The sequence below is a fragment of the Scyliorhinus canicula genome, unplaced genomic scaffold, assembly GCF_902713615.1.
Source record: "Scyliorhinus canicula unplaced genomic scaffold, sScyCan1.1, whole genome shotgun sequence".
NCBI lineage: Eukaryota > Metazoa > Chordata > Chondrichthyes > Carcharhiniformes > Scyliorhinidae > Scyliorhinus > Scyliorhinus canicula.
The window spans coordinates 123,031-267,209 of NW_024055720.1; the positions used below are offsets into that span (position 1 = coordinate 123,031).

At 46.2% G+C, this 144,179-nt stretch overlaps 1 protein-coding gene, 2 long non-coding RNA genes and 1 gene segment (V, D, J or C); 1 reads left to right on the forward strand and 3 right to left on the reverse strand.

Moving 5' to 3' along the window:
- Nucleotides 1-44,136: 44,136 nt before the first annotated feature.
- LOC119960700 (zinc finger protein 229-like) lies at nt 44,137-66,509 on the forward strand (the record flags this gene model as incomplete). Its single annotated transcript, XM_038788314.1, has 2 exons — nt 44,137-44,672; nt 65,072-66,509. Coding segments are annotated over 2 exons (1,188 nt in total), but the record flags the coding sequence as incomplete, so codon positions are not given.
- Nucleotides 66,510-82,738: 16,229 nt separating this feature from the next.
- LOC119960703 lies at nt 82,739-85,959 on the reverse strand. Its single transcript, XR_005459492.1, has 2 exons — nt 85,834-85,959; nt 82,739-82,989 (listed from the first exon to the last, which is right to left on the reverse strand). It is a non-coding gene; the product is annotated as an uncharacterized LOC119960703 (long non-coding RNA).
- Nucleotides 85,960-89,118: 3,159 nt separating this feature from the next.
- Nucleotides 89,119-89,449, reverse strand: LOC119960705. The gene is made up of 2 exons (XR_005459493.1): nt 89,361-89,449; nt 89,119-89,222 (listed from the first exon to the last, which is right to left on the reverse strand). It is a non-coding gene; the product is annotated as an uncharacterized LOC119960705 (long non-coding RNA).
- Nucleotides 89,450-92,958: 3,509 nt separating this feature from the next.
- Nucleotides 92,959-120,125, reverse strand: LOC119960706. The segment is given in 7 exon segments: nt 92,959-93,406; nt 94,932-95,240; nt 96,095-96,403; nt 96,612-96,911; nt 118,773-118,834; nt 119,649-119,946; nt 120,075-120,125. Coding segments are annotated over 7 exon segments (1,716 nt in total).
- Between the last annotated feature and the right edge of the window lie 24,054 nt (nt 120,126-144,179).

Sequence of the window (144,179 nt, forward strand, 5' to 3'; positions counted from 1 at the left end):
ACTACATCATCCATCTTGCTGGCACACCAGCGAGTTCACACAAACAAGAAAACTTTTAAATGTCCAGACTGTGAGAAAGGCTACAAAAGTTCTGAGAAACTGATGCTCCATCAACGTGTTCACACTGACGAGAGACCGTTCAGGTGCTCTCACTGTGGGACTGGGTTCAGGCGAACATCTCAACTCGCTGCACACCAGCGAGTTCACACTGACAAGAGACCTTTCAAATGTCCAGACTGTGGAAAATGCTTTAAAAGTTCTGGGGAACTGACCCGTCACCAACGTGTTCACACTGAGGAGAGACCATTCAGGTGCTCTCACTGTGGGACTGGGTTTGTGCGATCATCTCAACTCACTGTACATCAGCGAATTCACACTGGGGAGAGGCCATTCCCCTGCTCCGAGTGTGGGAAGGGATTCACCACTTCATCCCACCTACTGAGACACCAATGTGGCCACAAGTAACCACAGTGATTTGATTTTGCTGTTACATTCAGGACTGAACCATGTTCATTTGGGTCTCTTTCTGCTGATAACAAACTCCAGCCCATTTACAGGGGCTAATATACTGGCTAAAAGTCAAATAAATTAGATTTGTTTTAAATACGCAGTGTGTTGAACCTTTTTAATATCTCTGACACAAGTCTGTCCCTTTTGAAGTACTCTCGCTCTCCCCTGTCTCTTCCATCCTCACCTCCAACAAGAAGTGTGAGGAGCTTGTGGAGCTTCTTTGTGACTGAGATTGAGTCAATCCGATCAGCTGCCTCTGCTGCTTCCCTCCCTTCCATGAGCCTCTAATTTTCCTCATTGAGTGGTGAACCCTGAGGGTGAGGGGTCTGTTAACATTTTGTTAACTGTGTCCAAGATGGTTTTTTTGGAACGATACGTGGATAGTCCGACTAGATAGGGGTCTATATGGACCTAATACGAGGGAACGAGCCCGGCCATGTTATCAAAGTTGTAGTAGGCGAACATGTGGCGAACAGTGACCACAATTCCGTAAGCTTTGGCATATTCATGGAAAAGGACGAGTGTTGTCCTCGGGTTAAGGTGCTAAATTGGGATAAGCCTAACTACAACCAGATTCGGCCGGATTTAGAGTCTGTTGTTTGGGAGAGGCTGTTTGAGGGTAAATCCACATTTGATATGTGGGAATCTCTTAAGCAGCAGTTGATGGGAGTGCAGGACAGGCATGTGCCGGTAAAAGGAAGGACAGGGAAGGCAGGATTCGGGAACCATGGATGACCAGGGAAATTGAGAATCTGGTCAAAATGAAAAGGATGCATATGTGACGTAAAGGTAACTAAAAACAGATGAAGCACTTGAGGAATACAAGGAAAGTAGAAAAGAGCTCAAGCTGGGAGTTAGGTGGGCAAAAAGGGGTCACAAAGTGTCCTTGGCAGATAGGATTAAGGAGAATCCCAAGGCATTTTATATTAGGAACAAGAGGGTAGCTGGAGAAAGAGTTGGTCCACTCCAGGACAAAGGAGGGAAATTATGTGTTGAACCAGATGAAGTAGTTGAAGTCCTTAATGAGTATTTTGCATCGGTATTCACAATGGAGAGGGACACGTTGATTGGTGGTGTCTCAGAGGGATGTGCAAACACTTTAGAACAAGTCATTATTTCGAGGGAGGAAGTGTTTGTTGAAAAGCATTAAGGTAGACAAATCCCCATGGCCAGGTGGCATCTATCCCAGATTACTGAGGGAGACAAGAGAGGACATAGCTGGACCTCTAACATAAATCTTTGTGTCCTTATTGGCCACAGATGAGATCCCAGATGATTGGAGGATAGCCAATGTTGTTATTTAAGAAGGGTTGCAAGGATAATGTGGGTAATTATAGCCAGTGAGGTTGACGTCAGTGATAGTAAAATTGTTGGAAAAGATTCTCAGGGATAGGATCTGTGCACATTTGGAAGTGAATGGTCTTATTAGTGACAGACAGCATGGTTTTGTGCAAGGGAGGTCATGTCTCACTTACTTGATTGAATTTTTTGAGGAGGTGACAAAATGATTGACATGGGAAGGGCTGTGGATGTCCACATGGACTTTAGTAAAGCATTTGATAAGGTCCCTCACGGCAGGCTGGTGCAAAAGATTAGATCAAATGGGGTCAGGGGTGAACTAGCTGGATGGATCCAGAACTCGCTTAGCCATAGAAGACAGCGGGTAGCAGTGAAAGGGTGCTTTTCCAAATGGAGGTCAGTAACTAGTGGTGTTCTGCAGGGATCAGTTCTGGGACCTCTGCTCTTTGTAATATATATAAATGATTTGGTAAAAAACGTAGCGGGTCTGATTAGCAAGTTTGCGGATGGTACTAAGATTGCAGGAGTTGTGGATAGTGATGAAGATTGTCAGAGAATACAACAGGATATAGATAGGCTCCAGAATTGGGCAGTGAAATGGCAGATGGAATTTAACCCAGACAAATGCGAGGTGATGCATTTTGGTTGATCCATTTCAGGTAGGAGCTATAAAATAAATGGCAGAACCATCAGGAGCATAGATACACAGAGAGATCTGGGTGTATAGGACCACAGATCCTTAAAAGTGACAGCACAGGTGGAAACGGTGGTAAAGAAAGCATATGGCATGCTTGCCTTCATAGGATGGGTATAGAATATAAAAGCTTGGAAATTATGTTACAGTTATATAGAACTGTCATCCACACACCAAACACGTGTGTGGTTTCTCCCCGCTGTAAATGGTGTGATGGTTTTTCAGGCTGTGTAACTGGTTAAAGCTCTGTCCACAGTCAGTTCACTGGAACACTCTGACTCGAGGAGTCTGTGTCTCGGTGCTTTTCCAGTCACACTTATGTCTGAAATCTTTTCCCACAAACAGTACAAAGAAACATTTCTCCTTCCACATTCAAAGGCCGATGATATTCAGATTCTAAAAAATTGAGTGACTGTCAGATTTCGATATTTGGTTTCAGTTTTCTGTCGGCCAAACCTCCACTTCCAATACCCTGTAAAAGGAGTTTATAAAAGCCATCACTGTCAGTCCAGGATAGAAATTCTGAACAGACAATTCTAGTTTCTCTGGAACATTTGTTACTCTCTTGTTCCCCCAAAGCTGTAAATCCCCGTCCCACATACTCTCCCTCCTCCCTGGGCTGAAATCCAAACCCATCTCACCATCTGCACCATCTCTTTCCTCCACTCTCAGTTTTCTCCCTCCCTCTCCTCTGCCTGGGTCCAGTTCTCCAGCTCCTGTCCGCAGACTGACAATAAAATCAATGGGTCTTATTGGGGGGGTCCAGCTTCATACCCGCACTGCGCATGCTCCAATCCAAAATGGCTGTGGAGTAATGGGTGGCAGCTCCGGACCAATAGGAAGCTGGTAATCAAGGTCTGGATTTTCCGTGACAACCAGCCACCATCTTGGGAGAGGAAGGCGAATGTTTCATTCAGAGATTGAGTGCTGGGGGTGGTCATCTTGGTATGAGTAGAGGGAGTGGGCGGGACTTCCTCCCGGGTCACCCGGCGGACTCCGCCATCTTGTGGCGGGATTCTCTATCCGGGCCTTTAGTGAAGGACAATGAGCTGGAGCTGAGGTTGCAAAGTGTTCAGAGGAAGGTCTGAAATCAGATTTACAGCCAAATATCTGTAAGAACCACAAAGTTCACATTCATTATGTTTGTCAAATGAAATCACAATGCTGCAAACTCTCAGTTCTGAAGAAGAATCAGATTGCATTGGAAATGTTAACTCTCTTCCTCTTCACAGAAGCTGCCAAACCTGCTGAGGATTTCCACAACTTTCTGTTTTCACTTCACATTTCCAGCTTCCGCAGGGTTTTACTCAAATTATTATTATGTTTTTGAAATTTTGTTACATAACCAGTTAAGAGTAAAACAATTGTCACCATTTAAATGTCCAAATCAGTGATATTTATTTGTCTAACTGAGACTGGGCTGTTCAGGAGCAATGTCAGAAATCACTTCACAAAATATAGTGAAATCTGCAACTCTGTCAATAGAAAATATTTAAAGAGCTGAGATTGCGAGTAATTTGTGAGGCGAGAGTATTAATGGTTATAGAATCAATGGAGCTGGATAGCTTTACCAGAGTTCAGGCATCTGCAAACTGGAGCTCGGTGACTGAGGTCGGACTGATTCTGGTTTTATTTTAGAGGTGGTGTAGGTTTCCTGTCCTGTAGCAGCATGGTGGTACAGTGGTTAGCACTGCTGCCTCACTGCACCAGGGATTTGGGTTTGATTTTTTAAAAAATTTAGATTACCCAATTATTTTTTCCAATTAAGGGGCAATTTAGCATGGCCAATCCACCTACTCTGCACATTTTTGGGTTGTGGGGGCGAAACCCAAGCAGACACGGGGAGAATGTGCAAACTCCACACAGACAGTGACCCAGAGCCGGGATCGAACCTGGGACCTCAGCGCCGTGAGGCGGTTGTGCTAACCACTAGGCCACCGTGCTGCCCGGGTTTGATTTTAACATCGGGTGACTGTATGGAGATGGTACAATTCCCCGCCATGTCTGCGTGGGTTTCCTCTGGGTGCTCCGGTTTCTGCCCACAGTCGAATGATGTGCAGATTAGGGGGATTGGCCAAGCTAAATTATCCCTTAGGATGGTGTAGCAGGAATAGGGCAGGGGATTGGTAAGGGGGTCTTTTGAAGAGTTGGTGCAGACTCGATGGGCCGAATAGCCTCCTTTTGCACTGTAGGGATTTTATGAAGAATCGGAGTGGCACCATTCAAATCACTGGGTGGGATTCTCAGTGAACCAACAGCATTTGCTCAGAGAGAGGAAGGTTTATGTTACAGCTGATTAGAAGCAGCACAGATAGTCTGCAGTCACACACAGTCTGCAGACACACACACAGCCTGCAGACCCACACAGGCTGCAGACACATACAGCCTGCAGACACACACAGTCTGCAGACACACACAGTCTGCAGACACACACAGTCTGCAGTCACACACAGTCTGCAGTCACACACAGTCTGCAGTCACACACAGTCTGCAGACACACACAGCCTGCAGACACACACAGCCTGCAGACACACACAGCCTGCAGACACACACAGCCTGCAGACACACACAGCCTGCAGACACACACAGCCTGCAGACACACAGGGCGCGATTCTCCCAAAACGGGAGAAATCGTAAAGCTGCCGTAAAACCCGGGCGGGTTTTACGGCAGCGCGCCCCTTCCCGACCGGGGACCGATTCTTGTCCCCGGTCGGGGCTAGCAGACCGACGCCGTAGGCTCCGGCAAGACGGGCTTAACGAAAATCGTTAAGCCCGCTTGCCGGAGTTAGCGCCGGCTGACGCGTCATATGACGTCAGCCGCGCATGCGCAGTTTGGAAGACTCTAACCCGCGCATGCGCGGGTGACGTCATCGCGTTTTTGCGCGAAACCCGCGCATACGCGGGCCGGGTTGCCCCTCAGCCGCCCCGCGAATGGATACTGCGGGGCGGCGGAAGGACAAGTAGTGCGCGGGCATCGGGCCCGCTGCCCGCGATCGGTGCCCACCGATCGCGGGCCCATGGCACCCTTGGCACGGCCGTGGTACTGCCGTGCCAATCGGTGCCATGGTTATTAATAGCGAGTTAGTCACGCCGTTTTTACGAACGGCAAGACCAGGTGTGTTTGCCGTTCGTAAAAACGACGTAAAGGGCTGGGACTTCGGCCCATCTAACAGCTGAGAATCGCTGCCGGCCGTAAAAAAACGGCGGCAGCGATTCGGGTCGGGACTTCGGCGGGGGGGGGGGGGGGGGGGGGGGGGAGAATAGCGGGAGGGCGGCAAAAATGTCGGGAAGGCCCTCCCGCTATTCTCCCACCCGTCGTGGGGGGCGGAGAATTTCGCCCATTCAGTCTGCAGACACACACAGGCTGCAGACACACACAGGCTGCAGACACACACAGTCTGCAGACACACAGCCTGCAGACACACACAGCCTGCAGACACACACAGTCTGCAGTCACACACAGTCTGCAGTCACACACAGTCTGCAGACACACAGCCTGCAGACACACACAGCCTGCAGACACACACAGCCTGCAGACACACACAGCCTGCAGACCCACACAGCCTGCAGACACACAGCCTGCAGACACACACACAGTCTGCAGACACACAGCCTGCAGACACACACAGTCTGCAGACACACAGCCTGCAGACACACACAGGCTGCAGACACACACAGCCTGCAGTCACACACAGTCTGCAGACACACAGCCTGCAGACACACAGCCTGCAGACCCACACAGCCTGCAGGCACACACAGCCTGCAGACACACACAGCCTGCAGGCACATACAGCCTGCAGACACACAGCCTGCAGACACACACAGCCTGCAGGCACACACAGCCTGCAGTCACACACAGCCTGCAGTCACACACAGCCTGCAGACACACACAGCCTGCAGGCCCACACAGCCTGCAGACCCACACAGCCTGCAGACACACACAGCCTGCAGACACACACAGCCTGCAGTCACACACAGTCTGCAGTCACACACAGTCTGCAGTCACACACAGTCTGCAGACACACAGCCTGCAGACACACACAGCCTGCAGACACACACAGCCTGCAGACACACACAGCCTGCAGACACACACAGGCTGCAGACACACACAGGCTGCAGACACACACAGCCTGCAGACACACACACAGCCTGCAGACACACACAGTCTGCAGAGACACACACCTTTGAATACACAACCACATTCTGAAACACAGAGAGCGACAGTCACACACACTAACACAGGAATACCTCCTGTCCCATAAGGTGGACAGTCCCATCCAACCTGACCAATCCTGGGGTTAAAGTACCAGTGTCTGGAAAGACCACAACGTTACGGAAATTATAATAATCTATTAGTGTCACAAGATGGCTTACATTAACACTGCAATGAGGTTACTGTGAAAATCTCCCAGTTGCTGCACTCCAGCACCTGTTCAGGTACACTGAGGGAGAATTCAGAATGTCCAATTCACCTAACAGCACGTCTTTCGGGACATGTGGGAGGAAACCGGAGCACCCGCAGGGACCCACACAAACACGTGGAAAACGTGCAAACTCGCACGGACAGTGACCCAAGCGGGAATCAAACCCGGGTCCCTGGTGCTGTGAAGCAACAGTGCTAACCACTGTGCTACCGTGCCGCACTCAATTACAAGTAAAAATTCAAGTAAACAGGTTACAAAGGGAAAGAATATAATAGAAATGTTTGTACTGAGCAAGAGAAAACTCTAAAGCTACAAAAGGAAGCACCTTATTGAGCCTCGAGGTGGGGAATGTAGACAGAGGGAGGCAACGCAAGAAGATCTGAATAACTTTAATAAACATTTTTCAACAGTAATGACACTTGCACACATTAAAACTAAGGACCTACAATAGAAACAGGTTCTCAGAGGTCACACTGAGGATAAGATTAGACATGAAGAGATAAATGATCTGAAAGGACAGACAATGGGCCGAATGGCCTGCTTCAGCACTGTCGGGATTCTATGATTCTATGAATGTAAGTTGTCGACACTGAGATAGAGGGTCAGGAGATGGACTGAATACAAAGACGTTATTACATCCTTCAGAAAGAGATGAGATATTCAGGTACAAACCATGAAAAAAGTAATGACAATATCACACAAGACTACTAAAGAGCATGATATAATTTATCAGCTGAATTAATGGGTTAATATGTTATGTTTTAATAAACAAGTAACCAGAATTTATTGAGATGTTATCGTCAGGTTAATACAACATTACTAAAGCTGGGACCTGTAAGAGAGGGAGACGGCTTTTGCACTATGTTTGTAGTTTCATGTACATTGTTTATTTTGTTGTTGTTTTTTTCAAAAATAATAATTTTTATTGAAATTTTAAACAAAAAATATAACAACAAACAGTAACAAGCAACAATAAAACAACATAATAAGTATAACACCCCCAAGACAGTAGCAACGCATATATCGCACCCCCCCCCCCCCCACCCTCCCCAAACCCAGTAAATAACAAGATAACTTAAAAATAAATTAAAATTAAATAAACATAGTCAACGACACCCCCCCCCCCCTCCCGGGTTGCTACTGCTGCTGACCCAGTTCCCTATCGCTGAGCCAGAAAGTCGAGGAAAGGTTGCCACCGCCTAAAGAACCTTGTACCGATCCTCTCAGGACGAATTTGACCTTCTCCAGCTTAATAAAACCCGCCATGTCATTGATCCAGGTCTCCACGCTTGGGGGTCTCGCATCCTTCCACTGTAGCAAGATCCTCCGCCGGGCTACTAGGGACGCAAAGGCCAAAACACCGGTCTCTCTCGCCTCCTGCACTCCCGGCTCCACCGCAACCCCAAAAATCGCAAGTCCTCAGCCTGGCTTGATCCGGGATCCTACCACCCTCGACACCGTCCTCGCCACCCCCCTTCCAGAAATCCTCCAGTGCCGGGCATGCCCAGAACATATGGGTATGATTCGCTGGACACACCTGTCTTCGCCCCCAAAGAACCTACTCATCCTAGACCCGGACATGTGGGCCCGGCGCAGCACCTTGAATTGGATGAGGCTAAGCTGCGCACATGAGGAGGAAGAGTTAACCCTCTCCAGGGCATCCGTCCATGTCCCATCCTCGATCTGTTCCCCCAGTTCCCCCTCCCACTTAGCCTTTAGCTCCTCTACTGACGCCTCCTCCACCTCCTGCAATACCTTGTAGATATCAGATATCTTCCCATCCCCGACCCAGATCCCCAAAAGCACCCTGTCCCTCACCCCCCTCGCGGGAAGCAAAGGGAATCCCTTCACCTACCGCCTAGCAAACGCCTTTACCTGCAGGTACCTAAACATGTTCCCTGAGGGAGCTCAAATTTCTCCTCCAACTCTCCCAGGCTCGCAAACCTCCCATCAATAAACAGGTCCCTCAGCTTTCCAATGCCCGCTCTGTGCCAACCCTGGAACCCCCCATCAATGTTCCCCGGGATGAACCGATGGTTCCCCCTTAGCGGAGCCTCCATCGAGCCCCCCACTTCCCCCCTATGTTGCCTCCACTGCCCCCAAATCTTGAGGGTAGCCGACACAACCGGACTCGTGGTATATCTCGTAGGAGGGAGCGGCAACGGCGCCGTTACCAGGGCCCCCAGGCTTGTGCCTCCACAGGACGCCATCTCCAACCTTTTCCGTGCTGCCCCCTCCCCCTCCATCACCCACTTGCGCACCATCGACACATTGGCCGCCCAATAATACCCAGAGAGATTGGGTAACGCCAGCCCCCCACCATCTCTACCCCCCTCCAAGAAGGCCCTCTTCACCCTAGGGGTCCCATGCGCCCAAACAAAGCTCATGATGCTGCAAGTCACCCTTCTAAAAAAGGCCCTAGGGATAAAGATGGGCAAACACTGAAAAAGGAACAAGAACCTCGGGAGCACCGTCATTTTGACGGACTGCACTCTACCCGCCAGCGATAGCGGCACCATGTCCCACCTTTTAAATTCCTCCTCCATCTACTCCACAAGCCTGGTAAAATTAAGCTTGTGGAGAGTCCCCCAACTCCTGGCCACCTGCACCCCCAGGTATCTGAAACTCTTCACTGCCCTCTTAAATGGGAGTCTCCCAATTCCCTCCTCCTGATCACCCGGGTGCACTACAAATACCTCGCTCTTGCCCAGATTCAGCCCGGGAAGCCCCCAAACTCAGCCAATAGCTCCATCACCCCCGGCATTCCCCCTTCTGGATCCGCCACATACAACAGCAGGTCGTCCGCATACAGCGATACTCAATGTTCCTCCCCACCCTGCACCAGGCCCCTCCACCTCCCCGACTCCCTCAGCGCCAAAGCCAAAGGTTCAATTGCCAGTGCAAAAAGCAAGGGGGACAGGGGGCACCCCTGCCTGGTCCCACGGTAGAGCCTGAAGTACTCTGATCTTCCATTAGTAACTACACTCGCCATCGGGGCCTCATAAAGCAACCTCACCCATTTGATGAACCCCTCCCCAAATCCAAACCGCTCCAGCACCTCCCGCAGGTACCCCCACTCAACTCTATCAAACGCCTTCTCTGCATCTAGCGCCACCACTATCTCCGCCTTCCCCTCCACCGCCGGCATCATGATAACATTTAACAACCTCCGCACATTCGTGTTAAGCTGTCTTCCCTTGACAAATCCTGTCTGATCCTCATGTATCACCCCTGGCACACAGTCCTCTATCCTGGTAGCCAGGATCTTCGCCAGCAACTTAGCATCCACATTGCGAGATGTTTATTTTGTTGTTATAATACCAAAAATACCTCAATAAAATGTTTATTAAAAAAAAACACAACATGACTGAAGTCAGAAAGGACCAATATAAAATCTCGGTGTTCCTGACCAGGTCTACCTTTGAGCAGATTGATCAGATTAGAATAACGTGCTCCCAGATCTTTCTGATGAGACCTCCTATCAGTATCCAGTAATCTCATGGTTCCTGTCTGGAATGGCTTATGTGATAGAAATAAAAACATTGAACCAATGTCTCATTGTTGCTTGTTTAAAGCAATAAATCATTGTGTAAAAACAAAAAAGTATATTTAGCCATTAAGACAGCAAATCTGCAACAATTTGAAATGAATTCCAGGATCTCTGATCAAAACGATATCCATTATCAGGAAATGTGTTTGCAGACAGGAAGCAGGTGAATATCCTCTCTCCACTTTGTAATTGACAAATTTACAGTTGTGATGATGATCAAATCCTTTTACACACACACACACAAACACCCTCTGTGCAGTGTGAACTCACTGAGCAGTCAGAAGTTTAAATGACTGAGTGAATCCCTTCCCACACATGGAGCAGGTGAACAGTCTCAGCTCAGTGGGAACTCGCTGGTGTGTCCACAGATTAGATGATTAATGAATCAATCTCATGTCAGATCACTGCCCAGCCTTTCCCCCAGTGTGAACAATTTGGTGATTCATCAGGTCAGTTGAAACATTTCCACACACGGGGCAAGTGAAAGACTGTCCAACAGGAGACTGTGTAACTGACTGAATCCCTACACACATACATCTTTTCCCCAGTATGAACTCACTGATATCTCAGAAGGGCGTATGTCTGATAGACTCTCTACTCACATATGGCATCAGACAGCTCCTCCCAGGTGTGAGTGCGCTGGTGTGTCAGCAAGTTGGATGACTGAGTGAATCCTTTTCCACACTGAGAGCAGGTAAATGGTCTCTCTCCAGTGTGAACTCGCTGGTGTGTGAGCAGGTGGGATGACTGAGTGAAACGCTTCCCACACAAGGGGCAGCTGAACGGCCTTTCCCCAGTGTGAAGTCGCTGGTGTGTCAGCAGGTAGGATGAGGTAGTGAATCCTTTGCCACACACAGAGCAGGTGAATGGCCTCTTCCCAGTGTGACTTCGCTGATGCACAGTGAGGTCAGATGATCGCCTGAACCCAGTTCCACAGTCAGAGCACCTGAACGGTCTCTCATCAGTGTGAACACGTTGATGGGACATCAGTTCCTCAGAACTTTTATAGCACTTCCCACAGTCTGGACATTTAAAAGGTCTGTCCTCACTGTGAACTCGCTGGTGTCTCAGCAGGTTGGATGAATGAGCAAATTCCTTCCCACACTCAGAGCAGGTGAATGGCCTCTCCCCGGTGTGAACGCGCTGGTGGGTCTGCAGATGGGATGAACAAGTGAATCTCTTCCCACACCAGGAGCAGCTGAACGGTCTCTCCCCAGTGTGAGTGCGCTGGTGGGTCTGCAGTTGTGATGAGGCACTGAATCCTTTCCCACAATCACTGCAGGCGAACAGCCTCTCCCCAGTGTGAATTCGCTGGTGTTCCAGAAGACTACATCTCTGAGTGAATCTCTTCCCACAGTCTGAGCAGGTGAACGGCCTCTCCCCAATGTGAATGTGCTGGTGTCTCTGGAGGTTGTGTGAGTGACTGAATCCCTTCCCACACTCACTGCAGGCGAACAGCCTCTCCCCAGTGTGAATTCGCTGGTGTTCCAGAAGACTATATCTCTGAGTGAATCTCTTCCCACAGTCTGAGCAGGTGAACGGCCGCTCCCCACTGTGAATGTGCTGGTGTCTCTGGAGGTTGTGTGAGTGACTGAATCCCTTCCCACACTTGGAGCAGGTGAATGGTCGCTCCCCAGTGTGAACCCGCTGGTGTCTCAGTAAGTAGGCTGTACAAATGAATCCCTTTCCACACTTGGAGCAGATGAATGGTTTATCTCCAGTATGAATGCGTTGGTGTGTCAGCAAGTTGGATGACTGAGTGAATCTTTTCCCACATTTGGAGCAGATGAATGGTCTCTCTCCAGTGTGAACTCGCTGGTGTGTCTGCAGGTGGGATGACTGAGTGAATCCCTTCCCACATTCAGAGCAGGTGAATGGCCTCTCCCCACTGTGAATGCACTGGTGTGTCAGCAGGTAGGATGAGGTAATAAATCCTTTCCCACACTCAGAGCAGGTGAACGGCCTCTCTCTGGCGTGACTGCAATGATGTACAGTCAGATCAGATGATCGTCTGAACCCAGTCCCACAGCCAGAGCACTTGAACGGTGTCATGTCAGTGTGAACATGTTGATGGGACATCAGTTCCCCAGAACCTCGACAGTGTTTCCCGCAGTCTGGGTATTTAAAAGGTCTCTCGTGGGTGTGAGCTCACTGGTGTCTCAGCGGGTTGGCTGAGTGAGTTAATCCCTTCCCACACTCGGAGCAGCTGAACGGTCTCTTCCCAGTGTGGACTCATTGGGGTCAATAGGTGGGATGAGGTAGTGAATGTCTTCCCACACTCAGAGCAAGTGAGTGATCTCTCCCCTGTGTGAGTGTCACTGTGAATTTCCACTTCAATGGGTAATTGTATCCCTTCCCACAGTCCGCACGTTTCTACGTTCTCTCTGCTGTAACTGCGTTTGTCTCAACAGGACAGCTGATCGGCTGAAATCTCAGCCACACAGAACCTGAGCACAGTTTCCACTGTGAACGGTGTTGTTTCCCTTCCATGTTCAAAATCCGTCAGCATTTGGATGATGATGAATTGGGCGACTATGTAAGATTCTGATGTGATGTTGAGTTTCAGTTTTCCAATGTTCAACCTCCTGTAAAATTGACAGAAAACAGAAAAGTGTGAGAATGAAATTGAGCTGAATGAATTTGGTCATTTGTGGGGCCAGCACTTGGAAAAAGTGACCATGAAAACTGCTGGATTGTCATAAAAACCCAACTGGTTCAGGAATGTCCTTCAGGGAAGGAATCCTGCCAACTGGTCTGGAACAACACAAGATTCAGACTTCTATAGGAGGAGGGAGAATGGAAGAGAGAGTGAAAGAGAGAGTGGGAGAGGTAGGGAATGAAGGAAAGGGTTTTTATACATCTACAGCTTGACCAGACGTTTACAAATCTCTCAAGCCTTCAGCTTCCATCATCATAAAGGACCAGGGCAGCATGTGTATGACAACGCATTCACCTACAAATTCCTCTCCCAGTCACACACCGTACTGACATACTGTACTGGATGAGCAAACATTTACTGCATTTAAACATTGCAAAAAATGATCCCATTGTCTTTGCTTCTCTCCTACAAACTCCATTTCCTCAGCACCGGCTCCACCCATCTCCCCGATAACAGCCTGAGACTGAACCATGGTTCATACATATCCCAAAATATTTTGTGATAATCCCATATCTACATCATCACCAAGACCGCCTATTTCCACCTCAGTAACATCACCAGACTCTCTGCTCATCTGCTGCTGAAACCTTCACCCATTCCTTTGTTCCCTGTGGACTGAACTGTTCTAATGCTGGCCTGGCTGGTTGGTCTCCCACATTAAACCTCCCTATGAACCTGAGATCATAAACTGTATTGCTTAATCACACCAAGTTTCATTCATGCTCACAGACCTCCAAAGGCTCCCAGTTAAGAAGCAGATACATTTAGAAATTCTCATCCTTGTTTCAAATTTCTCCATGCTCTTGCACCGCGCCCCTCCCCCCCCCCCCCCCCCCCAAGTCTAATCTCCTCCATGCCCCTCTCTATCTCTGTCATCTCCCCCATGCTCTGGTCTCTCTCTGTCATCTCCCCCATGCTTTGGTCTCTCTCTCTCTCTCTCTCTGTCATCTCCTCCATGCTGTGCCTCTCTCTCGGTCTGTAATCCCCTCCATGTTTTTTTTTCTCTCTGTAATCTCCTCCATGCTCTGGTCTCTGTCTGTCTGTAATCCCCTCCATGCTCTGGTCTCTCTCTCTCGGTCTGTAATCCCCTCCATGTTCTGGTCTCTCTCTGTAATCCCCTCCATGCTGTGGTCTCTCTCTCTCTGTAATCTCCTCCATACTCTTGTCTCTCTCTCTCTGTAATCCCCTCTATGATCTTTTTTCCCTCTATAATCCCCTCTATGCTCTTATCTGTCCCAGTCTCTGCAATCATTGCCCCCATTAAAGATGGTGATCTTTAACACGGGCCGGTGAGGACGTGTTCGGTTCAAATGGGAGACTCGGAAGTCCTTTTCCCCAGATTGTGCTGCACAACATGTTGACAAAAACACTGCACACACCCGGCAGATGGGCCGCTGCCGGCTTTCCGCAATTTTCCGTTTATCGATCGCCCACACTGCGCCTGCGTCAGTCACTGCCTAGCCCCGCCCCCTCATTCACTCCGATTGGCTGGGGGAACCAGCCGCTCCCGCTCGGTCCTCCTGCTCCGCCCCTTCTTCCTATTGGCGCGGAGGTGCCGTCAATCATTCCCCGGGCATTGTGACGTAGGCAACGGGCTTGGACAGAAGCTTGTTTGTCAGATCCAAAGACGGTGAGGGGAATGGAGGGAGAGGCGGAGCCTGCGGAGGGTCCGTGAGTCTCGGGATGCGGCTCTGACCCCGGAAGAAGAAGCTGCCGGTTCCGGGTTTGTATCAGCTGAACCGCGTCTGCAGTGAGAGGCCCGGATTCAGGGCGCATGCGCGGTGCTCCCTGTCAGCAGGAGGTGAGAATGTTGTGAATTTCTATCCTGGACTGACAGGGATGGATTCTGCAAACTCCTTTAACGGGGGTTGGGATGGCTGGATTTACACAGAAAACTCAAATTAAAGATCACATCAAGATCTAACAGAGTCACCCTGAACATTGAGGGCAGCAGGGTAGCATGGTGGTTAGCATAAATGCTTCACAGCTCCAGGGTCCCAGGTTCGATTCCCGGCTGGGTCACTGTCTGTGTGGAGTCTGCACGTCCTCCCCCTGTGTGCGTGGGTTTCCTCTGGGTGCTCCGGTTTCCTCCCACAGTCCAAAGATGTGCGGGTTAGGTGGATTGGCCATGCTAAATTGCCCGTAGTGTCCTAATAAAAGTAAGGTTAAGGGGGGGGGGTTGTTGGGTTACAGGTATAGGGTGGATACGTGGGTTTGAGTAGGGTGATCATGGCTCGGCACAACATCGAGGGCCGAAGGGCCTGTTCTGTGCTGTACTGTTCTATGTTCTATTATCAGAATGTGAGTATAATTGAGCTCCAGGACAGTCCTGCTCGCTGCATGTGAAAATGAAATGAAATTCGCTTATTGTCATGAGTAGGCTTCAATGAAGTTACTGTGAAAAGACCCTTGTCGCCACATTCCGGCCCGTTTGGGGAGGCTGTTACGGCAATTGAACCGTGCTGCTGCCCTGCCTTGGACTGCTTCAAAAGCCAGGGATTTAGCCCAGTGTGCTAAACCAGCCCATAATGAAGTTACTGTGAAAAGCCCCTAGTCGCCACATTCCAGTGCCTGTTCGGGGAGGCCAGTACGGGAATTGAACCCACACTGCTGGCCTGCCTGGGTCTGCTTTACAAGCCAGCTATTTAGCCACTGTGTCAAACCAGCCTGTGTAGTGGGTGTTACAGTCAGATCAGCCAGGTACTTATTCAATGGTGGAGCAGGCTCGAGGGTGTCTCCGAACACAGACAGAAAGGTCCACTTTTCTCTTGGAGTTTGAGAAAAATCAGTTTTCAAAATGATGCAGTGTTTCAGCCAATGAGGGAGATCCGGGCTCAGCCCCACCCCTCATTCACTCCGATTGGTTGGAGGACCAGCTGCTCCTGCTCAGTCCTCCACCCCACTGCTGCTTCCTGTAGGTTCAGAGATGCCGTCAATCACAACTCGGGCATTGTGAGCTGGAACACGCGCAGTGCAGGTTCTTGCTCTGGACAGGTGGGTAAGAGGAGACCCCAAACTCCCAATAAGACCCATTGATTTTATTGTCTGTCTGCAGACAGGAGCTGGAGAACTGAACCCAGGCAGAGGGAGAAAACTGGGATTAGAGGAAAGAAATGGTGCAGATGGGTTTGGATTTCAGCCCAGGGAGGAGAGAGAGGGTGTGTGGGATAGAAATTTACATCTTTCACTTTGGTAATCTTCATTTATAGGATATTCGAAGTGGATGATTTACAGATGGGAAATTCAAATTAAGCATCACAACAAAATTCAACAGAATCACTCGATTCAAGACCTCAATCCCATTTGCCTTTGAATGTGGAAGGAGAAATGTTTGTCTTCAATCTGTGGGAAAAGATTTCAAACATCAGTGTGACTGGAAAATCACTGAGACACACATACACCCAAGTGAGAGTGTTCCAGTGAACTGACTGTGGAAAGAGCTTTAACCAGCGTGAACAAAAATCACACCATTCACAGCGAGGAGAAATCATTCAGGTGTTCTATGTGTGGACAAGACTTCAACTTATCTTCCAACCTGGAGAGACACAAGGACACCGGCACCATGGAGAAACCGTGGAAATGTGGGGATTGTGGGAAAGGATTCAATTACCCATCCCATCTCGAAACTCATCGACGCAGTCACACAGGGGAGAGGCCGTTCATCTGCTCCGTGTGTGGAAAAGATTTCATTCAGTCACAACACCTACAGTCACACCAATGTGCTCACTCCAATAAGAGACCTTTAGAATGTTCTGACTGTGGGAAGAGCTTTAAAAGCAGAAAGAACCTGATGCAACACCAACACACTCACACTGGAGAGAGGCCGTTCACCTGCTCCGTGTGTGGGAAAGGATTCACTCAGTCATCCACCCTGATGAGGCACCAGCAGACTCACACTGGGAAAAGGCCATTCACCTGTTCAGTGTGCGGGAGGAGATTCATTCAGTCATCCACCCTGCTGAGGCACCAGCGGGTTCACACGGGGGAGAGGCCATTCACCTGCTCTGTGTGTGGGAAGGGATTGACTCGGTTAAGCACCCTCGCTGCACATCAACGTGTTCACATTGCTAAATGATCTCTTGTTATGAATGTGAGAAGTACAAGTGAGGCTCAGTCACACCAACGCACCCATGTTGGGGAGAGGCTGGTCATCTGCTCTGTGTGTGAAAAGGATTCACTCAGTTACAGCACCTATTATGAGACCAGTGAGTTTACATGTGATTGCAGGGGTGGGATTCTGCTGTTCATCACTTTCACTGTTTGTTTCTGCTGATGTTAAACGTCAGCCCCGTCTTGGAGGTTATTGAAATTTTAGATGAAGATATTCTCCCCGTGTCTGCATGGGTCTCACACCCACAACCCAAAGATGTGCAGGGCAGGTGGATTGGTAACGCTAAATTGCCCCTTAATTGGAACAAAAAGTATTGGGCACTTTAAATCTATTTCTTTTTAATTCTAGATGAATGTCAATTTGGTCAGTTGTTGAGCAAATACACAGTGTTATGTTCCATTTTTCTCCAATGTAAGTGGAGATTAATTGATGTCCTGTTGCCGACTGCTTTATTTTTGGGGCCTTTTCTCTTTACTAATCATTAGTTATCTGGTTATCATCTGATTATTTCAGATCTCACGGCATCAGTTACTCGCGTGGACAATTCCCAGCTCTCCATATCTTGAAGACTGATGATAATCATAATAATTTTTATTATTGTCACAAGTACGCTTACATTAACACTGCAATGAAGTTACTGTGAAAATCCCCGAGTCCCCACACTCCGGCACCTGTTCGATTACACACAGAGAGAATTCAGAATGTCCAATTCACCTAACAGCATGTAATACGGGACTTGTGGGAGGAAACCGGAGTACCCAGAGGAAGCCCACGCAGACACGGGGAGAACGTGCAGACTCGGAACAGACAGTGACCAAAGCAGGGAATAAAACCTGGGATGCTACCGCTGTGAAGCAGCAGTGCTAACCACTGTGGTACCATTCCACCCATGAGACTCTGTTACACTGTCAGTGTGCTCCTGTACTGCTCTGTATTTAACAGGAGTCTACAGACTGATGAGACCGTGTTACACTGTCAGTGTGCTCCTGTACTGCTCTGTATTTAACAGGAGTCTGCAGACTAAGACTCTGTTACACTGTCAGTGTGCTCGTGTACTGCTCTGTATTTAACAGGAGTCTGCAGACTGATGAGACTGTGTTACACTGTCAGTGAGCTCCTGTACTGCTCTGTATTTAACAGGAGTCTGCAGACTGATGAGACCGTGTTACACTGTCAGTGAGCTCCTGTACTGCTCTGTATTTAACAGGAGTCTGCAGACTGATGAGACCGTGTTACACTGTCAGTGTACTCCTGTACTGCTCTGTATTTAACAGGAGTCTGCAGACTGAGACTCTGTTACACTGTCAGTGTGCTCCTGTACTGCTCTGTATTTAACAGGAGGCTGCAGACTGATGAGACTGTGTTACGCTGTCAGTGTGTTCCTGTACTGCTCTGTATTTAACAGGGGTCTGCAGACTGATGAGACTGTGTTACACTGTCAGTGTGCTCCTGTACTGCTCTGTATTTAACAGGAGTCTGCAGGCTGATGAGACTGTGTTACACTGTCAGTGTGCTCCTGTACTGATCTGTATTTTGCCTGTAATAGAAAATGACTGAATCTTGAAATGAAAATCGCTTATTGTCACGAGTAGGCTTCAATGAAGTTACTGTGAAAAGACCCTAGTCGCCACATTCCGGCGCCTGTCTGGGGAGGCTGGTACGGGAATTGAACCGTGCTGCTGGCCTGCTTGGTCTGCTTTAAAAACCAGCGATTTAGCCCAGTGAGCAATCTTTGTTCCAGTGGAACCTTTGCTGTTCTGAAATGTGGGTGAATATTACTGAGCTTCACATCCTTGCTCGTATTGCTGCAGTTGTGTGGAAAGGGGATGTGTAAAGAGCTGGTCTCTGTGTGGAGATGTGAACCTAGGAAATGGTATCTGTGTGTGTGACAGAGGCACAGCCTTGTGCTCACACTCAGAACAAAGATATCCTTGTGGTGAGAGTTTGAAAGGGTCAGATCACAAATGTAGTGGAAAAGTTTAATATAAATATCTCCAGTGTGGCTGCAGCTTGTTAAATCAGAGCTGAGGACAAGGGAGCTCTGAATCCCTGTATTATCTCTGTTCCCCAGAACAAGTGACTGTACTGTGTCTCTATTATTGCAGAGCTGTTAATAAAGTCAGTAAAAGACCATCTGTTGTTGGGAGTTTGATTCTCTGGTGTCTGAAAGCAAAAGATTCAATGTTTAGAGTCAACAAGATGAACACGGAAACACAGTAGGGCCCAAAACTCCAGCTGTATATTCACAGAGAAAGTCTGTTATCAAACACCTCGAATGGACAAAACAGAGAAAGATCCCAACTGTAAGAAACTCTCGAACCATTTGCAAATATCTTTCAAATGCTGACAGGTTCTAACTGTCAGATTCCGTTCAATTGAAATTATTGAAAGATGGGGCAGCAGGGTAGCATGGTGGTTAGCATAAATGCTTCACAGCTCCAGGGTCCCAGGTTCGATTCCCAGCTGGGTCACTGTCTGTGTGGAGTCTGCACGTCCTCCCCCTGTGTGCGTGGGTTTCCTCCGGGTGCTCCGGTTTCCTCCCACAGTCCAAAGATGTGCGGGTTAGGTGGATTGGCCATGCTAAATTGCCCGTAGTGTCCTAATAAAAGTAAGGTTAAGGGGGGGGTTGTTGGGTTACGGGTATAGGGTGGATACGTGGGTTTGAGTAGGGTGATCATGGCTCGGCACAACATTGAGGGCCGAAGGGCCTGTTCTGTGCTGTACTGTTCTATGAGAGACTGTGTTGGAAGCAGAGCTGGGCCCACTTGTACTGAGACCCCAAAGCCAGAGATCACTTACTCTAACACACCAAATCCAGGGGCCACTTACACTGAGACACCAAATCCAGGGACCACTTACAACGAGACACCAAATCCAGGGACCACTTACACTGAGACACCAAATCCAGGTAACATTTACATTTTGAAGTTAATGAAATAGAACATAGAACAGTACAGCACAGAACAGGCCCTTCGGCCCTCAATGTTGTGCCGAGCCATGATCACCCTACTCAAACCCACGTATCCACCCTATACCCGTAACCCAACAACCCCCCCCCCCCCCCTTAAACTTACTTTTATTAGGACACTACGGGCAATTTAGCATGGCCAATCCACCTAACCCGCACATCTTTGGACTGTGGGAGGAAACCGGAGCACCCGGAGGAAACCCACGCACACAGGGGGAGGACGTGCAGACTCCACACAGACAGTGACCCAGCCGGGAATCGAACCTGGGACCCTGGAGCTGTGAAGCATTTATGCTAACCACCATGCTACCCTGCTGCCCCTAAATGAAAATGAAATGAAAATGAAAATCGCCTATTGTCACGAGTAGGCTTCAATGAAGTTACTGTGAAAAGCCCCTAGTCGCCACATTCCGGCGCCTGTCCCAGGAATCGAACTGTGCTGCTGGCCTGGCTTTAAAAGCCAGCGATTTAGCCTGGTGAGCTAAACCAGCCCCAGTTTGATTAATGGGGTTCAGATCGTTTGCAATAAATCCCCAACTTTCAATTAAATCAGGTTCTAAAAGATTTAACTATCTGACAGAATGAACACTTTAAATGGTAAATTCAAAAGATTTATGAACCATTAAAAGGTAGAAAGGTAACAAGTTTGGGGTGGCACAGTGGTTAGCACTGTTGCCTCATGGCACCGAGGACCCGGGTTCGATCCCGGCCCCGGGTCACTGTCCATGTGGAGTTTGCACGTTCTCCCCGTGTCGGCACGGGGTCTCCACCACAACCCAAAGATGGGCCGGGTCGGTGAATTGCTCCTTAGTTGGAAAAAATAATTGGGTACTCTAAATTTTGAAAAAAGAGTAACAAGTCAGAAAGATAAAAAACTAAGTTTAATGAACAGTAATTGACAGAGATATTTATCATTAACAATTAAACAGAGTTCATCCAACTTTCCTCAGTTGATCAGGTGAAAGACATGAAGTAATAATCCCAAAATGTGGTAACCTGTTCACAAAATGGCTAATCGAAACATTTAGCTTTATCTCCTCAGCTCAGCTTTTCGAATCTCTAATTGGCCAAAGTGTCGAACAATAATTGGTTAACCTCACTGTCTGCTGATTTATAATCAACCCGACATCTACTCGTGTTTCCTGATGTCTGAATACAGAGGCCGACTGAAAACTGAGACGGTTTGAGTCAGGCCCCATTCACGCCCCAACTTGATGGAACTTGTCACGGCAAAGAGACTGGCTGGAAAAACATTATTTTACACTTGTCATGATAGTGTGCTGAAAATCATATAATAAAGTGTAATTATAAAATCTAAAACATTACAAACTTTGTGTTACAGGCTATCACCAGCCTTATATCTATTGATCAATGGCTTATTCTTTAACTGTCTCAGAATTGAACTAATCTGGCTGGTTTCCAATACAGCAGAAACTGGGTTTGTTTTCAAACGGTCTTTGAGATTCGTTCAAAATGTCATCTTATTTCCGTGTTAGTAGAAAATGGCATTTTAACCTTTCATTTTTTTTGGGAAATGTTTTTTATTGAGTTTTCATATTTAATATCCAACAAATTTGAAATTATTAGAAAAAAAACACGCAAAAATTAACATGTATATTTACAGGTAAGCAGCTTCATAATAACAACTGTGGCCGCCCCCTTTAACCGGCATACATATTTTACATTCCCCAATATGGCCGAGGCACATGTTTCTAGGCATTTATTTACAATTTGGTTTTGGGCCTTAGCTTGCCATCAGACTGTCGCTTGCAGCTTTGTCCTTCCTTTTTTTTTGGGAATAATTTTTATTCAAGTTTTCAACAACAAATTTTATCACAACAGAGAAAAACAGTAACCCCTCCCCTCCAGTACAAAAACAATAAATTAACAAGAAAAATAAATAAGCGTAAAACCATGAGAACAAACCCCCATAACGAACCCGTAGCCCCCCCCCCGGCTATCTTCCCCGATTCCCGTCCATTTCCCCCTGATTCTTGGCCACCCGACTATTCTTCCTCTTGTACGTTGGCCACAAACAGGTCCCGGAACAGTTGCATGAATGGCTCCCACGTTCTGTGGAAGCCGTCGTCTGACCCTCGGATGGCGAATTTGATTTTCTCCATTTGGAGAGATTCCGAGAGGTCGGACAGCCAGTCTGCAGCTCTGGGCGGTGCTGCTGACCGCCAGCCAAACAGGATTCTACGGCGGGCGATCAGGGAGGCAAAGGCAAGGGCGTCCGCCCTCCTCCACAGGAATAGATCTGACTGGTCTGAAACCCCGAAGACCGCCACTATCGGGCATGGCTCCACCCTCACCCCCACCACTTTGGACATAGCCTCGAATTTTAACCTTTCATGACAATGAATCTAAATTGAATTAACCTGAAATTAGTTGGGTTACATTAAAACGATTGGTTTCAAAACTACCAACACAGAGGAGTGAAGTGATTAGAGTTCTGTGACCAGGCTGCCTGTTCAAATGGCAATGGGGAGCCTTGTAGAGTTGGCAAGAGACTCCGTGAAAGATCAATTTAGGATTGAACTGAAAGTTCATAATTTTGTGAATGAGTTCTTGTTGAGACTTTTAAAAACATAATTGATGGGATGTGGGTGTCGCTGGCTCAGTCAGCATTTATTGTCCATCCCTAATTTCCCTTGAAAAGATGGTGGTGAGCTGCCTTCCTGAGCCGCTGCAGTCCAACCATGTTAGGAAGGGAATTCCAAGATTTTAATCCAGCTGCAGTGAAGGAATGTCAATATAATTCCAAGTGGAGATGGTGAGTGACTTGGAGGTGAACTTCCAGGTGGTGGCGTTCTTGAATCAAAGGAAAACATCACAGCCGGTGCTTTCAAAAAGGGACATCACAGCCCCAAAGATCAGTGACATGTCTGAAGGTATTTAAATACCAGCCATTTATAGGATTTGTTATCAACAGGAGCAAACCAAATATTATCAGACTAACAATCCTAAACGTGATTAACAGCAGTGAAACTATTGAATCCAAACCCTGCAGTTACTTTTGAATTCGCTGGTGTGTCAGCAAGTTAGATGGCTGAGTGAATCTCTTCCCACACACTGAGCAGAACATAGAACAGTACAGCACAGAACAGGCCCTTCGGCCCTCGATGTTGTGCCGAGCCATGATCACCCTACTCAAACCCACGTATTCACCCTATACCCGTAACCCAACAACCCCCCCTTAACCTTACTTTTTAGGACACTACGGGCAATTTATCATGGCCAATCCACCTAACCCGCACATCTTTGGACAGGTGAATTCCCCAGTGTGAGTACGTTGGTGTATCACTAGGTTAAAGGACTTGGTGAATCCCTTCCCACACACTGAGCAGGTGAATGGCCTCTCCCCTGTGTGAGTTCGCTGGGTGAGTGTATTCCTTCCCACACACAGAGCAGATGAATGGTTTCTTCCAAGAGTGAACCCGTTGATGTGCAATGAGATTGGGTGAAGACCTGAACCTCTTTCCACAAGTATTGCAGCTGAACGGCCTCTCCTCGCTGTGCATTTGCTGGTGTTCCAGCAGATGAGATGACCGAGTGAATCCCTTCCCACATACAGAGCAGCTGAATGGTCTCTCCCCAGTGTGAACTCGCTGGTGTGCAGTAAGGTTGGACGAAGACCTGAACCTCTTTTCACAGGAGGTGCAGCTGAACGGTTTCTCTTCTGTGTGGGTTTGTTGGTGTGACTGGAAGCAGGATAACTGAGTAAATCCCTTTCCACACACAGAGCAAGTAAATGGTTTCTCTCTAGTGTGAATGTGTCGATGGTTTTCCAGCAAGGATGGATAATTGAATCCTTTACCACAATCCTCACATTTCCATGGTTTCTCCGTGGTGCCGGTGTCCTTGTGTCTCTCCAGGTTGAATTATAAGTTGAAGCCTCGTCCACAGACAGAGCACATGTACAGCTTCTCCTCACTGTGGATGGTGTGATGCTTTTTCACGCTGTATGTTTGGTTAAAGTTCTTTCTGCAGTCAGTTCACTGGAACATTCTCACTCAGGTGTGTGTGTGTCTCGATGCTTTTCCAGTCACTAATGTTTGAAATCTTTTCCCACAGACGAGACAAACATTTTACCTTTCACTGATGATGTTCAGGTTGTAATGAATTGAGTGACTCTTTGAGAGGTCGATGAGATGTTTAGTTTGAGTTTTCTGTCGGCCAATCCTCCACTTCCAATATTCTGTAAAAGGAGTTTACAAAAGTCATCACTGTCAGCCCAGGATAGAAATTCTGAACAGACAATTCTAGTTTCTCTGGAACATTTTTCCCTCTCTTGTTCCCCCAAAGCTGTAAATCCCCGTCCCACACACTCTCCCTCCTCCCTGGGCTGAAATCCAAACCCATCTCACCATTTCTTTCCTCCACTCCCAGTTTTCTCCCTCCCTCTCCTCTGCCTGGGTTCAGTTCTCCAGCTCCTGTCTGCAGACTGACAATAAAATCAATGGGTCTTAATTGGGGATTTCAGGCCTCCAGCGAGTGTTTGTGAATCCTCCCCGCCCACCTGCCAGGGTTTCCTTCCTTGCCGGAGATCAGAATCCTCATTGATTTGAGTGCAAAGTGTCAGCTCTTATTTATTATCCACCCTCCCCCATCCTGTGATGTGAACCACCCTCCAGTGTGTGAAGCAGGATGGTGCCCGTTAACCTGGGCCTGTTCCCGGGAGGGAGGGAGAAGCTCCGCAGCTGCAAACCAGGGAGCTGACAATGATGGTGAAGGGTTTGCGGATCCACAAAGTGTTCCGAAATCCTCCCACCCACCGTCTGACGCTGACTCCGCTTCTCCGGGACAAACAAGCGCTGAAATCCATGTCCAGCCGCCACACTGCGCATGCTCCGCATCACAATGCCCGGGGTGATTGACGGCAGCTGCGGACCAATAGGAAGAGGGGGCAGCGTTGGAGGTCCTAGCATGAGTGGCTGATCCTCCAACCAATCATCGTGAATGAGGGGCAGGGCTGATCCAGGATCTCCCTCATTGGCTGAGACTCTGCACCTTTGAGTTCTTCCCATTGGTCACGTGGGAGCAGGTTCCAAAACCTCATTTCCTGTCTGAGTGGTGTTGACCAATGGGAAGATTTGGAGGACCATATGGACTCTGGTCCTCCAACCAATCAGACTGCAGGCTTTGTGGGAATGAAGTTTGAGGTTCACACAGATTAAAACGTCTTCCTGTGTCAAACACTTTCTTTCTACTTCTTTTCACTTCAATGGACTTTTTAAGATTCCGTTGATCCTTCTACAGAACTGTTACAACTAGCAAAACAAACATTAACTCTGTTTCGCTCACCACAGATGTGGCACGGCGGTTAGCACTACTGCATCATAGCACCAGTGACCTATAAGATCATAAGACATAGGAGCAGAATTAGGCCTCTCGGCCCATCGAATCTGTTCCTCCATTCAATCATGGCTGATGTTTTCTTATCCCCATTCTCCTGCCTTCTCCCTATAACCCCTGATCTGGGTTCAATTCCGGCCTTAGGTGACTGTGTGGGGTTTGCACAGTCTGTGTGTTCCCTCCGGGTGCTCCAGTTTTCTCCACCATCCAAAGATGTGCAGATTAGGTGGATTGGCTGCGCTAAATTGCCCCCTGGTGTCTAAAAAAAGGTTGCTAGGTTACGGGGATAGGGTGGAGGCATGGATTGAAGTAGGGTGCACCTTCCGCGGGCCGGTGCAGGCTCGATGGCCCAAATGGCCTCCTTCTGCACTGTAAATTCTATAATTCTGTCGGATTTTCTCTCTCACAATCTGAACTGATGGATCTGTCTGGTGGTATTTCCCTGGTACTGTCCATGTGTTTGGGTATTTTAGGGAGCAGTTGAACTTCCTTGGTTCTAGCTGTTGTTTTTGGTTAATATGTCTGGAGTCTTTGAGTTCTTCCAGTCCATCTCCAATTCTCCTTCCTGTCTGGGGTATATGGGTCTAGGTATCTTGGTGTTGTGATTCATGTTGTTTAGTTGTCGGTCTGTCTCCAGCAGGTATTGTTGTCTATCGATAATGACTGTGCTACTACCCTTGTCTTCTGGTCTGATGAACATATTTCATTACTGTGACAGGGCAGAGACCTGTTTGAAGATTCAAACATGGGAGTTGTGTGAAAGATGGGCAAGGATTTGGGAGGTGACATCATGTTCAAAGAGTTGGGACTGGAGCGGGAGGTTGAAGATGGGGCAGTAATTTGTAAGGATGGCAGGGTCAAGGGTTTGTTTTATTGAGGAGGGGGTAATGATGGCAGATTTGAAGGACAGAGGGACAGTACCTGAAGAGAGAGAAATGTTGACAATACCCATGGACACAGGGTGGTTGGCTGATCAGTAGCTCAGTGGGAATAGGGTCGATGGAGCAGGAGCTGGGTCTCATGGACAAGATGAGCTCTGAGAGGGCATGAGGGGAGATGGGAGAGAAACTAGAGAAAGATGTGGGTTCCGGGCTCGGGAAAGGATGAAATTTAGAGACAGTTTGGTCCGGTGGGCTCGTGGAAGGGAGGGAAGCAGCAGAGGCAGCTGATCGGATTTACTCAATCTCAGTCACAAAGAAACTCCACAAACACCTCACACTTCTTGTTGGAGGTGAGGATGGAAGAGACAGGGGAGAGCGAGAGAACTTCAGAGAACAAAATTCAAGAAAATACATGTTTGTTATAAGCAGAAAGAGACCCAAATGAATATGGTTCAGTCCTGAATGTGAGTAACAGCAAAATCCATTCACTGTGGTTACTTGTGGCCTCGTTGGTGTCTCAGTAGGTGGTATGAAGTGGTGAATCCCTTCCCACACACCGAGCAGGTGAACGGTCTTTCCCCAGTGTGAATTCTCTGATGGTTCTGAAGGGCAGATAACTGAGTGAATCTCTTCCTACAATTGAAACAGGTGAATGGCCTCTCCCCAGTGTGAATTCGCTGATGAACAGTGAGCTGAGAGGAGTGTCTGAACCCAGTCCCGCAGTTAGAGCACCTAAACGGTCTCTCGTCAGTGTGAACACGTTGATGGCTCATTAGTTCTCCAGAACTTTTATAGCACTTCCTGCAGTCTGGACACTGAAACGGTCTCTCATCAGTGTGAACTTGTTGGTGTCTCAGCAGGTTGGCTGAAATAGTAAATCCCTTCCCACACACCGAGCAGGTGAATGGTCTCTCCCTGGAGTGAACTCGCTGATGTGTGGACAAAGCGGATGACTGAGTGAATCCCTTCCCACACGTGGAGCAGGTGAATGGTCTCACTCCCGTGTGAAGTCGCTGGTGTCTCAGCAGGTTCAATGAATGAGCAAATCCCTTCTGACACTTGGAGCAGGTGAATGGTCTCTCCCCAGTGTGACTGCGTCGATGAGTTTCGAGCTTGGATGGGGAAGTGAATCCTTTCCCACAGTCCGCACATTTCCAAGGTTTCTCCTCCGTGTGACTGCTTTTGTGGCTTGTGAGGCCTGATGATTGACTGAATCCTCGTCCACACACACATGTGTACGGTTTCTCCCCACTGTGAACAATGCTTTTGCCTTCCATTTTCAAAGTACGCTGATATTCAGGATACAATAAATTGAGGACTCTGTCGGATCCTGATGTGATGCTTGTTTTGAGTTTCCAGACTTTGAAGCCTCCCCTTCGAACACCCTGTGAAACTGATTGAAAACAGAAAATAGGGAGTGAGAGGGAACCCACAAAAACACAAAGGCAGCTTGTGAAATTGAGCTGAATGAATCTGGTAATTTGTGGGGCCGGCTCTGGTAAAAGGTGACCATGAAAACAGCTGGATTGTCATAAAAACCCACCTGGCCTCTTTGGGAGGGGAGAGAAAGAGGTGAAGAGGGATTTTGTATATCTCCAAGACATATTAAGAGAGTAGTTGGCAAAGCAACTTCGATGAAGAGCTTCATCAACAGTAATACTGACACAGAAACTATGTGGTTAGCTTGCTACCTCACAGTGCCAGGGACCCAAGTTCAATTCTGGCCTTGGTGACTGTCTGTGTGGAGTTTGCACTTTCTCCCCGTGTCTACGTGGGTTTCTACCAACAGGTTTCCTCCGACAGTCCAAAGAAGGGAAAGTTAGGTGGATTGGCCTTGATAAATTGCCCCTTAGTGTCCAGGGATATGCAGGTTAGGTGGGGCTATGGGGTTACAGGGGCAGGGTAGAGGTGTGGGCCTAGACAGGTGCTCTTTCAGAGAATCAGTGCAGACTTGATGGGCCAAATGGCCTCCTTCTGCACTGTAGGAATTCTATGGTTCTAATTCTATTCTATGAATCTTTATAAAGCTCCAGTCACCACTCTTCAGGAAGGACGGGAAGGTTCTCGGAGAAGCTGCAGAGGAGATTTGCCAGAATGGTTCCAGCAAAGGAGGTCGAGGGGAGATTTGGTTCAAGTACACAAGATTATGCCAGGTTTCAATCAGGTGGACAAAGAAAATTTGTTTCCTTTCACAGATCGTACAAGTCAGGGAAATTCGGGATGGGCAATAAATGTTGGCCCAGCCAGTGACTCCCACAAATGAATAAAATCAAATCCTGGAAACTCCAGTCAATCCGGGAGAGTTGGTATCCGGTCCAGGCTGGCAGCGCATGCACCATGTGGCACCTTGTCCTCTGTAAAGATGGCAGCTGGTAACCCGGGCCTGTCACCGCTCAGCTCTCACTCTGTTCGGTGCTGTTTATGACGGGGCCGTTAACATTTTACTCAGGAGTTGAAGCCTCCACGGGGTATTTATGAAGCCTCCCGGCTCCCTGCGCAGCTTCTATTGCTCCCCGGCCACCCATAGGCTCCAATCCTGAAAGTCGCTCGATTGTTTCTTTCCCGCTCCTTGCGACAGCCTGAACTGCGCATGCTCCAGTCACAGACCAAACAGCGCATGTGTGAAGAAGTTCTGTGATGAGGATAGAGCACATTCCCAGCCGCAACGCACAAATGGGTAATAGTTCCACCATTGCTGATCGAAAGTATGCTTTACCAACCGATTACGATTGGTACCATTGTGCCAAGGGAACAAATGTATTAAATAAATGAATACAGCAACTAAATAGTACAGGCCCTCCACCACAGATCTGTCTTGGCTGTGACTGACAAGAGGCCAAACAAGGACAGCACAGTAGCATAGTGGTTAGCACAATTGCTTCACAGTTCCAGGTTCGATACCCAGCTTGGGTCACTGTCTGTGCAGAGTCTTCACATTCTCCCTGTGCGTGGGTTTCCTCTGGGTGCTCTGGTTTCCTCCCACAGTCCAAAGACTTGCAGGTTAGGTGAATTGGCCGTGATAAATTGCCCTTCGTGTCCAAATTGCCCTTACTGTTGGATGGGGTTACTGGGTTATGGGGACAGGGTGGAGGTGTGGGCTTGGTTTGGCTGCTCTTTCCAAGAGCCGGTGCAGACTCGATGGGCCAAATGGCCGCCTTCCCCTCTGTAAAATCTATGATTCTATGACAGTGAGTTGTTAACGGGTTGGGGTCTGAGCAAGTTCAGGTGAACAGTAATTTTTGTCTTCTGGACAGAACAGTTAAACTACCCCTCGCCAAGAACAATGTGTTGAAATTCGATCAAATGGTTTGGGCTTTTAAAGTGTTAACCAGTGGGAAAACTGTGCCAGTGACCTCCCACTGAACTGCTCCTGAACAATTCACACCTCTTTAACCTGTGATTAACCCTCCCTCCAGGGGCAGTGATTGGACATTCAAATTATCACCTTTCATCATTGACTGTCATCCTGTAACCGAACTCTTCACTCACCTGATGAAGGAGCTACACTCTGAAAACTCGAATAAACCTGTTGTTGTCAGACTTCTCCCTGAGCCCAGCCCAGTCCAACGCGTCATCTCCACGTTCTGAACAATGGGGAACAAGCCCCTCCCACTCATTGAAACATCGCCCCGACAAAGATGAGAAACGCGCATGCGCCCTGATGCACATCCAATAAAGATGGCGGCCGTTAACCCGAGCCGAATATGAGGAGCTGCAGCTCCGCTCGATACAAACTGAGTCCCGTAAAACTTTCCGAGGTTTGCGATTGGAACAGCTTTACACAACGTTTCCGCCAACTCCCGCGATCTCTCGCTCCCTCCATATTGCTACTTGACTCTTACCAATTTCGGATCTGAAGACAACCCTTCTCGATCGCCATTATCCACACTGCGCAGGCTTCAATAAACGGGGGCCCCCGCCCTCATTCATTCCGATTGGTTGGAGGACAAGCCGCTCTCGGTGGGTCCTCCAATCCTGCCCCTCCTCTTCCTATTGGTTCTGAGCTGCCGTCAATCACCCCGGCATTGTGACGGTTGCAGACGGTGAGCACGGCCACAGGCTCAGGCTGACTCGCTGATTGATCAATAATAACATTGTTTCACATTCGGGATTTGTAAACCCCGCCCCCCGACACTGACCTCTCACCTGACACCACACAATGCCCCGGCAATGATTGACGGCAGCTCCGCAACAATAGGAGGAAAAGGGGATTGGTTGGAGGACCGAACGAGAGTGGCTGATTCTCCAACCAATCAGTGAATGAGGGGCGGGTCTCTTGAGGTGCCGGATCTTCACAGAAGAAGCAACCGCGCAGGCGCACGTTCAACTCAAACAAAGGAAGGTTCCTCGCCTCAATTTCTAACCTGGATGCATATTGATGATTTTTGTAAGCAGAGATTACAGCTGTCGGGCAAAAAATTAAATAGATTGGGCCTTATTTTCTTGAGAAATCAAGTCACTCAGTCATTACCTGACACAGAGCTTTAAAATGGTTGGGCAGCGGAGAGGTGGGGCGGATGCTGCCACTTGTAAAGGTGTCGAAAACTAGGAGCCAGGAATAACCATGGGCGGCACGGTAGCACAGTGGTGAGCACTGAGAAACGGTGCGGGATTTGCCGCTTTCACGCTTGACACAGGACAATGACAATCGCTGTTGCTTCACAGCGCCAGGGACTCAGGTTCAATTCCTGTTTGGGTCACTGTGTGCAAAGTCAGCACGTTCTCCCCATGTGGGTGTGGGTTTCCTCCCACAAGTCCAGAAAGATGTGCTTGTTTGCTGAATTGGACATTCTGAATTCTCCCTCTGTGTTCCCAAACAGGTGGCGGAGTGTAGCAACTTGGTCATAGAATTTACAGTGCAGAAGGAGACCATTCGGCCCATCAAGTCTGCACCGGCTCTGAAAGAGCACCCTACCCAAGGTCAACACCTCCACCCTATCCCCATAACCCAGTAACCCCACCCAACACTACGGGCAATTTTGGACACCAAGGGCAATTTATCATGGCCAATCCACCTAACCTGCACATCTTTGGACTGTGGGAGGAAACCAGTGCACCCGGAGGAAACTCATGCACACACGGGGAGGATGTGCAGACTCCGCACAGACAGTGACCCAAGCCGGAATTGAACCTGGGACCCTGGAGCTGTGGAGCCATTGTGCTATCCACAATGCTACCATGCTGCCCTACTTGGGGCTTTTCACTGTAACTTCATTGCATAAGCCTACTTGTGACAATAATAAAGATTATTATTATAAACGATGTCATAAATACAAATAATGAGAACTATTAATAAATCCAAGGGGGAGATATGGACAAATTTCTTTATTCACTGGATCAGAATGTGCAACTTGTTTCCAAGGGAGTTGAGGAAAGTGCTGGAATGTTTCCAAAAGGAAATGGGTCAAGCACATGAGAAAGGGGAATGGAAAGATTAACTGACAGGCTGAGATGAGGTGGATGGGATGGAAGGAGATGTGTGTCAAGTATAATCAGCAGCAGAACAGTTGGACCAACTGGCCTGTTTGTGCATTGTAGAATCTAAGTAATTCAATGTAAACTTCTTTTACACTTTTTAGGATTGCAGATGGGAAATTCAAACCAAACATCATGTCAAGTCCAAACAGAGTCTATCGATTCATCAGGAGTTGAAAATCATCAGCCATTCTGGATTCTCCCTCTGTGTACACGAGCAGGCGCCATAGTGTGGCAGCGTTAATGTCAGCCTGCTTGTGACAGTAAAAGATTATTATTATGCAGAATAAATCCATGGACAGCAGGAAGATATCAATGGACTGGGTCAGATGGACAGAAAAATGGCAAATGGAATTCAATCTGCAGCAGTATGGACATCAACAATTTGGAGGGTAAAGAAGAGAAGGGAATGAAGAATAAACGGGATGATGCTGAGAATTATACAGGAACAGTGACCTTGAATTCAAAAACCATAGATTCCTGAAGGTGGCTGGACAGGTAGATCAGGTGGTCAAGAAGGCATTTGGGACACTTCTTTCTTGTCTGAGGCACAGAATGAAAGAACAGGGAGATTATGTTTCAATTTGATAAAACATAGAGCACATCAAGAGTACTGAGTACAGTTCTGGTCACTACATTAATCAACTATAAAGTAAGGATATATTAATCAACTAATGTAAATCTTTTTAAAAATTCATAATTTATCATATAGTTACATTCATTGTTCAGTTGATCAAATCTAGGGGATAAAGATAACACTAACAAACAAAGGATTGCAACAATTGGAAATCTCAATTTCTCAGTCAATTAAATTCTGAGGTGTTTAGATAATAATCATTTCAGTTAATTCTATAAAACAAGGTGACTTCAGCACAATGGAAGAAGCTGATGGGTGAGCTGCTGATAAACATTTATTTATTTTAATATGAAATTGATTCTGGTTCAGTCAGTTAATAATCAGATAAACAAAGACACAGCAGGACATCCCAGTCCCGTGGAATGCCATCCAGTTCCCTGTGGTGAAAGCAGCATCTTTCTCATAGGCTGGACAATCACACGTGCAGGAAATGTCATCAGCCGCAGCAGCAGGCAGCAAAGAGGAGTATTTCTCAGGATAAGATTCCATACTTTGTGTGGTATATATCAATGATTTAAACTTTGACAGGGGATATGTTTAAGACTGTGACAGTCTTGTGATTGTGAGGAAGAAAGCTGTAACCTGCAGGAAAATATCAGCCGAGTGATCAGGTGGTAAGACAAGTAACAAACGGAGAAGCAACATTGTGAAGTAATAAATACATTTGGGGCGGACAAACAAGGCAAAGAGAAATAATATTACTGGTATGAGTGAGAAGTGTAGAGGCACAGAGGGAGATTGACGTGCAGGCTCGCATATCCCTGAAAGTAGCAGGAGATGTAGATGAGGTGGTTGAAAAGGCACACTGGGCAGCATGGTAGCACAGTGATTAGCACAATTGCATCACAACTCCAGGGTCCCAGGTTCGATTCCCGGCTGGGTCACTGTCTGTGTGGGGTTTGCACATTCTCCCTGTGTGTGCATGGGTTTCCTCCGGGTGCTCCGGTTTCCTCCCACAGTCCAAAGATGTGCAGGATCGGTGGATTGGCCATGATAAATTGCCCTTGGTGATCAAAAAGGTTAGGAGGGGGTTATTGAGTCATGGGGATAGGGTGGAAGTGAGGGCTTAAATGGGTCGATGCAGACTCGAGGGGCTGAACGGCCTCCTTCTGCACTGTATGTTCTATGTTCACGACACCGATATTAAGTGAGACACAGCATATAAGAGCAGCGAATATGTCCAGCATTTTCTGATGATGAACGATTATGGGCTGGATTCTCTGTCCGCAGGATCTGTTACGACCAAAAGCCGGCGCCGCCCCCACACCGATCCTCTGCCCGGTGGGGGTCAGCAGCCACTCCGCGTAAAGCCCCCGGCTCTACCTGTGGATACGCTGCAGAATAGCTGGGTCAGTGGCCGTGCATGCACAGGGCTGTGGCCTGCGACGGACGCGGCGTACAGCATGGCACTGGCCGCGCACGGACCCAGCTTGCTCAAATCTGCCTCCCTGTAACCCCCCCCTCGCCACCCCCAGACCACCTCCACTAGTTCCCCTAGCCCCTACCGAAGCCTCCCCTGCCAGCGGAACGGCTGCCCCAACCCCCTGACAGTGACAGCGCTGGACACAGTCCACAGCCGCCACGCAAGGTCCCTGAAAGTTTTGAGGACAGATAGAACAGAACAGCAAAGTACAGGCCCTTCGGCCCACAATTTTGTGCCACCCATTTATCCTAATCTAAGATCAACCTAACCTACACCCCTTCAATTTACTGCTGTCCATGTGCCTTTCCAAGAGTCGCTTAAAAGTCACTATGTCCCACACCACGGCCAATTGGGGGTGGCGCATTGGGGAGGGTCCCGGGTGATGTACTGGGGTCGGCCATGCGGTGTGTGGCGTACTCCTCGAGTTTGCCGTTTTAGGGGGCGGAGCATCGGAACAACGGTGCTCCCTCTGATTCCAGCGTCAAAATGGATTGTCCGGCCGATCGCCGAATGCGATTTCGCCGATCGGAGAATCCAGCCTATTATGGGCCAGGGTTTAGAGAATTCCAAAGTATATATTGGAGTTCATCTGACCCACAACTTTAAATAGATTGTGGTTATGGGGAGCACAAGGGCCCACTTTGCAGGTGTGACGCAACAGAGAGCTAAAGTATGTTTAAAACAAAACAATGTTTATTCTATCAATCCAGTTAACATTTTCTCAACAAACAGTGAACAATTTATCAACTACCAATCCTGACCACCACACCAAAAGAATACAGTACTCTATAGGTAATCCTGGATAACTTTCCAAACAACATCCATCAGAGAAATCCTTTCTAAAATAAAGACAGCAGGTTTAAATGTGCTACAGAAACAGGTATTACTTTGAAATCATCAATGATCACAAGACATAAGACATAGGAGCAGAATTAGGCCACTCGGCCCATCGAGTCTGCTCCGCCATTGAATCATGGCTGATAATTTTCTCATCCCCCTCATACACATGAAGAAGGAGCTTTTAAAGATCGAGTCACAGAGTCACTTTGTTCAAAATCAAACCAAACTCACTGTCTTTACCAAGGAGATAGATGCTATCTGTAAAGTTTCAGGCAAGTGACCACTCAGAAGCGATGACTGTAGAAAAGTTTAGGTTTATTCCTCTTACTATTTACATCTTCTACTCACCAAAGGGTCTCCCGCGCCGGCCCACACCTGGGTCGGGATATTAATGTTCCAGCAGTCCGAGGAAAAGGTGGGGCAGCTCCCCTCCCATCACCTGGGTAAATAATACTCAGGTGAGGCCACTGGGACTCTGAGGTTGCAGATCCCTGGGCCTCCTGTAGGGTTAGAACACTACCCAGGCCATGGAGACAGATTAGGAAACCCTGTCCCTAGATCGGTTCAAAATTGAGGACGTGTTGAAGTGAGAATGTAAATTACAGGAGTGCTGGCAATAATCTCCCAGCCATTCCTGGGGGTGCCAGAGGACTGGAGAATTGCAAATGTTACGCACTTTTTCAAAAAGAACAGTTCCAGCAATTACAGACCAGTTAGTTTAGAATATCCTGGGAAAGGAGTTCACTAAAATCAGCAACAACTCAGCCTCTTGTGCGGTTTTGGTTTCTGTTTCTCTTCCTGCACAATGTAACCCTAAACTCCTGTTTACAATGATCCACTTTGCAAACAGAGATCTGTGGCTTCATTAATTTCAGCCCAAAGTGTAACCACAGGAAGAGGAGGCTTTGCAAACATCCCACCCTTAATGATGAGATTCAATACATCAGTCCAAAAGACTGGCTCATGTTTAGTGGTCCCGGGAGTGTTCCCGATACCTTCCCTGGATCCGAGGGTTAGGAAACACTCTGGAAGGTATGGGGAGCTTGGACCTGTCCATGGGAGTAACTGAAGGTATGAGATTAAAAAGGAGAAAAGATCCTAAAATGGGGCAGTTGGGAACAGGACACCAGTTAGTTTCCTCTTATCCTGGAGAAATTACTGTCCCGGCTGTGTGTCTGAAACAATATAAATTTATTTGACACATATCAGAATATTAAACTGCAACAGGTTGTGGGGTGATTAACATCAGCATGAACATTCTCCAACTGTCAGAATGAACATGTTCAGTCCTGGATGTGATTAACAGCAGCATTAACAACAGAATCCAATTCCAGTTGTTGCTTGTGAACTCTCTGGTGTCTCAAGAGGTGGGACGAGTGGATGAATGTCTTCCCACAGTCAGAGCAAAGAAACGGCCTCTCCCCAGTGTGAACTCGCTGGTGTGTCAGAAGATTGGATGGATGAATAAATCCCTTCCCACACGTGGAGCAGGTGAATGACCTCTCCCCAGTGTGAACTCGCTGATGTTTCTGGAGGCTGGACGACAGAGTGAATCCGTTTCCACACACAGTACACCTGAATGGCCTCTCCTCATTGTGAACTCGCTGGTGTGTTAGCAGATCAGTTGAGGTTTTGTAAATCTTCTCACATTCAGAACATTTGAAAAGTCTTTTATCCATGTGAACCAGTTGGTGTTTAGCAAGGTAGGATGATCGTGAGAATCCCTTCTCACAAACAGAGCAGATGAATGGCCTCTCCCCAGTGTGGACTCTCTGGTGTATCAGCAATTCACTTGTGGTTTTATAACTCTTCTCACATTCAGTACATTTGAAAGGTCTGTTATCCGTGTGAACTAGTCGGTGTGTAGTGAGGTAGGCTGATCGGGTGAATCCTTTCCCACACACAGAGCAGGTGAATGGCCTCTCCCCAGAGTACGTTCATGTTCGATGAGTGTCTGTGATCGTATGAACTGCTTCGCGCAGTGAGAGCAACTGAATTGTCTCTCTGTGGGAACAACCTGGTGCGTGACCAGGTCCTCGGAGCTTTTAGAGTTGTTATCACAGCCTGAGGGGTTAAAGAGCCTCTCGTCAATGTGAACTTGCTGGTGTGTCAGCAGGTGGGAGGACTGAATGAATCCCTTCCCACATACGGAGCAGATAAATGGCCTCTCCCCAGTGTGACTGCGTCGATGATTTTCAAGCAGGGATGGATAATTGAATCCCTTCCCACAGTCCTCACACTTTTTCCACTTCACACCACGGTTTTTCCATGGTGCTGGAATTGTTGTCTCTCCCCAGGTTGGATGATCAGTTGTGTAACTGGGTAAAACTTTCCACAGTCTGTTCACTGGAACACTGTCACTCGGGTGCGTGTTGTGTGGGTCTCGGTGCTTTTCCAATCACACTGATGTTTCCACAGTCAGTTCACTGGAACACTCTCACTCGGGTGTGTGTGTATCTCAGTGCTTTCCAATCACACTGCTGTTTGAAATATTTTCCCACCAATAGAACAGAGAAACATTTCTCCTTCCACATTCTCCGAAGTTATTCAGATTTTGATGTAGTGAATGATTCTGTTACATCTCTGCGATGTTTTGTTTGAGTTTCCACTTGCAAAAAATTTTCTCCTAATACCCTGTAAAAGAAGTTTACAAACATCATCACTGTATAGCAATAGAAATTCAGAATAGACAATTCCAGTTTCTGTGGACTAATCTTTTATCGCTTGTTACCCCAAATAAGTGGTCCAAACAAACTGAAAGAAGACAAAATTAGCAACAAAATCAAAGGGAAGCTTCCTAACTAAACCAGAATGTTGCTTCCAGTGTTTTGGAGTTGCTCTGTACTGAGTTTCCCACCAGTTGTGGAAGGTAGCAAGCGTACCAGTGGACACCACTGCTCCCTTTCAATGAAACGTTGTAAGGCAGTCTGACAGGCGCCCAACCTCCAGAGAAACTGCTCATTAAGGTTCAACAAATTTCTGTGTTAACCAGATCCAAGAACAGGTCCAGGAGAAGTACTTCTGATTTACCCAGCCTCCTACACACTGGACAGCCAAAGATTAGGAGCCTGGGGCTCAAGTGTAACCAAAGTTGAGGAGCAGCCCCTGCAGGAAACTATACAGAGGCTGTAACCTCTCACCCTGAATATATACATGGCTTCATGCACTCTTCTCGACTGCAGCCTGGGGATGGGTGAAGTTGTTTAACTTGTTGCCAGAACGATTGTTTTTCGGGCACTAGGACCAGGCCGGGAATAGACAACGAAGCCCCGCCGATTACACACCTTTCCCAGGACAATCAGTGTCCTCTCTCCTACATTACTCTGTCTGATGGGGTTCAGAGGAGGAAAAAAATGAGGACGGTTTTGGACCCATGGGAAAGACTAGAATGAGGTGACACACTTTAAGAATGAGAGATGGGGAGAACGTGAAGGCTAAAATGAGGATAATGTTTTTGTTTCCGAGGTTCATTAGTCTGTGGAATTCCCCAGAGAACAGTGGAGGCTGGGGTATTGAATTTATTTAAGGCACTGTTGGATGATAGATTTTTGATAGACAAGGGAGTCAATGGTTCTGGGTGATGATGTTGGTGGTGCAGACAGGCAAGGGGTACTGAGACCACAACCAGATCAGCCCTAATTATATTGAATGGTGGAACTGGATTGGCAGGCCGAATGGCCTGTTTGTCCTCCTAAGTCCCAGTCCAATAGGTTAAACCCAGCAGCATCTCCTCCATCTCCACTCCAGCCCAAATTGCTTCTGCATCCAATGCCCATCCTGCTTTTAAATGGTCTGCTCAGCCTTTCTGTACATGCGCATTCCAGTCTTTTTGATTGAGATAGAACATAGAATTTACAGTGCAGAAGGAGGCCATTCGGCCCATCGAGTCTGCACCGGCTCCTGGAAAGAGCACCCTACCCAAGGTTAACACTTCTACCCTATCCCCATAACCCAGTAACCCCACCCAACACTAAGGGCAATTTTGGACACTAAGGGCAATTTATCATGGCCAATCCACCTAACCTGCACATCTTTGGACCGTGGGAGGAAACCGTAGCACCCGGAGGAAACCCACGCACACACGGGGAGGATGTGCAGACTCCACACAGACAGTGACCCAAGCCTGAATCGAACCTGGGATCCTGGAGCTGTGAAGCGATTGTGCTATCCGCAATGCTACCGTGCTGCCCACTAAGATAGGATGCACTCACATAAACGACTGTTTCTGGGTTGAACTGTGCTCCCACTTGGGAGGGGTGTTCTCTCTCTCTCCCTTCCGCCATGCCCCATATCAGTGTGTCCTTTTCCAGCGGTCTGTGCTGCTTGTTTGGGTGCCTTTCTGCTGATGTAGTGGTGGGCGTGTGCTGGCGTGAAATCTGGTGGTTTTGTTTTCTTGTTGATTATTCATTGGTTTCTGTTTTATAACAATAATCTTTATTGTCACAAGTAGGCTTACATTAACTGCAATGAAGTTACTCCGAAAATTCCCGAGTCGCCACATTCCGGCGTCTGTTCGGGTACACTGAGGGAGAATTCAGAATGTCCAGTTTTGGTGTATTGTGGATATTTTCCCTGTATTGCTGATTGTTTTGTATTCAGCTGTGTTCTTTTGTAATATGGAGTTGTTAATAAACTAAAATATCTGTATTCGCCCATGCAGAGAATTCTGGGTAGCATGGTCCACCATTTAAATGTAAGAAAAAAGAAAGATGATGTGTCAAAACCATAGAAAAGAAGAACAATATAAAATAACAAACATAATTTGCTTCCATTCCGCATAAGTGTCAGACAAAATTAATATATTAATTGCAATCAAATACTGTGACTTAAATCCTTCAGTTTATCATGTTTCTTCAACTGAATTTCTGAATTCAGATTCATGTTCTCATTTCTTTCCTCCTCTGAGCCTCTGAACTCGATCAGACAGAGTAATGAAGGAGAGTGGACACTGATTGTCCTGGAAAACAGCAGCAAGAGGAGCTCAGAGGCCAGAAGGGCAAGGGAGCAGTGAGGTCAGTCACCAGACATGAGGGCTGGAACCTGAGTTGCTCAGTCAAGTGAGTGAATGTCTTTTTTTTATTAGTGTCACAAATAGGCTTACACTGCAATGAAGTTACTGTTCGGGTACACTGAGGGAGAATTCATAATGTCCATTTCACCTAACCTGTGGACTGTGGGAGGAAACCGGAGCACCCGGAGGAAACCCACGCAGACATGGGGAGAACGTGCAGACTCCGCACAGACAATGACCCATGCCGAGATTCGAATCAAGGTCCAAATATTTATATTTTAAGAATGTCTTCCATCAACTGGGCAGTTGGCTATTTGTCGGTACTTTGATTTCCTAAAGCTCCTGTTTCGAGTTTCAGACAGTTCTGTGCCAAGTGAGATGTTTAAAGGCTTTTCATCTTCCTCTCTGCATATTGATGTTCATTAAGGAAACATAAATTGTTCTCCCTGTGTCTGCATGGATCTCAGCCCCAAAGATGTGCAGGGTAGGTGGATTGGCCACGCTAAAAAGGATACACAAATTGACTTCCCTCTCGTTAGATATCTATTTTCCAATATTAGATGGATAGGGCTTCCCACATCGACGCTACGACCAGGAAAGCATAACAGCGCCTGTAGCCTTGTGGGTAGCACAATTGCTTCACAGCTCCAGGGTCCCAGGTTCAATTGCGGCTTGGGTCACTGTCTGTGCGGAGTCTGCACATCCTCCCCGTGTGTGCGTGGGTTTCCTCCAGATGCTCCAGTTTCCTCCCGCAGTCCAAAGATGTGCAGGTTAGGTGGAATGGCCATGATAAATTGCCCTTCATGTCCAAAACTGCTCTTAGTGTTGGGTGGGGTTACTGGGTTATGGGGACAAGGTGGAGGTGTTGACCTTGGGTAGGGTGCTCTTTCCAAGACCCGGTGCAGACTCGATGGGCCGAATGGCCTCCTTCTGCACTGTAAACTCTATGATATCTATGATACTTCCTCAGGAAACTATGGAAATCCAGCATGTTCACGTTGAGTCTTACGATTTTTACAGATACAGGAAAACATGCTAGGAAAACATCCTATCTGGCTGCATCACAGCCTGCTGTGGCAACTGCTCAGCCCAAGACCATCAGAAACTACAGAAAGCAATGAACACAATTCCAGTCCAGCATGCGCCTTAGGTCCTCAGCGCCTTAGTCCCACTGCTGACCACTACGCCACATAGAACATAGAACAGTACAGCACAGAACAGGCCCTTCGGCCCTCAATGTTGTGCCGAGCCATGATCATCCTACTCAACCCACGTATCCACCCTATACCCGTAACCCAACAACCCCCCCCCTTAACCTTACTTTTTTTTATTAGGACACTACGGGCAATTTAGCATGGCCAATCCACCTAATCCGCACATCTTTGGACTGTGGGAGGAAACCGGAGCACCCGGAGGAAACCCACGCACACAGGGGGAGGACGTGCAGACTCCACACAGACAGTGACCCAGCCAGGAATCGAACCTGGGACCCTGGAGCTGTGAAGCATTTATGCTAACCACCATGCTACCCTGCTGCCATGTCTCCCTCTTACTTGGATTTATGTATGATTTTTATCCCACTCGCCCAATCTTCACATCATAGCAAACAGAAATCACTAGTCACTAATTGGGATAATCAATGGCGCTTCCATTACCCGGCATTCGCCGCGGTGGTGAATGTCCCCGATCGACACCGCAGGGCAGCAGTGCGCAGGCGCAATGCCTGGGAGTAGTTGGAGCATGCGCGGTGTGTGATGGCGGCTGGGAAAGAGACGCTTCTTTGCCTCCTGGGCAGCGGGTAAGGATGCGGAAATCTGGAGGAAGCGATAGAGCCCACTCTGAAGTGAGAGAGTTTCTAAACACCGCGTGAAGGCCCTAAACTAGGAAGACGTACCTGTAGGTCCTGCGTTTGCAGCTTCGGGTCTTTTCCTGATATCAGGCATAATTCAACAGCCGCCATCTTGATTCAAATGGAGCGGCGCGCATGCGCAGGTGCGGTGACGTCTGCGAGGCTACGTAGTCTCGCCCGGCCAGGTCCTAGTGCCCGAATTTATAGCATCAGACTGCAGTGTCCCTCAGCTTGATTCATTTATTTGTCTGGCTAAAAGGATGGTCTCTTTCCTAATGTTCCCAATTTAAGGGCTGGTTTCCCCAGGAGATGGCTGACGTTTAAGGGGGCAGTAAATTAATATTGGGAAGAGATATATCTGATGTAGTGGACCGTCACACAGTGATGCTTTACAGCACCAGGGACCTGGGTTCGATTCCCGGCTTGGGTCACTGTCTGTGCAGAGTCTGCACGTTCTCCCCATGTCTGCATGGTTTCCTCCCGGTGCTCCGGTTTCCTCCCACAAGTCCCAAAAGACGTGCTGTTAGATGACATTGGACATTCTGAATTCTCCCTCTGTGTCCCCGAACAGGTGTCGGAGTGTGGCGAATAGGGGCTTTTCACAGTTGCTTCATTGCAGAGTTAATTCATAGAATTTACAGTGCAGAAGGAGGCCATTCGGCCCATCGAGTCTGCACCGGCTCTTGGAAAGAGCACCCTACCCAAGGTCAACACATCCACCCTATCCCCATAAACCAGTAACCCCACCCAACACTAAGGACAATTTTGGACACTAAGGGCAATTTATCATGGCCAATCCACCTAACCTGCACATCTTTGGACAGTGGGAGGAAACCGGAGCACCCGGAGGAAACCCACGCACACACGGGGAGGATGTGCAGACTCCGCACAGACAGTGACCCAAGCCGGAATCGAACCTGGGACACTGGAGCTGTGAAGCGATTGTGCTATCCACAATGCTACCGTGTTGCCCTGATGTCAGCCTACTTGTGACACTAATAAAGAATATTATGTTCTGAAGGTTAGTCTTTGGATTTCTCTTCCACAGGGAGCAGTGGAGTCAAGGGGGGTGTCATTGAATATATTGAAGCACAAGTTGGACAGATATTTTATTGACAATGGACTTAAGGGTTATGGGGTTCAGGCAGGAAAATAGAGTGAAAGCTGAGATGAGGAAGGATTTTTTCACTTGAGGATGTGGTGAAGCTTTGGAATTCTCTACCCCAGAGGAATGTGTAGTCTCAGTCATCAAGTATGCTCAAGACAAATATTGATAGGTTTCTAGATGTTTAAGATATCAAGGGATATGGGGATCGTGTGGGAAAATGGTGCTGAGGTAGATCGGCCAAGGATCTCATTGAATGGATGAGCAGACTCGGTGGGCCGAATGGCCTACTCTTGCTCCTATTCTAATCTCTGTGTCCTGGTCAGGAAGCAGTGAGCTGAGCTTGGATCTGTTAATCAGCCTGAATCAGCACCTTCAGGAGAAATGGGAGGATGAATATTAGATACAGCAGAGTGAGAATGGAGGGAGATTGTGTGGGATGGAGATTTACAGCTTTTGGAGAACGAGAGACTAAATAATGTTCCATAGAAACTAGAATTATCTGTTCTGAATTTCTATCCTGTACTAACAATGATGACTTTTGAAAATTGTTTTTAAAGGATATTGGAAGGGGAGGAATTATAGACAGAAATCTCAAACATCACGTCTCGATGTGACAAACTCGCTCGATTCCTTCTAATCCGAATATCATCGGGCTCTGAATATCATCGACGAGAAGGAGAAATGTTTGTCTGATCTGTCGGCTTCAAAAGATTTTAAATGTGAGCGTGACTTGGAAAAGCACCGAGACCCACACAACACACAACCGAGTGAGAGTGTTCCAGTGAACTGACTGTGGAAACATCAGTGTGACTGGAAAAGCACCGAGACCCACACTACACACACCCGACTGAGAGACTTCCAGTGAACTGACTGTGGAAAGAGTTTCAGCGGGTTGCACAAATTGAAAAAACACCACACCATTCACAGTGAGGAGCGACAGTGCACATATTCTGTGTGTAGCCAAGGCTTCCAGTGATTGTCCAATCTGGAGAAACACGAGGAGACCCAAAACATGGAGAAACCGTGGAAATGTGGGGACTGTGGGAAGGGATTCAGAGCCCCATCCGAGGTGGAGATTCATCAACGCAGTCACACTGGTGAGAGGCCATTCACCTGCTCTCAGTGTGGGAAGAGATTCACTCAGTTATCTAACCTTCACATACACCAGGGGGTTCACACTGGAGAGAAGCCATTCACCTGCTCTCAGTGTGGGAAGGGATTCACTCAGTTATCCAGCCTGCAGGTACACCAGCGAGTTCACACTGGAGAGAAGCCATTCACCTGCTCTCAGTGTGGGAAGAGATTCAGTCAGTTATCCAGCCTGCAGTTACACCAGCGAGTTCACACTGGAGAGAAGCCATTCACCTGCTCTCAGTGTGGGAAAGGATTCACACAGTTATCCAGCCTGCAGGTACATCAGCGAGTTCACACTGGAGAGAAGCCATTAACCTGCTCTCAGTGTGGGCAGAGATTCCGTGCTTTATCCAGCCTGCAGACACACCAGCGAGTTCACACTGGGGAGAAGCCATTCGCCTGCTCTCAGTGTGGGAAGGGATTCATTCAGTTATCCAACCTGCAGACACACCAGCGAATTCACACTGGGGAGAGGCCATTCACCTGCTCTCAGTGTGGGAAGGGATTCATTCAGTTATCCAACCTGCAGACACACCAGCGAGTTCACACTGGGGAGAGGCCATTCACCTGCTCTCAGTGTGGGAAGGGATTCATTCAGTTATCCAACCTGCAGGTACACCAGCGAATTCACACTGGGGAGAGGCCATTCACCTGCTCTCAGTGTGGGAAGGGGTTCATTCAGTTATCCAACCTGCAGATACACCAGCGAGCTCACACTGGGGAAAGGCCATTCACTTGCTCTTAATGTGGGAAGGGATTACATTGAAAATAGGAGCTGGAAAAGGCCATTTGGCCCTTTGCACCTGCTCTGCCATTCTTTATGATCATGGCTTATCATCCAACTCAATAGCCCAATCCCGCTTTCCCCTCCATATCCTTTGATTTCCTTCGCCCTAAGTGCTATATCCACCTGCTTCTTGAAAACATACAACGTATTGGCCTCAACTATTTCCTGTGGTAACAAATCCCACAGGCTCACCACTCTCTTGTTGAAGAAATTTCTCCTCATCTCTGTCTAAATGGTCTACCCCGTATCCTCAGACTGCGACCTCTGGTACTGTACACTCCCACATTGGGAAAATCTTTCCTGCGTCTACCCTGTCAAGTCCTGTTACAATATTTTAGGTTCTATGAGATCCCTCATTCTTCTGAACTCCAAGGAATACAATCCCAACCGATTCAATCTATCCTCGTACGTCAGTCCCATCATCCCAGGAATCTGGTGAACCTTTGCTGCACTCCCTCGAGAGCAAGAACATCCTTCCTCAGATAAGGAGACCAAAACTGCACACAGGTATTCTAGAAATGGCCTCGCCAAGGCCCTGTATAATGACAGCAAGATATCCCTGCTCCTGTACTCGAATCGGCTCGCAATGAAGGCTAGCATACCGTTTGCCTTCTTTACCGCCTGCTGTAGCTGCATGCTTACCTTCAGTGACTGGTGTACGAGGATACCCAGGTCTCGTTGCACATTCCCCTCTCCTAATTTATGGCCATTCAGATAATAGTCTGCCTACTCGTTTATGCTACCAAAGTGGATAACCTCGCATTTCTCCAAATTATACTGTATCCGCCATTCATTTGCCCACTCACTCAACTTGTCCAAATCACACCGAAGAATCTCTGCATCCTCCCCACAGCTCACCCTTCCAAGCAACTTGGTGGCATCTGCAAATTTGGAGATATTTCATTCTGTTCCTTCATCTAAATCCTTAATATATGGGGTGGCACAGATGTTAGCACTGCTGCCTCACGGTGCTGAGGACCAGGATTCAATCTTGCCCAGGAACACTGTCTGTGTGGAGACACATTCACCCCATGTCTGCTTGAGTCTCACCCCCATAACCCAAAGATGCGCAGGGTAGGCGGATTGGCCACGCTCAATTGCCCCTTAATTGAAATGAAAGAATTGGGTACTTTAAATATTTTAAAATATCATTAATATATATTGTGACTCTGTGGGGATCGAGCACCAATCCCTGCCGTACCCCACTAGTCACTGCCTTACAATTTGAAAAAGACCTATTAATTCCTATACCTTGTTTCCTGTCTGCCAACCAGTTTTCTATCCATCTCAATACAGTACTGCTGATCCCATGTGCTTTAATTTTACTCACTAATCTCTTCTGCGGGACTTTGTCAAAAGCCATCTGAAAGTCCAAATATACCACCTCCACTGGCTGCCCCTCATCAACTCTACCAGTTACACCCTCGAAGAATTCCAGTAGATTTGTCAAGCATGATTTCCTCTTCATAAATCCATGCTGCTTCTGTCCGATCCTGCCACTGTTTTCTAAGTGCTTTGCTATAAAATCTTTGATGATGGATTCTAGAATTTCCCCCACTGTCGATGTCAGGCTTACTAGTCTATAATTCCTTGTTTTCTCTCCATATCACTTTTTAAATAGTGAGTTACATAAGCCACCCTCCAATCTGCAGGAACTGTTCCAGAGTCTATAGAATCCTGGAAGATGACCACCAATGCATCCACTATTTCGACAGCCACTTCTTTAAGTACTTTGGGATGCAGATTATCAGGCCCTGAGGATTTATCAGCCTTCAATCCCATCAATTTCCCCAACATCATTTCTCTCCTAATATTGATGTCCTTCAGTTCCTCCCTCTCACTAATTGCGGCGTTCCCCAACATTTTTGGTATCTGATATGTGAAATGAATGAAATGAAAATCGCTTATTGTCACAAGTAGGCTTCAAATGAAGTTACTGTGAAAAGCCCCTAGTCGCCACATTCCGGGGAGGCTGGTACAGGAATTGAACCCGCTCTGCTGGCCTTGTTCTGCTTTACAAGTCAGCTGTTTAGCCCACTGTGCTAAACCAGCACCTCATTTGTGAAGACAGAACCAAAGTATGTATTTATTTTCTCAGCCATTTCTTTGTTCCCTATTATACATTCCCCTGTTTCTGATTGTAAGGAACCTACATTTGTCTTCACCAATCTTTTTCTCTTCCCTTACCGATAGAAACTTTTACAATCAGCCTAATTTCCTGTTTTATGCCATTCCCAACATCACCACTGCAGTTTGGGGATCTATATAGGATGCCCACTAATGTTTTTGCCCCATGGTGTTTCTCAGCTCTCCCCAGCTCTTCCACATTGTCGGAGCTAATATCCTTCCTCATTATTTTCCTCTTTAACCATGGGCCTCGTGGGTAGCACAGTGGTTAGAACTGTTGCTTCACAACGCCAGGGTCCCAGGTTCGATTCCTGGCTTGGGTCACTGTCTGTGTAGAGTTTGCACATTCTCACCGTGTCTGCTGGTTTTCCTTCAGGTGCTCCGGTTTTCTCCCACAAGTCCTGAAAGACTTAGGTGAGTTAGACATTCTGAATTCTCCCTCATTGTACCTGAACAGGTGCCGGAATGTGGCGACTAGGGGGTTTTCACAGTAACTTCATTGCAGTGTTAATGGAAGCCTACTTGTGACAAGCATAAAGATTATTATTAACCAGCACTGCCACTCCACTGCCTTTTCTTTTTTGTCTCTCCTTCCTAAATACTGAATATATTCAGTTCCCATCCCGGGTCATCCTGCAGCCCTGTCTCCATAATCCCGATTATATCACACCAGTTTACATCTTATTTCCGCAATTCACTTGGTTATGCCGTCCGCAGTCATAACAAGGTGTTCACACTGGGGAGAGGCCGTTCACCTGTCCTCAATGTGCGAAGGGTTTTGTAATTCATCGCACTTTCTGAGACACCAACAAGTTCAGAACTGATTACAGGGATTGGATTCTGCTGATATTGTTTCTGTTCTCAATTACATCCAGGACTGCATTTTGTTCATTCTGTTGGTCAATGGGGATGGTCAGAGGACTGGCCGGTCTCATGGCTTCGTCTCCAGTGGGCTGATTCTCTCTGAGCCTTCTTGCGAATATCTGGTTGCACATTTCACAAGGATCAAAGAGAGAAAGGGTGTTTGGAGGTTAGATGTTTCATTCTCTTTTCTGTTTGGAAACCCCAAAAATCATGCCACATTGCCATGAAGATGGGCTATGGTGGTTAGATGGTCCTTTTGTTTAATTTATCTTGGCGCTTCTCACAGAAAAAAACTATCAGGTTATGAGGTGCACATACCGGCTGAGGTTAGCTATGGTCTGTGTCAGTATTTATGCTCCACGTGATCCTCCACCCACCCCTCTACATCTCCCCTATCAGCATCTCCTTCTATTCCTTTCTCGCTCATGTATGTATCTAGTTTTACATTCAATGTATTCATGCTGTTCACCTCAACCACTAGCTGTGGGAGTGAGTTCCAGATTCTCACCACTCGCTCGGTAAAGAGGTTACTGCTGAAATTCCTATTGGATTATTGAATTTCATTTTCATTTCATTGAATCCCTTCATAATGTTAAAGACTTCCATCAGATCACCCATCGGTCTTCTCTTTTCCAGAGAAAAGCAGCCCCAGCCTTTCCTGAGTGTTAAATGTTCTCAGTTCTATATATTATGAATCATTGTTGCACCTTATCCAGTGCCTCTATTTCCTTTTTCTAAATGGAGATCACCAATGTTGACAGAGCTCCCAGTGTAGTCTAACCCTGGGTTTAAACAAGTTGAACATTTCCTACGTGCTTTTCAATTCTATCCCCTTAGAATGGAATCCTATATATGGGCCCCACATTTTAGGAAAGATGTGAAGTTCTTAGTTGAAAATTGAAAAATTGAAATTGGAAATTGAAAATCGCTTATTGTCACAAGTAGGCTTCAAATGAAGTTACTGTGAAAAGCCCCTAGTCGCCACATTCCGGCACCTGTTCGGGGAGGCTGGTACGGAAATCGAACCATGCTGCTGGCCTGCTTTCAAAGCCAGTGATTTAGCCCAGTGTGCTAAACAGCCCTATAGTTAGGATGTAGAGGACATTAACGAGAATGAAATGGAAAATAAAAATCACTTATTGTCACAAATAGACTTCAAATGAAGTTATTGTGAAAAGCCCCCAGTCGCCACATTCCGGTGCCTGTTTGGGGAGGGTGGTACAGGAATTGAACCATGCTGCTGTCCTGCCTCAGTCTATAAAGCCAACTATTCAGCCCTGTGCTAAAGCAGCCACTTAGATGGCACCAGAGATGAGGATAAGTGACTCCAGTCAGTTGGAGTGAATGGAGCAGCTGAATTTCTCTCCTGAGATCACAGCATCTGGAGGGTGGGGAATGGCGCCATTCAGTCTTGTGCGATTATGTCGGCTCTCTGTGGAGGAAGCCAGTCTGTCCATTGCCCCGTTCTATCCCCAAATCTCTGTTGGTTTATTTCTCTCAGTAACCGTCTAATTTCCTATTGAAATCCTTCCGTCATCTCTGCAACTCCGACCTCATAGGCAGTAGGTTCCAGGTTGTTCCCACTCCCTTCACATGGACACAAGGCTGCTGGAGCACAGAGGAGTCTATTTGGCCCATTTATTCCATTCCAGCTCTTTGTACAGCGACCCATTTGATCCCAAAGTTCGATTATTTTGTTTTCTTTTCAGAATGCATTAAATTCCCTTTTGGAAGTTACAGTCCAATGAGATTCCAGCACCATTTATGGACAGTGCATTACAAATCACAACAACTCGCTGTGTTTTACAACAAATAATTGTGCATATGGTGTGTCTGGATTTTCGTAGAATATTCAAAATGGTGTCAATGACATGGTTCTGGCACAAAATTAAGACTCAATCTTTATCAATTAATCTGGTGAGGACACCGAGTGTAATATATCCAAGTTTGCGGACAATTAGAACAAATGTACATTTCTATAAAACCTCACTCCCACTGCACCTCCGAAAGAGTTTTAAAGCCAATGGAGTACTTTTGAAATATATTCACTGTTGTAATGTAGGAAGCTAAGTACGCATGTGTAATCACATTTAGTTTTTAAATTGTTATTTTCATTATAAAAAAAATTTAGAGTACGCAATTCACTTTTTCCAATTAAGGTACAATTTAGCGTGGCCAATCCACCTACCCTGCACATCTTTGGGTTGTGGGGGTGAGACCAACAAAACCACGGGAAGAATGTGCAAACTCCACACTGCAGTGACCCAGGGTCGGGATTGAACCTCGGACCTCGGCGCTGTGAGGAAGCAGTGCTAACCATTGCGCCACCTTGCTGCCCGTAAATTGTTATTTTCATAGTGTATTCACTGGCCTTAGTAATAAGGTCAAGGAAGCCCTTTTATACCTCTTAACACGTGCCTTTCTGCAGCCATTTCACCTTCTGTACCTTTTCTATATTAACTATGTATTGATTTAATTGCAAAAAACAATAATTAAATTCAAGTTTATTCAGTAGTGAACATTGATTATGATCAGTGAATTGGTGTGTTAGGTCATTATATTGCAAAGACTAGATCTTTTTTTAAAAAATAACATGACCAACCAAAATGTTTACAGAAACTGCAGGGCTATCAGAATTTGTTTGAAAAAATAAATTACTTGATAATTTTGAGAAGTTACGAGATGTGATGATTAAGCCTGTATATAATATTACATGTACTCAGCAGTGTGACCTCCCACCAGTAGTTGGCGTCAGGCATCAGTCAGGTGACATCCGGCTACCAGCAGAAGGTTGTCAGGCGTACACGAGGCCAGTCGCACATAAGGGTAGTTCCAAGAGAGTCCAATGTAACTCTGTGATAACTTAGTCTGTATAGCATTCTGATCGTTACCTTACCACATGTACAAATGATACACTAACTGAATTAGAGGAAATGTTAGAGATTTAACTGAACCACATTTTTGAAAGATTCGGCCTTCAGGCTGGAGAAACAGGAAAAGCCACTCAGGAAGATGAGGAAATCCAGGCTCAGTGCGGATTTGCTGTCACCCCTCCTTTCTTATACATGAATGGTATTTAGGCTGCAAAACGTTTCACACCAAAACACAGAGGGGTCAAATATAAGCAACACATAATTCTCAATTCACTTTCATTTAATTATATTTGACTTTGTTTGAAAGCTGTCTGGTCAAACTGAACAAAGCTCCATGGGATTTCTGTTACCCAGTGAAAAGGTTTCTTTTCTTGGTCAGTCATGTTTGCAATTCATTGATATATATTTCGGAGTTATTCAGAGTGAAGACTCGAGAGCTAGTCAATTCAAAATGAAGTCATATATAACAAGTAAATATACAGATGTTCAACATTATATAATGAAACAAATGTTGAGTAACATTGGTGGAAATTTTCTGTAGGAAGATAAGAATGATGCATTAATGATTGAACAGAGCACTATTCCGTTAGATATTTGCTGAACAAATGCTAAAGTTCAATATAAGTTCTATATCTTATGGTCTTACAAATTGACACATCTGTTTGAAAGGAACAGCTGTCTTCATGTAATAAGTGACCCGGCCTCCCAGCTGAACCATTGAAAGCTACAGCAAGACTGTGCAGTTGAACATTGCACAAGTCCGTTGGTACTGTGCTTCCAGCTGTTTCTGTAGCATGGAGGTTATCACATTCACCTAACGCGCAAAAGGTGTCTGGTTCAAAACTGGCGGAAGCATTAAATGCCTCTCATTTATGATGTGGAGATGCCGGCGTTGGACAGGGGTGGGCACAGTAAGAAATCTTAGAACACCAGGTTAAAGTACAACAGGATTGTTTCGAATCACTAGCTTTAGGAGTGCAGCTCCTTCCTCAGGTGAATGATGATGTGGGTTCCTCAAACACATATGTAGAAAAATTCAATGATGCCAAATGGTACTTTGAATGCGAGTCTTTGCAGGTAATTAAGACTTTACAGGTCCATGTGGTGCAACTGGAGAGAGGGATAATCACAGGTTAAAGAGGTGTGAATTGTTACAAGCCAGGACAGTTGGCAGGATTTTGCAAGCACATGTAATGGGACATGAATCCAGGGTCCCAGTTGAGGCCGTACTCATGTGTGCGGAACTTGGCCATCAGTTTCTGCTCGGCCATTCTGCATTGTCGTGCATCCTGAAGGCCGAACGCTTACCCGAAGATCAGAGGCTGAATGCCCTTGACCGCTGAAGTGTTCCCCGACTAAGGGAGCATTCCTGCCTGGCAATTGTTGTGCGATGTCCGTTCATCCGTTGTCGCAGCGTCTGCATGGCCTCGCCAATGTACCACGCCGCGGGACATCCTTTGCTGTAGACTGTGAAGTAAATAACGTTGGCCGAGTCGCACCATTACACCTGTTCTCACGTGTAATGGTGGTACCTATATTGATGATCTGGCACGTCTTGCAGAAGTTGCCATGGCAGGATTGTGTGGTGTTGTGATCGCTGTTCTGAATGCTGGGGTGTTTGCTGTAATCAATGGTCTGTTTGAGGTTGCGCGGTTGTTTGGAGGCAAGCAGTGTTGATGGCCTTGGCAAGATGTTTGTCTTCATCGATGATGTGTCGATGGCTGCAAAGAAGATATCGTAGTTTCTCCACTCCAGGGAATTCATCAGGCGAATGAGGCACCGGGAGTTTTTCAACAGACACCAAGAAGCCTACGGCGAACCCAATGAGACAACCAATGAACCGGAACAGCAGACTGAGAGATCTGTGGGACTGGAAGATCCAGCCAGCAGGAAGGGCTGAAAAACCCCACCCATTGAAAATGAAATGAAAACGCTTATTGTCACAAGTAGGCTTCAAATGTGAAAAGCCCCTAGTCGCCACATTCCGGCGCCTGTTCGGGGAGACTGGTGCGGGAATTGAACCGTGCTGCTGGCCTGCCATGGTCTGCTTTAAAAGCCAACGATTTAGCCCTGTGCTAAACCAGCCCCTGAAACAATCCGATCAGTTGATTCTACAGCTCCTCTTCCACTAAACCAGTCAGCCACCAGCCCCTGAAACAATCCGATCAGCTGTTTCTACAGCTTCTCTTCCACTAAAACACTCAGTAAAACTGCCTCGAAGACCAAATTCTGAACTCACATCTTTCCCCTCTTTTCCTGCTATCTCCCATCATGCTCTCTCAGCGCTCATCTTGTCTGTGAGACTTACCCTTTGCTCCTTTGACCTAATTCTCACAAAACTGTTTAACATCCAACTTCCACAATCATAGAATTTACAGTGCAGAACAGGCCATTCGGCACATCGAGTCTGCACTGGCCCTTGGACAGAGCACCCTTCTCAAGCCCACACTTCCACCCTATCCTCATAACCCAGTAAACCCACTTAACCCTTTTGGACACTGAGAACAATTTAGCATGGCCACTCCACTGAACCTGCACATCTTCGGACTGGGGGAGAAAACCGGAGCAGCCGGACTAAACCCACGCAGACACAAGGAGAATGTGCAGACTCCGCACAGACAGTGTCCCAAGCTGGGAATCGAACCTGGGACCCTGGAGCTGTGAAGCAACTGTGCTAACCAATGTGCTACTGTGTTGCCCCTGATTTATTAGATTCAAGTTCAAATACAAGCCACAATGAAGCATCTGCCGTGGTGGGGTTTGAACCTGCATTCTCAGAGAATTGTGCTGGATCTCAGCATTAATCATCCAGTGACAATACCACTACACCATCACCTCCCCAGTCAAGCGCTTTGCAGAGCTCATCCGGGACCTCTCGCATTTTGGAAACCCCCTAAGCGAAAATCATACCCACGGTTTTGACGGTATCTCCATGGAGTCAGTGTCTTTGTCCGTTTCCTCTTTAGACAATCAAGTGAAGCTTGGTCCTCACACAGAACACGTATATGGTTTCTCCCCTTCGTAAATGGTGTGATGTTTTTTCAGGCTGTAACTGGTTAAAGCTCTTTCCACAGTCAGTTCAGTGGAACACACTCACTCAGGTATGTGTGTCTTGGTACTTTTCCAGTCACACTGATGTTTGAAATATTTTCCCACAAACAGAACAAACATTTTTCATTCCACATTTAAAGTCTGAGGATATTCAGGTCCTGATCAATTGAGTGACACTGTCAGATCTTAATGTGATATTTAGTTTGTGTTTCCTGTCTGAAAATCGTCTCCTAATGCCCTGTAAAAGGAGTTTACAAAGGTCACACTGTCAGTACAGGATAGAAATTCAGAAGTTAGTTCCAGTTTCTGCGGAACATTTTAGTCTCTTCTGTCCCCAAAGCTGTAACTCCCCGTCCCACACACTCTCCCTCCTGCCTGGGCTGAAATCCAAATAAAGTATTAGATCATTGTTTCTGTATCCTTTTCCCAAAGATATATAATTAGACGTAAGAATATGCTTTATAAGTCACTTGATTCATGAGTTGTGACAGACATAATCTGAATCACCCTGACTGTCCAATTAGAATAATAGATGTGAACTTTGTGTCCAGAACTGACCATGTGGAGATTTGACGAGCAATCGGGAAGGTCGTTTCTCCAAATCTTCTAGGGTTTCCTTTGTTCTTCCTCTCCCTCTCATAGAATTTACAGTGCAGAAGGAAGCCATTTGGCCCATTGAGTCTGCACCAGCTCTTGTAAAGAGCATCCTACCCAAGGTCAACACCTCCACCCAATCCCCATAACCCAGCAACCCCATCCAACACTAAGGGCAATTTTGGACACTAAGGGCAATTTAGCATGGCCAATCCACCTAACCTGCACATCTTTGTACTGTGGGAGGAAACCGGAGTACTCGGAGGAAACCCACGCACACACGGGGAGGATGTGCAGACTCCACACAGACAGTGACCCAGCCAGGAATCGAACCTGCGACCCTGGAGCTGTGAAGCGATTGTGCTATCCACAATGCTACCGTGCTCTCGAACTAAGTTCTCCCGGATATCAGATTTAGGGCTCATTCTGGTTCTCTTCCTGCTGACTAAATAACTTCAATCAAATATGGAGAAGACTGAATCCACGGTTCGGTCACTGCTCCAATCTCCATTCCTGACATACCGACTCTATCCCTCTCCCCGATTCTAATTACTCCGCAACGGTTTTAAGTTCCCTCGGCCCAAGCACTGAATTCCCTCCCTAAACCTCCCCGTCTCCACCTCACTTACCTCCTTTCAGACTCTTTAAAACTCACCTCTTTGACCAAGTTTTTGGCCACCTGTCCTAATATCTCCTTTTGTGTCTGGGTGTCTCACTTTGTTTTATAATGTTCCTGTGAAGCTGACTGGGATGATTTATGATGTTAAAGGTGTTATATAAATAGAAGTTGTTGACTGTAACCCTGACATCCTGTTTTACAATATCCCATTTTACAACAAACTCTGTCTCTGATGTTTTGCCCCCTGCGGGTTTGCAGCCTCTATAAAGACGGCTGCCGTTAACTCAGGCCTGTCACCGGGAGCAGGCCGCAGCTGTCACCCCGCTCGATACAAACCCGGGCCCGGAAATATCTTATTGGGGTTTGGAACCTCTCCCGGATTTCAGTGAAACGGGCCGACCCCAGCATAGGCACTGCGCATGCTCCAGCTCACAAGGCCCAGAAAGTGATTGACGGCAGCTCTGTTCCAATAGGAAGAGAGGGGTAGGCCTGGAGGACCGAGTGGTTGCAGCGGGTCTTCCAACCAATCGGAGTGAATGAGAGGCGGGGCTGAGCCCGCTCTCCTACGTGAGGCTGGAGCATGCGCAGTACCGATTACAACTCAGGATTCAGGGGGTTGGGTGGAAATTGTGAGCCGCTCAAATTCGGTTTGGTGAGTCATGAGGGAGGGATGGAGCCGGCGGATGGGTCGGGAGGCTTCACAGACATTCCGTGTAGACCGAAGCCCCGAATACGAAGTGAGGATACAGGAGCTGAAGCCGGCGAAAGCTGCTCGGGCTTTTCCCTGAGACAGGCCCGGGTGGCCGGGCGCATGCGGAAGGAGCGAGAACCCAGGATTTGCTCCGCCTCCCATTCACTCTGATTGGCTGGAGGACCAGTCGCTCTTGTTCGGTCCTCCAGCCCCGCCCCCTCTTCCTATTGGCTCGAAACTGCCGTCAATCAGTCCCCCGGCAGTGTGAGCTAATGCAAACCCTTCACCGTCATTGTCAGCTCCCTGGTTTGCAGCTGCGGAGCTTCTCCCTCCCGGGAACAGGCCCAGGTTAACGGGCACCATCCTGCTTCACACACTGGAGGGTGGTTCACATCACAGGAGGGGGGATAATAAATAAGAGCTTACACTTTGCACTCAAATCAGTGAGGACTCTGATCTCTGGCAAGGAAGGAAACCCTGGCAGGTGGGCGGGGAGGGTTCACAAACACCCGCTGGAGGCCCCAAACCCCCAATAAGACCCATTGGTTTTATTGTCAGTTTGCAGACAGGAGCTGGAGAACTGAACCCAGGCAGAGGAGGGGGAGGGAGAAAACTGGGAATGGAGGAAAGAAATGGTGCAGATGGTGAGATGGGTTTGGATTTCAGCCCAAGGAGGAGGGAGAGTGTGTGGGACGGAGATTTACAGCTTTGGGGGAACGAGAGAGGGAAAAATGTTCCAGAGAAACTAAAATTGTCTGTTCAGAATTTCTATCCTAGACTGACAGTGATAGCTTTTGTAAACTTTTACAGGGGGTTAGAAATGGAGAATTTGCACACAACAAACTGAACCCAACAGAAAGGTTTGTCTCTTTGTGAATTCTATCCAGCATTGACAGTGATAACTTTTATAACATGAAAGATTACAGCTCTCAGGAAAGATTAAATGGAGTGGAGCCCTTTTTCTATCGACAATAATAAATGAAGCAGTGACCTGCTATAAATCTTTTACAGTAAGAAGTCTTACAACACCAGGTTAAAGTCCAACAGGTTTGTTTCAAACACGAGCTTTCGGAGCACGGCTCCTTCTTCAGGTGAATTCACCTGAAGAAGGAGCCGTGCTCCGAAAGCTCGTGTTTGAAACAAACCTGTTGGACTTTAACCTGGTGTTGTAAGACTTCTTACTGTGCTCACCCCAGTCCAACGCCGGCATCTCCACATCATAAATCTTTTAAATTATCAGTAGTTTGGAGAGGGGCAATGTGAGAGAGTGACCATCAATAAACAACATGTCATAAATACAAGATAGTTACAAATAAATCCAAGGGGGCAATACAGACAAATTTATTTATCACAGGTTCAGAATGTTCAACTCATTACCATGGAAAGGAGTTGAGGAAAGTGCTGAGATGTTTTCAAAAGGAAACGGGACAAGCACATGAGTGAGAGAAAACTGAATCAAAAATCAGCTGAAGGGCTGAGATTTGATAGGTGTGACAGTCGGAGATAGAACATAGAACAGTACAGCACAGAACAGGCCCTTCGGCCCTCGATGTTGTGCCGAGCAATGATCACCCTACTCAAACCCACGTATAAGTGGCAACCAGAATTGCACGCAATATCCAAATACGGCCGCACCAGAGTTTTGTGCAGCTGGAACATGACCTCATGGCTCCGAAACTCAATCCCTCTACCAATAAAAGCTAACACACTGTACGCCTTCTTAACAACCCCCTCAACCTGGGTGGCAACTTTCAGGGATCTTTGTACATGGACACCGAGATCTCTGCTCATCCACACTACCAAGAATCTTACCATTAGCCCAGTACTCTGTCTTCCTGTTATTCCTTCCAAAATGAACCACCTCTCACTTTTCTGCATTAAACTCCATTTGCCACCTCTCAGCCCAGCTCTGTAACTTATCTACATCCCTCTGTAACTTGTAACATCCTTCTGCACTGTCCACAACTCCACCGACTTTAGTGTCATCTGCAAATTTACTCACCCATCCTTCTACGCCCTCCTCCAGGTCATTTATAAAAATGACAAACAGCAGTGGCCCCAAAACAGATCCTTGTGGTACACCACTAGTAACTGGAATCCAGTGTGAACACTTCCCATCAACCACCACCCTTTGTCTTCTTCCAGCTAGCCAATTTCTGATCCAAACTGCTAAATCACCCTGAATCTCTTGCCTCTGTATTTTCTGCAATAGCCTACCGTGGGGAACCTTATCAAAAGCTTTACTGAAATCCATATACACCACATCAACTGCTTTACCCTCATCCACCTGTTTGTCACCTTCTCGAAGAATTCCATGAGGTTTGTGAGGCACAACCTAACTTCACAAAACCGTGTTGAGTATCTCTAATCAAATGATTCCTTTCCAGATGATTATACATCCTATCTCTTATAAACCTTTCCAAGACTTTTCCCACAACAGAAGTAAGGCTCCCTGGTCTATAGTTACCGGGGTTGTCTCTACTCCTCTTCTTGAACAAGGACACAACATTTGCTATCCTTTAGTCTTCTGGCACTATTCCTGTAGACAAAGATGACTTAAAGATCAAAGCCAAAGGCTCAGCAATCTCCTCCCTAGATTCCCAGAGAATCCTAGGATAAATCCCATCCGGCTCAGGGGACTTATCTATTTTCACACTTTCCAGAATTGCTAACACCTCCTCCTTATGAACCTCAAGCCCTTCTAGTCTAGTAGCCTGTATCTCAGTATTCTCCTCGACAACATTGACTTTTTCCTGTCTGAATACTGACTAAAAATATTCATTTAGCACCTGTCCTATCTCCTCGGACTCCACGCCCAACTTCCCACTACTGTCCTTGACTGGCCCTACTCTTACCCTAGTTGTCCTTTTATTCCTGAAATATCAATAGAAAACTTTAGGGTTATCCTTGATCCTACCTGCCAAAGACTTTTCATGTCCCCATCTGGCTCTTCTAAGCTCTCTCTTTAGAGCCTTCCTAGCTAACTTGTAACTCTCGAGCGCCCTAACTGAACCTTCATGTCTCATCTTTACATAAGCTTCCTTCTTCCTCTTGACAAGTGTTTCAACTACTTTTGTAAACCATGGTTCCCTCGCTCGACCACTTCCTCCCTGCCTGACAGGCACATACTTATCAAAGACATGCACTACCTGTTCCTTGAACAAGCTCCACATTTCAATTGTGCCCATCCCCTGCCGTTTCCCTCCTCATCCGATGCATCCTAAGACTTACCTCATCGCATCATAATTGCCTGTCCCCCAGATATAACTCTTGCCCTGTGGTATATACCTATCCCTTTCCATCACTAAAGTAAACGTAATCGAATTGTGGTCACTATCACATCCTGTAAGTTAATTTTTAAGAAATGTTATTGAATTTTTTGAAGATGTGACGAAGGTAGTGGACTATGGAGTATGGACTATGAAGGTAATGTCTATGGATTTTATCTATATGAACTTCCAGAAGGCATTTGACAAAGTTCCACATGAGAGACTGTCAACTAAAGTGGAAGGCCCGGGGGTAGTGTCTTGGTTGGGTGACCTGTACGACTTCCTGTGATTAGAGAAGAGAAGATAAAGAATGAGTTAAGGGGCTCTTTAGGGGGGGGTTAAAAGACAGCTGAGGAATGTTTGTGACCGTGTTTGAGGGGCTGTTTGTTGCAGGGGAGTGGGGGTGAAAAAGCGGAAAAATCTGTACAGACTGTACAGTTGATTGTTGGGAAGTATGTTTAAGGAGTGTTTGTTCGCTGTAAACTGTTTTGATACATGTTTGTAATAAAATACATTTAAAAAACGTGGAAGTCCATGAAGTTGAGGGCAAATTATTGACATGGTTAGGAAATTGTTTAGCTGACAGGCGAACGAGGGTGAGGATAATTGGTAAGTATTCTAATTGGTATGATGTGACTCGTGGTGTATCACAGGGATCTGTGAGGGGCCTCAATTATTCACACTATTCATTAATGACTTGAATGATGACATAGAAAGATGAATCCAAATTTACTGGTGGTACAAAGTTAGGTGACATTGTCGACAGTCCAGATGATTGCATAAAATTGCAAGGAGATAGTGACAGACTTGGGAAATGTGCAAAAGTGTGGCAGATTGAATTTAATGTCAGCAAGTTTCAGGTTACCCATTTTGGACCGAAAAGGATAGAGCAGAGTACTTTCTAAATGGATAGAGATTACATACAATTTGTGTCCAAATAGACTTGGGGTTAAGGTGCACAGATCCTTAAAATGCTATGAACAAATGTAGAAAATGATCAAAAGGCTAATGGAATGCTAGCCTTTATATCTAGAGGATATCAGTACAGAGACACATAGCTTATGATGCAACTATACAACACCCTGTTTAGACCCCACTTGGAATACTGTGAGCAGTTCTGGGCACCACACCTCAGGAAGGATATATTAGCGTTGAAGGGATTGCAACATATGTTTACAATAATGATAACTGGACTACAGAGGTTAAGTTACAGGAGAGATTACACAAATTAGGCCTATTTTACATGAATTTAGAAAGTTAAGGGGTGATCTGATCGAAGTATTCAAGATACTAATAGGGAAAGACCGAGTAGATAAAAATAAAATAATTATACTGCTGGGCAATTAGAAAACTAGGGGGCAGAGTCTAACGATTCAGGTGAGACAGTTCAGGAGAGGTGTTTGGAAACACCTCTTCACTCAAAGGTTCATGGTAGCACAGTGGGTAGCACTGTTGCTTCACAGCTCCAGGGTCTTGGGTTCGATTCCCGGGCTTGGGTTACTGTCTATGTGGAGTCTGCACATTCTCCCTCTGTACGCATGGGTTTCTTCCTGGTGCTCCGGTTTCCTCCCACAAGTCCCAAAAGACGTGCTGTTAGGTCATTTGGACATTCTGAATTCTCCCTCTGTTTACCCAAACAGGCGCCGGAATGTGACGACTCGGGGCTTTTCACAATAACTTCATGATAGTGTTAATGTAAGCCTACTTGTGACAATAAAGATTATTAAATTAAGTTAGGTTGGTAGAGGTTTGGAACTCTGTCGCACAAAAAGCAGTTGAAGCTAGAACAGTTGTTAATTTTAAATCTGAGATAGATAGATTTTTGTTAAGCAAAGATATTCAGGGATATTGACAAAAGGCAGGTGTATGGAATTAGGCCACAGATCAACCGTGATCTCATTAAATGGGGGGACAGGCGTGAGGGGATGAATGGCCTACTCTTATACTTGTGACCTTTCAAAGATCTAGAACAGACATGATGGGCCAAATAGTTTCCATCTGTACGATATCATTCTACAAGTGAATATTCAGTATCATAGACAGAGAGAGGAATCACTGACTGTGTGATTGGAGCTAGCCAGAGTCAGCACCATCAGTAGAGGAGAGAGAGAGGGAAACACATAAAAGCCTTAAAACCTCTGCTCTTCTTGGATGCAAAAGAGAACTTTCAGAAATCATAGAATTTACAGTTCAGATGGAGACTATTCATCCCAGGGAGTCTGCACTGGCCGTTGTACTCTTTCCACACACCCAACTTAAGCTCACGGGAAAGGGAAACTGCTGGAAAATCTCAGCACGTCTGGCAGCATCTGTAGGGAGAGAAAAGAGCTAACATTTAGAGTCCGATGACTCTTTGTCAAAGCTGACGACTCCACCCTATCTCCGCAGCACCACCTAATCTTTTGGACACCAAGGGGAAATTTAGCCCCATATGGAACATAGCAGATCACCAATTCACAATTTGAGATTTTTAAACTAATTTCTCTCAATTGGTAACAAAGTTTTTGTTGTATTAAATGTTTGAGCTTTCAATGGTGCGGTTAGTAGACTCGATGGGCCGAGTCTGCACTGTAAATTCTATGACTCTATGAGTACCCAACATTTCCCGCGACTCTGAATGTGCCCTCGTCCCGCAACAGGAGCCAGTGCGCAGGCGCATTGCTGTACCTGGAGCATGCGCAGTATCACTTTTCTGGGAGCCCTGCCAGTGCGGGAACGGTTTATTTTTCTGCAGGTGTGAGTCGGGGCGGAGAGAGGAATGGAGCCGGGTACCGCGGGTGGGGCGGAAGCGGAGGTTTTATAAACACCGGGTGCAGGTCCCAAGACCGGAATAGGATCCGGCAGGTCGCATGTTTGCAGCTGTGGAGCTTTTATCGGGGATCAGGCCCAGTTCCGCCGCCATCGTCATCCAGCGGGTAGCAGAGCGCATGCGCGGACATCCTGCTGCCAATGGAGAGAATCAGAATCCCAGCAAAAGGAGCCATTCGGCCCATCCAGTCTGCACCCTACCTGGGAAAGAACAGCCTACCTACCCCCACACCCTATACCCATAACCCCACTTAATCATTTGGACACTAAGAGCAAATTTAGCATGGCCAACCCTGTTAAACTGCACATCTTTGGTCTGGCAGAGCTTTAGGGTTCCAGTGACCAGGAGAGAAATGTTTGTCTCATTGAGAAAGGTACAGGTTAAAGGCCGCTATCTTTAGAGGAGGGAGGTTCTGTAGGGCACATGTGCGGCCATCCCAATAACAGAAGGATAAGATCAGAATTTGAAGCAGAAAGAGGCCACTTGGAATATCAAGGCTGCTCTGCCATTCAGTAAACTCATGGCTCATCTGATCATTGTCTTAACTCCATTTTCCCTTGCCCCCATCCTCCCTAACATTTTGTCTGCCTTGTAGGTAAAAATGTACAGAACACAACCTTTAATATACTCAATGGCCCAGCCTCCTCTGCTCGCTGGGGGAGAGATTTCCACCGGCTACTGGTCCTCTGAAATAATTAATTGCTCCTCATCAAACTGTCCCTGCAATTCTTGATTCACTATTGAGAGGAAACATCTTTTCAGGACTTACCCTGCCAACCTCCCTCAGAATCTTATATATGCTTCAGTAAGATAATGTCTCATTTATCTATTCTAAATGGCAATGAGTATATGTGTAACCTGCCCAACTTTTCCTCATAAAACAAATCCCTTCATGTGAGGAATCAACTCAGCGAATCTTGCCCAACCTGCTTCCAACGTCAGCAGATCCCAGTTTACGTAATCCAATGCTAGGATACAGGAGGAGGGAATGTTATGAATTTATATACTGGATTGAATGATGGATTTTGGAAACTTGTTTTACAGGGGGTTAGAAGAGGAGGATTTTCACATAGCAATCTGAAGTCAGAAAAAATGTGTATCTCTTAATTTCTAACCACAAATGACAATTATAATCTCTTTTTATAGTTAGGAGCTTTGAAGATTGTGATTTCCTCAAATTCCAGTGCTTCTGATATCTTTCCAGCTGCAGGTCCAGCAGGAGGTTTTAAATTTGAAAATGGTGAAATTGTTCCAGAGGTGAGTATTATTGAGCATTCATAATTTAGAGTTTTCAGTGTTGTGCTTTGTTATCTGTGCTCAGGTTCCAGGGCTCTGGGGCAGGTTTGGCTCCTTTACTGTGGATCTGAATCCGTGTTCACCCATTGCTCTGTTTCAGCTTTGCTCTCCCTGAACACATCTCTGCCATTGTTTAACTTCTTCCTCTAATAGTGGGTTTATTTTAACCATGTTTGGTATTTTACTGTGATGTGGGTGGATATTGCTTGTGAACGTTGGTCTCTAGGCTCCAGGAGAGCTCCTTTTTCCACAGAATCATTTAAACATTACAGTACAGGTGAAGGCCATTCAGCCCATCATGCCCATGCTTTTTGCAAGAACTAATCAGCCCCTCCCGCTCCTCTGCTCTTTCCTCCTATCCCTGCAGCGTGTTTTCTTTCCAGGGTCTTGTACATAGAACATAGAACAGTACAGCACAGAACAGGCCCTTCGGCCCTCGATGTTGTGCCAAGCCATGATCACCCTACTCAAACCCATGTATCCACCCTATACCCGTAACCCAACAACCCCCCCTAACCTTACTTTTTAGGACACTACGGGCAATTTAGCATGGCCAATCCACCTAACCCGCACATCTTTGGACTGTGGGAGGAACCCAGAGCACCCGGAGGAAACCCACGCACACACGGGGAGGACGTGCAGACTCCGCACAGACAGTGACCCAAGCCGGGAATCAAACCTGGGACCCTGGAGCTGTGAAGCGATTGTGCTATCCACAATGCTACCGTGCATTTGTTTTGTTGTTTCAGTTTGGCTAGAGTGGAGATGGAGGAGAAGCTTCTGGGTTTTACCCTGAGGAATTTGACCCCAGTTTGGAGCAATGATTTCAGATTTAAAATTGTCAAGGGAGTAGATTCCAAGGGAGATTGGGTTGCTAAACTGACATTTAGAAACAAGTTTTTCTGGAGGTGATTTTGATCTATTTTTATGTACATATTTTGTCAAATTTATTCTTGGGATTTGGGTGTCACCAACAAGACCAGCAGCAAATATTGCCAATCCCCAGTTATCTGTGGAGAAGATGATGTTTTGCTTTCTTCAACCACCGCAGTCCGTGTTGTGAAAGGACTCAAACAATGTTATTAGATAAGGAGTTAGAGGATTTACACCCAGCCATAATGCAGCAATGCCAAAAATGCCCAAGTCAGTGTCAATGATTTGTAGTTATATACGTTTAACATATTAACATTTTCAAAGACATTTCACAGAAATGGCAGAAAGCAGCATTTGACACTGAGCCACATGACGGGATATTAGAGCCGGTGACCGAAAGCTTGGTCAAAGAAGATTTTCAGGATTTTCAATGAGGTTCCGAAATGGAGAGATTTAAGGAGGAAATTCCTGAGGCCCAGGGAACTGAAACAACAGCCAGCAGTGCTGGTGTGATTGAAATGTGGAATGCTCATGATGCTGCAATGAGATGTGCACAGATATCTCGCAGAGTTGTGTGACTGGAGGAGATTTCAGAGAGAGGGATGGTCACTCCCAGAGATTCATGGTCGGAAGCCCAGTTTGGGGTCAAAGATGGCAACCGTGTTGTGAAGCTGGTTCAGCTTCAGACAGTTGCTGGAGAGAGGGATGGAGTCAGTGGTTTAGAGAGTGGAATTGGTATCAGGATCACTGTATATTATGTATATCTTCATGTATGAATCTCTCTCTATATATCACTCTCTATCTCTCTTCACCCCTAGTGTCCAAACTCTTGTACAGTCTCTGCCCGGGTGGCAGGTTCCCTTCGCTGAGGACATCACTGAACCAGTTGGGTTTTTATGACAATCCAGCAGTTTTCATGGTCACTTTTTCCCAGTGCCGGACCCACAAATGACCAGATTGATTCAGCTCAATTTCACAACCTGCCTTTGTGTTCTTGTGGGTTCTCTCTCACTCCCTATTTAATGTTTTAAATCAATTTCACAGGCTGTTACAAGGGGAGAGTTTGCAGTCAGAAAACGAAAACCAAACATCACATCAGGATCAGACGGAGTTGCCTAATTTATCATAACCTGAATATGATCGGATTTTAAACATGGAAGAAAAAAGCACCGTTCACAGTGAAGAGAAACCGTACAAATGTTCTGTGTGTGGGCGAGGCTTCAGCCAATCATCAAGCCTCTCGAGACACAAGTGCAGTCACAACAAGGAGAAGTTGTCGAAATGTGGGGACTGTGGGAAAGGATTCACTCATTCATCCGCCCTACAGAATCACCAGCGAGTTCACACTGGGGAAAGACCGTTCATCTGCTCCAAGTGTGGAAAGGCATTCACTCAGTCCAGCAGCCTGCGTTTACACAAACTCACTCACACTGGGGAGAGACCTTTCATCTGCTCAGAGTGTGGGAAGGGATTCACTCGATCATCAAACTTGCGAGTACACCAGCAGGGTCACACTGACGAGAGGCCTTTTAAATGCTCAGACTGCGGGAAGTGCTATAAAAGTTCTGGACAATTGATGTCCCATCAACGTGTTCACAGTGATGAGAGACCATTCCGGTGCTCTCGCTGTGGGACTGGGTTCAGACGATCAACAAACCTGACTGTACACCAACGTGTTCACACTGGGGAGAGACCATTCACCTGCTCCGTGTGTGGGAAGGGATTCATTGATTTATCCACCCTTTTGAAACACAAGCGCTTGCACACTGGAGAGAGGCCATTCACCTGCCCTGAGTGTGGGAAGGGATTCACTCAGTCAGCCAACCTGCTGAGGCACCAGCAGATTCACACTGGAGAGAGGTCATTCACCTGCTCTGATTGTGGGAAAGGATTCATTGAGTTACCCAATCTGCTGAGACACCAGCAGGTTCACAAGTAACTACTGTGATTTGATTTTGCTGTTACACAGATCCAGGACTGAACCATGTTTACTGGGATCTGTTTTTGTTCTTCTTCCTCTTTCCCCCTCTCCTGTCAATCACACATTCCTCTCCCAATCCCCATGTATTTCTGTCTGAGTACGCCGCACCTTTCCATCTGATCTTCAACATTTCTCTTCTTCCTCCTGACAGTCCCATGTCCATCATTTGCCTCACATTTCCTCCACAGTAGATATCCAAACCATTTCAATCCCTTCTCGGCTACAGTCTTCAACCAGTTATTGTTCCTCTCTTCTTGATGTAGTCCAAGTTCCTGCATGATATAACAAGGCCAGTCTCACAGTTGTCTTATTGATTCTTCCTTTTCAGTTTCAATGACAATTTTCTGTCACATAACATTCCGTCGCACTTCTTCCAATTGCTCCAACCAGAGCTCATCTGATTCTTCATTTCCAAACTTCCATCTTCTCTCACATACTAGAAGCTACTCACTTTCTCCAAATCTTCACCCATAATCTTTACACCTTCACTCTGATCCCCTTCCCTAATCCCAGTGTCAGCTACACCTTCACTCTGATCCCCTTCCCAGTGTCAGCCCATAAATTGGGTCTTTGGTTCATTGCTGACTTTGAGGAGGGTTGCATGGTGGCACAGTAGTTAGCTCTGCTGCCTCACAGTGCCAGGACCTGATTCAATTCCGGTCTTGGATAAATGTCTGTGCGTAGTTTGCACGTTCTCCCTATGTCTGCGTGGGTTTCCTCCGGGTGCACTGGTTCCCTCCAACAGTCAAACCACGTGCAGGTTAGGTGGATTGGCCACGATCGGCGCGTGGGGTTATGGGGATAGGGTGGGTGAGTGGACCTCGGTAGTTTGCTCTTTCAGAGGGTGCTTGCAGACTCGATGGGCTGAATGGCCTCTTTTTGCACTGTAGTCATTCTGTGATTCTAAATCTGTCATCCTTATCTGGTCTGTTCAACCATTTCTCTCTCCACAGATGCTGCCAAACCTGCTGGTTTTCTGTTTTCATTTCCGATTTCCAGCATCCGCAGTATTTTGCTTTTATTAAATACACTCGTTTTGTTACATTGCCGTTCCCGATATTTCTCTGTCATTTGTCTCAAAACGTACCTTTGGAATCTGTTTCTATTGATGTTAATAAACTCGATCCCAATCATTGTGTTAATATTCTGGATAAAAATCAAATAAATCAGCTTTGTCTTGAATAGCCAGTGTCAATCATTTTAATATCTCTAATACAAGTTAGTTCCTTTATCCTCTCCTTCATCCTCAGCAGGTGTGAGGAGCTGATGGAGCTTCTTTGTCACTAAGATTGAGACAATCTGATCAGCTGTCTCTGCTGCTTCCCTCCCTTCCACTAGCCCAGCAGTTCAAAATTGCTCTGAAGATCTGCTCAGCCCTGGCCCTAAACTGTCGTCTTTCTTTTGTTTCTCTCCATGTCCCCCCCCAGACCTCATAGTGTCCCTGAGACCCACCGTCCATTCGATTCACTCTTTCCCACTAAACTGACAATCACCCAGAGAGTTCTGGCGGAGCGCAACTTAATGGAGAATGGAAGATGGGAATCAGTCAGGAGGGCATTGGAATAGCTGAACCTGGAAGTAACAAAGAGACGGGAATTTCAGCAGTAAATCGGCTGATGCAGGATGGAGCTAATTGTCTTACAGAGGTGAAAAGAGGTCATCTCAGTGATGGAGAGGACATGGAGTCAGTAGCTCAGCTCAAGGTTAAAGAAGAAATGAAGTTTGCAATTGGTCTGGTTCAGACTGCGGGCAGGGAGGAGAATGGTGTCAGTGAGACGAACAGATGTTTATGGAGTGGGGAGGTGCTGGGTGGAGCACGGGGGTGGAGTTCATGGGTCTGAGTAATAATCCACCTCCTGGGCCACACTTTACAGAACACAGAATTAATCCATCTCTGCATCACCGCATAAGAAGTAAGAGCAGGAGTAGGCAATTCAGCCCCTCGAGCCGACTACGCCATTCGATATGATCATGGCTGATCTCCTCTCGGACTCCACTCATCTTTCCTGCCCATTCTCCACAACCCTTTGACCCATAGGGGCTGGTTTAGCTCACAAGGCTAAATCGCTGGCTTTTAAAGCAGGCCAGCAGCCTGGTTCGATTCCCGTACCAGCCTCCCCGGACAGGTGCCGGAATGTGGCGACTAGGGGCTTTTCACAGTAACTTCATTGAAGCCTACTCGTGACAATAAGGGATTTTCATTTCATTTCATTACGTATTTAAAAACCTGTCTATTTTCTCTTTAAATTTACAGAAAGTCCCGGATCCACTTCACTCCTGGGTAGGGAATTCTGCAGATTCACGGCCCTTTGAGAGAAATAATATCTCCTCATCTTTGTTTTAAATCTGCTCCCCCTTATCCTCAAACTATGACCTCTAGTTCTAGATTGCCCCACAAGATTCTACTTTGTCAATACATTTTTCATCTTATATACCTCAATTAGATCTCCTCTCGTTCTTCCAAACTGGACAGAGTATAGACCTAAGCTGCTCAATCTCTGGTCATAAAACAAACTCATATCGGGAATCAATCTAGTGAACCTCCTCTGAACTTCCTCTAATGCAACTACATCCCTCCTCAAATAAGGGCACCAACCTGTACACAGGACTTCACGTGTGTCTCACCAATGCCTTGTACAGTTGCAGCAACACGTCCCTACTTTTATACTCTTTAGCTATAAAGGACAAAATTCCATTGGCCTTCCTTATTACCTGCTGTACCTGCATAGCTAGTTTTCTGAGATTAGGATTAGATCACAGAAACATTCAAACCAATCTCAGTGTATTGACAAAATTCTTGCTCGCTAATCAAGCTTTCAATGACAATGTTACAATCCATAATTTTCCACATGGATAGAATGTGTCCCATTAATGACCAGAGGAGCCCAGTGTGATTCCTTGGCACGTTCAGTACAATAGAACATAGAACACTACAGCGCAGTACGGGCCCTTCGGCCCTCGATGTTGCGCCGACCTGTGAAACCATCTGAAGCCTATCTGACCTACACTATTCCATTTTCATCCATATGTCTATCCAGTGACCACTTAAATGCCCTTAAAGTTGGCGAGTCTACTACTATTGCAGGCAGGGCGTTCCACACCCCTACTACTCTCTGAGTAAAGAAACTGCCTCTGACATCTGTCCTATATCTATCACCCCTCAATTTAAAGCTATGTCCCCTCGTGTTGGTCATCACCATCTGAGGAAAAAGACTCTCACTGTCCACCCTATCTAACCCTCTGACTATCTTATATGTCTCTATTAAGTCACCTCTCAGCCTTCTCCTCTCTAACTAAAACAACCTCAATTCCCTGAGCCTTTCCTCGTAAGACCTTCCCTCCATACCAGGCAACATCCTAGTAAATCTCCTCTGAACCCTTTCCAAAGCTTCCACATCCTTCCTATAATGTGGTGACCAGAACTGCACGCAGTAGTCCAGGTGCGGCCGCACCAGAGTGGTGGATGGGGAACATGCTGATCAGGAGCTGGAAAGAGATTGCATTGAATTAAATAGAATTCCCCTTTGAGGAGGAGAGCTGACTGGTGGAGATTTAACCTGAGGATTGCCACATCTCAGGCAAGGAGTAAGGTTGAGAAGGCCTTTGTGAATATCCTCAGCTGATATGAGAATTGAAGCCATGCTGTTGGCCTTGCTCTGTATCATGAACCAGCCGTCTAACCAACTGAGCTAAACAGAGAATATTGAGTCTAGAAATAGACCATTTGGTTTCACTAATCTGGACTGGTGATTATAGTTCTCAAATCTCTTTCCAATCCATCTCCCTCATCTCAGCCTTTCAACTTACCTTTCTATTTTCTTTTCTCTCATGTAATCATCTAATTTCCTTTTGAAAACATTTAAATGATTTCACCTAAACCACTTCCTGTGGTGTTGAATTTCACATTCTAACAGCTCTCTTGAGTAAAGGCATTTTTCCTTCTTTCCATCTTGGATTTATTACTTGCTAATTTGTCTATCTGGCACTAGTTTTTGATTTACCCCCAAGTGGAAATATTGGCTTCACAGCTACCCAATCCCATTAATAATTTTAAAAACCTCTATCAGATTCCCTCAAAGCCTCTTTTCCGAAGAAGGAATCCCAAACCTGTTCAATCTTCCACAATAACTTCAAACCTCAGCTTTGCTATTATCCGTACAAATTTGATAGTTTTGCTTCTGGCAACAATTGCACTGATCCTTGTTTATCAGAATTTGTTTACCCTTTTCCAACCTGAAATTGGTGAGGGAGAGTGGGGGGGAATGACATAGAATTTGCATTGGGGGAGGACCCAGGTATTCGCCTTTGGACTCGATCTCTCCTAGGATGCTCAGACAATGATTGAAGCTCTCAATGGCGAGACACTTACCCAGACCCCCCGCTCTGCGGAAAGTCCCCTATCAGTGAGTGTAGGAGACCAGTGCACAGGTGCAGTGTGGGTGTGTGCTCTGAGCGTGCTCAGTGTCAGTCATGGTGAGACAGGAGGAGCGGACGGTTCGAGAAGAGATTGTGAGCACAGGGTAGGAATGGAAACCGCGGCTGCACTGGGAACTTTATCAACTTCTGGGATAGTCCTGAGGCCCTGAATAAGAGGCCGCAGGCCCCGTGTTTACCGCGGTGACAGGCCCAGGGGGAGCGGGCTCACTGGCCACCATCTTGCAAGTGGCAGTCGGGCGGATCAGGGAAAGGGAATTGGTTATTCGACCCCTCGAGCTTGCTGCACCATTCAGTAAGACCATGGCTGATCTGATTGTGGCCACAACACCACATTCCCACCTACCACAATTACATTTCACCCTCTTGCTCATCAAGAATCTATCCACCTCTTCCTTAAATATATTTAATATCTCTGCTCTCTGGGAAGAGAGTTCCAGAAATTCATGACCTTCTGAGACAAAAACATTCTCCTCATCTCCATTCCAAATGGGAGGCCCCTTATTATTAAACTCGGTCCTTTAGTTCTGGTCTCTCCCACAGGGAAACCATCCTTCAACATCCACTCCGTCAAGTCCTCTCAGGACCGTTACATATTCCGTCAGTTTACTAAACTCTGGTGGCTTCAGGCCCAGCCTGTCCCACTTTTCTAACACATTTCTATCTTTTCTTCAATATGGAGGCCAAATCTGTACATTACTGTAGATCTGGTTTTATCAACAGTTACAAAAATCATCCCACTTTTATTTTACCTTCGAAGTCATATACCTGCAGTGCAGAAGGAGGCCATTTGGCCCATCGAGTCTGCACCGACTCTGAAACAGCAACATACTTAGGCCCACTCTAGCCCTGAACCCCCCCAAACCTGCTAAGGGGCAATTTAGCTTGATCGATCCACGTAATTTGCCCATCTTTGGACTGTGGGAGGAAACCCGTGGGGCAGCACGGTGACACAGTAGTTAGCACTGTTGCTCCAGGGACTTGGGTCACTGTCTGTGTGGAGTCTGCACGTTCTCCCCGTGTCTGCGTGGGTTTCCTCCGACTCCTCTAGTTTCCTCCCACAAATCCTGAAAGATGTGCTTGTTTGGTGAATTGGACATTCTGAATTCTCCCTCAGTGTACCTGAACAGGTGCCGGAATGTGGCGACTAGGGGATTTTCACAGTGACTTCATTGCAGTGTTAATGTAAGTCTACATGTGACACTAATAAAAATTATTATATAGATTTGGTGTCATCTTGACAGGTGAAGAGAGGATGTTTCCCCTCTGGCAGGTGTCCAGTGGTGTACCACAGGAATCTGTGATGGGTCTGTCATGTATATAAATGACAGAGGTGACTATGTGGTGGGAGAGTTTAGGATCCGTACGTTTAGATGACACAAAGATTAGCCAGGTGGTTAACAGTGAGGTTGAGTGTGTTGGGTTATAGGAAGATATAGATGGGATGGTCAAAATGGTAAAAATTGGCAGATGGAATTTAACCTGGAATACACATTGGAAGGAGTAATATGACAAGGAAGTATTCAGTGAATGGCCTGACACTGGGAAGTTCCGAGATACAAAGGGACTTTGACGTGTTTGTTTAGATATCACCGAAGGCTGAAGGGCAGGTTAATAGGCTGGTGATAATGGCAGATGGGACACTTGCTTTTATCAGTCGAGGCGTAGATTACAAAAGCAGGGAGGCCATGTTGGAGTTGTATAGAACTTTGGTGAGGCCACAGCTGGAGTACTGTGTGCAATTCTGGTCGCCACATTATAGGAAGGATGTGATTGCATTGGAGGGGGTGCAGAGGTGATTCACAAGATGTTGCCTGGGATGGAACATGTGAGTTAGGAAGAGAGGTTGGATCGGCTTGGATTGTTTTCGCTGGAGCAGAGACGACTGAGAGGCAACCTGATCGAGTGCACAAGTTTATGAGGGGCATGGACAGAGTGGGTAGGGAATAGCTGTTCCCCTCAGTTGAAGGGTCAGTTACGAGAAGTCAGACGTTCAAGATGAGGGGCAGGAGGTTTAGGGTGTATTTGAGGAAAAGCTTTTTTTACCCAGAGGATGGTGACGGTCTGGAATGCACTGCCTGGGAGGGTGGGAGAGGGGGGTTGTGTCACATCCTTTATAAAGTACCCTGTAAATTAAATTGGCAAAATATGTAATTTGAACTATGGAAATCTAGAATAACTTGAGATTTAAAAAAAGTAAGGGATAAGACCCACAATGGGATAACAGCAGCAGCTTGTCTGAAATACAGAGAACTTCACAGGCATTAAAGATCACAGCTAGGGACAACACATCCTGTTTTTCCAAGTTAAAAAGACATTCGATCAATTTAAATTCTTAAGTTATATAAAAAGGAACAGTAATTCACAATTCCTTAGAAGTGCATTATTTTACTGAACAGTTAAAAAAGGAACAGCCAGGATCTTAAGTTTAAATTAGGGAATAAATGTGAGGCATGAAACCTTGCTGACGCCAGTTAAAAATGAGACAACTGCTTTCCAGATAAAGAAACGCACAAGGTGGTACGTTTATACCATAACTTTCACATTTTTGACGTTAAAACTTTTTAGCAAATAGCCAAGCCGGATAAGGTTAGAGTTACAGGGAGCAACCTGCCGCTGACACCAGCTGACCCTTAAAAGTGCAGAGGCGAACTGCTTCGATGAACACGAGTTCTTACCCAGTATTGAGACTGAAAAAACATCACTTGAGACAGACAAATTTAGCACCTGCCAAACAAATGCATTACACTTCCGGGGGCGGCCATGGAGGAGTAGGTCGTACATTTGATAGCTCCTGCCTGTAGTGGACGTTTGGACATTTTCTCCCATTATTTTCGGATTTTATGGGATAAATCAGTGAAGAGTGAGGCAGTAAGGAGAAACCCCCTACGGTGTATGGAGAATTGGACCAGAAGTGGCCGTGTGAGACGACAAGGACCCATAAGGGAGAAGCAAGCAGAGCTGGTAACACGGGACAGCATGGCGGAGAGCAAGGGCCGTGGGGAGACGGCACAGTGGTCGACGGAGCAGCTGGTGACGTTTTTCGAAGATTGCTCCCGATTGCTCGAAGTTAAAGAAGGACATGCTGGACCCGATTAAGGCTTCGATTGATCAAGTGGTTCAGAATCAGGAAACCCATGAGGAGCGATCCAGGAGGTTGAAGAAACGTTGTCTGAGCACGATGAGTATATAACCGTGCTGGAAAGCAAGGTGGGGATGATGAACGACTGCCAGAAAAGAATGAAGGAGAAGCTGGAGGACCTGGAGAATAGGTCCAGGAGGCAGAATCTCAGAATTGTTGGCCTCCCTGAAGGCAGTGAGGGATCGGGTGCGAGGGTCTATGTGACGGACACGTTGGAGAAGTTGATAGGGGCTGGGGTGTTCCCTTGGCCCCTGGAACTGGACAAAGCACACAGAGCCCTCGCGAGGAAGCCCAGAGCAAACGAACCGTCGAGGGCCATGGTGGTACGTTTTCACTGTTTCATGGTCCAGGAACACGTTTTGTGATGGGCCAAGAAAGAACGGAGCAGCAACTGGCAGAACTGTGAGTTGCGCATCTGTCAGGACCTGGGAGCAGATTTGGCCAAGAGGCGAGCTGGGTTCAATTGGGCAAAAACGACCCTCTTTAAGAACGGGGTGAAGTTAGGGATGCTGTACCCAGCCCGTCTGTGGGTCACATATGAGGAACAGGACTTCTACTTTGAAACACAGACGAAGCATGGACCTTTATTAAAGAAATGAAGCTGGAGGCGAATTAAAAGACACTTAAGCCTTGGAGAAGAACTGTGGCAGCAATTTGTGGTGCTGGATTGTATAAATTTAAGTATCTCCATGTGAAATAATGGGCTGTGTGGATGGTTAAAGGTTGATCTGTCTTGCAGGGACCCTGTTGGAGTGGGGGTGATGGGCTTTCAATTTAGTTCTGCTTTTTGGGTGACTATTTTTCTAAAGTGACCGTTTTCTTCACTGATTTCTCTGTTGCTTGTTTACTGGGGAACGTGATGCTTTTAAAATGTTTATTCATATGTGGGGGAGAGAGCAGAGTACAATAGGGAAACAGACTGCTTGGTGCCAGGGGCGGGAGCTATCGAGTCAGCATGAGTCAGCTGACTCTTGGAAGCGCAGTGGGGGGGGGGGTGAGCAGGTGTTAAGCAGAAGCTTGACTTGGGGGATTGGGTTTCTAGTGTTGTTGCTGGGGAGGGGGGGGGGGGGGGGGGGGGAGGCGGGGAGCTGCTTTGCTGACGGGAGGAACTGTTACTAGAAGGCAAATGGGAGGTCGGGAACGCCGACAGCCCGAGTGGGGACTTGAGGAAGCGGAGGGCGTGAGCTCGAGGCTGGCCTAAAAAGGGTGATGGCTAGTCGGCAGGGTTGGGGGGGGGGGGGTGTTGGAAGACCCCCCCCCCCCATCCAGGCTGATTACATGGAACGTGAGAGGACTGAATGGGCAGGTGAAGAGGGCTCATGTGTTCACGCATTTGGGGGGGGGGACTGAATGTGGACGTGGCAATGCTACAAGGAACACACTTGAAGGTTACAGACAAGACGAGATTGAGGAAGGAGTGGGTTAGCCAATTGTTCCACTCAGGAGTGGACTCAAAGACCAGGGGGGTAGCGATCTAGATCAGCAAACGAATGGCATTCGAGGCAGGAAGAATCGTCAGACAAGAGGGGTAGGTACATAATGGTAAATGGGAAGCTGGGGGGGGGGGGGGGCGGGGGGGGGGGGGGGATGCGAGTGGTACTTGTGAACATATATGCTCCGAATTGGGACGACGTGGAATTTATGAGGCGGGTGTTAGGTAAGATCCCAGAGTTAGTCACATAACCTGATCATGGAAGGGGACTTCAACACAGTCATTGATCCGGAATTGGAACAGTCAAAATCCAGGACAGGGAGGAGGTCGGCTGCGGCAAAGAAATTGAAGGATTTCATGGAACAGATGGAGAGAGTAGACCCCTGGAGGTTTGCACGGCCGAGGATCAAGGAGTTTTCCTTTTTTTCACATGTCCACAAGGTATACTCTCACATCGATTTTTTTTGTTCTGAGCAGGGCGCTAATACCAAAGGATATTGAGTATTCGGCAATTGCAGTGTCGGATCAGGCCCCACACTAGGTGGATCTATGGGTTAGTGTGGAGAGAGGGCAACACCCGCTATTGAGACTGGACGTGGGGTTGCTAGCGGACGAAGCGATCTGTGGGCGGCTTAACAAGTCCATCCAGAACTACCTGGAAACAAATGACACGGGGGAGATCTCTGCAGCGATGGTCTGGGAAGCTTTGAAGGCAGTAGTCAGAGGGAAATTAATCTCGATACGGGCCCACAGAGAAAAGGCAGGACGGGCTGAGAGGGATAGATTAGTGGAGGAGATACTCCAGGTATACAGGGGATTCTCGGTGGCCCCGGACGGAGGGAGCGGCAGAGGTTACAGGTGGCGTTTGGGCTGTTGACCACAGGGAAAGCAGTGGAACAGTTGAGGAAGGCAAGGGAGACGATTTATGAGTACGGGGAAAAGGCAAGCAGAATGTGGCGTACCAGCTCAGGAAAAGAGAGGCGGCTAAGGAGATAGGTAACGTAAAGAGGAGAGACTATAATACTGTCCTTGACCCAGCGGGGATGAACGAGGTGTTCCAGGACTTTTACAGTCAATTATATGAGTCGGAGCCCCCGGCTGGGGTGGAGGGGATGTGGCAATTTCTGGATCAGTTGAGGTTCCCGAGGGTGAAGGAGGACCTGGTGGAGGGGCTGGGAGCCCCAATTGAGATTGAGGAAATAATCAAGGGGCTGGAGGGCATGCAGTCGGGCAAGACCCCGGGGCCGGACGGCTACCCGGTGGATTTCTATAAGATATTTTCAGAGATATTGAGTCCACTGCTGGTGAGGACATTTAACAAAGCAAGAGAGAAGGGTGTCCTCCCCCCCCCAACAATGTCGCAGGCCACGATTTCCCTGATCCTGAAATGGGAGAAGGAGCCGGACCAATGCGGATCATACAGGCTGATTTCTCTACTGAATGTGGATGCCAAACTGCTGGCTAAGATACTGGCCACAAGGATAGAGGAATGTGTCCCGGGGATGATAGGGGAAGACCAGACGGGATTTGTTAAGGGCAGGCAACGCAAGGCCAATGTTCACAGGCTTCTAAATGTTATTATGATGACCTCAGAAGGAGAGGAGGCGGAGGTGGTGGTAGCGATGAATGCGGAGAAGGCTTTTGATCGGGTGGAGTGGAATTACCTGTGGGAGGCGCTGGGAAGGTTTGGGGTCGGTGAGGGCTTTATTGACTGGGTGCAGCTGCTCTATCAGGCACCAGTAGCGAGAGTGCGTATGAACCGGCTGAGGTCGGGATATTTTGAACGACACTGAGGGACGAGGCAAGGCTGCCCCCTCTCCCCGTTACTGTTTGCTCTGGCCACAGAGCCATTGGCCATGGCGTTAAGAGCCTCGAGGAACTGGAAAGGGCTGGTTCGGGGGGGGGGGGGTGGAGCATAGAGTCTTGCTCTGTACAGATGACCAGCTCTTGTATATTTTGGACCCGTTGGAGGGGATCGGGGGAAGTAATGCAAATTTTGGGGGAATTTAGCAATTTGTCGGAGCATAAAATTGAACATTTGGAAAAGCAAGTTGTTTGTAATCCAGGCAAGAGGATAGGGGACTGAGAGACCTGCTGCTTAGAATGGTAGGGAAGTGCTTTTGATATCTGGGAATCCAGGTGGCCTGGAAATGAGAGGTCCAACACAGGTTAAACCTATCCCGGTTGGTAGAACACACAGAAGGGGACTTTAAGAGATGGGACATGCTCCCGCTATCATCGGGTGGGTACAGACCATGAAAATGATGGTCCTCCCCAGATTTCTGTTGTCTTTCAGTGCCTCCCCATCTTCATCCCTAAGGCCTTTTTCAAGCGGGTGAGTAAGATTATTTTGGGCTTTGTGTGGGCGGGTAAAACCCCGCGAGTGAAGAAAGTGTTGTTGGAACGCAGTCGGGGGGAGGGTGGGTTGGCGCTGCCGAGCCTCTGCAATTACTCCTGGGCGGCTAATTTACCCACAATTTGGAAATGGGTAGTGGGGAGGGGTCGGCATGGGAGAGGATGGAGGCGGCGTCATGTAAAGACATCAGTTTGGGAGCATTGGTAAGGGCATCTCTGCCGTTTTTGCCGTCCCGATACTCCACAAGTCCTGTGGTAGTGGCAGTTCTGAGGATCTGGTGACAATGGAGGAGATATAAGAGTGGAGGGAGCATCGATTTGGACCCCGATTTGTAATAACCACAGATTTGTACTGGTTCGGCTCGATGGCGGGTTCCGGAGTTGGCAGAGGTTTGTACTGGTTCAGCTCGATGGCTGGTTCCGGAGTTGGCAGAGGTTTGTACTGGTTCGGCTCGATGGCGGGTTCTGGAGTTGGCAGATGGCAGCAATTGGAAGGATGGGGGATCTATTTATAGACGGGAGCTTTCCCAGCTTGAAAGCTTTGGAGGATATTGCCAGCAGGGAACGGTTTTAGGTATTTGCAGGTGCGGGACTTCCTGAGAAAACAGGTTCTGGCCTTTCCGCTGCGGCCACCACAGAGAATACAGGATAGAGTAGTTTCCAGTACCTGGGTGGGAGAGGGGAAGGTATCGGATATTTACCAGGAGCTTTCGGAGGCGGAGGAAACTCCGGTGGAGGAACGCAAGGGCAAGTGGGAGGATGAGGTAGGAGAAGAGATAGAGGCGGGGATATGGGCGGCTGCCCCAAGCAGGGTTAATACCTCCTCATCGTGCGCCAGGCTTTGCCTGATACAATTTAAGGTAGTCCACCGGGAGCACATGACAGCAGCTAAGATGAGTATGTTTTTCGAGGTAGAGGATAGGTGTGTGAGGTGCGCAGGAAGCCCAGCCAATCATGTTCACATGTTTTGGGCATGCCCGAAGCTTAGAGGGTTTTGGCAGGATTTTGCTGAGGCAATGTCCACGGTACTAAAAAGACAGGTGGTGCCCAGTCCGGAGGTAGCAATCTTTGGAGTGTCGGAAGATCCGGGAGTTCAGGGGGCATAAGAGGCCGACGTCTCGGCCTTTGCCTCCCTGGTAGCCCGGTGACGGATCTTGTTAATGTGGAGGGACTCGAAGCCCCCACATGTAGAGACCTGGGTTAGTGACATGGCTGGGTTTCTCAGTCTCGAGAAAATAAAGTTTACCTTAAGAGGATCAATGTTGGGGTTCTCCCGGCAGTGGCAGCCGTTCATTGACTTTCTCGGGGAAAATTTAAATGTCAGCAGATGCAGTATTCCAAGGGGGGGCGGGGACGGGACGGACGGAGGATTGTTGTTGTATGGTTGAGGTGCGTGAAGATTGGGCTGGGGAGGGGGGGGGGGGGGGATTGTTTATTTTGCCATGTTAATGTCATTGTTTATGCTACTGTTTTAAACATTTTCAAATACCTTAATAAAATATTTTTAAAAACCAAAAAACACCTGTCAAGCAGAATAAGATGTTTCAAAGACTGGGAGCTCGCATTAGCTACAGTCGGCAAGGGACAGTTACATTTCAATAACGGTCATATAGAAACTAAGGCTGAGCAAAGGGCTATACAAACCCTAATAATTCAGCAGCCAGTAGAGTCAGCTCTCATAGCTGCCCTCGGTACATGGGACGGATAGAACACAGAAACCGAGCAGAACAGCGAATCCATCAGGAGAAAACCAAAAGTTAAAGAAGAAAGATTGTCAAGGCAGACCTGAAGGTCTAACAACTGACCAGGAGGATCCAAAGAAAATATATTTTTTACCTTTATGTAAAAACAGTGATTTTATCTTTTAAAAGAAAAAATAATAAAATAACTCAAAAGTTGTAACCTGAAACAGTGAATATTACAAAGTCTACTTTACTTACTTAGCAACGCGGGACCCAGGATCGAAGCTACTAAGTGGCAAGTAGATCAGGTTTTTTTGCCCACTCACTTAACCTATTTGTAGTCCTTTGCAGAATCCTTAATTCCACTTCAGAAATTACTGTCCTACCCGTCTTGAGGCATCAGAAAACTTAGCCGCCAGACATTCAATCCCATCATCCAACACATACAGATTGTAAATGGTTCCGAGCCCAGCACTGATCTGGGTGACATTCCACTTGTCACATCTTACCCACCCCGAAATGACCCATTTATTCCGACTGGCTGCTTCCTGTTCGCTAACCAGTCCTCTATCCATGCTGATATGTTGATTCCACACCATGAGCTCATATTTTGTATATTAACCTTTGATGTGGCACCTTGGGAAATCCTTTCTGGAAATCCAGATAAAGCACATCTACAGGTTCCCCTTTATTGACATCCCTTGTTACCTCCTCAGAGAACCTTGATAAATTAGTCAATCACGATTGACTCCCTGAACCCCATTTTCAAACACTGTGTTAAAAGAAAAATCAAATCTCCTCTACCCCTCTGGCTCCTTTGCCAATTACCTTAGAGCAACTCACTTTCTGTTAAAGAGCCTGTCAACCTCTCACCCACTTTCCTGAAAGTGAACAAATTAATCAGGAAAAGTCCAACAAAGTCAAATATTTTCCTGTCACAAGTTTATTGATGAAATAGAACATGGTTTAAAAAAACTAACAGATAATTACTTGAGGATCAAAGACAACCAGAGTAACAGGATGTTCACAATGTTCTGGGTCCCAAATGGTTTCCCCTCGGCTCCTCTGTACCCTGTTCCCGTGACTGCCCACCTTGGACACGGGGGGGGGGGCTCTGAACCCTAGGGGTCACATCACCATCAGCCCTGGTCACCCCCCTCGCCCCTGAACCCTGATTGGTTGGATGTCCAGTTCCCAGTCAGTCCTCCAGCACCTTCCTGTCTCTATTAGCGACGCCCATGGCAGTTTCCCAACTGGGGACAGGCCGTTATTCTCAGCTAAATTCAGCCCTCAGCTCCATCACCTGGCTGTCAGTGACACGAGCAATAGAGACAGAAAGGTGCCCGAGGATCAAATAGGAAGTCAAAACTTGTGGATTAGGATCTCCATAAAGGTCAGCAATGTCTTCAAAAAAATCAAATTCCCAGTCAACAAATTAAAGGATCACACAGCGGGACTTCAAATCTTATGATTTTAATGCAACAAACAAACGAGAAGCTACTTTAACTCGGAAACCTACATATTAAACTATAAACTAGAACTTTGCCCTTTTGCACAATCTAAAGTCACACTCCACGATTAGAGTTACTCTGCCCTATAAGTCGAAACTTAATTGTCTCAGAACCTGTCCAAAGTGATGATTCATTCCCAAGGATTTATGTCCGTTCTTCGACCAAGACACCGAGGAAAAAAAGGGAGAATAGAATAGAATGTGAACGAGCAAAATACATAAAAATGGACTGCAAAAGTTTCTATGGCTACGTAAAAAGGAAACGTTTGGCTCAGTCAAAAGTTTTGTCTGTTACAGATGGAGTCAGGAGAATTTAGAATGAGGAATAGAGATCTCTACAGCCACCTCGTTCAACACTCTGGGATGCAGATCACCAGCTTTTGGGGATTTATTCACTTCCAGCCCCATTAATGTCTCCAGTACTACTTTTTCACCAATACTAATCTCTGCCAGTTCCTTGGTTCTCTGGTGTTTTGGGGACAATTTCTGTATCTTCCTCCGTGAAAACAGACACACATTGTTTAGTTTCTCTGCCATTTCCTTACTCCCCATTATAAACTCTCCTGTCTCTGCCTGGAATGGACCCACATTGGTCTTTGCTAATCTTTTCTTTTTCACATTCCTGTCAAAGCTTTTCCAGTCGGTTTTTATGTTTCTCCCCAGTTTGCTCTCATCAGTTTCGGTCCTCCTTTGCTGAATTTTAATGGATGTCACGGAATCTTTTAACTTTTCTTGTTAGCCATGGTTACATCATTTTTCCTGTTAGATTTTTGTTCCTTAAAGGAATCTATATTTGTTGTATATATGTGAAATAAAAGTTGCAAAAATCCCAGAGGACAATAGGCTGCTCTCCCCTTTGACAGAGAGAGAGCTGACTGGGGGTAATTTAACCCGAGGGTCAGCACACCTCAGGCGAGGGGCCTGGTTGAGAAGGGGGGGGGCCTTCGTGAATAAACTCAGCCAGTACGGGAGTTGAATCCTCACTGTTGGCCTCGCTCTGCATCACGAACCAGCCGTCCAGCCAACTGAGCTAACTGACCCCCTGATAAATATGTAATAATTCCTTAAATATTAGGTATTCCCTGTACCAATTATTTTCCCCTCATACACTGATAGTTTTCTTCTGTGAGGACATCCAGATAAATTAAACAAAGGAACCATGTAACCACCAGGGCCCATCTCCATGGCAACGTGGCTGTGCGGGGGGGGGGGGGTTCCAAACAGAAATGGAAACAAAATATTTCCACAATTCCAAACACCCTTTCACTCTGAGATCCTTGTGCAATTTGAAGCCAGGTATCAGCGACAAGGCTCAAAGAGAATCAGCCCACTGGAGGCAAAGTGGTGAGACCGGCCAGTCCAGCAGAAAGAAACCCTTCGACCATCCCCACTGACCACCTGTCAGAATGAACAAAATGCAGTCCTGGCTGTAGAGCAGAAACAATAACAGCAGAATCCAACCCCTGTAATCAATTGTGAAATTGTTGGTGTCACAGCAGGTGTGGTGCAACATGCAATCCCGTCTAACATTGAGATGTGAACGGTCTCTCCCCAGTGTGAACTCGCTGATGTCTCCGCAGGGTGGATAACTGAGTAAATCCTTTCCCACACTGAGAGCAGGTGAATGGCCTCTCCCCAGTGTGAACTCGCTGGTGTGTCTGCAGGTGAGTTAACTGACTGAATCCCTTCCCACACTGAGAGCAGGTGAAAGGCCTCTCCCCAGAGTGAACTCGCTGGTGTGTCTGCAGGGTGGATAACTGAGTAAATCCTTTCCCACACTTGGAGCAGGTGAATGGCCTCTCCCCAGTGTGAACTCGCTGGTGGCTCCGCAGGTGGGAAATGTGAGTAAATCCTTTCCCACACTGAGAGCAGGTGAATGGCCTCTCCCCAGTATGAACTCGCTGATGTGTCTGCAGGTTGAATAAATTACTGAATCCCTTCCCACATTGAGAGCAGGTGAACGGTCTCTCCCCAGTGTGAACTCGCTGGTGTGACTGCAGGTTGGATAACTGAGTGAACCCCTTCCCACACTGGGAGCAGGTGAACACCCTCTCCCCAGTGTGAACTCGCTGATGCTTCCACAGGCCGGATGAATCACCGAATCCCTTCCCACACTGAGAGCAGGTGAATGGCCTCTCCCCGGTGTGAACTCGCTGGTGTGTCTGCAGGCTGGATAACTGAGTGAATCCCTTCCCACACCGAGAGCAGGTGAACGGCCTCTCGCCAGTGTGACTGCGTATATGAATCTCCACCTGAGATGGGGCTTGGAATCCCTTCCCACAGTCCTCACATTTCCACGGTTTCTCCATGTTTTGGGCCTCCTCGTGTCTCTCTAGACTGGATGATCAGTTGAAGCCTCATCCACACACACAACACGAGTACGGTCTTTACACGCTGTGAATAGTGTGATGTTTTTTTAGGCTGTGTAACTGGTTAAAGCTCTTTCCACAGTCAGTTCATTGGAACACTCTCACTCGGGTGTGTGTTGTGTGGGTCTCGGTGCTTTTCCAGTCACACTGATGTTTGAAATCTTTAGCTGACAGTTCCGGTAAACATTTCATTTCTTGATTCAAAGGCCGATGATATTCAGGTTCTAAGGAATCGAGTGACTATCAGGTCGAGACGTGTCTTTTGAGATTTCTGTCTGTAATTCCTCCTTGTCTAATATCCTGTAAAAACAATTTACAAAATTCAACACTGTCAGTACAGGGTAGAAACAGACAATTCTAGTTTCTATGTCACATTTTTTTCTCTCTCTTATTCCCCGAAAGCTGCAAATTTCCATCCCACACACTCTCCCTCCATTCTCACTCTGCTGTATCTAATATTCACCCTCCCAATTCTCCTGAAGGTGCTGATTAATGTTGATTGACAGATCCAAACTCACAGCTTCCTGTCCAGGAGATCAGAACAAATATGAGCTGCAGTCAGCCATTCGGCCCATCAAACCTGAACCATTCAATGAGATCATTAGCCGATCTACCTCATCACCATTTTCCCACGCTAGCTTCATGTCCCTTGACCTCTTGAATATCTAGAAACCTATCAGTCTGTGGCTTGAAAATACTCGATGACTGAAGCTCTAGAATCCTCGGAGGTAGAGAATTCCAAACCTTCACCACATCCTCGAATAAAGAAATCCCATCTCATCTCAGCTTTCTCTCCATTTACCTGCCAGTTCCCCATAACCCTCCACAACCTCAATCAGAAATCTGTCTGTGGCTGTGGGGTGGGGGGGGGGGGGGGGTGTCAGGCATGTGATATGGGTGGGGGAGTAGCTGCCTTACCACAGGTTCTGGTGCCACTAAATTATAATCTGACAGTCATCCTGATTGCCTGGCACTCATCTACCTAATCCTTGCATTAATATTTGTTATCGTGTCCCTGGAAGACTCGGGGTTTGGTCTGGTAGGATTATGCTGGAAAAAGTGAAGAAATCTTCGATAAACAGCGCAGGTGGATTCAGCGGGGATGGAGCCGCCTTTTCAACATGGCTGCCTCACCCTCAGGAGGTCTCTCGACCCCCCGCTCTCCGGGGCTCTGGGAGGCGGCGAAAATGATGACTGCCGACATTATCCGTGGTTTTGACCAGAGGCTGAGTGTGCTGACTCAATATCTGTGAACTCATGCGGCCCAGTTGCAAAACACCATGAAGAGGCTCGATGATCCGGTGGAGAGAATCCTGAACATTCAGCAAGATGCCTCCGTATTCAATCCTTTGAAAACCAGCCAAGGAGGTGCTGGAGGACTTGGAAGACCGAGGGTCGGAGAAAGAACATCCGAGCCATTGGCCTGTCGGATGGTCATCATAGAATTTACAGTGCAGGAGATCACTCGGCCCATTAAGTCTACGCCTTGGAAACAGCACACCACCCAAGCCCATAACCCATCCCCGTATCACAGTGACCCCACCTAACCTTTTATTTGGGCACTAAGGGAAACTTATCATGGCCAATCTACCTAACCTGCACATCTTTGATCTCTGGGAGGAAACCGGGTAAATCTACGCAGACACGGGGAGAACGTGCAGATTCCAGAGAGACAGTGACCCAAGCCAGGAATCAAACCTGGGACCCTGGAGCATTGAAGCAACTGTGCTAACCACTGTGCTACCGTGCTGCCCATAAATAGTTTTCATCCCAGGCCTGTAATAATTCGCTTCCACAACTTGAAAGTATGTCCTGGAGAGAGAACAGCGAGGTGGCACCTGGCTCCAGGAAGGAGTGAGGATTTACTTCTTCAAGGACTTTTCGGCAGCAACACAAACAAAACATCGAGGCTTCGATGAAGTTCAAAGCCTGTGTGGAGCGAATTACATCAGGCTTTATCCTGAGACCCGAAAAATGGTATCCAACAACTCCGTCAAGTCTTTCAATAATCCAACTATTGCCTTGACCTTCATTCAATCCATGAAGGGCCAGGATCTGGAGGGATGGTTTACAGCTCTGACTAACTCAGGTTCTAATCCAGACTCTTTCCCTGTCATGGTGTTGTCTGAATTTCAGAATCACAGAAATATACATAGGGACAGGAATAAGCCATTCAGCCCCTCGAGTCTGTCCTGTCATTTAGTGGGATCAGACTGATCTGTGACCTAACCCCATATCCATTAATACCTTTGCTCAACAAAACTCAGATTTAAACTTAACAACTGTTCCAGCTTCACCTGCTGTTTGTGGGAGAGAGTTCCAACCCTCTCCCACCCTGTGTGTGAAGAAGTTCTTCCTAACATCTCTCCTGAACGGTCCAGCCCTGATTTTTAGACAATGATCCCTAGTTTTAGCATCTCCAACCAGTGGAAATAGGTGATCTTTATCGGCACTGTCTTTCCCTGTTAATATCTTAAATACTTCAATTAGATCCCACCTTAAATATCCAAATTCTAGCAAAAACAGGCCTAATTTGTGGTTAAAACTTTGGGTCAGAGCCACTGCAATCTCTCCCTCACATCCCACAGCATCCTGGGACACAATACATCCAGAGCTAGTAATCTAATAATCTTATGGGTGGCACGGTAGCACAGCGGGTAGCACTGTTGCTTCACAGCACCAGGGGCCTGGGTTCGATTTTGTGCTTGGTTCACTGTCTGTGGGGAGTCTGTATGTTCTCTCTGTGTCTGCGTGGGGTTTTTCCGGGTGCTCCGGTTTCCACCCACAAGTCCCGAAAGATGAGCTTGTTAGGTGAATTGGACATTCTGAATTCTCACTCTGTGTACCCGAACAGGCGCCTGAGTGTGGCGACTGGAGGATTTTCATCGTAACGTCATTGCAGTGTTAATGTAAGCCTACTTGTGATACTAATAAAGATTATTATGAATGGGCCAAAGAGCCTCTATCCGTGCTGTAAAGAGGGGGAATGAATGAGAAGGACTTTACAGAGAAACTGCCAAAGCCACAACATTCACCAGCTCTAAAGACTCACCTTAGCTCCCTTTCCAATCTGAAAGCAGCCTGAGCTGGATTTACATTCCCCTTAATTCATCATTGCTGGGTGATAATCCTGTACTTCCTTACCTCACACCACTGTGACAGCACCTTCACTACACAGACTGCAGCAACTGACCAAACATCACCTTCCCAGTTATTCCTGAAGACACCGCCTTCCCAACCTGGCCCCTTGCCTGAGGTGTGGTGATCCTCAGGTCACATCACCACCGGTCAGCTCTCTGACCCGGGACCAGGCCCTGCTTCACAGCCGCCATCCTGGGGAAGCAGAGCGCATGCGCTGGCGTCTTGGGACGCAACAACTGGTGGGCGGAACCTGAAGGTTTCTGTTCCCAGCCGGGTCCTAGCGCCCCAAGATCGCATATATTGTAACAGGTTTTTTAAATGTTTCACCCACTCCCAGGCTGAAGCTGATGTTTGCAGCCTGGAGGTGTCTGTGGATCACGTATACATTTAGTGTGAGAGGCTGCAGCCTCTATATAGCTACCTGAAGGGGGTTATACAACGGTTGATTACATTTCGTGGACCTTTCCTGTCCATTATCAGGATGTTTGTGTGATATTTCCTGACCCTCAGCGTGATATTTCTTTATTTAAAATACAGTTCAGCAGCAGGCTTACTGGTGATTTTTAAAGGAATAAAGGTTATTTATTTTTTACAATCTCCCCTGGATGTTTGAGCATCCCAGTCTCTCGGCTCTTTCACTCACTGACATAGACAGAAATTAGATACAGATCAAGTTGAAGCTGTGATGATGAAAATGGAATGTAGACTGCAATCTTTATATCGCTGCAGGTCTGACGTCTTCTTATTGAGCTGATCCTTTAGTTGGAGTGAAGCGTTTTTAAAAACAAATAATTCTCATGAGTCTCTGAATCTCCTTATAAGACCATAAGGCAGAGGAGCAGAATGAGGCCATTTGGCCCATCGAGTCTGCTCCGCCATTCAATCGTGGTTGATATTTTTTCATCCCCACTCCCCTGCCTTCTCCCCATAACCCGTGATCCCCTTATTAATAAAGAACCCACCTATCTCTGTCTTAAAGACACTCAGTGAATTGGCCTCCACAGCCATCTGCGGCAAAGTGTTCCACAGATTCACCATCCTCTGGCTGAAGAAATTCTTCCTCATCTCTGTTTTAAAGGATCGTCCCTTTAGTCTGAGATGGTGTCCTCTGGTTCTAGTTTTTGCTGCAAGTGGAAACATCCTCTTCATGTCCACTCTATCCAGGCCTCGCAGTATCTTGTAAGTTTCAATAAGATCCCCTATCATTCTTCTAAATCCCAACGAGTACAGACCCAAAGTCCTCACACGTTCTTGTAGATGAAGAGCCAGGAGGTTGGGTCTGAGGTGGGCTTGGAAGCTGGAATAAGTTCAGTCCTGTGGCTGCACTGGGAGACTTTCAGCTCTGCTGGTTCAGCTGGTTCCTGGTGCTTCTCACACACACATTTGCTTTGTTCAGAGCTTATTATACTGCATCCCTGACAATTAACTGCAGGGTTAAAACTCTGGGGCCCAGAACACCCCGATACAATAGCAGTTTACGATGCTCACTCACGCTTATCTCTGTCCCAATTCAAGGTCATTCTCCTGTGTTCAATACGGCACTTGGAGACCAACAGTCCCGAGATTTCATATTCCTCAAATGCTGGTTCATCCTGACACAACGACACATTTAAACTTCACAGGTGGCTGCAAAGTTTCCTTATTCAGGTCCGTGTTTAACTAAATATTGGTCACAGCATCGAATATTGCCCACAGTTTAATGTCCACAGTAACCTGTTAAGTTGCAGCCACTTTGGCAGAGTTTGTGGATCTGACAGTATACTATCTAATATTCTTGTGCTGAGCGTGAATCTACTTTGAGTCTGGTTAAAACAGTGCATTGTAGCTGGGTGGGGTAGGGTAGCACTGTTGCTTCACAGTTTCAGGGTCCCAGATTCGATGCCCAGCTTGGGTCACTGTCTGTGTGGAGTCTGCACGTTCTCCCCGTGGGTTTCCTCCGGGTGCTCCGGTTTGCTCCCACAAGTCCCGAAAGACGTGCTGTGAATTGAACATTCTGAATGCTCCCTCTGTAACCCAACCATGCGCCGGAGTGTGGTGACGAGGGGCTTTTCACAGTAACTTCATTGCATTGTTAATGTAAGCCTACTTGTGACAATAAAGATTATTATTATTATTATGGAGGGGGTGGGCGGTTACTCTGGCTGCCGACTTCTGTTCTGTGGTCTTGTCTATTCCCAGTGGTCTTGCAGAGGGAGCATGTGGCATCCACCGGAATGCGTGACACCTTCCACACCCAGTGGATACCTCAGCGGACAGAGTGTTTCAGAGACACTGGGGACAATATTCTGGTTCAAAACTTCTTTTTCAGGCATTAGAACGGGAGATTTGGCAGCTGGGCAACTCGAACCAAATATAACATTAAGATCTGACTCAATTCATTAGGACCTACATATCACAAACTGTCAATGTGTTTGTCTGTTCTGACTGTGGGAAGAGATTTCAAACATCAGTGTGACTGGAAAAGCCCCGAGACCCACACAAACCTGAGTGGGTGTTCCAGTGAACTGACTGTGGAAAGAGCTTTAACCAGTTACACAGCCTGAAAAATCATCTTGTTTCCACTTGTGGGAGAGTCTGAGACCAGAGGGCTTAATCTCAGAGTAAGGGATCTCAAATTTAGGACCGAGGTGAGGAGACATTTCTTCCATCAGAGGGGAGTGAATCTGTGGAATTCTTCAGCTGTGCAATCATTCTGTCTCTGGAGTTTACCGGAAAAAGGCAAAGGTGAAGGTGTCGTAACCCGGATGGGCCGCTTGGTGGCGCAGCGGCTCTTTAACTGAGGGGCCTTGAGTTCAGACACATCCCAGACAGGACTGGTGAGAAATATCTGTCTGGGAAAGGGGAGAAAACTGTGTAATCGGGGAAAAGGATCAGTGCCGATGGACCTTAGAGAAAGGAGTTCAGATTAGACTTGTTTTCTTCTTTTTTCATTCAATATTTATTAAAATTTCAGAGACAATATTACACAAAAGCTTATTTTGATGTTTACAAAAGGGAACATAGCGATTGAGGGTGACACTGATAACAGAACACATGCCCTCTGAGCTGCCAAATGTATGTACAACTGTAACAGACACAAGAGAGAACAGGAGCTCAACATAAAGGGAAGGCAACTGTTGTAAATAAGGCACGAGATAAGTTACTTATTTAGACATGACATTGAGAGAAATTACTAGCTACAATTACATTACAGCCAAAATTATCTCGTACATTTTAAACTGAAAAGCAGAAATACTGTCCATGATTGTCTCAGTTACCGATGCAGAATAATAAACTGAGATAATTTTACTGTGAGAGTCACCAAGAGGAGATATTGTATTTGTGTCACACACAGATCATAATAAACAGCTGAGGGAAATCTACAGCGTCCGAACGTCAACCGATCACTTGATCTGTAAAAGAGAGAGAAAATGATGAAGCAGATGTTTATGATCTGGGACATTGATGTTAGAGTTTTTAATCAATCAAACATTTCGAGATGTTTTAAACGGCCTCTCAGTTTGAAGTGTGAGTGGATTGAATCTTCTCACCTTCACCAGAGTGACTGCAGCGCTGTAGGAAATGCTCAGGAAGAACAGGGTGATGAATGTGGAAGCGGTTGTCCAGATGTTCCCGTTATCATCCTCATTTTCTTCAGTCCAGGTGTGGTCTGTGGTATCTACGAGAATCGAGCCAAATATAATTAGTTTGTTTATTAATCCAGGATATGTTTTTTAATATTCTCGTTTCATTTTCTCCCGCTGCTAATTCATTCTTTAACATATTTGTCATTGCATATCTACTATTGAGTTCATGACACTCAGAAATCGATCTCTGTAACTTTTTTCTTCCAATTAAGGGGCAAGTTATCATGGCCAATCCACCTAGCCTACGCATCATTGGGTTATCGGGGTGAGACCCACGGGTCACTGGGAAAGTCCACTGGGACAGAGACCCAGGAGCGGGATCAACCCCAGGCCCATGGTGGCGTGAGGCAGCAGTGCTAACCACTATGCCACCGTGCCGCCCTTGCCTGACGTCTGTGTTTGTTCTTTAGCTTTTGTGTCTGTGTGGATGCGAAATTCGTATTTCTTTACTCTTCTTTTGTGTGTCCCGATGTCTTTATAAGTGTCATTGTGTGTGTTCATGTGTCAATGAGTATTGATCTGTGTATTTGTGTGTCAGCGCCTGTGTGAACTTTGTTTATCTTCTGTTAATGTGTATATCTGAGTGTTTTATTGTGTGTGTTTGTGTGTTGAAGTCTATGTTTATATATTAATGCCTGTTCAATATAAGTTCATACTTCCCTGTCCAGTAATGAAAGTGTTAATGTGTCTTTATACGTTCAATATGCATGTCAGTGTCTTAATGTTTGTGTCTGGATAAGTGCGTTTGTGTGTGTCTGTGTTTGTTGATGCCTGTATTTCATCATAGAATCATCATTAAATATAATCCCTACTGTGCCGAACGAGGCCATTCGGCCCATTGTGTCTGCACCGACCCTCCGAAAGAGCACCCTACCTGGACGCATGCCCCTGCCCTGTCCCCAGAACCTCGTAACCCCACCTAACGTTGTGGGCATTAAGCGGTAATATAGCCTGGCCAATCCACCGAACCTGCACATCTTTGGACTGTGGGAGGAAACTAGAGCACGCGGAGGAAACAGGAACAGACCCGGCAGAACGTGGGAACTCCACACAGACAATCACCCAAGGCTGGAATTGAACCCGGGATTATGGCGCTACGCGGCAGAGGTGCTATTTATGCGCTGATGTTTGATTATAACTATCTATTGATGTGTATTGATGATTCTATGTATATTCATATGTGTTCGTGTTAGCGTGTGTATGAGTCAGCTAATATGTATCTACGTGTGTCCGTTAGTGTGGATTATTGTCTCTGTTTGAATGGAAATATTTCTGTCATCGTGAAATTCTGCTAATTTACATGTTATTGGTTACATTTCTGTTTCATATTCTTCTGTCAGCCTGCTTGTCTGGCTGTATATGTCTGTGTATCTGTGTCGACATGTGGTTGTATATGTCTGTGTACATACGTGTACCCACTTATGCGTATGGAATTGTGTTTGTATGTGTGGATGCGCACGTGAGTCTGTGTGTTTCTAAACATGTGCTTTTTGTGTTTATGTGCATGCTTGTGAATTTTTGTGCACATTTGCATGTGTTTTTGTGTCAAAATATGTGTGGTCCGTTGTGCCTGGGTGTATGTTTGTGCATGTGTTTCTATGTGTGTGTCCATGTGTGTGTTTGTGTCTACTTGTGAGCGTGTGTGTGTTTCTGGGTCTGTGTGCATATGTGTGTAGTGTCTGTGTCTGTTTATCTGTCTGTGTTTTTGTATCAGCTGCCTGTAGCTTTGCCAGTTGTGGGTATTATTGATACCGATGTAGAATATGTTGAACTTTCTGCATATAAATGTGTTTTCCGTGAGTTGCAAGTTGACATCAGGTGACCTAATGCAAAAATACGAGGAGGCTCCTCGGGAGAGAACAGTGAAAACCCAGAGAGAATTCAATCACCAGTCTGGATTTGGATTATGGGGAATCGGTTTCAGCATACGGATAAGAGGAACAAGGGTGCTAAAAAAAATTATGTTGCATAAATAGATATTTTAAGAACATCTTTATAATGTATCAGCCTGTAAACTACATGGCGTCTTGTAATGTCAGTAACTGAGTTCTTAGTCCAGACAACCGTTTACTTCCAAACTCCCTGCTTGGGGACTGGGAAGATATTGAGTTAATAATCTCCCTCTCTCTGGTCAGCTCAGCAAATTGCCTTTGGGTTCTCCCTGCTGGAGGTGGAGATACAGAGAGTTCACTCATCACCTTCCTCCTCTTTTGGTTGGGAAAGTGGAGGTACAATGGGTTAGTATTGCCCCTTTGCTCTCTTTGTTGGGGAAGTGGGGAGGCAGTGGATTAAATAATGTCCTTCCACTCATTTTTGGAAGCGGATGTCCAGTGGATTAACTAATGTACACCCCCCTCATTGTTGGAAGCGGATGTACAGTGGATTAACTCAGCCCACCACCGTCTCTTTGTTGGGGAAGTGGGGGCACAATGTGTTAACTAATGCTCCTCCCCTCGCTTTGCTGGGGAAGTGGGGGCACAATGTGTTAAGTAATGCCCCAACTGCTCTCTTTGTTGGGGACGTGGGGAGACAATGGATTAACTAATGCCCCTCTCTTTGTTGGTGAAGTGGGGGTACAGTGGATTAACTAAAGTCCCTCCCACTCTCTCTGTTGATGAGGTGGGGTACAGTGGATTAACTAATGCCCCTCCCCCTCTCTTTGTTGGCGAAGTGGGGGTACAGTGGATTAACTAAAGCTCCTCCCACTCTCTCTGTTGGGGAAGTGGGGGTACAGTGAATTCACTAAAGACCCTCCCCCTCCCTCTATTGGGGAAGTGGGGGTTCAGTGGATTAACTAATGCCCTTCCCCCTCTCTCTGTGGGGGAGGTGGGTGGGTGGGGAGACAGTGGAATAACTAATACCCCTCCCGCTCTCTCTGTTGGGGAGGTGGGGGTACAGTGGATTAACAATTTCACTTTCCCCTCTCTTTGACTGGAGATTGTTGGTCCATGTTTCTGTGTGACCCTCAAACCAGTTCCCAGTGGGTCTCATGCAGCAACTTAAAGCTGACATTAATTTTAAAGGGATGGACAATGAGAGAAGCAGGAACACCGAGATCTAAATGTGATGGGTTTGTTTGTCTGAAATGGGAAATTGTCCGATTTCTCCTCAGCTGGAGGAAAGTCAATGAAGATATTTTGCTGAATCCTGGAATGAATGAGTTTTACTCTGTCTCTAATCCAGGGTGTATCTGAGCTGGGAGCTCTGGTTGTATCAGACTTGGGGCCGAGACCTGTAGAAATCCGGGTCTCATTGACCAGGGACTGGTTTAGCACATGGCTAAATCGCTGGATTTTAAAGCAGACCAATACAGGCCAGCAGCACGGGTCAATCCCCGTACCAGCCTCCCCGAACAGGCGCCGGAATGTGGCGCTGAGGGGCTTTTCACAATAACTTGACTGAAGCCTACTTGCGACAATAAGTGATTTTCATTTCATTTTCAGATCTAACATCAGTAAAGTGGAAACACCATTAATCAAGCGGCTGTATGTTTAAATCACAATTAGAGGAAACGTTTTTATTATTTTTATTTTAGTTCGAAATATAACCAATCGATTCTCATTGACATGAATTAACGGTGTCCATCAGAGCGAGGGAAATGTTCACAAAACTGGGTTTACCGCTGGATTTATCAACCGTTCTGTTGATGATCTTCAAGGGGATGGCTTCATGTCCCACCACACAGGAGTAAGAAGCGCCGCTGGCCCACTCCTCCGCTGCAATGGATAACAGGCTGTACATGAAGAAGGAGCTATTGCCGTTCTCCGCCATCACCTCGGTGTTCTTGTCGTTCCCGGGATTCACCGGCTTGTCATTGACGGTCCACTTGACGAAGATCTCTCGGGGGGAGAAACCTCTCACTAAGCAGCTGAGGGAGACGAATCTCTGAGCGGAGACGTCTTCAGCCGAGGGCAGGAGGACAGAGACGGACGGTTCCCGCGGATTGGGATCTGCAGAAAATGTACAATAAATGTCAATAAAATGGGGAATTCCGGAGACAATGGAACCGCGGGTTAGATGTGGGAGAAATGTGTTTTGTGTTGGATTTTAAAGGTTTCCATTTTCCACTTTGGGGTCTGTCCGGGTTCCCAGCTCGGAGCAGAGGTGGACACAATCCTTTTCCCTGAGAATTTACGGATATTGGATTCGAAAGTTTCAGAAAGTGAACAGCAGGGAAACAGGTCATTCGGCCCAACTGTTCTGTGCTGGTGTATAAACTCCACACGAGGCTCCTCCCACCTTACCCCAAGAAGATTGGACAACTGCCAATGTAACATCCTTATTCAAAAGGGAAGGGAGTCAAACACAGGTAACTATAGGCCAGGGACCTTAACATCTGTCAGTGGAAAACGGTTCGAGTCCATTATAACAGATCCAATAGCTGAGCATTTATAAATACTCAATATAATCAAACAGAGTCAGTCCGGCTTCGGGAAGGGTAAATCATGCCTGACAAATTTAGTGCCCTTATTTGAGGTGATGACGAGAAGGCGAGAGAGGGAGGGGGAGGGGGTGGGGCAATAGATGTAATATACATGAATTTCAAAACGGTGTTTGATAAATGAATGTACTATTCCCATGTTTGCAGATGACAAAAAATAGGTAGAAAGGCAAGTGGTGAGGATTACAGAAAATCCACAGAGGGACAGAGAATGTGAGGTTAGACACTTTGGTAGGAGGAAGAACATAAAGAATTATTATTTAGATGGAGAAAGACTGAAGAAAGCTGAAGTAACGGGGGAATTGGGGGCCCTCGTGCAGAAACCACAAAAAGTAAGTTCTGCAGGTAATATGGAGACAAATTGAATGCTGATCTTTATTTTAAAAGGAGTAGAATATAACAATGGGGAAGCCTAGCTAAAACTGGGGAATTAGTTAGACAACACCTGATATATTTTGAATAGCTTTGGTGCCCTTATCTAAAGAAGACAGATTGGTTTTGAAGGCAGTCCAGAGAAGGATCACAAGGTTGATCCCGGGTATGGAGGGATTTTCTTTCGGGGAGAGGTTAAGTCGGCTGGGCTGTACTGATTGGAGTTTAGAAGAATGAAGGCGACCTCAGATTCTGGGTCGGTCAGTACGTTCAAGGTTGAGGGACACATATTTTAAATCAGTAAAACCGTCAAGAGATATGGGGATAAGGTGGGAAAGAGGAGTTGAAGGTTATCACATCAGATCAGGCTTGAACTCACTGAAGGCTGGACCGGTGTTGATGGGCCCAATGGGTTACATCTGCTCCTAAGTCTTGTGGTCTATGGTCTCGCTTGATCTACACCCAATATCACTGGGTTTAATTCATTGTTCATTCATCTACATATCAATTTCCCCCTGAAACTCTAAACGCCCAGAGTATTTAGTTAGTGGAATTACCAATCAGAATGGACCATAAATACACTGAATGCTAAATACTGACCGCTGCACTGACACTAGAAATAGACACAATGGCTCAATTATTGCTTCAGTCTCACCGCTCACCTATTTTTTTGTGAATTGAAATTCTTAAAGGAGTTGGCAGGTCCTGATGGCTCGCCACACAGTCAAACACAGCCCCACTCAGCCAGGCTTGTGTCGAGATGTTTAATTTGCTGAGCACGCTCTCAGTATCTGCCCCAGGCTCGTCGGCGATCTCTGATTTCAGCAGCTTCTTAGCTTCACTCCAGGACACGTTGACTCCATAAGGAGCATTCGAAATGACACAGGTTAAGGTTACAGTCGCCTCCAGTAAGACCTGTTCTATTGGTGGTGGCACTATTGTTACTGAGGCATCAGTGCAAATGGAAGGATCTGTGAATGAAAAAAGTGGAAATCAAGCCAAGTTTGATCTTCAGAATCAGGTCAGCAGGATTCAGCCTGAACTCTAAATGGGAATAAATCAACTTCGAAACATCAACCTCGAAATAATCAACTTCGAAGCATCAACCCCTAAAGATCGCCTTTAATCCTCGATACGCATTGGAAGACCAGTTTGGTTTCTGAAAACTATTCTCATTGTGAAATACAGTCAGCCCCGATGCCATTCTAACGAATCAGTATTGCAGCATTCCCAATACAAATATTCAATTCCTGATCTCAGGGACGAAGTACTGGAGGCTGATCCATAAATAGGTTGGATGAACTTTCCAACACTTCCCCCGGAGCTGTTATCAGTTAAAGGTTCCAGACACCCACTGACTCTCAAATATAATCAGCTGTCTGAGGATAAAGCTGATATCAAGTCCACCAGGGGCTGGTTTAGCACAGGGCTAAATAGCTGACTTTTAAAGTAGACCAAGTAAGGCCAGCAGCGCGGGATCAATTCCCATACCAGCCTCCCCGAACAGGCGCCGGAATGTGGCGACGAGGGGTTTTTCACAGTAACTTCATTTGAAGCCTACTTGTGACTATAAGCGATTTTCATTTCATTGATTCACCTCACTCACTAAATTACTTCAAATTATAGGGATACATTTATTTCTATATTCATAAAATCGTGAATGGTCAGCAATCCTAATGCAGCTCTTACATCAGAATGAAACACAAACTACATGGCAGCAAACTAGAAGTTATTCTGTGCTTTGTACTAACTTCAGTAAATTCCTGATTTGGATTAACATCAGAGTGCAGGATGATTTATTGTTTCCTCTGTTTGTGTCTCTTACCAGACGCGGTGATGTTGTGAATTTGGGTGACCTCTTCATGAGTGACCTGGCAGGTATAGACCGCTTTGCTGAACCATTCCCCAGCGGAGACTGTCAGCCGACTGCTCGCTGAGAAGTTCCTGCTAACTTCACAGGCGGGAGAGGTGACAATTCCTGAACCCATGGCTTGTCCATTCTTCAGCCACTTCACCGTCATTGACTTTGGATGGAAATCGTTGATCGAACAGACGATGGTTGCAAATTTCTGCCTTGTGATTTCTTCACTGGAACTCACGGTGAGGAGAACATTTGGAGCATAAATTCTGGGACCTTCAAGAAACACAATGAGATATTTCTTGCAGAAGAAATTGATAAACAAAATGAGTTGATATACTTTAAAAATGTTTGTGGTCAATAGACACTAAGCTGGATTTTCCAGGGATCAGGAATATGCAGAGTATTACAAATGAGTTATATCCAAGACCCTATATAAGGTAATCATAGGTTTTCTATTTCTCACAGGTTCCACAACACTTACATTCCATTCCAATGCTCTTGTCTGAGACGCTGTGTCGAACCTCACAGCTGATGTTGCTGCATCCCCCCTCTGACTCGGTGATGGTTAACTGGCTGCTCAGGGTGTAGGTTCCCTTCTTGTTTTTTACTGATGGGTATTTCTTAACTCCAGTGGTGATCAGCTGCCCATCGTTCTTCCAGGTGAGGCTGGTGATTTCTGGGGAGTAGTCCATCGCCAAACAGCCGTAGGTCACGGAGCCGTCGGTGTTGTGTTGCTGACAGGAGGAGACCAGACTGTAGAGAGTGGGCGGAGTCGGTGTCACTGGGGGAGAATGGCCCATTCAACAAGTTAGACTCTGGTATTTGTGATTTATAAGTAACCAAGCATTTCATAATTTGACTAGAACTATGATTTTATCCTAACATTTCCGATTAAATCACACATCCACATTGAATCTTCTATCGGTTCTATCGTTCGGAATCACCTACTTTTTGTCACTTGTTCAGAAACTCACCTCTTTCTCCGTCTCTATAAAAAAAAAACATATTTTGATGTAATCTGAATGGTGTATCTTTCATTGGATTGAAAGAGAAGAGCAGAGCGTTTCCCCCATTATTTCAGCCACCATGTAATATAAAATGCAAATGAGGCCATAGTCCCGGAGACTGTTCTTTCCCTTTGAGAGCTGACTGTGGTGATTTAACCTGAGGGTCACCACACATCAGGCCAGGGGCAAGGTTGAGAATGGAGATCTTTATGAATAACCTCAGCCGGTGCAGCGATTGAACCCGCGCTGTTGGGATCGCTCTTCGTCACGAACCAGCCGTCCAGCTAACTGAGCTGTGTACGTCACAATCCAGCTAACTGAGCTGTGTACGTCACAATCCAGCAAACTGAGCTGTGTACGTCACAATCGAGCTAACTGAGCTGTGTACGTCACAATCGAGCTAACTGAGCTGTGTACGTCACAATCCACCTAACTGAGCTGTGTACGTCACAATCCAGCTAACTGAGCTGTGTACGTCACAATCGAGCTAACTGAGCTGTGTACGTCACAATCCACCTAACTGAGCTGTATACGTCACAATCCAGCTAACTGAGCTGCGTACGTCACAATCCAGCTAACTGAGCTGTGTACGTCACAATCCAGCTAACTGAGCTGTGTACGTCACAATCCAGCTAACTGAGCTGTGTACGTCACAATCCAGCTAACTGAGCTGCGTACGTCACAATCCAGCTAACTGAGCTGTGTACGTCACAATCCAGCTAACTGATCTGTGTACGTCACAATCCAGCGAACTGAGCTGCGTACGTCACAAACCAGCTGACTGTGATGTCTACGTCACAATACAGCTCACTGAGCTGGGTATGTCACAATCCAGCTAACTGAGCTGTGTACGTCACAATCCAGCTAACTGAGCCGAGTAGGTCATAATCCAGCTAATTGAGCTGTGTACGTCACAATCCAGCTAACTGAGCTGTGTACGTCACAATCAATTTGTCTTACAAAAGTTGTGTCTTCATTTGTATCTTTGCAGTTTTGGGAAATTCCCTTTGTTCAAACTGACTGATGCCCCCTCCTCCCTCCATCTCACTAACCCCACTCCCCAAACCAGAGAATTGTGGCTTTGCTTCAAAAACACCTTCTGAATGTACCTTTATATAATTACAATAAAACTCTACATTTGAGTAATTGCAACATTCACTAATTTTAGGACCATGCACATTGACAGCAGGAGGAGGCCATTCAATCCGTGGAGTCTCCTCCCCCATTCAGTAAGAGCCTGCCCTGTGCTGATTGTGGTGTTAACTCCATATTCCGCCTGTCACTGAGACCGGGCTGTCTGCGATCCACCCAACCCCCGCCCCGCGCTCTCTGAGCGTTCCCCCATCTCTCTGCGGTTCCCGCTGGATTGCTGCACCTTCCTCCTGGTCCCTTCACTATCGTTTAGCTCTCTGCTCTTTTCCACGGCTCTCTGCGCTTTCCTCCGCATCTCTGCACTTTCGGCACTGAATTTTCTTCCTGCTCTTTGTGCTTTGCCCATGTGTGCTGCACTTTCCCCAGTTCTTTCGACTTTTCCCGGTTCCTGGCACTTTCCCCGGTCTTTTTGAACATTTCGCCAGCACTGTGCGCTTTACCCCGATTCTTATGGCTTATCGCCCACTCTATGAACTTTCGTCCGGCTCTCCGCACTTGCGCCAGCTCTCTGCCCCTTCCCCCGGCTCTCTGCCCCTTCTCCAGGCTCTCTGCACTTTCCCCGGCTCTCTGCGCCTTCCCCCGGCTCTCCGCACTTTCCTCCGGCTCTCGGCTCCTTCCCCCGGCGCTCTGCTCCTTCCCCCGGCTCTCTGCTCCTTCCCCCGGCTCTCCGCACTTTCCTCCGGCTCTCTGGGCCTTCCCCCGGCGCTCTGCTCCTTCCCCCGGCTCTCTGCTCCTTCCTCCGGCTCTCTGCTCCTTCCCCCGGCTCTCTGCAGCCTTCCCCCGGCTCTCTATCTTTCCCCGACTCTCTGCTCCTTCTCCCGACTCTCTGCTCCTTCCCTCGGCTCTCTGCTCCTTCTCCCGGCTCTCCGCACTTTCCCCCGGCTCTCCGCACTTTCCGCCGGCTCTCTGCTCCTTCCCCCGGCTCTCTGCACTTTCACCCGGCTCTCCGCACTTTCCCCCGGCTCTCGGTTCCTTCCCCCGGCTCTCCGCACTTTCCCCGGCTCTCGGCTCCTTCCCCCGGCTCTCGGCTCCTTCCCCCGGCTCTCCGCTCCTTCCCCCGGCTCTCGCCACCTCCGTGTTCTGAGCCACATTCGGGGGCCAATGGACATCAGTTTCGCTCCAGTTCTCTATTCCTCACTCGCTGCAGACGCTCCCTTGCCGATTTCCTGAGCATCAGTGAGAGAGGATGAGTGAGTAACTGAGTGAGGGTAGGAGAGTGAGTGTGGGTGAGTGAGTAACTGAGTGAGGGTAGGAGAGTGAGTGTGGGTGAGTGAGTAACTGAGTGAGGGTAGGAGAGTGAGTGTGTGTGAGTGAGTTGGCTGATTGAGGATGTATTAGTGTTGATGAGTGGTAGATCAGGGTGAATGACTGAGTGAGGGTAAATGGGCGAGGCTGTGTCACCGAGCACGAATGAGCCAGGGTAGGTGAGGGAGAGTGAGTGAGACGCAGGGAATGAGTGCCGCTGGGTGAGTGAGGTTGTGTAGTGAGAGTCAATGAAGATGAGTGAGCGAGGGTGGGTGAGTCAGGGGGTCGGTGAGTGAGTGAGCTTGGGTGAGTCGGGGGTCGACTGCTGGTGAGTGAATGTAGGGGGTGAATGAATGAGGGGGAGTCAGTGACCGAGTGAGGGTGAATGAGTGAGGATGATTGAAGGAGGATGTATGAGTGAGTGCGGGTCAGTGAGTGAGGTGCGTCATTGAGAATTAGTGGGTGTGTGAAGGTGAGTGAGGATGTGTGAGTGGCAGAGAATGAGTGTGGGTGGTGGGCGAGGGTGGGTGTGTGATGGTGGTTGAGTGAGTCAGGGTGAGTGAGGGGATGGGTGTGGGTAAATGAGGGTGTGTGAGGATGGGTGGGTGAGTGAGGGTGAGTGATAGTGGGTGACAGAGGGTAGGTGCGTCTGGTGAGGGTGGCTCATTAAGGGTATATGAGGGAATGTGAATGAGTGAGTGTGTGTGAGTGAGGAAGGGTAAGGATCTGAGAGTGAAGGTCTTAAAGAGGGTTGGTGCGAGTCTTTGTGAGGGTGAATGAGTGAGGCTGGATGAGTAAGTATGAATGAGTTAGGGTGGATGTGTAAGGGAACATTCGAGAGCGATGGTGGGTTGGAGGGTGAGTGAGTGAGTGAGTTAGGGTGGGTGGTGGTATTTGAGTGAGGGGGAGAGTGAATGTGTCAGTGAGGGTGGGTTACTGATTGAGGGTGCGTGAGGGTGGGTGTGTGAGTGTGGGTGAGTGAATAAGCATGCGTGAGGGTGGGTGAGTGAGGGTGTGTGAGGGTGGGTGTGCGAGGATGGGGGGTGAGTGTGGGGGGGTGACTGAGTGAGGGGGAGAGCCTGAAGGAGAGTGGGTGAGGATGAGTCAAAATGTGCGTTGGTTTGAGGATGTGTGGCTGAGAGTGTGTGAGTGAGGATGAACGAGTTAGGTTGGGTCTGAAAGGGGGAGTCAATCAGGGCGAGTGGTGGTGAATGAGGATGGGTGACTGTGTGTGAGGGTGAGGGAGTGAAAGTGTGTCAGGGTAGGTGAGTGAGAGTGTGTCAGGGAGGGTGGGTGAGTGTGTGTGTGTCAGGGTGGGTGAGTGAGAGCGTGTCAGGGAGGGTGGGTGAGTGAGGGTCTGTCAGGGAGGGTGGGTGAGTGAGGGTCTGTCAGGGAGAGTGCGTGAATGAGTGTGTCAGGGAGGGTGTGTGAGTGAGAGTGTGTCAGGGAGGGTGGGTGAGTGAGGGTCTGTCAGGGAGGGTGTGTGAGTGAGAGTGTGTCAGGGAGGGTGGGTGAGTGAGAGTGTGTCAGGGAGGGTGGGTGAGTGAGGGTCTGTCAGGGAGAGTGGGTGAGTGAGAGTGTGTCAGGGAGGGTGGGTGAGTGAGCGTGTGTGTGTCAGGGAGGGAGGGTCAGTGAGTGTGTGTCAGGGAGGGTGGGTCAGTGTGTGTGTGTCAGAGAGGGTGTGTGAGTGAGAATGTGTCAGTGAGGGTGGGTGAGTGAGAGTGTGTCAGGGAGGCTAGGTGAGTGTGTTAGGGAGGGTGGGTCAGTGAGAGTGTGTCAGGGAGTTTGCGTGAGTGTGTGTGTGTCAGGGAGGGTGGGTGAGTGAGAGTGTGTCAGGGAGGCTGGGTGAGTGAGAGTGTGTCAGGGAGGGTGGGTGAGTGAGAGTGTGTCAGGGAGGGTGGGTGAGAGAGTGTGTGTCAGGGAGAGTGGGCGAGTGAGAGTGTGTCAGGGAGGGTGGTGAGTGAGAATGTGCCAGGGAGGGTGGGTGAGTGAGTGTGTGTCAGGGAGGGTGGGTGAGAGTGTGTGTGTCAGGGAGTGTGGGTGAGAGTGTGTGTGTCAAGGAGGGGGTGGGTGTGTGAGAGTGTGTCACGGGGTGGGGGGGGGGGTGTGAGAGTGTGTCAGGGAGGTGGGTGAGTGAGAGTGTGTCAGGGAGGTTGGGTGTGAGAGTGTGTCAGGGAGAGTGGGTGTGTGAGAGTGTGTCAGGGAGGGTGGGTGAGTAACTGTCTGTCAGGGAGGGTGGGCGGTGAGTGTGTGTCAGGGAGGGCGGGTGAGTGAGAGTGTGCCAGGGAAGGTGGGTGAGTAACTGTCTGTCAGGGAGGGTGGGTGAGTGAGAGTGTGTCAGGGAGGGTGGGTGAGGGAGAGTGTGTCAGGGAGGATGGGGGGTGGTGAGAGTGTGTCTGGGAGGGTGGGTGGGTGAGAGTGTGTCAGGGAGGGTGGGTGAGCGTGTGTCAGGGAGGGTGGGTGAGTGAGAGTGTGTCAGAGAGGGTGGGTGAGAGAGTGTGTCAGGGTGGGTGTGTGAGAGTGCGTCAGGGAAGGTGGGTGAGTGAGTGTCAATGAGTGATGGTGAGTGAGTGAAGGTAAGTGAATGAGTGAAGACAGGTGAGAGTGAGTGAGTGAGTGAGTGACCGTAGGTGAGTGATCATTCCCAGGTTCTCCCAGCCCATTAGGACGATGTTTCTCTGGATGAGTTTCCGCTCAGGCTCAGCTTTCCGATGCCTGTTGTCCACAGCCGAGCTGGGGGCTCCTCCATTCGGCTCCACCACCCCCACCTCTTCCTCTTCCTCTCCATCGATCCTGTCCTGATTCTCCACATTGATCAGCTTTCAGTAACACCGGCTGTGTGCAGTCAGACAGCAGTGTAGATCACTGGGCAGCTGCTTTAATACTGTCAGTAACACCGGCTGTGTAAAGTCAGACAGCAGTGTAGATCACTGGGCAGCTGCTTTAATGTCGATGTAATTTAATTTTCCACAAAACAATTTAGAACTGGGACAATAAACATTCCTGTAAATTTGCTGATTTTACTTTTGCAAATGGGATTTTTCTGCCCGTTAAATTCTTGTCATATTGTATACGGAGAGTGTGTTGTGTTTATTCATTATTGTGATGTAGGCGTCTGTGGCTGGGTCAGCATTTATTTTCCATCCCTCATTGCCTTTGAGAAGGTGGTGAGCTTCCTTCTTTAACCAGTGCAGTCCATGTGGGGTTTCCCCGAGTCAGTTCCATGGTTTTGAACCAGCGGCAGTGAAGGAACGGGGATATATTTTATAGTCATGATGCTGAGTGACTTGGAGTTGAGCTTCCAGTTGGCGGTGTTCCCATGTGTCTGCTGTCCTTGTCCAGATGGCCGCTGTCATGGGTTTGGAAGGTGCTGCCTCAGGAGACATGATGATCTTCCACAGCGGATCTTTAGATGGTGGGCAGGCTTTGGGGTGTCAGGAGATGAGTTTTTCACCTTTGACCTGTTCTTCTGGCCTCAAATTTTATATGACTCGTCCAGATCACTTTCTAGTCCATGTGAACCCCCAGGAGGTTTCGAGTGGGGATTCAATGATGGTAATGCCTGTAGCCATGCTGGCCACGCAAAATGGACACTGAGCCAAACTAAAATAGAAGACTGCTGGGAAACAGACAGTTTAGCCAGAACAGCAGTCTGCAAAGAGCAGTTTGCATTCTGCAGCAGCAGAAACCAGTTTGGGCTCAGGTGAAAAGACCTTAGCTAGGTGCAAATGGCAAAACACTTTGCATGCTAATGAGGCCATCAGACTTGAACACCCACACAATAGATACATTTGGTTCTGAATGGACACATTCTAATCAAGACCCAGACATCGAGGCACCAGAAACTTCCAAACAAAAGGACATAAGAAACGCCCCCTCCATCACGGAGACCCCCTCGCATTGGGGAATTAATCCAGTATCGATAAGAAATTGATCCAATAGGTAGAGCCCGCCCGAGAAGAGGGAAGGACAATGGAACCCCTATAAAAGATAGGGACCTCGTGTTGTCCGGTCTGTTAAACCCGTGCTCCGGCTCTGACTGACATCTTGCATCCTGACTCCAGCCGTTGAGCACCAGCCGCCGAAACCGTAAGTTCAAAGCTCGCTACACGATCCAAGCCCACTAGACTCCCAAGTACCAGAACGCTTGCTGAAGGCTGCAGTGCCAGACCAGGACGAAGGCCTCGTTCTCTGACCTTGCCTGTTCCTGTTAGATAAGTATTCTGTTTGCTTAAGTTTAGTTATAGCTTAGTCTCTTAGTGTGTGCATGAGTATTTATTATAACTGTATAATAAATATTGATCGTTTGAACTTTACTAATCGGTGTATCGTCTTTATTACTTTGAACTTGACCTTGGAATACTTGTGACGTTGCCTATACGGCAACTGGCGACTCCAGAGCTAAATAATTACATAGAACAGAGCCTAGCAGTGTTAAGCACACGTCGAACTCGGAGGCGTGTTAATACACTCCAATAAACGCGTTTTACGCCCATAGTAAAACGTGCAACATTTAGTGGCGACATCCGCCGGGACCCTGTTGTAAGTGGAAACACCACAGTGTCCAGGACCCTGAAATTTGAATTAGAACTCCAAATTGCAGAGAAAGAAAGAGATCACAAGTATTCAAGGTGTTCAAAATAATAAGCGAAATTCGGAAGTGTGTTTAGTGCATGCGTACTAACAGGGCTGTAAGGTAAAACTGAAAGCTTTTTGTTGCGACAAACTTTCGGTAGTTTTGTGATCGGAAAATAGCGTAAGCCGTACCCTTTTTACGAAACACCACCCCAACAACCCCCTGTTCCAAATTATAAAAAGAGAGTCAGAGGAAATGGCCATGCAGGCAATGGAACGTCTGATGGATCCAGCAAAGTTTGTGGTCGCAGCGACCAGCAGCAGTAGCAGGGTAGGCCAGTGTCCCACGTGGGAGCTGGAACTCCGCAAATATTTACAAGGAAAGGGATGGCCCCTTTGGAAAGAGTTTTGTGCAAATGAGGAGACAGGTCCCGGGAGTATAGGTCATACTTGGTGGGAGAACCTCTCTCAAATACACAAAAAGAGTTTAGGTAAAGCACGCAAGCCGATGGCAATTGTGTCCTGCTTGGCACAGTTGCGAGGCGCAGAGGAGGTCATCAGGACGCTCCGGGCAGATTTAGAGGAAAGGAACCGAATGAGTAAGGTCGATGTCAGGGACGTCGAGAAAGAAAACCTGGAATTAAAAGGGAAGTTGGCAGAGAAGGATAGAGAGGTGGATGATGCCAAGAGGGCTCACCAGTCTTGTCTAGCTCATCTGAGCAGTTCCCAGACCCAGTATGAGAAAGCCTATCAGGACGTGCAACGTGCCGTTCTGATAAGACAGGAATCGGAAAAGCAGGTGGAGGCATTGCAGAGGCAATGTTCCGATCTCAAAGCAGCTTTGAGAGCACTCCATGCTGCAACAACCGAACAAAGACAAAGCACAGTTGACCACGCGAAATGCAGGAAACAGATTGCGGAACTGCAATCTCTGCTTTCGGTGCAGAATGGCTTCCAAAGCACCTTTGGAGCTCAGTTAGATGGGGAAAATGCCCCAGATTGGCAGGAATTAAGCGAGACAGCGCAGCGTTATGTTCAGGGAACATGTGCGCCCGCAGCTCAGCAGAAACGACAGGCACCCCAACCCCCCACAGCTCAGATCATAACCGCACCCATGAATCCCGTAACCACACAGAGGAAAGCCGAATCAGAAGGCGCCCCAGACATAACTTACACCACCCCTTTAACAGTAACCCAGCTAAGGGACGCTTGTGAAAAGATCACTCCGTTCCTCCCCACCGCAGACCCCCACCAGTTCTTCGCTAAAGTAAAACAGCAGGCTACCATGTACGGCCTGGATGAGAGAGAGCAGGTTAAGCTCACCGTGCTGAGCTTAGACCAGAGCGTAGTAGCAGCCCTCCCCGACCCACAAAACGTGGCAGGAGGCAGCCTAGAGGAGATACACACTGCCATTTTAGATGCCATCGGGTACAATAGAGGTGACCCCGTAGAAGGATTGAATAAGTGCAGGCAGAAGAGATCCGAACACCCCACAGCATTCGCAGGAAGGCTGTGGATTCATTTCAGCGCAGTTTTCGGACAGCTAGATAGAGCGCATTTAACCCGCGAAAACATGGTTAAGTGGACGCGCACAATTATCTCACACGCAACAGAAGCAGGACAGAGCGCTTGCAACAGTTACGACCCCTCAGAAGAGGCCCATAACGAGAAATGGGTCCTGAAAAGATTGTCCCGCGCTTGGGAGCAATCGCTTCAGGCAAAAGGAAAGGTTAGATCCCCAGAAGAGGCTCAGGCTGCTGCAGATATCCAAGCAGTCAGAGAGCACCAGAAGCCCGCATGGGTAAATGACGGCAAGAGCAGCCCACAACAGAAAGGACAGGAATGCTATAACTGTGGACAGTTAGGGCATTGGGCTAAAGAGTGCCAAGCACCCCAGCGATCTCAGAGAGGCCAGCAGACAGGCACTCTGAACCGCAACAAAGCAAAACCCATCCACAATGTAGCAGTACAGTCAGGACCCACCAATGTGGACGAGACGAACTGACGGTGTTCGGGCTCCCCCACTTGGGTCTGTGACACACTATGGGACTCATCAGGGAGGCCCGTAGTCACGGCAAAAGTCAAAGGGAAGCCCATAGAGTTACTGTGGGACACAGGAGGATCCCGCACCACCATTAACTCCACAACCACGGCACACTCAGACACGTGGCCGACCACCTCCACCATCACACTTAGCGGGTTCACCGGACACTCGCAGCAGGGACATATCACAGCACCCGTAGCGATCCAGCTAGGGAACATTAGCACAAGGCACCCCGTAGTTCTAGTAAATCTTCCCCGGACAGCAGAGCACATCCTGGGGATAGATTTTATGAACGCTCACAGCTTGTCGTTCGACCCAGTGAACCAGTGTGTCTGGCGAATGGCGAGATCAGACAGAGCCCCAGCCACCCTCACAGTAGGAGACTACGCTAATCGGATTAGCGCAGTGGGAGAGTACTCATTCGACCTGACTACACTCCACACCGACAGACAAATTAAGGCCCTACTAAACAAACACAGGACAGCATTTGCAAGTCACCGTCATGACTGTGGCAGAATGACTGGACAAGTTCATGTTACCGGACAGGACCCCCGACCGCAAAAGCAATATAGATTTCCCCTCGAGGCAGAGGTGGAAATAGAAAAAGTTATAGGTAGCTTGTTGGACCAAGGTGTACTGAGAACGGTAGCCTCCACCAACAATGCCCCTATTTGGCCAGTGAGGAAGCCCGATGGATCATGGCGTCTGACCATTGATTATCGGGAACTCAATAAAGTAACCCCCGCAGTAGCCCCAACGGTAGCTACTAGTCCCGAGACCATGCTCAAGCAGGGTCTCAACGCCAAGTACTTCACGGTATTGGACATCAGTAATGGATTCTGGTCAATACCATTGGCAAAAGCGTGCCAATACAAATTCGCATTCACTTTTAAAACACAGCAGTACACGTGGACATGCCTCCCACAAGGATTCCACAATTCACCCTCCATTTTCCACCGACAGCTGGCAAGTGGATTAGAAAAATTTTCCCGACCCGAATGTCTGGTACAGTATGTAGACGACCTACTACTGCAGACAGACACAAAGGCAGAGCACATTTCGCTTCTGGCCGAACTCCTGGAACTCTTAACTGAAATTGGCTGTAAAGTTAACCCGAAAAAGGCCCAAATATTCGAAAGTAAAGTGATGTATTTGGGATCAGTCATCACGCACGGCAAACGCGAGATCGAATTCAAAAGAATTGATTCGATTGTCAAATTGCCCCTTCCCCAGAATGTTTCAGCCCTCCGGTCGTTTTTAGGACTGGTTGGCTATTGTCGGAACCACATCGACGGATTCGCGACAAAAGCCGCCCCACTTTCAGACCTCCTTAAGAAAGGAGCCCCCTGGGAATGGCTTCCGCAGCATACAGGCGCTGTGGAAGAGTTGAAACGAGCCCTTAGTGCAGCACCCGCGCTGCTAGTCCCCGACCAACTTTCACCGTACGCAATCGAGGTAGCTAGCACAGATCTAACCCTCTCGGCCGTGTTGCTTCAAGAACGGCACGAGCAGCTAAGACCAGTGGCTTATGCCTCCCGACTGTTAGACCCGGTAGAACAAGGATTTTCAGCCTGTGAGAGGCACCTCCTTGCTGTCTTCTGGGCAGTGCAGTATTTCTCATACATCACCGGACTAAACCCCATCACCATTCTAACCGAACACACACCCACACAGCTACTACTAGACGGTCGACTGAAGGGCGGTTCAGTTAGCCAGATTAGGGCAGCTAGGTGGACCCTACTTTTACAAGGACGGGACATTACTGTAAAACGGACACGCACCCACACATACTTAGCAGACAACCTCCAATACCCCGGACAACCCCATGACTGTGAAATTGTAGCTCCCCTGCATAACACAGGACCCTTTTTAGCAAAAACACCCCCCAGGAAGATAGGGAACCCGAAACAAAGCCCCCAGCCCACAGACACGTGTGGACCCTTGAGGATTTATGTAGACGGTTCCTCCACAGTTTTAAATGGTGAGCGTATCACAGGATGCGGCATCTATGTAGAGGACGCGCAGGGGCGCGCTCTCGAAGAGATAGCTCTTAAGTTACCAGGTCACTTAGGCGCGCAGGCAGCAGAGCTAGCAGCCATAGCGTACATAGTGGACCACCCCGATTCTTTCCCCAGCCCAGCAGACATATATTCAGACAGCTTATATGTATGCAATAGCCTAACAGATTTTCTGCCCCTGTGGAGGACACGAGGTTTTGTCTCCGCAGACGGAAAACCCCTTCCATCAGCCCCCTTACTCCAGCATATCCTAGAGAAAGCGAAGGACAGGACCTTCGGCATAATAAAAGTAAGAAGCCACCATAGGTCATCACCCCCTGGGAATGTAAAGGCCGACGCGTTGGCTAAGGCAGGTTCCAGGAGAGGACACTTATGGACCCCCCCTGCTAGCGCACCAGCTAGCGCCCCTGTGAGCGCAGTCCAAGTCTCACAGACTGATATTAAAGATCTCGTGGCAGCACAGAAACAGGACGGAGACCTCAGGGAGGTTTTCAAGGGAAACTTTGTGCCTGCTTACGAGCACTTTAAACACGCACTGACCACACATGAGGGTGTGATCATTAAGGACCAACTTTATGTGGTCCCACAGCAGGACAGGAATCAGATGATTGCCTTGTTCCATGACGGACACGGGCATCAGGGAATTGATGCAACAACGAGGCACCTCAGGCAACTCTGTTGGTGGCCTAATCTCAGGAATGATGTAACGCACTACATAGAGAATTGCCTGATTTGTGCTCAGAATAACCCGGAGAGGTATTCTAAGAAAGCACAACTTCGGCATACTCGCCCAGTTAACGGCCCTTGGACAAACCTCCAGATCGACTTTATAGGTCCATTGCCCCCTTGTAGGAATGGCTATAAATACGTTCTGGTGGTGATAGATACCTTTACCAAGTGGGTAGAGGCATTTCCCTCACGAACAAATACAGCAAAGACAGCTGCAAAGATCCTGACCCACCACATCTTCACGAGATGGGGTTTACCCCGAAGTATCGATTCGGACCAGGGATCTCACTTTACAGGACGGGTCATGAGGAACGTCCTGACAATATTCGGAATCAAACAGAACTTCCACATTGCGTATCATCCACAGTCCAGCGGGATTGTGGAGCGCATGAATCGGACCCTAAAAACTACCCTCAGGAAAATGGTCCAAGAGAATAATTCCACATGGGATTCAGTGCTCCCATTTGCACTTATGTTCATAAGGAACACTGTCTCCACATCGACAGGATACACACCACACACACTCATGACCGGACGCCCTATGAAAGGTACAGAATTCCTTTTAGGACTGGACATGACAAGCCCCGAATTGACGGCCCTCACACATGAAAAGGCAGTTAAAGATCTAGTTGAGACTGTGAGGTCTGCACAGCTCGCAGCCGCAGTCCAGCTAGGGAAACGCCGACAGCAACGTACTGCCTGTTTCAATAAGACCGTACACACCACAGAATTCCAGGTTGGGCAACAGGTAATGTTATCTGTTTATAACCCCAGCAGTTTTTTGGCTCCAAAATATTCCGGTCCCTACTCAATTTCGGACAAAATTAGCCCCTCCGTTTACAGGATAAAGTATCCTAATGGGAAGACCGCGTGGTTCCATATAAACCAGTTAAAGGCATATGGAACACAGGCCAACCATGCTCACCATGTCCTGCTGGATGCAGCAGAACACTTCACCCCGCCCACCAGAGACACTTTTCCACCATCCCCCTCACAGACCAGTTCATCAACGGACTCGCCAACGACTCCGCCCACAGACCACTACAGACCACGCCCCGACACGCCCACAAGCTGCCACAGCAGAGACAGCAGGACTGACACTGACTCTGAAGACAGCGACACCACACAGCCATACAGCCCACACTGCACCAACTACGACCCCGACTCCAGTGACCCCATGGAAGTCACCTACCTCAAATATCCAGAACCACCACCCGACCCCGACTACCCCGACAACACACTCGACGCTACACAATGGCACAGGGACAATTCCTACAGACTTGTCCGCAATGACGAGAGTGACCCCCGGTCACACAATTCCAAAATAGCATGCCTGATCCACACAAGGGTGTGGGATCCGGGAGAGCAGGACGACACGGTGTCTGACTCCCGACACGGCAACCCCTTTGTGACCCTGTTCACAGAGGCAGAATCAAAGTGAGGTGTCCAGATGATGTAAGATAGGAATCGTTTGAGGGAAACGATGTCCTTTCTGATGGAACCTGCACGTATGTTTGTCTTCGTTTCATGTTTGTTTGTTTTCAGGAATGTAAATTGTTCAGCTGGAGGATGGACATCTTCTTTTCAGCTGAAAAGATTGTGACCACCTCACATACACGTTAGCTTGTCTGCCGAAACTTTTGAGAACTTCGGTTTGATTGGAGATCTTTTCCAAAGTTGTAAGGCCACACGCCAAATAGCTTGTCCGCAGATATCTCTGAGAACTTCAGTGATGTCCTCAGTTGGAGCATCTTGGCTCCCTTGGTTTTTTAGGTGCCCCTCTATTCGGCGAAATAGAGGCTGCAAGTCATGGTAAACACATTCGTACCCGTTTTTTCCAGGTTACTCAGGCAGTGGACAAACGGCACTGAGGACCCGCCCTGTCTGAGAACCAACCCTTGGTCAGCCAAGCTCGGGTATGGCACAGCACGCCCTACCCGGGGATCCCATCCAACTCATACCCGTCGCGGCCCATACGCAACTCATTCGGATGTTTGTTTCCAAGTTTGTTTTCATTTTACGTTAGGTAGCCCTTCGGCCACCATCCCACATGCTATTTACATCCGGGAACATTCGGATGGTAAATCAGCAAAGCCTGCGAGACGGCTCGCAGAAGGAAGGATTGTTAGGTGTATGCTGGTCTTTAAATTCGCTTTTTGAAAAAAAAAATGAGGGGAGTCACAGGGTGTGACTTAGCCAGTCATTTTAAAGGGTCAATTGGGATTTGAAAGACAGATGCACTAACAAGTAAAGGTCTTAAACTGTGTATTGACAGATACTGTGCTTGATCCCAAAGGTTTCAAAGGACGAGACAGAGGTCGAAGCCAGGATTGTCAATACCGGAGGAAGAAGGAAGAGAAAGAAGAAGAACAGCAAAATGATGGAAGCCCACTTATTACTGTTTAATGTCATATGTATATGTGTGGAAACAAGACACGTTTCCCCCACAACCCCCACCGTAAATGTTAGTACAACAAACCCCCAGTGCTCAGCTCTGATCAGCGAGGTTCAGACCTGGTGTACTAAATTCATGACGTGGTACTCCATGTCCTACATAATCGAATCACTGTTGGTGATCGCGATCCTCATCGTCCTAGTGCAGACCCTCAGGTTGAGGAAATGGAAGAGGAGAGCCTCTCGTTCCAGCACCTCACCCATCTATAGAGTGCAATCCCCCATCTTCGGATTCCACCAAACCCCTCAACCCCTCACTGATTACAACACTCTGTAAATAAAATTCAGCCATGTATTATATTGTTCCATACTCGACTGCCGAGTTGGGAAGTGTGATGTTGTGGTGTGAATGGTTAAGGTTTAGAGTGATTAAATGTTTAAGTTAAGGTTAAGGTTAATAGTGATAGGTAGAGGTTCCCAGTTGTAGTAATGCATGTCCTTTTGACATAGGGCCAAGTAGAAATGTTAGTTAAAATTTTTTTTCTCTTCTTCCCATAGTTTAGAACAGAGTAGAACAGGAACTGGCAAGAGGTCAGAACACAAGGAAGGCAAAGTACATAGGTGATCCTTCACAATAGTATGATTGTGAGGATCACAAGGAGGGAATGTAGCCATGCTGGCCACGCAAAATGGACACTGAGCCAAACTAAAATAGAAGACTGCTGGGAAACAGACAGTTTAGCCAGAACAGCAGTCTGCAAAGAGCAGTTTGCATTCTGCAGCAGCAGAAACCAGTTTGGGCTCAGGTGAAAAGACCTTAGCTAGGTGCAAATGGCAAAACACTTTGCATGCTAATGAGGCCATCAGACTTGAACACCCACACAATAGATACATTTGGTTCTGAATGGACACATTCTAATCAAGACCCAGACATCGAGGCACCAGAAACCTCCAAACAAAAGGACATAAGAAACGCCCCCTCCATCACGGAGACCCCCTCGCATTGGGGAATTAATCCAGTATCGATAAGAAATTGATCCAATAGGTAGAGCCCGCCCGAGAAGAGGGAAGGACAATGGAACCCCTATAAAAGATAGGGACCTCGTGTTGTCCGGTCTGTTAAACCCGTGCTCCGGCTCTGACTGACATCTTGCATCCTGACTCCAGCCGTTGAGCACCAGCCGCCGAAACCGTAAGTTCAACGCTCGCTACGCGATCCAAGCCCACTAGACTCCCAAGTACCAGAACGCTTGCTGAAGGCTGCAGTGCCAGACCAGGACGAAGGCCTCGTTCTCTGACCTTGCCTGTTCCTGTTAGATAAGTATTCTGTTTGCTTAAGTTTAGTTATAGCTTAGTCTCTTAGTGTGTGCATGAGTATTTATTATAACTGTATAATAAATATTGATCGTTTGAACTTTACTAATCGGTGTATCGTCTTTATTACTTTGAACTTGACCTTGGAATACTTGTGACGTTGCCTATACGGCAACTGGCGACTCCAGAGCTAAATAATTACATAGAACAGAGCCTAGCAGTGTTAAGCACACGTCGAACTCGGAGGCGTGTTAATACACTCCAATAAACGCGTTTTACGCCCATAGTAAAACGTGCAACATGCCATTGAATGTCAAGGGGCGGTGGTTAGATCCGTTCTTACTGGAGATGGGCATTGCCTTCAATTGGGTGACTTGACTGTTACTTACCACTTGTCAGCCAGAACCTGATGTAGTCTCCATGTTGCTTTATTTACACATAGATTTATTCAGTGACTGCACAGTTGAAAATTGTGCTGAACTTGGTGCAATCATCTGAGAACAATCCCAGTTCAGACATTATGATGAAAAGGTCATTGATGAATAAGCTGAAGATGGTTTGTCCGAGGACACTGCCCTGAAGAAGTCTCGCAGTGATGTCCTGGAATTGAGATGATTAGCCTCCAGCAATGGAATCCATCTACCTTGGTGCTGGTTATGACTCCAACCAGCGGAGATTGTTCTCCTGATTCCCATCCATTCATTCTTTGGTTGGGCTCCTTAAGGTCACACGTTTAAATGATGCCGTGATTTGGCGGCACTGTAGCACAGTGGTTAGCACTGTCGCTTCACAGCACCAGGGATCCGGATTCCATTCCCACTTGGGTCATTGCCTGTGTGGAGTCTGCAGGTTCTCCCCGTGTCTACGTGGGTTTCCTCCAGGTGTTCCGGATTCCTCCCTCAAGTCCTGAAAAACGTCCTGTTAGGTGGTTTGGATATTCTGAATTATTCCTCTGTGTATCCGAACAGGCGCCAGAGTGTGGCGTGTAGGGGATTTTCACAGTACCTTCATTGCAGTGTTAATGTGAGCCCACTTGTGACAATAGTAAAGATTATTATGTTTATTATTGATGTTAGATTCAGTCGCTCTCATCTGTGTTTCTGACAATGTGTGTGTGTCTGCGTGTGCGTGTGTGTGAGAGGGAGAGTGTGGGTATGTGTCTGAGAGCGTGTGTCTGTGCATATGTATGTGTCTGCATTCGTGCGAGAGATGGATGAAGAGAGTGGGAGAGAGAGTATGCATGTGGGTGTGTGTGTGAGAGAGAGTATCTCTGTGTGTCAAAGAATATCTGTGTGTGAGAGCGTCATTGTGTGTATTTGTGCGAGCGAGAGGATGTGTGTGTGTGAGGGAGCAAAATAGTGTCCACAGGAGAGAGACTGTATGCGCAAAACTGTGTGAGAGAGCATGTATGCACCAAAGCATGCGAGTGAGACAGCATATGTGTGAGAGAGCATGTGTGCCAGACATCATGTTTGTGAGAGCATGTGGGTGAGAGAGTGTACGTGTGAGAGAACGTGAGCACAAGACAGTATGTGTGAAAGAGAACATGTGTGCAAGAGAGCACACGTGCAAGAGAGCATGAGTATGAGAAAGCATGTGTGAGAGAGCATGTGTGTGAGAGAGCATGTTTGTGAGAGCACGAGACACCATGTGTACAAGAGAACGTGTGTGAGAGCATATGTGCGAGAGAGCATGTGTGTGAGAGAGCGTGTGTGCAAGCGAGAATGAGAGAGCTTGAGTGTGAGTGAGTGTGCAAGAGAGAATGAGAGAGCGTGTGTGTGAGAGAGCGTGTGTTGGTGAGAGCATGAGTGTGTGAGAGTGAGTGTACGAGAGAGCGTGTGAGTGAGAGGGCATGTGTGTGGGGGAGCGTGTGTGCAAGATAGCGTGAGTACGAGTGATATGTGTGTGAGAGAGCGTGTGTGTGAGAAAGCAGGTGTGGGAGAGTACATGTGTGTGAGAGAGCATGTATGCAACAGAGCAAGTGTGTGTGAAAGCATGTGCTCTAGAGAGCATGTGCATCAGCGAACATGAGTGTAAGCGAGTGAGAGATTGCGTGCGGAGAGAGTGAGTATCAGAGCGCATGTGCATAAGAGAGTATGTATGAAAGAGAGGATATATGTGTGTGAGAGAGCAGGAGTACAAGAGAAATTAAATGAAAATCGTTTATTGTCACGAGTAGACTTCAATGAAGTTACTGTGAAAAGCCCGTAGTAGCCACATTCCGGCGCCTGTCCGAGAATCGAACCGTGCTGCTGGCCTGCTTTAAAAGCCAGCGATTTAGCCTGGTGAGCTAAACCAGTCAGCATGTGTGTGAGAGAGGCCGTGTGTGTGAGAGAGCGTGTGTGTGAGAGGGTGTGTGTGTGAGAGCATGTGTGTGAGAGAGCATGAGAGAACGTGCGAGCGAGAGACGATGCATGTCAGAGAGAGTGTGAGAGAGAGCGTATGCATAAGAGAGTGTGTGTGTGAGAGAGCGGATGTGTGAGAGATGTCTGTGACAGAGCATGTGTGTGAACGAGTGTGTGCGCAAGAGATAACGTGTGCGAGAGTGCATGTGTGTGAGTGTGTGTCTGCGAATGATTGTGTATGTGAGTGAGATTGGTAAAACTTGTAAGAGAGAGTGTGTGAGAGAGTGTGAGAGGGAGATTGCCTGTGAAAGAGAGAGAGGAATAATGTGCCTGTGCCTGTGAGAGAGCGAGTGACAGTCTGTTGGTGTGTGAGGGAGATTTGGAGCGAGATAAAGTTGGAGACAGTGAGTATGTAAGAAACTGAGTGTGTGAGGCAGTGCGTGTGTGTGCCCGAGTGTGTGTGTGCGAGAGACTGTGTGTTTTTGAAGAGCTATTGTGTATGTGAGAGTGTCTGTGAGAGAGTGTCTGTGTGTTTGAGGAATAGTCTGGGTTTGTGGGAGAGAGGGAGTGTGTGAGGGAGAAACACTGTGCGCATGAGAGAGTATTTAGTCTTTCAAATTTCACTCTGAAACACAGGGGAACGAATCATTCAAACTGCTCGATTCTAATTGATAAATGGTCAACTTACGACAATAACAATTCAATAACCTTTTTGAAATGAAACTGATATTAATTTCAAAACTCCCTTCGCCTTTCAGCTATTTCTCCTGTCTGTCTGAACTGGGCACAATGTATTATCACGGAGAATGATCACATTAAATATAACAGATTGAGGGGAGTTTAATGTCCGTGACAAAGATCCAGTGTTTGCTAAGAAATAAACAAACCAGGAAACATTCACATTGGAAACTGATGACCTGATTTGATCCAATTTTCTAATTAAATATAATCAACAAAACAATCGAGGCGGGTCGACTCTTCAACCTGAGTAAATAAATGTATTGTTTTGTAAATTATTTTCAGTACAATTAAACATTCTCTAATAGCTTTGATATCGCACGCCAGTGTACTACTCAATTGTAGGGTTAATTTATGTTGAATTAGTTAGTACTAATGTCACATTGCCAATTGTCAATTAGTTGACCTGTCAGCTGATTTGTACTCTATAATATAAATAATAAAACATGGTTCTCTGTAATTCAAAACCTGCTCCTGTCTGAAATTTGATAAATAGTTTGGATTTAATTAAATATTAAACTTCAAATTATCGGATGGAATAATTCAGACATGTGCAATATCTCATCAGTTTGTTAAAGCGGTACTCCCGAATTGATAAACTATTGTAACTCGAAACTATATCTCTAACAATAAAGTCCTTGGTAGTTTGTGACCAATAAAAGTGTTTCGAGATTTAATCATTCAGCAATTCGATTAACTTTATTCTTGAAAATATTGCTTAAAGAAAGGAGATCCAAATTAATCAGTGCAACACTTAATGAAAACAACTCAGTCAGATCCTCTACAGCACTGAAACATAATCAGAAAATGATGCAGAAATGTTCTTGTTCAATTTATGATTTAATAAGAAATAAGCTTGAGGCTCAGATATAATCTATTCTTCTATTGTATAACTTGTTTTATTTCTATAATGTTATATTATGCACAGCACAGCTCTGCGAGACAGGATGTTATTATTTTTTGCAAAGCTAATATTCTCCTTTTGTAATTAAATTAATATCTTTGAATTTCAAGCTTTTACTGTGTCTCCAGCAATGAGCAGTATGAACATTCCTACAATTTAGATAAAATCATAAGAACAATTCCTTCACTGTCAGCGACTTCCACCTCTGACAAAACTCTTTATGATTATATCAGAGACAACTACAAATGACGCTGAAGAGATAATATACGAGCTGCTGCACATAAGTAATATAATAACCGGATACATAAATTGCCAAACTGCAATATAAAACTCCTACTTAAGTAACTGCAAACGTAATCAGAGAAATAAAAAAATAATTCAAATATATATTGTGCAACTGAACAGTGCTGTAGAATCAGTATATTATTATTAAAACAGTTTCATAAATAATCAGAAAATATTTCCAGTTTAGAAACTTTTCTGGTCATGCTGATGGAGTGCAGAGCAGAGCAGAATTGTGAAAGGCGATTGATGATTAATGATATTAATATGAAAATATATTTGGATAATGTGGTTATAACACAGCATTATAATTGTTTAAGTTATATTAATTTTACTCACTAATTTGAAAACGTTTTAATTAAACAGTTTCAGATTGCAGTAACAAATTGCATTCTTAATGACGCCATGGTTTAGTTTAATCAGTAATCATCAGGTAAAATTTAAATATGTCTATCAAATCTTTAATTGCTTTCTTTATTTTCGAAACCTGCCGCGTTTACTCCCTACAATTGTGTTTCAAGGAGATTCAAACGCGCAAATCTTTCGACATTAAACCAGAAAACGTGTAACTGCTCAATGTCACCCAGTTTGAACAATGCAGAAACAACGGAGAAACAGAAATCGCTTCACAAATTGTACTTATTCAAAGTCACCCAGACACACTATCTCCTCAGCAGGAAAACACCAAAACTCAACGTAAGGACTGAACTCGTTTCATTGAGAAACAGCTAAATTCTACATTCAACAGTGTGAAACGTAACATTTCAAAAACATCTGAATATCGAATCCAGCGAACCAGTTCGCCGTCAAATGTATGAATTATCAAACTAAATAGAAATACAGAATAACAGTAATATCGTTGTCAGGATGTGGGGTATGTCCAAAATATTTTAAAAACTTTACCACATTCTATACAGGTTGGACCGTATTTCAAACGCATTTAAACAGTTGGAAGGATTGATAAAAGCTGCATCCATCAATCCCACCAAGATGGAACATTGCAGAAAAGCCAGGATGTCATTGCAGTAACAAATTATGTTCGGAAAGAGCATTATAAACTGTGGCTTAATTTAATCTGCAATCATCACTTTTAAAAAACACTATAAAATCATGACTGTTTTCCACCCACAGTCGTGTACCAAGCAGTTTCAAATACGTTTCTTGTTTTCATTCAATTACAAAAATGGGACCGCTCAGTATCATCGAGTTTAAAGAATATAGAAACGCCAGAACCGTTTCACAAATTCTACTCATTCAAAATCAACCAGCCACAAACTCTTCAGCAGAAATACAGCAAATTACATCACCGAGGGGCTGAAATCGGTCTCATGGAGAACCAGCTCGATTCTACAAACACTTTCAACAGAATCAAACAGCATTTCAAGAAAATTCTACCCACCAAATCCGCCTTTCAGCAAGTGAATGAACAATTAAAACACAGAAATATGGAAGAATATCATCAGCATTGTCAATAAGCGGGAAGTGTTCAATAAATTGACACAGATACTTCAGCATATTTTGTGAGTATTGGGTTAGATTTCTAACACTTGTGCAGGAGATGGTAAAACCTGCTCAGATGTCGCCGAGATTAAACATTGCAGAAATACCAAACTGTTTAACAGGCGTTAGGTATTTAAAGTACCCAGCCACACAGTATCCTCAGCAAATAAACACTAAATCATAACAACCCGGCACTGAATCCCTCAGCAGAACCTTTTGTCAAGAGGCAGAATAATTCCTTTTTCAGCAGAATCACATGAAACATTACAACAAAATCTCAATACAGAATCCAGCAAACCCGCAATTCAGTGAACGGATGCATACTTAAAATAGAAAAAACTAAATAAAACAAAGACTGAAGTAAAACAGTTCATAAATAATGGAAAGGTTCTTACCTGCAGTCACCGTCACCATGGTGCCTTGTCCCCAGTAGCCCAAGATGTACCAGGTATCACAGTGAGACACAGCGTGTCAAATACTGCGGCAGACTGTTAACTGTAAAACACAGATTTAATTTCAGTGCGCTCTCAAAAAACTATGTTTCTTCCAAGAGCGAATGTGTGAGTTATTTCAGCTTGTCCTGATCACTACATTAATAAAGAGGATCGGAACACTTTTAGACGCTCTGGGCAGGTTTAGCCTGTTGGTCAACAGAGATAAAGTGGAACATTTTTATACCTTTTTCCAAAATAACATTTTGTTTTATTTAAACCTCATTAACATTGACGATCCTGCTGGGGTTCTGATCACCAATTTGAACAAGCTCTTTCTCTGAGGTTTTTGTATGAGGATGTCTCTGTGCACAGCACTGTGACCCACTGCTGTAGTCACAGTGACAGACACCCGCACACAAACTGCACTCACTCTCTGTTCAGTTCTGCCGCTCAATATTCACTTCAAATAGACGATTACCCCTAATCTAATTTACAATTTAGGCAACAGTTTATCAAACTCAATGTACATGGATTTTCCCAAGTATCACAATAATAAAGCGAGGATTATATCCACGTCTGTAATAGCTGAAAGTGTTAACAGTAAATGTAAACAGGCAAAGGCTCATCCTATTAGATCGATTGGTTTGTTCGGTTTTACTGTTTAATTTTCTCTGTGTGAGTTATGTAAGAAGCAGCTTGTGTTTAGATTCTGATCACTGGCATCAATATTACATTTGGATCAAGTGCTGACCTTCAGGTTAAGCTGCAAGTTGCTGAATTCCCTCTCGAGCTGTTCTTGTGCGGGTCCAGCCCTGGTTCCTCTCGCTGTGGTTTCTTGCACAGTAATAGATGGCGGTGTCTTCGGTCTTCAGGTTCGTCATGGCCAAAGAGAAGCTGTTGGTTGAAGTGTCTTTGGACGCAGTGAATCGATCTTTAATTGCTGCGGCGTAGTTGTTGTTGGATGAACTATAGTAATATACCAACCACTCCAGCCCCTGCCCGGGAACTTGCCGGATCCAGAACATATTGTAGCTGCTAAGATCGAAGCCGCTGGTTTTACAGGTCAGTGTCAGGGAGCCTCCGGGACGCCCGGTCTCTGCCTCCGGCTGAGTCAACACAACATCCGACTGGACACCTGTAAAAATATATCAAAAAGCCCGAGGATTAATGCTGGTGAAATGATTGGTGACTCTGGAACATTCCAGAGAGAGACTAACACTGAGACAGTAACAGTGAGAGACTTGGACAATAAAAACTACTCACGGGATAAGAAAGTCAGCAACAAACTGAGAGAAATGGCCCACCTCATCCTTCTGGTCATTTGGGGAAATGGTTGTGTCAGGAACTCAGTGAACAAACCAGCTCCCGGACTGTTGGATTCGGGTCCCAGTGATCGGCATTTAAATACCCGGCAGAAGGGGGCGGCTTTCCAGGCGCCGCCTGTTGATTCCCTGGTGGAGGCGGCGCCTGGATCCACGTCCCGCCTTCCACACCCCCAACAGAATGGACACAGAGATTTACTATAGAATATTATTAAAAGTGGATATTTATGTGTATCTGGATAGTGGTTTGTCTGACTAGATTCTTAGTGATGTCCTAATTGGTTCGATTGGCGAAATTACATTTGCGCATCTGTTAATAAAAAACGATTCCATTGTAAATCCAGTCCCTTTATTTCGACAGACAGCAGAAGGGAATAAGCATAAACAGATTGAATTCTATTGTCAGGGAATAAGTCGTCTATCAGTCTGATTTGCAACACTCCAAGTCGCTATCCGATTTGCAAAAAAATATAATTTATCTGGGGAATTGTCAGCGATTAATTTAACTAAATGCGGGAATGATGATCACGATTCCATTCCCAGTGTGGAACAATGTGGGTTTGGAGACAAGAAGAAACTCTCACATTACACAATGTCTCTCTTCACATTTCTGGAACTGTCCCTGAGCCTCAGACAGCCCTGTGAACATTAGCGGTAAAAGAAGCCGCTTGCCTGATAATTCAGCAGTCAGTTGACAGAGAAACATAAAATTCAGACCAGCTTTTGACGGAGAAGTTAATGAATCAGAACGGACGCGGCGATCAGCAAAGTTATCCTTCAGCATCCAAATCATTGCCGCTAATTTTATTGGTCACCGGTAGTCTCACATTCACTGGTATTGGGAACACAGGATATCAGGACTTTGCTGCATATTACACAATATCACAAGAATAAATGTTTTATCTTCCACGGAAGCAGGTTATGAACTGGTAATTTCTCCACTCATTGGCAGCAATGAGGGAGATTGTTAAATAATAGAAATCAGCACAACTTAAACTGTACAGAACACGGTGTTAATCGGGTATAAGAGACGCCTCCGTTTGAATGAAATTAACAACTCGGAGAATAATCCAGGAATTCCGGCGGGTTGAAGGCAGTTTTAAGACTTTCTTTTAATTTAACTTATTTTTTTTTGCAATTCTACTGATTTTATTGGGCTTGGGGATTGGATCCATCAACACCACTCACTCTCTCTTGATTAGGTTAAAAAAAACGGACTTTAACAACTAGTGACCTTTACTCGGAACGAAGATAAATTAAATAACCTCAGAGTGAACAGAGAATTCAGTGAATATATTTATTTAGATGAAATACCATCTAAAACTTTTACTTCATGTGCGACTGAAATATTTACTGTTTGAATGGATACATCCCATTTAATCCATTCATATTCAGGCTAATCTGCCCCACACAGTATTTGGCAGCAATCCAGCCGCCTGCAGTCAGGGAGGCTCGAATGTTCAATGTTGTTTACAGGAAGCATCTGGATTTTATTTTCAAAGATCTGTTTGCTCAGTACTGACCGCTTGGCTGCAAGCCAACTTCAAACTCGTAACATTGTCAATGAGGACTATTTATAAACAAATCTACCCAGCAACAGTACTGGAGATCATTTTACGTTTTAAATTGTGAACCTATTTGAATTGTTCCCATGTCTAAGGAGAGTTATCCAGCTTCTCTTGCCACTCTTAGCAACATAGCCGGCTGAAGGATCTCTCCCACATCACATAACATTGTGATGATGGATAGAAATACAATTGGACTATCAGACAGGGGCCCATTTGTAACAAATCAACATGTATATTCTTGTCTTTTTTCCTATATGTTTCCATGGAACGCGGGACTCACTGGCAAGATCGCCACGTGTTCCCTGTCCCTAATTGCTGTTGAACTGAGTGGTTTGCTGGGCCAGCTCAGAAGGAACTGAAGAGTCAGACATGTTGCTGTACGACTGAAGTCACATGTATGTGAGACCAGGGAAGGTTGTCAGATTTCCTTCATTGGTGAAGCAGAGAGGATTTCATGGTCACAGTTAGTCTGTATTCCAGATTTATTAATTTAACTCAAATTCCCCCACCGGCCATGGTGGGATTTGTTCCCGAGTTCCCACAGAATTAGCCCGGGCCTTTGGATTATTGGTTCAATGGCATTAATACTCCCCCGCCCGCCCACCCAAAAGATAAAGGGATTCCTGCTTTGATATCGGGATGGATGTTGGTTGGATGCCTGAATATTTTGATTGAGGAATCAGTGAATGGTGTTGATGGATGGATAGATGGTCTGAAAGATGTTGTTCTACATTCTCAGTATTGCGCTTGATAACTTCACAAATTAAAGCAGGTCCTCTATAGTTTGCGTCAGAATGGCACAATCGGTGGCTGAAGATTTTCTGGGTGAATTCCATCCCCAGACGATCGGGAACTGACGAGCTGGACGTCACTAAGAGGAAACTGGAGATATTCCTGCGGTTCTGGCGATTCTTCTCTGCTGATCGTGAATCTTTATCTCAAAGACAGAAAGCGGGAACATGATTACGTTGAGGAGGGACAGTTGTAATATTTGGAGCATGAGGTCATTGCATGTACAATACGTCAATCCAGATGTCCTCACCCAAATTAATGAAGACACCAGACTAAAAACATATTAAAGTGAAAATAGAAATACGGTGAAACTCAGTGGACAGCTGCAGACATTGAATTACTTTACAAAACAGTGTAATAATAAATCGGGATTTAAAGGTGCATTAACGTCATTAATACAGACATTAGATACAGACATTTTCATTTCCACCATCACTTTAAAAATCATCTCACTCTCCAGTCTGGAGATTCTGAGGTGATTACTGACCACTGCAGCGCAGAGGCTGCTGGGTAGCTGCACATAATCCTTGGTCTGGTTTTATTCCATTTCACTTTGAATTCTTTTCTTTTATAAATTTAGATTACCCAATTATTTTTTCCAATTAAGGGGCAATTTAGCATGGCCAATCCACCTACTCTGCACATTTTTGGGTTGTGGGGGCGAAATCCACGCAGACACGGTGAGAATGTGAAAACTACACACGGACAGTGACCCAGAGCCGGGATCGAACCTGAGACCTCAGCGCCGTGAGGCGGTTGTGCTAACCACTAGGCCACCGTGCTGGCCTTTCACATTGAATTCTGATGCATATGTGACTTCTTGGTGACAGAATGGTCAATGCTATCTCAATTAAGTTTACTCTGAATAAATTATGTTAAACATACGAATATAGGAAAGAGGAGCGGAAGAAGGCAATTCAGATCTTCGAGCCTGCTCCGTCATTCGATCATCATGGCTGATCTCTTCCTGGTCTCAAATCCACCTCTCTTAAATGAATTGCATTTACATTTTGTAAAAGAAAATGCGGATCATAATTGGTGAATATAACTTTTTATGTAGTGAGTTGATGATAATTGATTAATATCATTATTTAACTTTGTGAATTGTGACAATTGGTAATATTCGCCACGGAATTGCTGAACAATGACCATCTCCAGGAAAGTAGAATCTAACCATCGCTCCTTGACATTCAGTGATATTGCCATCGCTGAATCCCCCACGATCAATACACTGGGGTTACCACTGACCAGAAACTGTACTAGACTAACCATATAAATGCTGAGGCTTCAAGATACGGTCAGCGTCTAGGAAGCCTGCGGCGAGCAACTCACCTCCTGACTCCCAAAGCCTGTTCACCATCTGCAAGGCACAAGTCAGGACTGTAATTGAATACTCTCCAGTGGCCTGGCTGGGTGCAGCTCCAACAAAATTCAAAAAGCTCGACACCATCCAGGCCAAAGCAGCCCCGCTTGACTGCCACCCTCTTGCCACTCATTCCATCCACCACCGACGAACAATGACAATAATGTACCACCCACAAGATGCACTGCAGGAACGCAGCAAATCTTCTTTGGAACACGTTCTAAACCCAGGACCATTACCTCCCAGAAGGAAAATATAGCTGACAAATGGGAAGATCACCACTTGGAAATTCCCCTCCAAATCTTCTAGTCCCTTCCCTGCTGACGATGTCGAATGTTTATTGAGATTGATGAAAGTATGGTGAAGAGGTCTACCTCCAAATCACTCACTATCCTGACTTGGAAATATATCACCGAATCTTCGCTGTCGCTGGTTCAAAAACCTACAGCTGCCTTCCTAACAGCATCATCGGTGTACCTACACCAGAGTGACTGTAGAGACTCAAACAGGCAGCTCACCTCCTCTTTGTGAAAGGCAATTAGCGATGGACAATAAGTCATTGCTTAGCCTTCGACGGCCCCACCGTATAACTTAATTTAAAACTGTACTTTGTGGAACGATGGCAATTTGTGAATCTAACTACTTATATTCATAACTAAATGAAAATTGGTGAACATAATTGCTATGCTTCTGAACATTTATGACCTTCGCCTTCTCTGCTGGAAGATATAAGACATCCCAGAGGAGATTCATGATGCAAAATCATAACCAATACCGGAAAACAAAGTGGACAGAGGAGACTGCAGCAACTATCGACATATATCATTCACAGCAGCACTGGGAAGGCTTCTCCACTGGTCACACTTTAAACACTTCATTTGCTTGCAGGCTGAATGTTGCTGAGAGCAATGTGTTTGCGTCGCTAGATTTACTCTGGACATGATCTGCTCCCTCTGCCACATGTCTACCTCTTCACCTTACTTTCGTCAATCTCAATAAACATTAGACACTGTCAGCGGAGTAGGGAATATAAGATTTGGGAAAGTTGGCTGTGTCCTAAAGCTCCCCTGTCTCAATCACTTCTTCCATGGCAAAATGCACTGCATTGTACAGTTTGATGATTCCACTTAATCCAGATTCTAAGTGAATACTTGAGTGAAAGAGGACCATGTCCCACACCCAATTCTATTCTGCAGCTTCCTCTCCAAGCTGCTGATCTTCGCTTTCCCTGAATATATGGATGATTCCCCTTGCACACCAGGCCAGGCTGCAACCTCTACAACCTTTCAGTCATGAAAACGGAGATATAATCACAATATATCCTTATCAAATAATTTCTCTACGCTGAAAATTCGGTCATCCAAAAAAAACATCATCTACAGAGACTCATGGACTCTCTCCCCAGTGCCTGTAACTTGCTTCCTTCCTATTTACTGGCCGGACAAAATCAGTTCTCTCAAAGACAGAGCATTCAAGTCTCTCCAAGATAATTAAAAAGAGGAGGCTTGCACATTTCCAGTGTGGTCCCTAAATCGGCCATGGTCACACGACCAAGGAATTTCCACTTTGCGAAGTAGCCGGAGCCACGCACCCAGTGGGAAGGCCGATATTCCGCTTCAAGGATTCTTCCAAGTGTGACATAATGTCCTTAAACCTAAACATTGAACATCGCAACTGGGTGTCACCAGCTGCAAACTGAAAAACCAACTTAAGCTTAAGGTGGGCTGGAGTGAACCACCAGGACCAGCGGATTTAGCAAGTTTGAAATAGACACAAACCAAGAAAATGACAACCCAGAACGACAATTGGGAGCTTCATGTTCTACATTTGTGGAAATATTTGCGGTGTATCTATTGGAAATAGAAGGATGTCGTGGCCTTTGTGAAATTTAGTTGTACGCAACATATGGTTCACACAAACACAGACACACACACACACACAGTCTCTCACACACGCATTCTCTCTGACTTCCACGCACACCCACATTTCCCCATTAAAATTAAAATCCCATATTAACTTCCTGGGAAGCTTCGGAGACATTGATCCCAACCATTTTCCAGGTGGTATAATGAATCAATAACCTCTCCCCAACACTATGTTTGTTAGATGAATGTTACATTTCCCATGGACTCCATACAGCGCCCAGGTAAACATTCCTCTATTTAACAAAGATGAACAAAAATGCATGACCAGGAATTGAGCCGCTTTGCTCTGTTTCTGATCTCAATGTGGGAGAATCAGCCAGCGCCACCTACAATTAGTTACACCTTATATTTGGCATCTCCCGCAGAAGGCGATGTGGTATTACGTTTGTGGAAAAAGGATTAGTGATACATCATCATCATGGATCATACCTGACAATGACATTACACAGTAACTGCAATTGCACAGCTTGGCCAGCAGATGGTATTTACATCGAGATGCCTGACGATACATGAAGCGGACATTAACTCAATAATTAATGCAGTGATCCCCGTCTCTGTTAATTTTAAATTGGACTCCATCTGTATTTTTGTTAGACTAGACTCTGTCTTTGTTTATAATACACGACACTCTGTGTCAATTAATACTGCACCAGTACACCTCAACGTGTATGCCACAAAATTGCTGTGATCCCATTTTCAATGTTTCGGATCTGCCTTTGCAGTTTTGCCACATCCAGTCCTGAATAGTAATAAACAAATAAACAAAATGCTGGAATAGGAGCCTCAATAAAATTCCCCTCTTCAGTTATGGGGGAGCCCAGCACATCAGTGCAAAAGTTTCTGTCAGCCTTGCCGAGGATGATCCATCTCGGCCTCCTCCGGTGGTCTGCATCATCATGGATGTCAGTCTTCAGCAAATTTGATTCACTCCACACGGTATCAAGAAACGGCTGACGGTGATGCAAATGTTATTATTCCTGGCAGCATTCCAGCAACAAGGCTGAAGATTTGAGGTGCAGAACTGGCTGCGCCCCAGACAAGTTGCTCCCGTGCAGATACAGCACTGCCATGTACCCAACAATGTGTAACATTGCCAAACATGACCCGTCCACATAAGGCAGGAAAAATCCAACCCGGCCAATTATTTCCCTATCAGTCCGCACTCGGTCATCAGCAACTTCATGAAAAGTGTCAAGGTTCATCCTGTCACGTATAGTGTCCTAGCATAGTGCCCCCAGCCCTAGCTTCACCCTTCATCATAAAGTCAGAACTGGGAATGTTCGCTGATGAGTGCACAATGTCGTGTCGCGTCTTTTCGTCCGACGTCACTTCGTCCAACGACACTTCGTCCACGTCTTTTGGTCCAACGTCTTTTTGTCCGCCCGTCTTTTGGTCCAACGTCACTTCGTCCAATTATCCAATTACAAATTAACTCCGTATAAAACCATTTAATTGATAAAATGCAAGTACAATACAGCAAGTGAATTTAATTGTTAAAATGCAAGTAATTGATAAAATGCAAGTAAAATGCAAGTTGAAAAATGCAGTTAAAAAGTTAAAAAATCTAAAAGTGCAGTTAAAAAATCTAAAAGTTTACTAATTACATAAAATTCCCGAAATTACTTAAAATTGATGTAAATTGTAAATTCCCGAAATTCCCTAAAAGTTAGATTTCCAGAACTGTACCCGAGAGAGAATAATGGGGAGAGGACAAGATGATTTGATATTCTACAATTCCGACAGACACAGATATAAGTGGGAGTCTAATTGGATTTAGACAATGAGTGCAGTTCTGAAAGAAGCAGATTTATTTCTCGATTTTCGTGCACCATATTCGACTCCGCAAATACTGAAGCAGTCTGTCTTCATATGCAACAAGACTTGGAAAACATCGGCCGTGTGTCTATCACATTGCAACAGGCTCTGTCTCAGTTTTCCTGCACTCGGCTGAATATCAGTTGTTAATATACAGGCACACACCCTATTTATATTACAAATCATTAATAATGACTGCACTGCCTCATGTCTGGGTGAATCTAGCAAGAAACAGGGGCTGCTTTAGCACTCTGGGCTAATTTAGCATGGCCAATCCACCAAACCCGCACATCTTTGGACTGTGGGAGGAAACCGGAGCACCCGGAGGAAACCCACGCACATAGGGGGAGGACGTGCAGACTCCACACAGACAGTGACCCAGCCGGAAATCGAACCTGGGACCCTGGAGCTGTGAAGCATTTATGCTCACCACCATGCTACCCTGCTGCCCTCAGTTTATGTCTCAATTTGTATTAGTCGACACCCCGCTTGACCAGAACTCAGTTTAGAGTGAACTAGACCCAATCTCTGCTTATGTTCCCGGCGGCACGGTGATACCGTGGTTAGCACTGCTGCCACATAGCTCCAGGCTTCAATTCTTGACTATGGTGTGGAGTTTGCACTTTCCCCCTGTGTCTGAGTGGCTTTCCTCCGGGTGCTCCGGTTTCCTCCCACAGTCCAAAGATGTGTCGGTTAAGTTTATTGGCCATTCTAAATTGCCCATTAGTGTCCAGGGATGCGCTGGGCAGGGGATTGGGGAGGGTGATCTTTCATAGGTCGGGGCAGATGCTATGTGTTGAGTGGCGTTCTGCCCTATAGGGATTCTATATTTGATCCTGAATCTGTCTATTGTTTCCGAGAAATGCTCCCCTTCATTAATGCACCAGATGATGCCTCTGCTTTTAACTGTGGGCGCGTTATTCCACATGTCTTTGAGATGGAAATATAACATAATAAATACGTATTTTGGACAAAAATCAGTGTCTAGCAACAGCCTGAAACGGGATGTATAGAGTATACAGTGTATGCTATGCAACATTTGATATTCATTTTAAGTCAGTCAGCAGAATTAGATTTCAATTGGCATTTCTTCTTTGCCAGTACCCAAGACCAATTCCTACCCCAGAGAGCTGTATGTGTAGGAGGATGCAGAGTATTGTGTTCCCATGTGCTTGTTGCCCGTGTAATTCTCGGAGGTCTCTAGTATGGAAGGTGCTGTTGAAGAATTCTTGGCGAGTTGCTGCAGTGCATCCCGTCGATGTTACACAATGCAGCTGCCGTGTGCCTGTTGTGAAGCGAATGAATGTTGCTCATTAGGTACTCAGTTACTTATCTAATGGTCCTTTGTTTATGTTGCACAATTACAACTAGTCAATTCCTTTAATTTATTGCACTAGGCCCAGGCACTAGAAGTTCAGTTGTACAATTTGAAGTGGCTGCAAGAAGATCAGGGAGATCTGCGGTTGTCTGTACACACATCTAGGGCACTGCCAAGACAGATTATGACGTTTATCTGGACATAGATTAGCATTGCTCGCTAAAGAATTTTACATTATTACTGTTCCCTTAGTTTTTTTTATCTTCACAATTTCCACCCCAACCACTTTCCACATTACTGTGCATGCTCTTCCGCAGCAATGATTGAGGCCGGGTCCAGTATAATATGAACAATGCAGTACTGAGGCTGTATCTAATGTAACACACAGACAGATTTAAATTAATAGGAACAGAGTCAGGTTCTAGGTTAATGTAAACAGAGACAACCGGATACATAAGTCTATAAGATATAGGAGTAGAATTAGGCCATTCGACCCATCGAGACTACTCCGCCATTAAATCAAGGCCGATATGTTCCTAATCCCCATTCTCCTGCCTTCTCCCAATAACCCCTGAACTCCTTATTGATCAAGACAGTCCTCTAATTGGTGGCCTAGTTTAATATGAACAAACAGAAAAAGCTCCTTATTGAATATAAACGGACACAGGTACGAGGTGGTATAACACAAACAGAGACGGGTTCACGGCCAGGTACAATACAGAGGCAGGGCCGACTGTCCCTTTAAACACTCGCAACACAGTTGGATCACTGGTTGGAGACAAGACTTCGCCAGGACCTCTTCAATCACACTGTCCCCATCAAACAGTCCCAGAGCAGCTGCAGATTGGAAGAGGGGCTGGTTTAGCACTGTGGGGTAAATAGCTGGCTTGCAATGCAGAACAATGCCATCAGCGCTGGTTCAATTCCCATACCGGGCTCACCAAACAGGCGCCGGAATGTGGCGACTAGGGGCTTCTCACAGTGACTTAATTGAAGCCTACTTGTGACAATAAGCTATTATTATATAGAATGAAATTCCCTCTACATAACTCGCTGAAACACACTAAAGGTCTGGAAATCAAGGGTTCTATGCCAGGTAAAACCTCTTCTGCACTCGTCCTCAGAGATCCCCAAGACAGTTTGACAGTGGGGTAAAGAAACCTATACATTTACTGGGTAAAGCAACCTGTGCATTTTTCCATCAAACTCACCCAGGTCAGGTACAGCATAATTCAGATACAGAGTAAATCTCCCTGTGCACAGTCATATAAAACACTCACAGGGCAGGTTCAGTGCAGGTTACATGCAAGTAAAGCTTGCTCTACCCTGGGCAATCAAATGCTCCAAGTCCACGGCAGCTTGGTGAAGTACAAGGAAAGATTCTCCGGCCCTGCCATATCAAATCTTCGCCACCATGTGCGGCCCAAATTAGATACAGAGTAAAATTGTCTCTGCAGTTCTCATTAAACACTCCAAGGTCATTGACTGCTCCAACCAGAGTTTAGAGTCAAACGCCCTCTATTTATTCCAATTCAATGGATTCAATCCATTTAGTTGTAAGCCAACGGGGTGAGATAGGGCTGAGAGTATGTATTGGCCACATGTTGACTTCATGTTGTCGATTAAAGACAGTAACCCTTCGTGGAGAGACAGGAGACAGAACCAGTTATGAGAAAGACACAGAGCGAGGTAGGATACAGGAAAACTCTACGAACACAATTCGCATGTCTTTATATTTAGAGATTTGAGGGAATTTTTCCTAATTCGAAACATGGCTATCATCATGACATTTTTCTCATATAACTGATGAATAAAAAATGTCGATAAACAATCAATACTGGAATCCGTTGACCTATTTGCATCATTGGCTCTATTTCTGTGCTGTGTTGGTGGGGAAACATTTGTTTTGTTTTTCTCAGTCCGCAATCTAATCTCGATCTTCTATTTCTGTGTTTATTTACATAAACACCTCACTGGTCACAATGAAATGTCCATTTCAGCAAAACGAAATAAACACAGTCACTTATTGATTAGTTTCAACTCAAAATAGCGGTTTATTTTAAGAATATTGACAGTTGGTTAAAATGAATAGAAACTTCCATTAGAACAGATGTTACTTAATTGAAAGAAAAAATACATTTAAATTAAGTATTCATTCTGAAAGTTCTGATGCCTCAATTAATAAAGCATCTTTAACCAGCTACCTTTCCACTGAATGTTAATTTGATTTAAATATTAACCAATTTAAAGAAGATAAATTAAAACATCAGGCAGAGGAGAGATCTGTAGTCACATTAATCTCAGATCTTTCGACACATTGCAACTTGCATTTTAAAATATAAACATTTGGAGAGAGCTTGCTTTTGTAAAATGCTTTACCCGACCTCAGGTATTCCCAAGGCCCTTAGAACTCACTGATATATTTTTGCTGAATTTAGTCACTGCTCTAATGTTGGAAACAGAGCAGGGAATTTATGCACAGCAAGCTCCCACAAACTGAGAAGTGATAAGTGACCAGCTAATCTGTGATTTTAGTTGAAGAACGGACATTGGTCGAGGATACTGTGGAAAAGCAGCTCTGCTCGTTGGAATTATGTCAGTGAGGTAATCCACCTGAAGTGTGAGGCCGTTCCTCTCTCTGCTGATGCCACTGACCTGCTGAGCAGCCTTTTTTGTTGTTTTTGTTTTAGATTTCCAGAATCTGCAGCACTTTGCCCAGTTTTGGATTCATTTTCGCCACATAGCCATCAGTGACAAAGTCAGCATTAACTGACCATCCTGAGAAGCCGGATGTAAACCACGTTTTTGATAAGGTGCACTTAGGGCGGTTAATTCACATTTGACTTTCTGTAGCATCTTCCCGTCAGCTGACTTGCTTGCTCGGCAATATCAGAGATAGTTAATAGTCAACCCATAATTGTTGAACTAGAGTCACATATGGGCCTGATAGGATAAGGAGGGAAGATTTCTTCTTCTGAAGGATGTTGGTGAACCTTCTGGGCTTTGGGAAATTTCGATAAATTATTATCGAAAGTATTATGAATGACAGGACAATTCGTTCTGATTCATTAATTCATTCAATTGAACTTCCCCTCAGCTGCCATAAAACCATAAGATGTAGGAGCAGAATTTGGCCATTCGACCCATGGAATATGATCTGCCATTCAATGACATCGTGGCTAATCTGACAAAATCCTCAACTCCACGTTTCCACCTTATCCCCATCACCCTTGATTCCCTTACTGATGAAAAATCTGCCTGTCTCAGCCTTGAACATATTTCTTGACCAGGCCAACTCTCTACGGCAAATAATTCTATAGATGCACTACGCTCTGAGAGAAGAAATTCCTCTTCATCCTCGTCTGAAATGAGTGGCACCTTACACTGAGATTGTGCCCTATGGTCCTAGACTCTCCAAAAAGCGGAAATAGCCTGGCGCATCTACATTGTCAAGCCCCCTGCGAATACTGTATATCTCAGTAACTTCACCTCTGATTCTTCTGAACTCCAATTCGTGTTGGCCTGACCGTCTTAAGCTCTCCCCATTTCAGTCTCTGTGGTCACAGTAAGACGTCTTACAACACCAGTTTAAAGTCCAACAGGTTTGTTTCAAACACGAGCTTTCGGAGCACTGCTCCTTCCTCAGGTGGGAGCAGTGCTCCGAGAGCTAGTGGTTGAAACAAACCTGTTGGACTTTAACCTGGTGTTGTAAGACTTCTTACTGTGCTCACCCCAATCCAACACCGGCATCTCCACGTCATTGCCACAGTCTCTGTGGTGCAATTGGTCAACGTGTTTGGCTGTTTACCGCAAGGTCTGCGTTTCAATGCCGGATTCTTCTTTATTTGCTGACAGGTAGAGTAACGATGGGCCGAGGAGCCTCTTTCTGCGCTGTGAAATGCTACCTACCTTTGAAAATCCCTCCACACTCGGAATTTACCTAAAGAACCTTCGCTGGACTGCCTCCTAAATATCTATCCTTATATAAGGAGACCAAAACTGTTCACAACATTACAATATGCCCTGATGGAATTTGTACTCCTGTTTCTGGAGAGTTATTAGTTCAGGCCTCCAGATTACCAGTTTTGTAATAATATTGCGAGACTATCTAGAAGACTGTAATATCCCCCCATCGAAAAGATGGAACAATTGAACATTAAACACTCCGTCTGCATTGGATCACAGGCTGGATCATGGGCTCAGGTATCTGTTGCGGGAGGTGATAGTGATTCCACTGAGACAAGACTGTTAACATATCATGGTTTGCATTTTGACATTCTGAAACGTTGCTCGGTGAATCTAAAGTTCAAACTATGGGTCCAGTCTTACATGGGTCAATTTTTCAGAGGTTGGTCTTTTACTAGTCTTGGGTCTTATTTTGACACGATGGCAATGGTGATAGGGAATTCCACTGGCTCCATATAAAATATCAGTTTTTCCAACAATAGCACACCAATCTCTGTTTATATTACACCGAACCACATACCTGTTGCCTGTCACGATATTCTAAATGATTGTATATATTTGCTTATTTGTACGAGTACAATCATTGTTGATTTGGAGGTTATATTAATTCTTGTTAATACCTATAAGTAGTTCTATGAAATTTTTATTTGCTCTGCTATCATGTGGGTAATATTGAGTTTAATATTTTACCACCGTCCCAGTAATGAACTGGCCTTGAGGGACAGGCCAGCATGTGAACATCGCTGCACTGTAATTTATAAAAGTTAATGGAAATCTCTGTTTTGTTCAAAATGATGAATTTACTCTACACATTGGAAAATTGTTTCGTGGTGAGGATTTCTTTTCCTGCCTCGTTTTATATTCACCAAACGCCTAATACACTGGCAGTGGTAGACAGATCAGTGCTCTCACAGAATCACCAGATTGGCACCCACAGGATAAATGTCCACCCAATCATAGAACTCTCATCTGGTTAATCATCGAATCATAGAATTTACAGTGCAGAAGGAGGCCATTCGGCCCATCGAGTCTGGATTCATTGGATTCGATCCATTTAGTTGGAAGCCAATGGGGTGAGATTCCGCTGAGAGAATATATTGGGCACATGTTGGCTTCATGTTGTCGATTAAAGGCAATGACCCATCGTGGAGAGACATGAGACAGAACCAGTTAGGAAAAAGGGACAGATGTCAGATACAGGAAAACTGGAAAACTCTGCGAACACATTTCGCATGTCATTATATTTCGAGATTAGAAGGACACTTTTTTAATTGTGAACATGATTATCATGATGACATTTTTCTCATATAACTGATGAAGAAACAAATGTCAAAAACAATCATTACTGGAATCCGTTGATCTATTTGCGTCTTTGCCTCTATTTCTGTGCTGTGTCGGTGGGGAAATAGTTGTTGTGCTTTTGTCAGTGTATAATCTAATCTGAGACTTCTATTTCTGTGTTTATTTACATAAACACCTCACTGGTTACAATGAAGTGTTCGTATCAACAAAACGAAATAAACAGTCATTTATTGATTAGGTTCAACTCAAAATAGCGGGTTATTTTAAGGACATTAGCAGTTGGTTGAAACGTACAGAAACATCCATTAGAACAGATGTTACTTAATTGAAATGAAAAATAAATTTAAATTAAGTATTAATTCTGGAAGTTCTGATGCCTCAATTAATAAATCATCTTTAACCAGGCTGTTCCACTGAATATTAATTTGATTGAAACATTAACCGATTTAAAGGAGATAAATTAAAACATCAGGCAGAGGAATGACCGATAGTCACATTAATCTCAGATCTTTCAACATATTACAACCTGCATTTTAAAATGTAAACATTTGGAAAGAGCTTGATTTTGTAAAACGCTCTACCCGACCTCAGGTCATCCCAACGCCCTTAAAACTCACTGATATATTTTAGCTGAATTTAGTCAGTGCTCTAATGTTGGAAACGGAGCAAAGAATTTGTGCACAGCAAGCTCCCACAAACTGAGATGTGATAAGTGACCAGCTAATCTGTGATTTTAGTTGAAGAACGGACATTGGTCGAGGATACTGGGAAAAACAGTTCTGCTCTTTACAATTATGTCATTGAGGTAATCCACCTAAATGTGAATCTCTTTCTCTCTCTGCTGATGCTCACTGACCTGCTGAGCGGCCTTTTTTGTTTTTGTTTTAGATTTCCGGAATCTGCTGCACTTTGAACAGTTTTTAACATTCATTCTCGGAATATGACCCTCACTGGCACAGTCAGCATTAACTATCCATCCTGAGAAGCCGGATGTGAACCTCCTTTTAGATAAGGTGCACTTCGGATGGTTGAATTCACATCTGACTTTCTGTGGCAGCAGACCTTGAACTGATTGGCTTGCTCGGCAATATCAGAGATAGTTACGCGTCAACCACATCACTGCTGAACTACTCACATAGAGGCCAGACAGGGTAAGGAGGGAAGATTTCTTCTCCTGAAGGACATTGGTAAACCTGCTGGACTTTGGAAAATTTCGCTAGCTTCATGAGTATTATGAATGATGCGACAATTTTATTTCTGATTTATTAATTCATTCAATTGAAAGGCCCCCAGCTGCCAAAAAACAGGTGCTGGTTTAGCTCACTGGGCTAAATCGCTGGCTTTTAAAGCAGAGCAAGCAGGCCAGCAGCACGGTTCGATCCCCGTACCAGCCTCCCCGAACAGGCGCTGGAATGTGGCGACTAGGGGCTTTTCACAGTAACTTGATTGAAGCCGACTTGTGATAATAAGCGATTTTCATTTTCAAACCATAAGATGTAGGAGCAGAAGGTGTCCATTCGGCTCATGGAATATGATCTGCCATTCAATGAGATCGTGGCTGATCTGATAAAATCCTCAACTCCACTTTTCCGCCTTATCCCCATAATCCTTGATTCCCTTACTGATGACAAATCTGTCTGCCTTAGTCTTGGACATATTTATTGACCCGACCTCCCCAATTCTCTGCACCATAGATTCACTCCCCTCTCAGAGAAGAAATGCCGCTTCATCCTCGTCTGAAATGAGCGACACCGTACTCTGAGATGGTGCCTTACGGTCCCAGACTCTCCCACAAGCAGAAACAATCTCTAGCATCCACACTGTCAAGCTCCTTGAAAATACTACATAGCTCCGTAAGTTCGCCTCTCATTCTTCAAAACTCCAATGCATGTAGGTCTTCCCTACTTAAACTCTCCTCATGTCAGTCTCTGTGGTGCAATAGGTCAACACTTTTCGCTGTAAACCGAAATGTCTGTGTTTCAAGACTATCCAGGGCCGTATTCTTCTCTATTTGATGACAGGCGCAGTAATGATGGGCCGAAGAACCTCTTAATTCCAGCTACCCATGAAAATCCGACCATACCCGAGTTTAACCTAATGAACCTTCTCTGGACTGCCTCCAAAGTATCTACCCTTTGTTAAGGAGACCCAAACTGCTCACATCATTGCAATACGCCCTGGTGGAATTTGTACTCGAGTCTCTGGAGTAATAGTTCAGACCCCCGGATTACCAGTCCAGTAATAATATTTCGAAGCAGCCCGAAGACTGTAATATCATCACATGTAAAAGATGGAGCAACTGAAACATAAAATACTCCTGCATTGGATCACAGGTCTGGATCATGGGCTCAGGTATCTGTTGTGAGAAGTGATATTGATTCCACTGAGACAAGACTGTTAACCTATCATGGTTTGCATGTCGACATTACATTCTGAAATATTGCTCAGTGTATCTAAAGTTCTAATTCTGGGTCCAGCCTTACATGGGTCAATTTAATTTTCAGAGGCTAGTCTTTTCTTAGTATTGTGTCTTATTATAAATTTAGAGTACCCAATTATTTTTTTCCAAATCAAGGGGCAATTTTGCGCAATCAATCCACGTATGCTGCACATCTTTGGGTTTTGGGGGTGAAACCCACGCACAGACGGGGAGAATGTGCAAACTCCACGCGGAGAGAGACCGAGAGCCGTGAGACAGCAGTGCTAACCACTGCACTACCGTCTTGTGTCTAATTCGGACACGATGGTATTGGTGAATGGGAATTCCACTGGCTCCATATAAAATGTCAGTAATTACAAAAATAGCATCTGAACACAAGCAAGGCAGAAAAATATATAGAACTGGGCCTTCCCACTGCATGAGCTGCACGGTCAGAGCGGTTGGAAGCCGGGATTGTTTTCCTTAGAACCCAGCAGTTTTTGGGAGGTGTGGTAAAAATGGTCACAATTATGAAGGGTTTTGTTTGATTAATTAGGAAGAAACTTGATTCACTGGCAGGAGGGTCAGAAATCAGAAGACACTAATCTATACTCCACTGTTCTGTTTGTGCTGCAAGAACATGCATGGGATTATATTACATTAAGTTCCGCCTCTTCTATATTCCACAGGAATTTGTATCTTTACATCTCACCAGGGCCTGTATCTGTTGATATTACACCGGACCATGTTCCTGTTGTCTCTCGATTTATATTAACCAATCACCTGATGCACTGGCAGAGTTAGACAGAACCGTGTTTTCACAGTCTCGCCACGATGCTAATGGTGGGCACCCATCGGAGAAATGTCCACCCAATGATACAACACTCATCTGGTTAAGAAGAACAGCGAAAATCGCTGCACAAACGTATTGGTTGTTAGTGTAGGTGTGTATATGAAACATTTTTCTTAATTTTTGCAACTCCAATCGATCAAGACGTATTGTTATCTTCAGAATTATTTGGTTCACTTTACGATGTCTTCATATGCTTCAGTCCTAAACTCTAGCATTCATTCCCTACTCCTCTTTACCTCAATTCCCTTATTAAAATCATCCCATAACATGCCTCGTCAACCACGTTTTTGATAATCTGCCTTAATAACTCTTTACACATGTTTAATCCAGACCCTGACCAGGAATGACTGCAATAGACCTTGCCTCAGTTTATAATATTCTAGATACTGTATCAATAATCATTGCTTTAGATCCTGTCTCATTTAAGTTTAATCAATCTTTGTATCAGTAATCGCTGCAGTAGAACCTGTCTCAGTTTATGGTAATCTGGACCCTGTATCAGTAATCACTGCACGAGATTCAATCTCAATTTAGGTTAATCTACACCCCGTATTAGTGATTATTGTTTTTGACCCTGTCATAGAGTCGTGGAGTCTGAGAGTTTTACAGGAAATAAAGATGCCCTTCCACCCATCATCTCTGCGATGGCAATCAAGCACCTATCTATTCTAAGATCGCCCAAAAATGGTCTTCCTGCCATAAATCATAAACATGGGAGCAGAACCCGGCCTTTCAGTCCATCCAGTCTGCTCCGTATTCAATCATGACTGTTTATGTTTCTAATCCCCATTCTCCTGCTTTCTGCTATAATCACTGATCCCCTTATTAATCAAGAGCCTGTCTATTTCTATCTTAAGGACACTCAGTGATTTGGCCTCCACAACCTTCTGCGGGAATGAGTTCCACAGATTCAAGACCCTCTGGCTGAATAAATTGCTCCTCTTCTCAGTTTTGAAGGATCGTCCCTTAAATCTGAGGCTGTGCCCTCGGGTTCTAATTTCACCTACTAGGCCTCTCGCTATTCTGTAACTTTCAATGTGACCCCCACCCCCCCCCCCCGCACCCCCTCCCCTCACAGCACCTCATCCTTCTAAACTCTACCCAATACAGGCCCAGAGTCCTCAACCGCTCCTCATATGACCAGTCCGTCATTCCGAGGATCAGTCTTGTGAATCTCCTCTGGAGCTTCTCCAAGGCCAGCACATCGTTTCTTAGATAAGCTTACCAGAACTGCTCACAATATTCCAAATGGGGTCTGACCGGAGCCTTATAGAGCCTCAACAGTTACATCCCTGCTCTTGTAAACTAGCCCTCCAGCGGCGTGCAGAGGTCTGGTGATGCCCGGGGCCAATCTTGATTATATGCCCCAAAGACTCAAGTATAAGGCCTAATATACTGAGAAATATTATGAGAAAGGAAAACATTTTGAATATATAAACACAGATGAAACATGAAATAAACGCTATATTCGATTTTAATATTAATCAATCAAATTTATTAAGTTATTTTCCCCAAATGATACCTCCTGTCACAAACACCTGAACTACTTCACTTTTTACATCAGCTGTGAGAAATTCTTTTTCAATGCTTATTAAAGCCAGGTTGGTCAGTCGCTCCTGTGACATAGAAGACCTCAGATATGTTTTTATTAATTTCAGTTTTGAAAATGACCTTTCACAGCTTGCAACTGAAAATGCAATTGTAAGCAGTAATCTGTATGAAACACACAGCGTCGGAAAGACATCCCTCCCATACTGCAGTAAAGACTCCAGAGCATCTTTAGGATCAGGGGGAACTCTATTCCCTCCAGCTCGAAGGAGCATCACAAAATCAATAATTTCGTCATATAACTGAATTGCAACCACATCATTGTCATAATAATTTGCAAAGTCTGAACATTCCTTTTTTAATTTCTCTCTTTCTTGTTCATCTTCAATCACTACTGAATTCAAGTTCAGAAGAAAAGAAAATCGGTCACTGAGTCTTTGAAGACGGACACTGCGGTCTTCAATTTCAGTTTTTAATCTGTTCACAATCTCTACCATTACTCTATTCATTTCTTCTTGTGCCGTCAGTCCACTATCTCTTGCTGACTCTCCAGGCATTCTTCTTCTTCTCCTTGTTTGTGCAATTGGTATTCCCCAATTTTCACAATATTCATTGGCTAAATCTATTGGATTGTGGATAATTTCGTCATTCTTCAAATTCAAGATATGAATAAGTCCTCTCAGATAACAAGAAGCTTCATGGAACCCCATTTTCGGATCCTGCAAACGTTTTGAGACTTTCTCCACTGATGATAAAACTGAGTACCAAAATTTAATAAGCTATAAACGGGAAACTGTTGATAGAGTTAGTAGCGATCCTGCATCAGATTTAGTTTCCCTTGAAAATTCTCCTTCCAGCAGGTGTTGAAGGCTTGCAATAACGTTGTCACACTCTTCGTGGATTACTTGCACAGCATCATGGCTGGAACTCCATCTTGTGTCACATTGTCTTTTCACAGTCCGAGTGACAAATGATTTTAAGACTTCCCAACGAGAAGTAGATGATGAAAAAAAAGTAAAGAGTTTTTCTAGAATGCCAAAAAATGTAACAACAGGTTGCACCTCACTTGCATGGACACAGGCCAAATTGAGGCTGTGGTTCTCGCAGTTCACAAACACAGCTTTTGGGTTAACTTCAAGAATTTTTTGTTGAACCCCTCCTCTCACTCCAGCCATAACTGCTGCGTTATCATATGCTTGACCACGACAGTCATTCATGGAAATTTTGTCTTCTTCCAATTTTTCCTGAATTTTATTTACCAGGCTGACTGCATCTTTCTTGTTGACTTGAAAAAAATCCCAGAAATGTCTCCTTTATTTCTACTTTTCCTGTTTTCATCAATATGAACGTAACGCAGAATTTCAGAAACCTGATCTTCATGGGCAATATCTGGAGTTGAATCCAGCATTATGCTAAAATATTTTGCGTCCTTAATTTTGGAAATTATATTTTTCTGACAGTTTCACCAAGAAGATTGATTATTTCGTTTTGAATTCTGGTTGGACAAGTAGGTGACACTTTTTGGGTCTCTTTCCCGCTCTGCAAGTGTTTTGCTAAGAAGTCATCATATTTGGCCAAAAGTCTGATTGTGCTAGAAAGTTTCCTGTATTTTCACTGACTGTCTCCTCTGGCTCTGATAACCCAGATATTGTTTCTCCTCGATGTCCACGATAGGCCAGATTCTGTTTTGCCAGAAAGGATATAACCTCGACAATCCGTTCAGTTATAGCTTTCCACCTTTTCTTTTCAGCAGACATTTGCTGTTGAAGTTCAGCATCTATCGTAGTTGAATGATGGAGTCGAACTACGAGGTTCAGGTATTCCCTCATGGAGCTCTATGAGAAGGGCTTTTCTCATGATCAGGTATTCTTGGATTTAATTTTCTCCAAGTGGAGAAACCGTCTTCCTTTCCAAAGTTTAACACAGACGACAAATGCTCCTTTGAAAATAAAAAGCAAACAAAACAGTAGCATGCTTTCCGATATGGAGAGTATAACAACCCATTTTCTCTCCACAATTCTCCGTTTGTGGAAACTTTATCAAACCACTGTTTGGAAAATGATCTCCCATCCTTTCTCAGCAAATGGACCACTTTTATTCTGATATCTTTCAGGGCCATGTTGTAATATTGTCATCTTCAAATGATCTGGAATCGGTTTCTTCAAACAGCCAAAATCGGCTTCTTTGCAAAAATATGCTAAAATCTTCTTTATTTTTCTTCACATGGATCATCATCCTGACAACGAGACTGAGGAGAGAGAGTATTATGTTCTGACATAGCTGAATCCGTAGCAGAAAAATCCTTCTCTGCACCCACATCATCTTTTACTTCTCCAGGTTCTCCTACTTCTTCTTTGCTTCTTTTTATCCATGCATCTAATGCCCCTCTTTGATGGGACTCTTCTTCGACTCTGGCCCTCTTTTTTTTCCTGTTCTGTGCTCCACTCGGTTGTACACGAAATGCTCTTAACATTTCATTTTCTATCTCAAAAAAATGGGAAGAAAATGGTAAACAATCGGTCAGTTGCAGACGGATAAACCATATGTCATTTCTTTGTTCCTTCGTATCAAATTATTTCACACTGATTCTCGACTGATAATTTTGTGCAATTTATATCATAGACTTGCAAATTAGTGGTATCTGTATTCGAATATTAGCATGTTAAGGAATAAATGTCTCCTATTCCGAGATTAAATGCCATAGCAGTCCTCTGATCATCCAGGCTTCACTCTTACTACATCCCACGTAAATATTTCATTAAATATCACCAAAAAACCTATAAAAAACGTAGTTGCACCCGTTCTAGAGCTATTCACTGACCTCTTTATCTTTGCCATCTCTAAGGTATAGGACGGCTGCCTGAGGTTAAATTGCGCTGTAAGTTAGTCAATTTCCCCTTAGCGCTGGGATTCTAGGGATATTGTTCTCTTCTTCAGTCATTTTGCTTTGCAGCAATGGGTGAGATGTTATGTCTCAAAAGTTGTGCCTCCCTCCTCTGCAACCCCCATGGAGAAGGATAAGAGCAGCAACGTCATGGAAATACTGTTATGACCCTTGTGGAAACAACTACAAACAACCCAACTAAGACCAATATACAAGACTTCACTTTTATATTAGCAATCACACCAAAATCAACGTAAACTAAACATGAATTAACAGGAAAATTGCAATAATATGACCGATAAATTACACATAGCAGATACAAAGACATATCTCACACATTTCGGTCAGCTCATTCAGCACGTATCGCTTTCATTTCAGCCACAATATCCTTCAAAACGTTGAACTTCTTCAAATCAAATTCCATCTTCATTTCTCTAAAGCTTTAGCACCAAGTCTCATCAAACTACTTCACCCAATTTCCACCAATATAATTTTCACAGTCAACACATTTCCAGATCCCTTCTTCTTCACAAAACCCTGGTCATGTGTGGCCTGTTTTTGCACTATGCCAGTGCATAAAGGGTCCCCAAATCCAGATATAAAAGCTCTGTTCAAGATCCGAGCTCCAGCAGCTTGCAGTCAAGTCTCTGAGAATCTCCCATTTATAGGACCCTGGGCTTTAAGTATAAAGGGTAAGAGGGCAAAAGTTAAGAGGCCATGATGAATCTTTATAAAATACTGGTTCTGTCCCAAATGGGTGCCCCGGCCCAAATGTCAAATTCTGGGCACGACAGTTTAGTAAGTTGACAGCTACATAGAGGGTGCAGAGAAGAGTTTTAAAATAGATCAAAATATAAAGATAAAGAATAAATAAAACTCACCCATGGTGGTATTGCCGTCGATTCTGGAGAATTCGCGCCCTTTCTGCTCCTTCTCCAGCCGCCGAGTCCAAAGCTCCACCCGACTGCGGTGCGCAGGCACGCTCCACCCGACCGCGGTGCGCAGGCGCGCTCCGGCCGACCGCGGTGCGCAGGCGCGCTCCGGCCGACCGCGGTGCGCAGGAGCGCTCCGTTCTCTTCGCTGCTGCCCCCATCAAACGGCTGCCCGGGGCCAGCGCACCGTCGCCCCCCCCCCTCTGCACGCCGCTGTAGCCCTCGCAACACGACTTGCATTTGCCTTCCTAGCTGCCAACTGAACCCGCATGTTAAACTTTTTTTTTTTTTTAATTTTTTTTTTATAAATTTAGATTAGCCAATTATTTTTTCCAATTAAGGGGCAATTTAGCGTGGCCAATCCACCTACTCTGCACATTTTTGGGTTGTGGGGGCGAAACCCACGCAGACACGGGGAGAATGTGCAAACTCCACACGGACAGTGACCCAGAGCCGGGATCGAACCTGGGACCTCAGCGCCGTGAGGCGGTTGTGCTAACCACTAGGCCACCGTGCTGCCCTCCCGCATGTTAACCTGAAGAGAATCCTCAACTAGAATTCCTAAGTGCATTTGAGCTTCTGCTTTCCGAAGCCCTGTCCCAAGTAGAAAATACTCTTTGTTTCCTCCAAAGTGCAGAACCTCACACTTTTCTACATTGTATTCCATCAGCCACTTCTTTGCCCACTCTCCTAGCCTGACCAGGTCTTTCTGCAGCCTCACTGCTTCCTCAGCACAACTTGTTCCTCTACGTCTCTTTGCATCGTCTGAAAACGTAGAAACAGTGCCCTCAGTTCAAAAGTAATAATAAAAACGTTCTTAGCGTTTACATTATATCAGCTCTTAAAAGCTTCCGTATGCTTTGGCATCCCATTAATCTTCGCCATATTTTATGCTTATTCCTTTGCTTTGATGCTATCTTTGACTTCCCTTGACAGCCATGGATGCCCTGTCCTGATGCAACAACCACAGGTTTGGCCCGGGTAGGATGGATGGTGGGTTCAAGAGCTGGTACAGGGCAGGCATCTGAAGGATGGGAGATCTGTTCATAGACGGAAGCTCTCCCAGTTTGAAGGCGCTAGAGGACAAATTCCATCTGCCGCAAGGAAACGCCTTCAAATATCTGCAAGCATGAGCCTTCCTGAAAAACCAGGTAGTGGCCTTTCTGACGCTGCCGCCAGTGAGGATACAGGACAGGGTGGTCTACGGCACCTGGGTGGGGGAGGGAAAGGTGTCGGATATCTACCAGGAACAACAGGAGGCGGAGGAAAACCCGGTGGAGCAGCTGAAGGGCAAGTGGGAGGACGGGTTGGTGACGAGTTGGAAGCGGGTCTGTGGGCAGAGGTCCTGGGCAGGGTTAATT